Source organism: Thalassophryne amazonica, chromosome 2, assembly GCF_902500255.1.
Source record: "Thalassophryne amazonica chromosome 2, fThaAma1.1, whole genome shotgun sequence".
Classification (NCBI taxonomy): Eukaryota; Metazoa; Chordata; class Actinopteri; order Batrachoidiformes; family Batrachoididae; genus Thalassophryne; species Thalassophryne amazonica.
The window spans coordinates 103865695-103988008 of record NC_047104.1 but is presented as its reverse complement, the minus strand read 5'-3'; the positions used below and the strand labels follow the sequence as shown (position 1 = coordinate 103988008).

Sequence of the window (122314 nt, the reverse complement as noted above, 5' to 3'; positions counted from 1 at the left end):
AAACCAGTTCGTTCGCTCTCTCTCTCTCTCTCTCTCTCTCTCTCTCTCTCTCTCTCTCTCTCTCTCTCTCTCTCTCTCTCTCTCTCTCTCTCTATATATATATATATATATATATATATATATACTCAACAAAAATATAAATGCAACACTTTTGGTTTTGCTCCCATTTTGCATGAGATGAACTCAAAGATCTAAAACTTTTTCCACATACACAATATCACCATTTCCCTCAAATATTGTTCACAAACCAGTCGAAATCTGTGATAGTGAGCACTTCTCCTTTGCTGAGATAATCCATCCCACCTCACAGGTGTGCCATACCAAGATGCTGATTAGACACCATGATTAGTGCACAGGTGTGCCTTAGACTGCCCACAATAAAAGGCCACTCTGAAAGGTGCAGTTTTGTTTTATTGGGGGGGGGATACCAGTCAGTATCTGGTGTGACCACCATTTGCCTCATGCAGTGCAACACATCTCCTTCGCATCATCTGTGAAGAGAACACCTCTCCAACGTGCCAAACGCCAGCGAATATGAGCATTTGCCCACTCAAGTCGGTTACGACGACGAACTGGAGTCAGGTCGAGACCCCGATGAGGACGACGAGCATGCAGATGAGTTTCCCTGAGACGGTTTCAGACAGTTTGTGCAGAAATTCTTTGGTTATGCAAACCGATTGTTTCAGCAGCTGTCCGAGTGGCTGGTCTCAGACAATCTTGGAGGTGAACATGCTGGATGTGGAGGTCCTGGGCTGGTGTGGTTACACGTGGTCTGCGGTTGTGAGGCTGGTTGGATGTACTGCCAAATTCTCTGAAACGACTTTGGAGACGGCTTATGGTAGAGACATGAACATTCAATACACGAGCAACAGCTCTGGTTGACATTCCTGCTGTCAGAATGCCAACTGCACGCTCCCTCAAATCTTGCGACATCTGTGGCATTGTGCTGTGTGATAAAACTGCACCTTTCAGAGTGGCCTTTTATTGTGGGCAGTCTAAGGCACACCTGTGCACTAATCATGGTGTCTAATCAGCATCTTGGTATGGCACACCTGTGAGGTGGGATGGATTATCTCAGCAAAGGAGAAGTGCTCACTATCACAGATTTAGACTGGTTTGTGAACAATATTTGAGAGAAATGGTGATATTGTGTATGTGGAAAGAGTTTTAGATCTTTGAGTTCATCTCATACAAAATGGGAGCAAAACCAAAAGTGTTGTGTTTATATTTTTGTTGAGTGTATATATATATATATTTATTTATTTATTTATTTATTTTTAAGAAGGTATATTGTTGGTGGCCATTAAGGCTACTGTTGCTTGTATCACTGATGTTACCTACCCGAACTAAAGACATTCATGAAGTCAGGAAGCAAGTCATTGCTGCTTCACCCCTGGTCGAACTTGTCACTTTATCACAGGTTTATGATCAAACTGCTGTCTCTGTCTGAGTCCATATTACCCTGAAACACAACGCACCCAGCTAGAAAAACACTCCCAAAAGCCAAATTAAATGTAAAGCAATTACCAAGTGATGATTGGAAGTGATGAAGTGGATCAACCACATGAACGGCAATTAATTATTAAGAGGGAAGCTTTGTCTTTAACCTCTTCACTGTGATGCATTATTTTAGCCCTGACAGCTCTCTTATAACATGACTGTCTCTCCCATTATCACCTATTTTCCAATCAAACTGCTTGTGACAGTCTGGAAATTTCATTCACCTCAATCAAAGCTCATTTATGGAATGCGAGCAGAGTATCACTGGGGGTTTGAAGGGCTTTAGGAGGAGGGTTTGCATGTCAAATGTAGCTGAAACTGAATATAGAATGGGATGCAAGAATCACAACAAGGAGACAACAATGGACTATACAACTAACTATTAGTTCGGTGATTTAAAAGAAAGCTAAATCTTCAAGCATCTTCAAGCATACAGTAAACGCTTGAGTTTGTAAAGAAAAACGCAGACACTGCAATTTTTTTGAACAGCCTAATATTCCTTTTTCTTCACTTTCTGTATTCTACTAACAAATTTGATAAATTTTTTTGCCTTCAGAACTGCCTTAATTCTTAGTGGCACAGAATCAACAAGGTGATGGAAACATTCCTCAGAGATGTTGGTCCAACTTTCTCAGAGATGTATGCAGGACTCCATGTGTGCCTGATCAGCAGTTTCTGAAATATTCAGACCAGCCTGTCTGGTACCAACAACCATGCCACTTTAAAAGTCACTTAAGTCCCCATTCTTGCCCATTTTCATGCTCGGTTTGAACTTGAGCAAGTCTTTTTCACTACGTCTAGATGCCTAAATGCAATGAGGTGCTGCCATGTGATTGGCTGATTAGCTATTTGTGTTAAAAAGCAATCGAACAGATGTTAGCTATTTGTGTTAAAAAGCAATCGAACAGATGTACCTAATAAAGTGGTCAGTGAGTGTGCGTATGCGCACACACACACACACAATATACAACCCCTGGCAAAAATTATGGAATCACCGGCCTCGGAGGATGTTCATTTAGTTGTTTAATTTTGTAGAAAAAAAAGCAGATCAAAGACATGACACAAAACTAAAGTCATTTCAAATGGCACCTTTCTGGCTTTAAGAAACACTACAAGAAATCAGGAAAAAAAATTGTGGCAGTCAGTAACGATTACTTTTTTAGACCAAACAGAGGGAAAAAAATATGGACTCACTCAATTCTGAGGAAAAAATTATGGAATCATGAAAAACAAAAGAACGCTCCAACACATCACTAGTATTTTGTTGCACCACCTCTGGCTTTTATAACAGCTTGCAGTCTCTGAGGCATGGACTTAATGAGTGACAACAGTACTCTTCATCAATCTGGCTCTAACTTTCTCTGATTGCTGTTGCCAGATCAGCTTTGCAGGTTGGAGCCTTGTCATGGACCATTTTCTTCAACTTCCACCAAGATTTTCAATTGGATTAAGATCCGGACTATTTGCAGGCCATGACATTGACCCTATGTGTCTTTTTGCAAGGAATGTTTTCACAGTTTTTGCTCTATGGCAAGATGCATTATCATCTTGAAAAATGATTTCATCATCCCCAAACATCCTTTCAATTGATGGGATAAGAAAAGTGTCCAAAATATCAACGTAAACTTGTGCATTTATTGATGATGTAATGACAGCCATCTCCCCAGTGCCTTTACCTGACATGCAGCCCCATATCATCAATGACTGTGGAAATTTACATGTTCTCTCCAGGCAGTCATCTTTATAAATCTCACTGGAACGGCACCAAACAAAAGCTCCAGCATCATCGCCTTGCCCAATGAAGATTCGAGATTCATCACTGAATATGACTTTCATCCAGTCATCCACAGTCCACAATTGCTTTTCCTTAGCCCATTGTAACCTTGTTTTTTTCTGTTTACGTGTTAATGATGGCTTTCGTTTAGCTTTTCTGTACGTAAATCCCATTTCCTTTAGGTGGTTTCTTACAGTTCGGTCACAAACGTTGACTCCAGTTTCCTCCAATTTGTTTTGTTGTGCATTTTCGATTTTTGAGACATATTGCTTTAAGTTTTCTGTCTTGATGCTTTGATGTCTTCCTTGGTCTACCAGTATGTTTGCCTTTAACAACCTTCCCATGTTGTTTGTATTTGGTCCAGAGTTTAGACACAGCTGACTGTGAACAACCAACATCTTTTGCAACACTGCGTGATGATTTACCCTCTTTTAAGAGTTTGATAATTCTCTCCTTTGTTTCAACTGACATCTCTCGTATTGGAGCCATGATTCATGTCAGTCCACTTGGTGCAACAGCTCTCCAAGGTGTGATCACTCCTTTTTAGATGCAGACTAACGAGCAGATCTGATTTGATGCAGATGTTAGTTTTGGGGATGAAAATTTACAGGGTGATTCCATAATTTATTCCTCAGAATTGAGTGATTCCATATTTTTTTTCCCTCTGCTTGGTCTAAAAAAGTAACCGTTACTGACTGCCACAATTGTTTTTTCCTGATTTCTTATAGTGTTTCTTAAAGCCAGAAAGTTGCCATTTGAAATGACTTTAGTTTTGTGTCATGTCTGTGATCTGCTTTTTTTCTACAAAATTAAACAACTGAATGAACATCCTCCGAGGCCGGTGATTCCATACTTTTTGCCAGGGGTTGTATATATGTGCGTCCAAACTTTTTACTGGTACTGTATATAACTGTCCCTGTCACTTAGTGTGTCATAAAAAGCAATGCAGCTGAAGCAAAATGCTACAGAAACAAAAGGTGTGTTACAGCACATATTGTCGCCACGACAATATATGCCATGTTCAAAGGCACCAGCACATATCGTCCCAAGCGACAATATATACCGACAATCAAGGCACATATTGTCACTGGTCATCAGAGCAACAAGTAAAACTTAATGTTTAACTATGATTTAGTTTTTTTCTGTCTCTCTCACACACACACATACTCACTTGCTCTCATTACATCTGCCAAGAATGTAATAAAATCATTGAAATATTTATTTATTTAATATGCTGCTTAAATTCAGCCGGTGGTGTCATCTTATCTCAGGTCATAGCCCAAAGGTTTATTTATTTATTTATTTATTAAGTGTGCACGATATTATATTGACGTGTACTTGCAGACAAGGATGATTCGGGCTGCAGAACAATCACACGGGGATTTACGCTGCGCCCACAGTTCTTGCACTGATACCCAGATTTACGCGCGAATACAACCTGCTTTTACGCATGAGGTACATACATATTCTGGCGGGGATGGCACAAAAAAGCACAGACTTATTTCCATCGCAGTTCCCATGACAACATAGAAAAACAAAAAACAGAAATACTTAAAAATGGCTACAAAGCCATCTATATACACAAATATATAAAATACAAAATTATTATGACCTCTCTCTCTCTCTCTCTCTCTCTCTGTCTGCAACAATATGTGCTGTAACAAGGTGCCAGATTCATGTGCCTTGCCACCCCCCACAATGCCCTCAATTTGAGAACCACTGCACTGGTTGAACATGGGTCCATTCCAGTAATGGGCACAGCTAACAAAAAAGTAAGCTTCAACAACCACTACTCAGCTAACTGAAAAGTTTTATAACGTTTAACCGATAAACCACCAAAAAAAAATTTATCGGAAGCTACAGCTAACTGCTAACTTTCAGTATTGCCACTCTTAGCTACTGACAAGCTGATTTTGAGTTTAAACACAGCCAACGCTACTGACAGAATGAAAGGCGATCACAAACCCAAACACAGCCAATGAGCGATCACAAACCCAAACACAGCCAATGAATCAGCGCTTCTGTCTTTGTGCGCCCTGTCCCACTACTGTAGGGAAATTGCATTATGGGTAAACTGAGCCTCAATTTCAATTCAATTTATTCACTTTATATAGTACCAAATCTCAATAGAGTTGCCTCAAGGCACTTCACACAAAACAATTCAGAAAACAAAATAAAATGAATTAAAAGATGGCAAAGCATAGCAAAAGAGTAAAAAGTAAAAAGCATAGGAACATACTATGCCAGTATGTAATATGTCATCCAGTAGATGGGTTAAAATGCATAGAACACTGCCATCTACTGGATGGCAATGTGAATGGCGCCTGGTTATATCACATGGTTGTTGCTGCCTGGCTGAATCACAACTTAACAGAATTTTCAGTTTTGCAATACCTTTTATATAACAAATGAAAAAATGACATTTTACAAATACACATGTATTTGTAAAAACCAACACACACATTAAGTTTTGTGTTGGTTACATGAATCAACCAATCGGTGATCGCATGCTGTTTACCCATAACGCAGTTTGGCATCTATGTGTGTGTTAATAAGTTCAAAACATCAGATTTAGTGCATTAGTTTAAAATTAAAAGATATGTGTAATATTTTCACTTTGTACAAATGACAGAGTTGACATTAAAGTTGTTAAACTATTCGGATTAATTTGGTTAATAAATCAAAACCAAACCTGCTTTCCTTTTGAAGACTTCGGCCTCACGGCTGCACCGCTGTATGCTGTAAAGGGTAATGACTTTTTTTTTTTCTTTGGCCTGGTGGCCAGGCCCCTTCTGCTGGGGTACAGTTGAGCTCAGCTCCTCCTAGCTACCTCACTGCTGCAAATGCATAGCAGACAGGATTAGAGGATTAGCAGAACTGTACCACCACTGGTCCATTCTAGTGTACCATCTGTATGACTGCTCCAACTGGTCCTTTTGTAAATAAATGGTCTTGAAATTTATTTTGGAGCCTGTCTATAGGTACACATATGTAAAAATGTAGATAAAACGTAATCAGTGAAAATTCCAGTCCGAAATTCCAGTCCACATAAAATCTTTACAGGACTGTCTCGCAGCAGTGAGAAGTTGGATGTCTAGCAACTTTCTACTTTTGAACTCTGATAAGACTGAAATGATGGTTCTTGGTCCAGTAAGACATCGGCATCAATTTGATCAGCTAGTGCTTAGCCTAGGTTCATGTGTCATACATCATACTGACAAAGTGAGGAAACTTGGGGTAATTTTTGATCCTACGTTGTCCTTTGACCTCCACATTAGGGATACTACGAGGACTGCTTTCTTTCATCTAAGTAATATAGCAAAGATTCGTCCCATCCTGTCTATGGCTGAAGCTGAGACTCTGATTCATGCATTTGTCTCTTCTAGATTGGACTATTGTAATGCTTTGTTTTCTGGTTTACCCCAGTCCAGCATCAGGGGTCTTCAACTGGTTCAAAATGCTGCTGCCAGACTTCTGACATGAAGAAGAAGGTTTGATCATATTACGCCTGTTCTGGAATCCCTTCACTGGCTTCCGGTCTCTTTGAGATCGGATTTTAAGGTGTTACTATTGGTCTATAAAATTGTTCACAGACTGGCGCCCCCCTATCTGGCCGGCCTGGTTGAGTCCTATGTGCCGGCAAGGGCTCTGCGTTCACAGGGTGCGGGACTATTGTGTGTCCTGAGGGTGAAGAAAAGGTCAGCGGGTTACAGAGCTTTTTATCACCGCGCCCCAGCTCTGTGGAATGATCTGCCTGCGCTAATACGACAGTCGGACTCTGTGGAGACTTTTCAAGCCAGGTTGAAGACACATCTGTTCTCCCTGTTTTATCATTAGTATTTTATATGATTGTGTGTCTTTTTTATTCGTTTTATTTATTTTACTTCTTTTACCTTTTATGGTTACATTATTTTTATTGTGTTTTAATCTTATCACATTTTATTCTGCTTTTAAATGTTTGTGAAGCACCTTGAGGCAATTACTCGTGATTTGGCACTATAGAAATGATAAATTATTATTATTAAATGGTTACAGGACAAAAAAAATAGCCTAGGAATTATCTAATCCAAGAACCGATGCGTTTCACCTTGACTTGTTCACAACTACTCATGAGACCTTTAAAATTATATATTAAGAGGTATAACTGCAACACTTAGCAGGAATAAATAGGAACAGAGTAATTTGATTGAAAAATTTCTCAACATATCAACGTTTGACACAGAGTAGGCAGGTGGAGATTATACTCATATCTCTTGCACAAGCACACAAAACTCTTCTGGTATAACAGTTCCATTTCCATCTATATGTTTCTACCACTTATCCTGGCGTGTGTCGCAGTGCCAGTGGTCCCTTTTTAAATACGGAACCCACCACGCCGTCTGACAGCTTCTGTCTGCCGCATATTCACAAGTGTCAATCCAGAGCTGATACTGCACACTGAAGTGAGGTCAGCTATACCCAGCAGGTACATCTCCATTTCCCCAATCCAGAGATGGCATTTCAGGTCATCCAGATGACATTTCAGGTCATCCAGAACTCATGTCTGCAGCCAGGAAACAGCATATTAGAGCTGCCACAACCTGCCAGCAAAATTGCTTCACTACCAACCCCAAGACCCATCCAGGTGGGCCTGACCAGAACCCATGGATAAAGGTCAAACAACTAGGCAGTTGGCAGAGAAAGCTTCTGTGATTTCAAGACTCTTGGTTATATAGCATATAAGACACGGCATCTCAGATGATTTTCAGAAGATGTCACAATCAACTATTTGCAATACCTATTTGCTAACCTATTATTGCAAACCTATTTGTTTGCAATAATACTTGTTGCTTGCAAGAAGAGAATCACAAACAGTTGGTATAAAAAGAACTCCAAAGACACTGTTGGGGATATTTTGGCTTTCAAGAATCTCACATTTGTCCTGAAAATAAAATGTAATAATTTCAAACAAAAATATAAGTATGTCCCCTTCAGCACCTCCAAGGAGGACACAGTCACAATTTGGCCATTTAATGAACATGCAATCCATTTGTAATTTTCAATTATTTGCCTATTTTTCTAAAGTAGTTTTTAAAACAATTCATCAGTTGAAACTGTGAAATTTGTGGCATTCCATAAAAATCTAAAAACTTGTTTTCCGGTTGACTTGACAAAATTAAATTAGGATAAAACATTCTTTGTATTGTTATATTCATCATTCTGCATTAATAATAAGAGACGGCTGAGGACAGACCTTGCAGTAGGCTTACAATCATTAACTCTGTCTAACCTGAAGACCTGCAGACATCACAAATGAACAATACAAAAACATACAAGGGGCTGTGCTCACACACACTGAATGTTTAACAAACATCAATCCGCAGAGCACTTCTGTAAAAAGCAGTCACAGACTGGTGGCCAGCAAATATTTAATTTCAGGAGAATATAATTCCAAGTGATGCATCATGACCAGCCAGCTTCCTCCTTGCCTGTCACGCCATCATCATATCACACTGCAATGTGAGTTTGGGTGCATTTCTGACTAAAAGATATGGCACATCATTAATGTGAGTGTGAGGGACCCTGTGCTTGGATTCAGCAAAAGTATCATTTTGAACAGAAGGCTGAGTGTAAGCCTCAAATACTTTCCTCCTCCATTGTTTTTCAATATTTCATGATAAAGTATATTTTCTCTTGATCCCATCACAGACGTCTAAAGACTAAAACCCTAAAGCATCCCAAAATACTGGCACATTTTGACAGATGTGCCTGCAGTAATGGATCTATTTTCCTGTGTGAACTTCTGTTTCATTCATTAGGAGAAAGGTTCAGTTGTCTGATGTTTACGGTATAGATTAGATCATCAAGACATTAAACATTTAAATCATTGTTCAGGGCTCATAATGGTTTGCTGACTTAGTGGCACAAATTGTTGAAAAAAATGAACCATATGCTTCTCTAACCATGACAAAAGGATGCACACACACACACACACACACACATATATATATATATATATATATATATATATATATATATATATATATATATATATATATATATAATTTTTTTTAAGAAAGCCCATTACAATCATAATTAAAACATACACCGCTTTCTGTTGCGCTTGAGTCAAGTATTAGGTTTTCCTCATGTGAAACTTAATAATTTATTGACAGCTTGGCTTGATGACAAATGATGAACTTCACAGTGCTAATGAACTGTGGAATTACATTACCTGATGAGGCAAGAAATTACATATTTGGTATGCAAATATTGAGCCCATCCATTTGACTGTGGGGTGAATCCTAATATGATGCAGGCAGATTATTATTGTGGCCCAAATGTAACACATTAAAACATTACATACAACACTGGAGAGGTCTAAAAATAAAATAAAATTCTCTCTCTTTCTCTCTCTCACACACACACACAGAGAGAGAGACAGAGAGACAGAGAGAGAGAGAGAGAGAGAGTAGCAACAATCTACTAGCCACAATAAGAACGATAACAAACAATTAATGCCTTTAAAGAAAATATTTGAAGGCTGTTCAAAAACTTACCGTTTTCTATACCTAAGACTGAAAACTAGATTGACTTTTTCTTTCAAAACTGCACAATTTGACACGCGTCGCCATGGCAACAGAACGTGAAGTCACAAACTTACTCTTGGCAGGATAAAGTTGAAATAAACGCCTTAACGACGCCCATATAACAGCGCTTATGACAAATCTGACAACCACTCTGTCAAATGTCTTACCTCTTTGAAAAGACCATTGATGTGCAGCAGCTCTTCCCCAACGAGTGGCTAAAGCAAGCGACAAGGGTCAAAAATGTCATGAATGGTTCGGTCTCAGCGAATCAAAGCAAAGCTTCGCAGCGTCTCATGTGGCTGTTAAAACCAGTCAAGCACAACAAAGTAAACTGCATGCTTTAGCTGGCCGCTGTGGCCTTTTTAGAACTTCTCGTAACTATAACAACATTACTTCGACTGTGAGTGATCATTTGTTCCTGAAGAGGCACCTTGTGTTTTATGTTGTGATTAGTCTCCACCTAGTGGAGAACATCGTCACTGCAGGGTGGGGATTAGATTTTGTCTGCCAATAACGTCATGATTTTTTTTATTATTATTACTAATTATTTATTTGTTTTACAAAAAATATTTAGGCCACTTGGTGATGTTTTTGCTGTAGTTTCACAACATGCACTGACTTTTGTCCAGTTTTGGCATTGTAGTACTTTTTTAATCAGTCCTAAAGTTTTTTTTTGTTTGTTTTTTGTAAGTTGAATCTATCATGGACACATATTGCCTCATTTTGCGTCACAAATTTGAATAGCATGTTCAGTGTGTATCAAAAGATGAATGTGTTTAAATTTGTTGAAAGGAAAATTATAAGCCTGCAAATTGATTGCATTCTCCATATTAATACTCAGTTACTTTTTGCTATCAGTTCATCTTGGCATAATACAAAATTTTCTGAGTTAAATCATCACAATTTACGGACACTATTTCCCTGTTTTACGTCGCCCTTTTGAGATATCCCATAATCCCTTGCATGCCAGAGAAGCGATGCCATCAAAACAACATGGAGAAACCACATGACGACAACTGCAAATGAACATTTACAACCAAAATGTATTTTTATGCCTTTTGTAACATTTATGAGACAACACTTGCTAAAACAAACACTCGAAATATTCCGTGTCTGCTATCTTTAACCCGCTGGAACTTCATAAACACAAACTGAATTTCAGACATTTTATATTCGCCCTATTGAGCTATCCCATAATCCCTTGCATGCCAGAGTCACTGCAGTCAAAACAACATAGAGAAACCATATAACGACAATTGCAAATGAACATTATACTCCCAAAATGTAATTTTTTATGCTATTCATCACGTTAAAAAGAGACTGCACGCATGAGGCCCTGAAAGCTTGCTAAAACATATATTTCAAATAATCCATGTCTGCTAAATTTAACCTGCGTGGAATTTAATGAACACAAACCAAATTTCAGACATTTTATATTACTCTGGAACAAACTGGACAGTGTTGCAAAGGACAATAATCAGGGTGTTACAGAGCAAGCTTCCCCCCACAATGACATGAACAGGAAGCGATCGCGGCTCGCAGCAAAAATAACTGAGAAACAAGCTGAGCTTCTTGCATGTTTACATAAAACAAACAGAACAACATCTAAAAGCCACATAACATATTCACAAGAGTTTTAGGCACAATATACAGTAGTGTTCAGAATAATAGTAGTGCTATGTGACTAAAAAGATTAATCCAGGTTTCGAGTATATTTCTTATTGTTACCTCACAAATCCAACAAGACCAAGCATTCATGATATGCACACTCTTGAGGCTATGAAATTGGGCTATTAGTAAAAAAAACGTAGAAAAGGGGGTGTTCACAATAATGTGGCATTCAGCCAGTGAGTTCGTCAATTTTGTGGAACAAACAGGTGTGAATCAGGTGTCCCCTATGTAAGGATGAAGCCAGCACCTGTTGAACATGCTTTTCTCTTTGAAAGCCTGAGGAAAATGGGACGTTCAAGACATTGTTCAGAAGAACACCGTAGTTTGATTAAAAAGTTGATTGGAGAGGGGAAAACTTATACGCAGGTGCAAAAAATTATAGGCTGTTCATCTATAATGGACAAAAAAACAGAGAAGCGTGGAAGAAAATGGAAAACAACCATCAAAATGGACAGAAGAATAACCAGAATGGCAAAGGCTCACCCATTGATCAGCTCCAGGATGATCAAAGACAGCCTGGAGTTACCTGTATGTGCTGTGACAATTAGAAGACGCCTGTGTGAAGCTAATTTATTTGCAAGAATCCCCTGCAAAGTCCCTCTGTTAAATAAAAGACATGTGCAGAAGAGGTTACAATTTGCCAAAGAACACATCAACTGGCCTAAAGAGAAATGGAGGAATATTTTGTAGACTGATGAGAGTAAAACTGTTCTTTTTGGGTCCAAGGGCCGCAGACAGTTTGTGAGACGACCCCCAAACTCTGAATTCAAGCCACAGTTCACAGTGAAGACAGTGAAGCATGGTGGTGCAAGCATCATGATATGAGCATGTTTCTCCTACTATGGTGTTGGGCCTATATATCACATACCAGGTATCATGGATCAGTTTGGATATGTCAAAATACTTGAAGAGGTCATGTTGCCTTATGCTGAAGAGGACATGCCCTTGAAATGGGTGTTTCAACAAGACAATGACCCCCAAGCACACTAGTAAATGAGCAAAATCTTGGTTCCAAACCAACAAAATTAATGCCTCGCAGATGTGAAGAAATCATGAAAAACTGTGGTTATACAACTAAATACTAGTTTAGTGATTCACAGGATTGCTAAAAAAGCAGTTTGAACATAATAGTTTTGAGTTTGTAGCGTCAACAGCAGATGCTACTATTATTGTGAACACCCCCTTTTCTTTTCTTTTTTTTTTACTAATAGCCCAATTTCATAGCCTTAAGAGTGTGCATATCATGAATGCTTGGTCTTGTTGGATTTGTGAGAATCTACTGAATCTACTGGTACCTTGTTTCCCATGTAACAATAAGAAATATGTACTCAAAACCTGGATTAATCTTTTTAGTCACATAGCACTACTATTATTCTGAACACTACTGTACAGAGTTTTATGTTGTGATGTTAATGCTGTTGTCCGTGTGCAGCTGTTAAAGTGCAGTGTTAGCCAGAGGTGTCAAATACGGCTTCAGAAAGTAAAAACCCTCCCATGTGTTGCTCCTACCTGTGCATCTAAAATAGGTGATCTCAATAATTAGCTCATCCACCTGCCTGAAGAGCTGAAATAATTACAATCAGCTGGTTTATTGGGAAGATGGAACAAATATGTGACTGGACCTTTACTTTCTGAAGCTGGATTTGACACCTGTGGCATTATCAGTGCATCTCAACGCAGTTCTCAGTTTTACTGACATCTAGCAGATCAGCGACCTCTTCGAGATTTTGCGAGATTTTGCGGGATTTGAAACCTCAATAGGGCAAATATATTACTCTGGATTAAACAGCATAAACAGTGTAGTAAAAAGGACAATAAGCAGGGCGTTAAGAAAGCATACTTCATTTTCCCCAACAATGACAAGAACAGGATGCGATCACAACAATTTTCATTGTAAATAACGGTGAAATAACTTGAGATTCTCATGTGTTTACATAAAATAATCACAGTAACAACATCTAAAAACCTAGATAATATATTCACGAGAGTTTTAGGCTCAATATACAGTAGTATCTTGCAATGTTGATGCCATATTGTCCATGTGCAGCGGTTAAATTCAATTTATTCAATTTATATAGTGCCAAATCACAACAAAGTTGCACTTCACACAAGTAAGGTCTAACCTTACCAACCCCCAGAGCAAGCACACAAGCGACAGTGGTAAGGAAAAACTCCCTCTGATGATTTGAGGAAGAAACCTCAAGCAGATCAGACTCAAAGGGGTGACCCTCTGTTTGGGCCATGCTACCGACACAATTGACAATACAAATATACAGGAAATTTTGGAAGTCCATGCAGTGTTATCTGAGTGTCCTGTAGCAGTTCTCAATGTTGTTGACATCTCGGCAGTACTTTAGTAATTAACAATAACAGGTCAGTGGTCAGTCGAACCTCTAATTGAAGAGGAACAATGCAGGATCCGTCCTGGTCATGGAACAACCGGCCAGCTCTTCACTCTCACAAGGACCCTGGAGGGTGCCTGGGTGTATGCCCATCCAATCTATATGTGTTGTGTGCGCTTGGAGAAGGCGCATGATCGGATACCCCGGGAGATACTGTGGAAGGTGCTGTGGGAGTATGGAGTGAGGGGGTCCCTTCTCAGGTTTATCCAATCTCTGTAATCACAAAGTGAGAGCTGTGTTCGGGTACTCAACATAAGTTGGACTCGTTTCCAGTGGGGGTTGGCCTCCTCCAGGGCTGCACTTTGTCACTAATCCTGTTTGTGATATTCATGGACAGAAAATCAAGGCATTGTCGGGGGGAGGAGGGTTGCCAGTTTGGTGGGCTCAGGGTCTCATCACTGCTTTTTTACAGATGATGTGGTCTTGTTGGCTTCATCGGCCTGTGACCTCCAACACTCACTGGGTCAGTTCACAGCCGAGTGTGAAGAGGCTGATATGAGGATCAGCACCTCTAAATCTGAGGCCATGGGTCTCAGCAGGAAACCAATGGATTGCCTACTCTGGGTAGAGAATGAGGTCTTGCCCCAAGAGAAGGAGTTCAAGTACCCTGGGGTCTTGTTCACAAGTGAGGGAACAATGGAGTGTGAGATTGGCCAGAGAATCGGCACAGCAGGGGCGGTATTGCATTCACTCTGCCCTACTGTTGTGACGAAAAGGGAGCAGAGCTAAAAGGTGAAGGTCTCGATCTACTGGTCAATCTTCGTTCCTGCTCTCACCTATGGTTATGAGGGTTGGGTCATGACTGAAAGAACTAGATATAAGCAGCTGAAATGGCCTTCCTGGAGGGTGGCTGGTGTCTCCCTTAAAGATAAGTTGGGAAGCTCGATCATCCGTGGGAAGCTCAGAGTAGAGCCGCTGCTCTTTTGCATTGAAAGGAGCCAGCTGAGGTGGTTCAGGCATCTGGTAAGGATGCCTCTGGCTGCCTCTCTAGCGAGGTGTTTCAGGCATGAAAGGAGGAGACCCCAGGGAAGACCCAGGACTAGGTGGCGAGATTATATCTTCACACTGGCCTGGGAACGCCTCATGATCCCCCAGTCAGAGGTGGTTAATGTGGCCTGGGAAAGGGAAGTTTGGGGTCTCCTGCTGGAGCTGTTGCCCCTGCAACTTGATCCCAAATAAGTGGTTGAAGGTGAGTGATGAGATGAGGTCAGTGGTACCATCTGGTACATGTGCGAACACATTCAACCAAGGACATTAGCAGTTGAAAACACTGGGATAAAGCTCTTTTTTTCCCTTTCTTTTTAAAGAAAGTGTTAAAGTCTAAAATAAAGAAGATACGAAAGAAGACATTTTATTCCAAGAAAAATAAAATTACAATTGCGCTTGGAGTGGAATATGAACGTTGGCTCAGACTGAACATGGCGCTAAAGCTATGAAGCATGAGTAAACAATCGAATCTGAGCACATATTTATTAGCTGTGGTTAATTAATGATGATTACACTGTGTTTTTATCATTTCTACAATTTTAGGTTATTATACCCATACCCAGACTGTATGGTAATTTAACTACCCCCAAAAAAGTAACATCACCTCTGAAACAGCACTGCCAGTGTACCTACAGCCATATTTTTATTTTTAAATTTTATTTTTGTATTGTAGTTATAAATATTGTAGCAAGAACAAATATTACAAAATGCAGATTTGGCATTTAGTTAACACTAAATACCAAGTTTAAATTTAATTTAAATATAATTTCCCCTATTTCCCCACTCGGCGACACACCCGCCGAGGAACACTAACTGCCAGAACACTCGTAGCACGGGCCAAGGCGGAGGATTAGCAGCAATCTTCCACTCCAGCTTATTAATTAATCAAAAACCCAGACAGAGCTTTAATTCATTTGAAAGCTTGACTCTTAGTCTTGTCCATCCAAATTGGAAGTCCCAAAAACCAGTTTTATTTGTTGTTATCTATCGTCCACCTGGTCGTTACTGTGAGTTTCTCTGTGAATTTTCGGACCTTTTGTCTGACTTAGTGCTTAGCTCAGATAATTATAGTGGACGATTTTAACATCCACACAGATGCTGAGAATGACAGTCTCAACACTGCATTTAATCTATTGTTAGACTCGATTGGCTTTGCTCAAAATGTAAATGAGTCCACCCACCACTTTAATCATACCTTAGATCTTGTTCTGACTTATGGTATGGAAATTGAAGACTTAACAGTATTCCCTGAAAACCCCTTCTGTCTGATCATTTCTTAATAACATTTACATTTACTCTGATGGACTACCCAGCAGTGGGGAATAAGTTTCATTACAGTAGAAGTCTTTCAGAAAGCGCTGTAACTAGGTTTAAGGATATGATTCCTTCTTTATGTTCTCCAATGCCATATACCAACACAGGGCAGAGTAGCTACCTAAACTCTGTGAGTGAGATAGATTATCTCGTCAATAGTTTTATATCCTCATTGAGGACAACTTTGGATGCTGTAGCTCCTCTGAAAAAGAGAGCCTTAAATCAGAAGTGCCTGACTCCGTGGTATAACTCACAAACTCGCAGCTTAAAGCAGATAACCCGTAAGTTGGAGAGGAAATGGCGTCTCACTCATTTAGATCTTCACTTAGCCTGGAAAAAGAGTCTGTTGCTCTATAAAAAAAAGCCCTCCGTAAAGCTAGGACATCTTACTACTCATCACTAATTGAAGAAAATAAGAACCCCAGGTTTCTTTTCAGCACTGTAGCCAGGCTGACAAAGAGTCAGAGCTCTATTGAGCCGAGTATTCCTTTAACTTTAACTAGTAATGACTTCATGACTTTCTTTGCTAATAAAATTTTAACTACTAGAGAAAATATTATTCATAACCATCCCAAAGACATATCGTTCTCTTTGGCTGCTTTCAGTGATGCCGGTATTTGGTTAGACTCTTTCTCTCCGATTGTTCTGTCTGAGTTATTTTCATTAGTTACTTCATCCAAACCATCAACATGTCTATTAGACCCCATTCCTACCAGGCTGCTCAAGGAAGCCCTACCATTAATTAATGCTTCGATCTTTCTTGAAAGGGTAGTTGTAAAACAGCTAACTGATCATCTGCAGAGGAATGGTCTATTTGAAGAGTTTCAGTCAGGGTTTAGAATTCATCATAGTACAGAAACAGCATTAGTGAAGGTTACAAATGATCTTATGGCCTCAGACAGTGGACTCATCTCTGTGCTTGTTCTGTTAGACTTCAGTGTTGCTTTTGATACTGTTGACCATAAAATTTTATTACAGAGATTAGAGCATGCCATAGGTATTAAAGGCACTGCGCTGCGGTGGTTTGAATCATATTTGTCTAATAGATTACAATTTGTTCATGTAAATGGCGAATCTTCTTCACAGACTAAGGTTAATTATGGAGTTCCACAAGGTTCTGTGCTAGGACCAATTTTATTCACTTTATACATGCTTCCCTTAGGCAGTATTATTAGACAGCATTGCTTAAATTTTCATTGTTACTCAGATGATACCCAGCTTTATCTATCCATGAAGCCAGAGGACACACACCAATTAGCTAAACTGCAGGATTGTCTTACAGACATAAAGACATGGATGACCTCTAATTTCCTGCTTTTAAACTCAGATAAAACTGAAGTTATTGTACTTGGCCCCACAAATCTTAGAAACATGGTGTCTAACCAGATCCTTACTCTGGATGGCATTACCCTGACCTCTAGTAATACTGTGAGAAATCTTGGAGTCATTTTTGATCAGGATATGTCATTCAATGTGCATATTAAACAAATACGTAGGACTGCTTTTTTGCATTTGCGCAATATCTCTAAAATTAGAAAGGTCTTGTCTCAGAGTGATGCTGAAAAACTAATTCATGCATTTATTTCCTCTAGGCTGGACTATTGTAATTCATTATTATCAGGTTGTCCTAAAAGTTCCTTGAAAAGCCTTCAGTTAATTCAAAATGCTGCAGCTAGAGTACTGACGGGGACTAGAAGGAGAGAGCATATTTCACCCATATTAGCCTCTCTTCATTGGCTTCCTGTTAATTCTAGAATAGAATTTAAAATTCTTCTTCTTACTTATAAGGTTTTGAATAATCAGGTCCCATCTTATCTTAGGGACCTCATAGTACCATATCACCCCAATAGAGCGCTTCGCTCTCAGACTGCAGGCTTACTTGTAGTTCCTAGGGTTTTTAAGAGTAGAATGGCTTTCAGGCTCCTCTCCTCTGGAACCAGCTCCCAATTCGGATCAGGGAGACAGACACCCTCTCTACTTTTAAGATTAGGCTTACAACTTTCCTTTTTGCTAAAGCTTATAGTTAGGGCTGGATCAGGTGACCCTGAACCATCCCTTAGTTATGCTGCTATAGACTTAGACTGCTGGGGGTTCCCATGATGCACTGAGTGTTTCTTTCTCTTTTTGCTCTGTATGCACCACTCTGCATTTAATCATTAGTGATTGATCTCTGCTCCCCTCCACAGCATGTCTTTTTCCTGGTTCTCTCCCTCAGCCCCAACCAGTCCCAGCAGAAGACTGCCCCTCCCTGAGCCTGGTTCTGCTGGAGGTTTCTTCCTGTTAAAAGGGAGTTTTTCCTTCCCACTGTGGCCAAGTGCTTGCTCACAGGGGGTCGTTTTGACCGTTGGGGTTTTTCTGTAATTATTGTATGGCTTTGCCTTACAATATAAAGCGCCTTGGGGCAACTGTTTGTTGTGATTTGGCACTATATAAATAAAATTGATTTGATTTTGATTTATAATTAAAGCACATTTTGTATGCTTCATTTTAGTGCCTTCTACTGTGAAATGTGAAATAAATAGCATAAAATAAAGTGTATGAAAAAAATCCAGACTTTGTATGTGATGTTACTCCTATACATGTTACTCTTAAATAATCGTTACTCTTAATACTTTTAAATAATAATCAAACGTTGTTGCTGTCATTTCTCCAAAAGTAGGAAATTGAAAAATAATAGATTCACTTCATTTTTATTGACAATAAAATGATTGCCTCTTACAGTTTAAAAACTGGATCAGGCTGGGATTTTTATAGTAAATACAGACAGTCATAAAACATTTTCCTCATAGAACAACAAACATGATTACATCTATTGATTGCCAAAGGAGTAATATTACATGCCGTTGCTACTCTTGACACAGATAAAGAACTCTACAGGCAATAATGTGTGCAAGTTACTCTAAAAGTCTAGTTATAGCTATCTCAACTGTAGAAAACAACATAAATGTATATTTAACTTAACAGCTGTTGGTAGTATAAAATAACATTTTTACCATTTCTAAAGCAAGAGCAAGGACATTTTTGGAAATATACATAATGTAAATATAGCTCACAGATAAATGTGTGTTAATCTGTTCGATCAAAAACAAAACTCAGGTGTGGTATCAAGTTCTAAAGTGGTTCCAGTTACACTCTGTCTCTGTCAGTTCAGTTATATTAAACTTACCTGCAACGATTTATTTACTAAAATGGAAAAAAAACAAATATAGTAAAATAAAATTCTATATAGCCACATATATAGAAATATATTAAACATTTACCAAGTCTTTACTGATATCAAATTTAAAAGTGCTGTATATAACAAGGTTTTATTTTACCTTAAAAAGTCACTTGATAAAGATGCAGAGCAAAATAATTCAACACAGGCAAGGATATAAAAACCAGGAATACAACATTTATAAGAAGTACATAAAGCACTTTCAGTGGATGGTGGCATGTCATCCAAACATGATGTATGGCGTGATAAGAACATCACGTCCCTGCTACAGCAGACTGTAACAAGCACATCTTCAGCTACAGAAGCAACTCAACAATCTAGATTTTGTTTGTGACCTGATTTGTTGTTTTTTTGCAAATGTACTGCATGTGCCATGTCACTTGTGATTTGTGGAAATCAGCAGGAATCTAATTTGGTCTCATCAGTTTGCAGTTTCTTTGCAATACTTCATTTAGAAGCATTATTTTACTAACTGCCTTCAAATAGCAGCACTGTGTATTATGATTATTAACATATTATTTACTGTTAATAATTACAAATCACAACATGGTGCTAATTGTCAGAATTCAGACACTCGGGGCCCTGCAGACCACTATGCAGTGCACGTAGACACAAACAGAGCTTATTTGCGGTCTGCATACAGATCACCTCTGATTAAAAGTGATGTCGCCTTGACTTGAGTGAGTTTCTCCTCTTTCTCTTCCTGTGGCACTGCTCTCTCCTCTCAGGCCAAGGAAAACCCCCATCAGCAGTCCTGTAGGCCTCGTCATATTCGTCACTGTCAGAGTCTGGTTCTGTTGTGGGAAAAACCCTGTCTGGGAACACGCATTTCAGCTTGGAAGTAAAAAAATCACCTAGGCTGCGACCTGCTTGTGCCACCTCAGAGTCAGGCTGTGGACAGAAAAACAAATTACACACACACACAAGCTACTGAGTGCACTTATAATTTAACCTGGATTGTATAATTATATCTGTGATTATGCAATCGTATTAGAGAATGATCAATTTATAACTTACATAATTGAACTTTGCACAGTTATGAAACATCAGATAGACATCAGCGACAAACTGCTCAGGAGAGTGATAGTGCTGGCTGCACCTCTTGTTGAGTTTGGCCCTGATCACTGACAGGTCCATGGGCTTCTTGATGATCTGGTAGTAATGGCGAGCCTGTGGGATAATTTTTTTTTTTAAATCACAGATTTATATTTCCAGAATCAGAATATCTGGGTTTACAAAACTAAGATCTAGGCTTTCATTGACTTCTTGGACTCTGCCATCAAAAGTTATCTGTATGTGGTGAAAGTGTTGAATTTGTAGAGACATTCAGTTATGTTGGCAGTGACAGTCATGTCTCTGGGTTGTCAGCCTTTGAGATTAGGAGATGCCTGGGAAGAGCTTATGGAATCATGAGGTCACTAGACAGAGGTGTTTAGTGACGCAGATAACTCTGCAAGACGATGAATTTTTAGGGTCATGGTGCTTCCTGTCTGAGACTTGGTTGCTAACCAGTGACCTAAGGCAAAGACTGGATATCTTTGGTAGGAGGTCTCTTCGGTGGATCTTTGGGTACCGTTGAAACTTCAGATGAGGAGTATGACTTGCATTGTGAGGGAATATCAGCTACAATATTTTGGCCATGTGGCGCATTTCTCTGGGCATGACCCAAGTGTACATTTATGTTTCACCCAGCTGTGGCAGATAGATGGTTAGTTTCAAGAGGTGGGACTGGACTTGCTGTCAGCCTAGGTAGTTGCCATGCAGGACCCAATTTGAGCAGATGAGATGAGTTCATCTCATCTGCTCAAAGTGATGTTAATCAGTGAAATCACCTGCTGAAGTCAGTGGCTGAAAAAAACCCTGCACCCTGTTGGCCCTTACTGGAATGTCTTTGGACACCAATGATCTAAGATCTGACGTTTACATTTTCAGTGACACTCATTTTGAATTCTTATCAGACATCATACTCCAACTACACTGTAAACCTAAATAAATTGGCAGAACTCCAAAAATTGATGTAACTGATTACCTCAATTTTATGTTTCTTGCATAAAATATTTAGTGTTAGTGATACCTATATGTCTGGTGTACAATTAAATTAAAAGCACTAATCAAATTAATAAATATTTCAACTCACAGTATGCCAGATAACAGAACTTAATATTTCTAAGTACAACAACCACAATGCTCAAACAAGACAAGGCAGATTCAACAAAGAGCATGCTGATCTTTGCTCTGGTTGAGAGTTGAGCATATTTGGGTTTAGTGTTGTTTTTGACACAGAAATTCGGGGATTTATACACCAACTTTCCAATTTCAGTAAAACATGGGCGTGGGTGGTCTTGAACTATGAACCTTCTGTTTTGTAAGTAAGTGTATGAACCACTTGGACACCATGCCACCCAATTCCAGCTTCTCAGTTTGTTTTAATAAACCAAGAAACACGAAAAATAGCATCTAATGAACTCCTAGATTAAGGGTCAATCTGTGGCCGAGAATTTTAATGTAATGGAAAACAAAAGTTGAAGTATATCTAAAAACAACATCAGTGCCTGAGGGTCAGCTGAAAGCAGATCACCTGACCAATACCCGACTGATTCTTTGTGCCTTAGTTCTTCATGCTGAAAAGTTTTTGGATGTTTTGCTCATTAGGTTTATACTCATTAAGTGTTTTCAGATGATCTCACTGAAACGGACAGGTAAGACTATATTATTTACTCCTTGTGTGAATAGTTGTAATATTTAATAATAACATCTTACGCTACTAACATACAGTACATTAACTGTATTCAAGAAGGCAACAATATTTTTTTTATTATTTTAAAAATAACTGATATTTTCAGCCCCTCGTATCATTTTTAAAAATTGAAATGTATGTACCTGTTTGTAAGAAGAAAAAAAAAAAAATCACTCTCATCACCTTTTTCTGTCACAGATAGCTAAACTATTTTCTTTTAAGTTGATTACGACCAAAGAGCTGGCAAAAAAAAGCAGTGTATCATTGCCACCACATGCCATAATCGCCTGCATTATTTATTTATTTTTTATAATCACCATTCTGTGTTCTGAATTCTGCCAATTCTGCCAATATCGTGTTTTCAGACTGAAGGCTCTCCTCCAAGGTTTAGTCTCCCTCATCGTGGTCTAAATAAGACTCAAAACCATAAGGCTGTGTCCTCCACAGTTTCCACAGAAAAACCTTCATTCTGGACTTTTTTTTAAAAAAGCGCTCCACAGTAGAAAAAAAATCGTCCGAAAACAGCTCCACCTCCACTGTGTTTACAATTGATTTGGGCTTGAATCAGCAGTTGCCGTTCTCATGATTAGGTATCCACAATATGGCCATGGCTGAGGGCTGAAATAGAGTGCAGGCTTCAGACAGCTGTTGTTTATCCTTCACATGCGCATTTATCATAGACTTTTATTGTTCAGGATTTTTCAAATATCAACATTTCATCATTTGTAGTTACTACTTGTGCACATTTTTGGTGTCACCTACATTTTAATGTTATCAGGGCACTTATTCCAAATATTAACACCTTTAACAGAAACACAATGACTTTTTACAGTAGTTCAAATCTTTCATTTCTCAAGTAATAATGTTTTAAACAGGTCCTGGGCATGTTGTGGTAAAAGTTTGTTTTTTACTTGAAACATAGTTTGTATTATGACAGAATCAATCAAGTCCCAAAATGTTAAAATGATTGATGGATTTGTTGGCTCATGATATGGTTTATTACTAATAATTCTTATAGCTTTCTTTTGTAGTAAAAATATTGGATTTGTATTAGTTTTGTAGGCATGGAAGTTAAAATAGAATACAAAATGAAATCTATCAACAGAATCTATATCAGCCACTCAGATCACGCTGATGGCTCAGATTTGTCTCAGCAGCATTTTATAGGAAGTACAAATGGAATTTTTTTCCCACAACAACCTCAATAAGGGATACATTTGCCCTGCTGTCAAGCCTCCTAATTCCAATAAAAAAGTAATTAAATTGTGTTTACATAAGCAGAAGCATAAGTGAAAATTTTCTCGATGCTGCTGTGTTGGTCTGCATATAATGAAAAATTAATGACTTCGAAGAGGAGTTGGCTGTTGAGAGTCATTGTTATCTGCTGCAGTGACGGATGCCCTAATTAAAAAAAAAAACAGTAATAACATTTAGGACTCAGATATATAAAGGACCCTCTATTTCACCGGTAAGTGTGTGGGACACATTTTCAGTTTATTATGTACTTCATTATAACCACCAGAGATGGTGATACCATCTGAGAACAGAAAAAAGTGGATCCAGCTTTTGGGAAACTCTGTTTATGAATTAGATATTACAGAATGTGTAATTCAATCAGGATAACCTTCAGTATGCAGAGGAGTGAGTCAGTACCAATCCTGACTGTAGTTTACAGTACTGTCAATGAAAACCTGATTATTATTTTTGAATACATACAAGTAAGTTAAAATGGGAGCACTTCTCATCTTTATTTATGCACAAATCCTTTCAGGTATTAAAACTACACACATCATTTTATGTGATCTCCTGCAATTTATAAGAATATCTGGTTTTATTTAATTAAGATTTTCACAATAATTTTATTATCAACTGATCATCAGCAACTGTGTTTGTGTTGTCATGCACTGTTACATGGTGGTGTCACGTTTCTGACTTGTGAACTGTAAGATTCAGGAAGAACTGTGCACATGCACAAGGTGTGCTGATATAACTGGTGCACTCTGACAACAGTTTCAGTTATGGCAACCACATCTACCAGGAAAGACAAAACTGATTGCCTCTGAGGTAACAACAATAAGTAAAAATTCTAGCTGGACTTCACAAAGTGAGACTCAGCCAATGCCCTGTCCTTTAACAACAGTATATCACAATGAATTTTTAAACCCTTCAAAGTCAATAAATAAAATACATGTACTAGAAGACGACATCTTTCAGTACTCTTTTTTTTTTTATACACCCACATACTGTTATATTACGTGGTAATAGTTATTAGGTAATAGGTATTAGTGTGCAAACAACATAAATCATTAAAGAGTGTTGATCCAATTTGGGCCTAGCTTACACAATGTTTGAGGGTCAGCCAAGGACAAAGGGATTTGATTTTGAGTTAAAAAAAGAAAAATTAATAAATAAAATAAATCAGTCAAAAGTCACTGTTCCACAGGCAAAGGTCAAATTTTTGGCACAATGCTTAGGGCCCCTTCACACATAGTGTGAATTTGGTCGAATTGCACATTCAGTGTGCATGAAGCAGGAATCGTATGCAAACTGTGTAATTTCATAGCTGCTTCCAACACCTCGTACACCTGTTGCTACAACTATGTGTGCACACCAGTGGCTGAAAGACAGAGTGTGCACTGTGCGAGCCCATCGAACCCTCTTGCGGCAGGTGTTGGCCAAATTCCAATTGACACACACAAACATCTAACACTGCTCTTTTGGCACTTAGAAAATGTGTGGCCATTCGCACTCTTGGCACGACAACAGACTGCAGACAATCACTGCCGTACTCGCAGTGAAATTTTTCTAAGTTCCTCACGTGTGGCTTTGGAAACACACACACTGACACATGGGAGTGTACACTCCACTGACAGGAGGTGTGGCTTCCAACAGAAGCAGCTGTGGGGACCTGTGGATCTGGATATCCCAGCTGGACAACACCTACTGTGTTTTGGACAGACATGGACTAACAACTGTCAACTGTGACGCGTGTGTGTCTGATTGCTGTACTTATGTGGACATAAATAAAAACATATGTCACCGTGGTGACAAGCTGCAGCAAGTCTCTGAGTGCCCCTTCTTGGTTTTTCTTGTTTGTTTGAAAATGAGGCTTGCAACTTTATAATGAATTAGTTTCTTTGAGGGCAGCATGGTGGCTTAGTGGCTAGCACTGTTGCCTCACAGCAGGAAGGTCATGAGATCGATTCCCACCTGTGGCCTTTCTGTGTGGAGCTTGCATGTTCTCCCCGTGTTTGCGTGGGTTCCCTCCGGGAGTTCCAGCTTCCTCCCACATCCAAAGACATGTAGGTTAGGTGGATTGGAAACTTTAAAAATTGTCTGTAGGTGTGCGTGTGTTTGTTTGTCTATATGTGGCCCTGCTACGGACTGGCGTCCTGTCTGGGGTGTACCCTGCCTCATCCCCTATGACTGCTGTTATAGGCTCCAGCCCTCACGTGAACCTTAACTGGAGTAAGTGGTTGAAGATGAGTGAAGATGTTTGGATTTTGTGCTGACCCACTAATGGAAAAAAAAAGCCAACACAACCATGCTACATTTCTATCAAAAATTTTATTGTGCCTAAAACCTAAAAAGTATTTTAGTAATCGCCAAGTTGTGTTCCATGAGAAGGTGCTCCTCATGTGATCAAAGTGCCTCACTGTGAGAGCCTGGCCGTCTTTCAGAGGTTGCTCACACAGCCTGAACTGACTGGATGACAGAGATATGTTGTTGACATGAATCAGAGAGTCATGATTAGAGTTGTGACAGACAGACCTACTATGAGGATTAATCACTTGATTTTTGTATGCGGAATTTGTGACAACACAAATTGCAGATCTTGAAACAAAAACATAAGGGTTTTTTGTTTTGTAAATTTTGAGGGAGTGGTATTTCTGAACCATGTGTTTCATCAAACTGTGGGAAATGGTGTGTCAGCTAATAACGGAACATCAACATAAAATTAAAGATATAGGGCCAAAAAGAGACAAAATTTACTTTCTACTGAATTTAGTTTCTCCTGAAATCCAAGCATGATCATGGTGGATTAATTTTGAAAACTCTTGTAATATTACAGCTCATTTTAATGAAGAGAACATATTTATCTGGGGGGAATTCTGTAACAAATGTTCTCTTTTTTTATTATTTTAAAAATAACTGATATTTTCAGCCCCTCGTATCATTTTTAAAAATTGAAATGTATGTACCTGTTTGTAAGAAAAAAAACAAATAAAAAAAAATCACTCTCATCACCTTTTTCTGTCACAGATAGCTAAACTATTTTCTTTTAAGTTGATTACGACCAAAGAGCTGGCAAAAAAAAAAGCAGTGTATCATTGCCACCATGTTATATGGCTGGGGGGGGCCTGGCTGCCGGTTTGTTTGCCTTTTGGTTTCCTCCCAGGTGGCGTGCATTTGGGACTGAGTGGCTGTGTTGCTGAGGCTGTCAGGACCTCACCCTGATCACCTGCGACTCGTCAGGACTCACAGCTGAGGTGCATCTGGATGGATTGGAGCATGTTGGCATTTAAGACTGGAGTGCACAGTGTGTATTTGCCAGAGACTCGACCTTGTGACCAGACGGGTGAGATCGTCGTCTTGGGAGCCATCTCATCAGCAGCGGACGCTGAGAATGTCCAGGTTTGATGCACGGTCTGTGAAAGAGGAGGGGGTGAGGTCTCACGCTCGTCAGCACACTTCCTGAGGTACGTTGGATTTGTGACTACAGTTATACAGTCAGTAAATGTGGTGTCCCTCACACCTTATTGTATTGAGCTGTATGTTAGTCATGTATCAGCTTCCACTGCGGTGGAGTTTTGTGAACGGGATGTTCCATGCCTGCAGGTTGGGAAGCTGATCAGTAATCAAGCCAGGAAGTGTTTGCTGTTTGTACACCTTTAAGTGTTCTGTGTGTAGAGTGTGGACTCACATAATGGTTCCTTCTTTCACAGACTCGGTTGTTGCGGCCACCTGGGGGGTGTCGGCTGGGTCCTTGGGTCCGAAACAGCTTCTGGCTCCGGACCGTTAGCGCTGCTGGGAGCGCACCACGCCAGACCGCACCTTTTTGTTATATTATCTTTTGTTATTATCACTGTTATGTATTAAATTCAGTTAGCCTTTGTACCGTGCTCTGCTTATTTCATACTGGGTCCTTCAAACGCTGGTCGGTTCTCCGCGCTGCGTCCGACACATAACACACCACATGCCATAATCGCCTGCATTATTGCTCTTTTTGTGTTAATGCCATCTGGAGGAGGACATGCCTGTGTGCATGCATAAGCTTTTGAAAAGCCCAGAAGTTACCTTTGACCTCTGGCGATGCTCACACACGTAGTGTGCGCAGTGATGTCCATGAGACGTCAGGTTACAAAAACAATGTATTTAGATTTAGAAGGGTTTATTTCTTGCTAACTTTTACATAATATATGAAAAACGTCTTAGATTTACACAGAAATGCAGCTGTTTTGGAGCATTTTATGCCATGTTGGATTAGGAGCCAAAGAGAGTCCAGCCAGCAGACATCACCGGAGCCTCTCTACTCTGATTAGTTGCCACCGTGTGCTACCCAACATCCCTCCACAAGTCTGGGGAAGCCCCCACATGATCTATGACGTCACTGTCGTAGACTGTATGGTTCTCTACCGTCACTGCCCTACGTAGTTCAAGATTGTCCGTTCTTTTGTAAATTTACCCTTCAGGAGAACTTTTGATAAATTTTTTTATGAATCCCCTATTTAAAGGCTAATAAATAAAATTATAGTGGTGCCAAAGAAAATTCTTTTTATGCCTTAAATCTTAAAAAGCTTAGTGGCCCTATAGCTTTCATTTTCACACTTTCTCAGTAGGTTAACTATAGAAACAGGTGCTCACTCACAAGTGGACTGACAGGTTCGTGGAAGGGAGCGCTCAGCATGTTACTGAGGATCAGAAGAGTCAATTTCTCACATTTCTATGAAGCATTGGAGGGAAAAGGCCACAGTTACAGATACAGCAAACATGACAAAAATAAATACATTTACACAATCAGGAGCACTCATTGATAATGTGGCTTTACATTCTTCCAGTTCAGACAGTATGTGAAATAACTCACTCTCTGGTCACACGCAGACAGTCCACATGCTGAAGCCTGACCCACAGATGTCTTATTCTCACAGTCATACTCAACCTCTGGCTGCATAACATCCCTGCACAAACTGCAGATCCAGTCACCCCTGAAGAGGACAAAAAAAACCCAAAACAAAACAAAACAGGTTAAGAAGAAGATGATGATGATGCATACATTTCAGATTGGTGTTAAAATATAAGAAGCTTACGAAGGGAAGCTTAACAGAGAAGGAACATGGCAAGACAGATGAAAGACTTTGGGACAGCGGTCACAACAGAGCAGGTCCCCTCCAATCAGACACACAGCACAGAAGTCCTCACTGTCCATATCTGCCTCATCCTGGTCCAGCTGGACTTCTTCCATCTCTTCACACCCCTTCTGAGGAAGGACAAGATTTGCAATCAGGATCGGCCTGTGACCATGTCCAGTGTGAGTCTCCTCTTCCTGGTCAGAGCAAAGTGGTTGTGGGTCATCAGTTATCACTTCAGATTCTGATTCTCTATCTGGCTCCAACTCTACTGAGCCCGGAGAGTCTGGGGGCGGATCGGACACAATGTCAGAATCGAGCTCTGTTTGAAAAATTTCATCGTACTCAGGCTGGAGGTCAGACTCCGTCTCAACATCTGCCGATTCTGCTTCTCCACCCAGCTGCTGGGTGAACAGCAGGTCTGCTCCTGCATCTAATTTTGAGTCTGCTTCATAATCACAACTAGACTCTGAATCCACAACAGCGGGTTCGCCACACAGGCCCGTCTTTGTAATATCTGCTGATTTATCCTGTGTCAGACACTCAGGTTCTGCCTCAGATGAAGAGTCTGCATGTGGATCAGATTCTATTGAAGGATATGAGTCTAGACGCTGTCCAAAATCTGGATCACCCTGAGAAATAGCTGCTACGTTTGAGATCGTCCTGTGATCTGAGTCCGAGTCCAGATCAAGTGGAGAGGTACTTGGTGGCACATATGTAGAGTTGGTGGATGGCACTGTGACCTCTGCAGCAGAACAGAGTCTTCTGCAGTCAAAGTCAGTATTGGCTGAGTGTGCAGTGAAAGACGGATCGCAGCTTTGTCGTTCCACATACTGAGGTGCCGTGAGGGAGTGGGCGATCCTTATAGTCTCAGAGGATCCAGCTGTATCCTACATACACAAAACACAAAACACCATGTGATTTTTAAAAATGCTTCATAGTTCTCCAGCCTGTAAGGGTTTCTAAGATATATTAAAGTAAAAACTAATCATCATCATCATAAAAATCAAACAAGTGACACAGTGGAGATTCTGAACAGCCCACTGCAATAAAAACGGATACTCATAAAATAAATGGCACAATTACCTACATCCATCCATTTTCTATACCTATTTACTTCAATTAAGGGTCACCGGGGGGAGCCTATCCCAGCAGTCATGGAATGTGAGGCGGAGTACACCCTGATATTATTTTCTCATGTCACTGGTGTTTTTGATATGATAAAATTTTTAAGCATACTTGATTTGTCGTATCATGCCACATTTTCTGCTGTGTGGCCGTTTCACTGTTCTCAGTCCCACTGGTAGGTAAAGGGTCGCTCTGTCGTTGTCCATGCGGGGGGAGCTGAGACACAAGGATCTTGAGGCGCTCTAAACACACCACAGGAACCCTGGATTTTGCTAAACTCATCTGAGCCTCTTGACTGCTTTACAGAAAAAGGAGAGAACCAGAAAAGAACATGATACTTTCTTATCATTTCTCGTGCATAGAGAGATGATGACAGATAGATAATACACACCTGTTGTGGGTGTTTTCTGACATCTTGCATTTTTCCTTGGCTTCACACTCAGTGTCCTCATTTGCATAAGTAGGACAATGATCTAATAAGAGAGGAAGATGAGCAGCACATATTCACAAACCATCAAATTAGATTATAAAACTGAATGTAGTGAAATAATTTATCAGCACCTGGCTCCATCTTATATGACAAAGCAGAAGACTGTTTGATTTTGTGAGCTGTAATAGGGTCAGTGTCAGACAAAGGTTTCTTGGTAATACAAAGGACACCATCTGAAGACCCCCTCCACCGAGGACCCACAGCGACGTCACACTGCAAAAAAGAATATGCATAATATAAAACTTTCAAAGTGCAAAATTATATTGTGACTTGAACACAATGCTTCTTTCAAATATTGTTATTCAAATGTTGTGTTTTGCATATAAGGTTATTACTTGACATGTCTGTTGCAATAACTAAGCATTGTTTTTCTTTTAAAGTCTGTGTGCCTCCCCTGACTGTGTAAAAACAGAACCTGCAGCAAGTAAAAAAAAAGAAAAAATACAAAACAAAACAAATGCTTTGCTTGGATGGCACAAAATACACACACAGATCAAACCTGCTTAAACCCTGGTCCCACCAAATAATGAAGGATGAATAATGAGTCAAGTAGCATGTTTTTTTTTTTTTTTGGTACGAGTCCAGTTATTCAACAATCGTGGGAGAATAGTGGCTCTTAGAGGCAGAATATTCAGCTAACGAGGCTCATTTCTGAGCATTGCGCTAATTTCAAGAAGTTCAAAATTTAGCAACAACAGCATGGGGCAGTTTCTGTACAAGGTACTACGACAGGGGTGGCCAAGTTCAGTCCTCGAGAGCCACCTTCCTGACACTCTTAGTTGTCTCTCTGCTCCAACACACCTGAATCCAATGAAAGACTTGTTAGCAGACTTTTAATAAGCCTTTCATTGGATTCAGGTGTGTTGGAGCAGGGAGACAACTAAGAGTGTCGGGAAGGTGGTTCTCGAGGACAGAACTTGGCCACCCCTGTACTACGAGGATTTTAGAGGCATGGTTGTGGTGAGGACAAGGCTGTTAAAAGCCCATTATTCAAGCACCTGGCAGGTACGAGGCCAGGACAGACTATTTTGGCTCCGCCCTCTCACGCACTTCATTGTGACAATCCCACCTGCTTTATTCACTGGACACTGTATATAAAATAATTATTTTGTGGCAGATTAATAATTTTCTGTCAGAGTTTAGATGAAAACACCTAAATCATTTCTGGAATCCCAGAGAACTCTTTCATCTGGACCCTTTTTTTCCCTCTCTGTCATGCTCTCCATGAGGTGGAAAACATATTTGAAACAGCCTAAAAGGTAATTATTTGTCATGTTTATATTGTAATAGCTTGGTAAAACAGTTGCATGTTCATTCTGTCTTTATAAGCAGCTGTAAAAGTATGTTTATGATAGATTTAACATCTTGTTATAGTCGATCAGATGAGCTGCGCTGTGATGCACACTGGCGCAATCACTCGCACTCAAGACAAGCATTTATGCAGAACGCGAGCGCACAAAAGAGAGATTTTGCAGACAATAACGGACGAACACAAACTTAAAAGTTGGAACACCGGTGTCAAAATGACTGTAAGCCGTGGAAGAAATAAATCGAGCAAGAAGAAACGCAGAGGCAACTGTCCAGGAACCCGTGGTTCTGTTCTAGCTGGTCTGGTAATGGATGTGTTTTGTGCTGTGTTCTTTTGGGGGGGAGTGATCCACACAGTTGCGGGTGTATATAATTAAAGCGGCCACCTCATTGTAGTGTCCATTTTTGGTTTTTGTTGTTTTTTTATTTGTCAGAGACCTGGGTGAACACGCAGAACCGTTGCATTTAATGACTCTGGAACACAGGTGAACTACAGCCTGACGCAGGGATGTGTACACCGGTGGGACTGTGCAGGAGTGTCTTTTTTGGACTGTGTTTAAAAACATGTGACAACATCTTGAATGGATGTTGTGAATTGAAAACCCACACTTTAAAAGGGACTAAGTGTGGGAGGGCTGGAGGTTTGGACCAAACTCATGCCTAAACGTGCACCAACGTCGCGAGACACAAGCCATTCGCAGCTGGATGGGGCTCAAATGACAGGTCGGTCGTGACTCACTAGAGGCTGATATCTGGCACATGCAAGGTACTTAGAAGCACATTATTATTATGGATCATTATTCGAATAGTGGGTAGGGATATATGGTATGGGAGAGGTACAGTAGAGGGAAATGCAGGGTTGGCTGCACAGTAGGGTCAAATACAAATGAAAATGTTTCAATTACATTTATTTCTTTTGTCTTTAAGACAATGTAAAAAAAATACATTAGTTTCAATTATTTTTACAGCAAGTCTGTATGTTTTCATGATTTTTTTCAGTATATTATCTTCATTAAATGTTCTATAAACCCTGAAGTCCATTGGTGCAGGTGCTTATCCCTGAATTCCATAGCATGACGCAGATGGAGCCTATGATTCCCCCTTGACTGGACGCCAGTCCATCACAGATTATTTCCCCCAGCCAAACTGGGCAGCAAGGACAAAGACAGGTAGCATGACCGAGAATTGATACACACATGCATATATATATATATATATATATATATATATATATATATATATATATATATATATATATATATGTGTGTGTGTATGTGTATGCAATGTATGGATAGCCGATTCTCATAGCGTCTGTAATGCAGCCGCTATCGGTTGTAGAGGGGTAGAGGGCTGTGTCTGTTGTTTTTGAGCATTTTATGAAAAATACCTGGAATAATATGGCTTTTGTGTAGTGAAATGTCCTACCGGACCACCTAAGATGTCCATGCTGCTCCAATCTTCTACATGACCTGAGGTATACAATCATGACTCCAGATTTAAGGATTAAGTTCTTTCTTGTTAAAGGACATGTCGCACCAAAATCATAACAATATAGATTTAGGCTGTTAGTGACCATCCATTGACCTACCGGGATTACTTTGTGCACTTCCGTGACCGGATTGAAAGTATACGGCATTCGCAACAAAAAGCTACGGAGATGGCCGAAAACAAACTACTCGTGAGTACTCGGCTGTTTCCGACAAGTGACATCATAACTAGAAGCGTCACAGCGTGTGCTTCAATGGAATGTAGCTGATAACGTTAAGAATGGAGGCACATAATTTGAAATTTTACATAAGTGTGATGTTGTGTTATGATGACTCATTTTTAAGTGATAACTGTTCATTTTGCTGCAGTCATGGTAAAAGCTGCAGCTCCAAGAAGGTTGTTGTGCACCTGCAGCCACGAGTCAGCCTGTCAATAACCATCTCTGCTGTAGGATCAATTTTGTGCATGATTAATTATGAGTGTTGTTATCAATAAAATCTAAAAAAAAAATACATCTGCCGCTGGGGGAAAACAAGCATCTCGTCAGCTGCACAGCGCGCGTGTGTGCACACAAACACACACACACACACACACACACACACACACACACACACACAAACACACACACACACACACACACACACACACACACACACACACACACACACACACACACACACAGCGAGCTTCGCAGCAAACACACATTCCAGCTCCAAATTTACACTCTCTCAAAGTTAAAAAAAAGAATTCTAACCACAAAACAGGTAAAATCCTGAACATGCCAGACTCACTGTCATGTTATGGATTAATTTCCAAATGTAAAGTCCACACGATCAAAGAAGCATGCACGCATGAGATCGCCGCAGCTGCTGCTCTGCCTCTCTCTCGATCGTGGCACGTAAAATAACGCCCATGAACTCCTGGAAATAACGTATTCTGACTTTTTCCTATGTAACAAATCCATCTCCATGTCCAGGCAGTTTGTTAAAAACAGTCTCAGATGTCCTCACGTCCATGTACACAGCTTCAGTAACTAGCATCCACACAAACAGAGCGTCACCACACTTTAGGTTCCAAAATCCAACACTCTGAAAAAGTTAAGAGTTTCGGGGTGAAGCGGGTCATCTCTTCTCTGTAAATCCGAGCCATCACTTTCAAACAGCAGCTCAGAAGCTTCGTGTTTGGACAGAGCAGGTTTGTTTCCCTCTGTACATCAGTCTTTGGGATGTTTCTGTTTTGCTAATAAGGAAGTCACACACTGAAAAACGCAGAGAGTTGCTAAGCGAAACGTTTTCTGGAAATACACCTGCTAACGCTCAGAGTGAAAGGAATAAAATGGATCAGAGATCACTAATTATTAGCACACATGCTATCTCTGATGTATCAATCTATGATGAATCAATCTATGGTCACTGCATCCCACAGCCACTGATACTACTTGCAAGCACAGCTCCTGTATATTCCTAAAAAATGATCAATACAAGTTGACTCTTTAATAACCCACAGAATGCAGGAAATTCTTGTGGGTTGAGTCAGAACTTGTCTGCAATTGCAAGCATCTGCCATAGAACTGAGGTTTTTATGTCATGAACACTTCTTAGAAACCAATCAATGTTCAGGTCACCTGGAACAGTGTTTCTTAACCTCAGTCCTCAAGTACCACTGAATGTGTACGGGTGATTCTTTAACTACGGGCACTATTGGCCTTGTAAATGTAATTTCCACCACACCATTGCCTTACAATATAAAGTGCCTTGGGGCAACTGTTTGTTGTGATTTGGCGCTATATACATGTGCTCTGATGTCACTGTTTATCTCCATAGAAACTACCCAAACAATCTTTCATACAAACTGTTTAAAGGGACATTACAGTGTGGTGGAAATTACGGCAATAGTGTGGGACAACTACATTTTGTTTAAAAAAATCACAACAGTTGTATGACATTGAATACCCCAATTATGTTTTGATTATTTTACTGATATTTTATTCAGAGATATTTTAAAACATTAGAAAAAACGTTTCTTTACCATTCATTTTTATCATTGAAGATCAAAAGTCTGGGTGTGGGACAAGCACAAAACGGCAATATTTGCATATAATGATGCTGAAAAAAGGTGAAAAAGTCATCATAGACTACTAGAACAAATTTCTTAACACACTTTCATTGTAAAGATAACTATAAAAGTGTGAAATTTCCCCTTTTTTCTGTTTTTCATACAATATGATCAAAGGACATAAGTGCCTGTAGTCTAAGAATCACCCGTACATTATCCATCTCTTCCGCTCTGCCACAAGCTGATTAGCTCATTCAGGTATGCAGCCAATCAAGCACAAACAGACAAATGAATGAGGTCATCAACTTGTGACACAGCAGGGAGAGATGGAAAATGTGGTTAGGTGACGGGCAGCCCCGCCCGATACTGCAAATTTCCGCCCAGCTCCCGGGTTAAAATTGCTGGTGCCGCCCAGCACAGAATTTGTGAAAAATAAACTGAAATGTTGCTGAAAATGTATCAGTTCAATTGCATTTCAAGCTTATAGCATCATAGTTTTGCAATTTTAAACCAATAATTAAAGTAATAAGAAATATATTTCTCATTTTCTTTGTATCAAATCACAAACAGCAGAGAGTCAGCGTGTTCTGTGACCACAGAGCTGTGAACGGCAGCAACTGGAAACAGCGTCTCTGCTCCAATCTGAGCGGAAGAAAAAAAAATTAACCCTGCAATGAAAGTCCTCCAGAGGTCTTTCTGTATCTGAAGATACATTCAGAAATTTAGTTTATTTTACAGTTGAAAGGGTTCGTGTTTCCAAAAAGCTCAGAGTTTGAAAACAGCAGACAGAGAGAGAGAGCGAGAGGGAGAGAGAGTGTCAGTGAAAGGAAAGTGAAACTGATTCAGAAAGTTTTTCATTTAAAACAGTAGGTTTGACAATTAGGTTTTATACTGTTTAAAAAGAAGAAATAATGTAATCCCACTCAAATTGTTGGAAAAAAACCCCCCACAAAAAACAAAACTTGTCAGGATGACAGAAAAACTGCCTGCTTCACTGGATTAAAAACTACTGTGTGTCATTTTTGAAGAAGAGAGTAAATGCTATGTTCATTAAATATTAATGTGTTTTTAACATTTTCGATGTTATTTAATTTAGTAACTTTGACTGTGACAGAAACATGCAAAAAAAAAGAACTTTGATCTTACAAATATTACAAAATAAATATGATTTTTTTATTATTCTTGCGTTCATTGAGTCTAAAACCACCCAAAATTAGTTAACATAAGGCCTGCCAAGAATGTTTTAGTGGTATACAACCCTATAGCTTTGGGGGGCCACGAAATCTATGAGCCGCGATCACATAATTTAACTGGCACTAAAATGGTCCAAGCTAGAACCCTGGTTAGGTGGTACTTAAGGAGCAGTCTGAGAACCACTGACAGAGAAGAAAGCTATCCTTGCTCTCATCTGTTACTGAGTCCATGTTTTCACATGGTCTATCCAAATATGTCACATTGGAACTGGGTGGTCTATACCAACACTCAACTAAGAACAGCTTGCAATGTAGAAAGTGAATCTCAATCTTTATTATTTCAATAATAATGCTCATCAAATCATTCCAAAGCATAACTAGAAAGCATTCCAGAACATACAGAGTAACTCAACCCCATATTTATTTTAGCCTATATTCAATTAGAAATTAATAATGCACCAATTAAATTCATTTTGTTTCAAAAGTAAATTGTACTTATAGAACGGTGTGACTTATACTGTATATTGCGACTGCAAATTATAGTCCAGAAAATAGAGTAATTGCTGTGCTTTGTTCATGACAGGCCTCAACAGTCCAATGGGCTGATAATGACACAGTAATTATTTTATAAAGTCAGCACTCACATATGAAGGAACACAGCAGAGTGACACTGTCTTCATTAATATCACACATTTGCCATATAGCCTTGGGCTTACCTTATCTGCAGGTCCTGCCTCCAGGCTGTGAGTGCATTCTGTGGGCCTTTCAGTACAACGGCTGGTGGACGGGTCTGCCAGTTCTGGTGGGATGCTCTGAGAGCGTTTCTTCCTCCTTGCACAGGCTGATTTGGGGCTAAGCCTGCTGCTCTGTACATCAGAGCCACACTGGCTGACTGTCACAGACAACTCCAGGGAGGAGGATCTCTGTCAAAAACACAAACATCCAACAATGAGAACAGTTTCAACAGTGCCAAGCCACATTACAAATCAACCTGTTCACATCATACGCACACAGAGTGTCGTGTGCAGTGAAAACACCCAGGGGCATCAGTGAAGGAACACAACATATGCCTTCAACGATGTGCACTTGCCTTGATCAAAAATATTACTGGAAGCAAAACAACTCATTTATTCTAAGCCTAGAACTTTCTACGCCTTTTCACAGGTCAATTCACCAATAAGAAGTCCATTTGACCTTTGAAAAAAGCCAGTACTGCAACTCATATACTCATAAGTACCACAGTTCACGTTCTGATCACTTTCTGATTGTCTCCAATTTGCTCTCTTGGTCATTGTGTTTCTTGTGTATTCTCCTCTATGTTGCTTTTATTCTTTATTGTTTTATACTCCTTTTTTTCCCAGTGAATTCTCTTCTGCATTGTCTTATTCTGAAGTGTCAGCTCCTTGTGCTTTTCATGCAATTTACTTCCTGTTTCTCTGACACTCGGGCTTCCACTTTCACATGCACGTTTACTACCTTGTTTGATTGAGTCATGTACTATACAGTATAGCAGTTCACAGCCCTTCACTCCCAAGCTAGACTCTCTTGCTCCCATGCCATCTCTCTTGTGTTTTGCTTCCTTTACTTGAACCACACATCTAGTTTCTAGTTTTCTGACCATAACCTGCCGACTACTGGTTTGTTCACCTTGTATATTCGATAAGTATACAACTGTGCTTTATTCCTCAGCGTGTTATTCTGGTTAACTTGTTTGCTGAAACCTGCACCGACACTGTTACTGTACGGACTGCCATCCTGTTGCTGAAATCTCTGGTTGTGTTCTTGATGGAGCCCAGTGTATGCTTCCACTTCAAATGGGTTTGTGAAAGGATTGTTATTCCTATACCTACTGCATTCTACATCTCTTGTCTTTTAAATCAGTGTTTCTCTACTTAGTGGGCCCATGTTGTATTCCATTTATTACAATAAGTACTTTAAAATGAGGAATAAGCTTTGGTATACCTGGTGAAATGATTGAACCTGGCCTGGAACAGATACCATTTAATTTTGAAGATCTGCACATATAAAGTAATGAAGAATACTAATGCTTTTAGAAAATGTTTATTAAAACTGTAACATCTGCATTTTAGCAAAGGTGTGTGCTTTAATTAGTGCTCTTCTAGACTTAATAATGTTATTGTTTGTCCATATTGTAATGTTTCTATTGTTATTTCTGTCTACTCAGTATAAGAATCATATATTGGTATGCAGTTTTTCAATCCAGTATGTGATCTGCGGAATATCTCAGAAATACATCAATTAATTTCAATCAAATGCAGATCCAAATTCTTTGCTAATACTTATTTTTATAATGTCTCCGTTAAATTCTTCAAATCTATTACAGTGGAGCACATAGTGGGACTTTGTTCAAGAAAACAATAAAATCTAAGCTTGATCATCTCATGTCTCCAAGAAAACTGTAGATGAGCTTTCACACCTTTTGAACAAAGTTGTTCTTTATTCTACTCCTCTGTGAAGTTGCACTATGTAGGGTTTCTCTAATCACAGCCACAGTGTTGTGTGGGCCGCCTGAAGAGGAGGTACTGCTGGCCCACCACCACCAGATGGCGCCCTGCCTGGAGTGCAGGCTTCAGGCACGAGAGGGCGCTGCCGCCACGGACACAGCCGGGGGTGACAGCTGTCACTCATCATCTCATGACAGCTGTCACCCATCATCTCATGACAGCTGTCACCCATCAACACTTCATCATGCTACTCCATAAAACCCGGACGTCATCTCCACCTCGTTGCCGAGATATCGACCTGTGAAGGTAACAATCTCAGCCGTATAAATAACTGTGTCTAGTAAACTCATTTTTTGCAGCTGTTTTTTCCTGTGGAGTGCACTATCTGGAGATTGGCGTGACCGGCGACAGCTTCGCTTTACACCCCACCAGATAAGTGCTGTGTGACAGGAGCTGCACGAGTGTGGATGAGAGGTGGAGGTGGAATCTCCACCATTGCTGTTACTGGGTGTGCACACACCCACATCTTGTTGTTTCTGCTTCTTGCCAGCAGTACCAGATCCGACATTCGGAGACGGTGGCCACCTGGGGACTCGGGAATTGGCGGCTCCAGTATTCTCCGGGTTCGGTGGCGGAGGAAATCGTGTGGTTCCGGTTCTTCTCAGGACAGACGTCTTCTATCCTCGAGCCTGCCCACACGTCACCCTTGTGATTGACTGTTTGCAAAATTTTACATTCCTCTATATTGTGGTTGTGCTCATTCACAACAGTAAAGTGTTCATATTCGACTCTTTCATTGTCCGTTCATTTACGGCCCCTGTTGTGGGTCCGTGTCACTACACTTTCCCAACACACAGAAGGTTAGAACTTCTTCGGGGTTGTCATGGGTCTCTTTGTAGCTTCCTCACTGGATCTTTCACACATTTTCACACTGTTTCTATTCCTTACTGACCACTTCTAAGAACTCTAAACACTATTAAATGACTGCTAACAAACTGTCTCAACAAAACTGGCTGATAAATGTTATATGAAAGGCATCATATACTTGTGCAGTTCTTTGTTTTTATTTGTATTTACACTGATGAAAATTTTTCATGAGCTGAACTTATACATTGAACAAAAATATAAATGCAACACTTTTGTTTTTGCGCTCATTTTTCTAAAGCTGAACTCAAAGATCTAAAACATTTCCTATATACACAAAAACGTATTTCTCTCAAATATTGTTCACAAATCTGTCTAAATCTGTGTTAGTGAGCACTTCTCCTTTGCCAAGGTAATCCATCCCACCTTACATGTGTGGCATATCAAGATGCTGATTAGACAGCATGATTATTGCGCAGGTGTGCCTTAGGTTGGCCACAATAAAAGGCCACTCTAAAATGTCAGTTTAATCACACAGCACAATGCCACACACGTCGCACGTTTTGCAGGCACGTGCAATTGGCATGCGGACTGCAGGAATGTCCAAGAGCGCTGTTACCCGTGAGCTGAATGGTCATTTCTCTACCATAAGCTGTCTTCAAATGTGTTTCAGAGAATTTGGCAGTACATCCATCTGTCCTCACAACCACAGACCACATGTAACCACACCAGCCCAGGACCTCCACATCCAGCATGTTCACATCCAAGGTCATCTGAGACCAGCCCCCCGGACAGCTGCTGCAACAATCTGTTTGCAGAACCAAAGAATGTCTGCACAAAACTGTCAGAAACCATTTCAGGAAAGCTCATCTGCATGCTTGTCGTCCTCATCGGGGTCTCGACCTCACTGCAGTTCGTCAACATAACCGACTTGAATGGGCAAATGCTCACATTCGATGGTGTCTGTTTGTTAATCAACTCTATGCAAAGGAGTTGTGCTGCACTTTGTGAGGCAAATAGTGGTTATACCAGATACTGACTGGTTTTCTGCCCCCCACCCCAAGACCTCCCCAATAAAGCAAAACTGTACATTTTAGAGTGGCCTTTTATTGTGACCAGCCTAAGGCACATCTGTGCAATAATCATGCTGTCTAATCAGCATCTTGATATGCCACACATGAGGTGGGATGGATTATCGCGGCAAAGGATATGTACAACCCCTGGCAAAAATTATGGAATCACCGGCCTCGGAGGATGTTCATTCAGTTGTTTAATTTTGTAGAAAAAAAGCAGATCACAGACATGACTAAAAGTCAAACTAAAGTCATTTCAAATGGCAACTTTCTGGCTTTAAGAAACACTATAAGAAATCAAGAAAAAAAGATTGTGGCAGTCAGTAACGGTTACTTTTTTAGACCAAGCAGAGGAAAAAAATATGGAATCACTCAATTCTGAGGAAAAAATTATGGAATCACCCTGTAAATTTTCATCCCCCAAATTAACACCTGCATCAAATCAGATCTGCTCATTGACATTGACCCTATGCCATGACATTGACATTGCTGTTGCCAGATCAGCTTTGCAGGTTGGAGCCTTGTCATGGACCATTTTCTTCAACTTCCACCAAGATTTTCAATTGGATTAAGATCCGGACTATTTGCAGGCCATGACATTGACCCTATGTGTCTTTTTGCAAGGAATGTTTTCACAGTTTTTGCTCTATGGCAAGATGCATTATCATCTTGAAAAATGATTTCATCATCCCCAAACATCCTTTCAATTGATGGGATAAGAAAAGTGTCCAAAATATCAACGTAAACTTGTGCATTTATTGATGATGTAATGACAGCCATCTCCCCAGTGCCTTTACCTGACATGCAGCCCCATATCATCAATGACTGTGGAAATTTACATGTTCTCTTCAGGCAGTCATCTTTATAAATCTCATTGGAAAGGCACCAAACAAACGTTCCAGCATCATCACCTTGCCCAATGCAGATTCGAGATTCATCACTGAATATGACTTTCATCCAGTCATCCACAGTCCACAATTGCTTTTCCTTAGCCCATTGTAACCTTGTTTTTTTCTGTTTAGGTGTTAATGATGCCTTTCGTTTAGCTTTTCTGTATGCAAATCCCATTTCCTTTAGGCGGTTTCTTACAGTTCGGTCACAGACGTTGACTCCAGTTTCCTCCCATTCGTTCCTCATTTGTTTTGTTGTACATTTTTCGATTTTTGAGACATATTGCTTTAAGTTTTCTGTCTCAACGCTTTGATGTCTTCCTTGGTCTACCAGTATGTTTGCCTTTAACAACCTTCCCATGTTGTTTGTATTTGGTCCAGAGTTTAGACACAGCTGACTGTGAACAACCAACATCTTTTGCAACATTGCGTGATGATTTACTCTCTTTTAAGAGTTTGATAATCCTCTCCTTTGTTTCAATTGACATCTCTCATGCTGGAGCCATGATTCATGTCAGTCCACTTGGTGCAACAGCTCTCCAAGGTGTGATCACTCCTTTTTAGATGCAGACTAACGAGCAGATCTGATATGATGCAGGTGTTAGTTTTGGGAATGAAAATTTACAGGGTGATTCCATAATTTTTTCCTCAGAATTGAGTAATTCCATATTTCTTTCCTCTGCTTGGTCTAAAAAAGTAACCGTTACTGACTGCCACCAATCTTTTTTTCTTGATTTCTTATAGTGTTTCTTAAAGCCAGAAAGTTGCCATTTGAAATGACTTTAGTTTTGTGTCATGTCTGTGATCTGCTTTTTTTCTACAAAATTAAACAACTGAATGAACATCCTCCGAGGCCGGTGATTCCATAATTTTTGCCAGGGGTTGTACTCAATAACACAGATTTAGACAGATTTGTGAACAATTTGAGAGAAATAGGTCTTTTGTGTAAATAGAAAACATTTTTGATCTTTGAGTTCAACACAAAAGTGTTTGTCTTTATATTTTTGTTCAGTGAAGTATTACAGGAACATTGTAGATATTGTGACGTTTGAATAACGTGAGCATTTATGTCCATAATGGTCCATTTCTGAAATTCAGAAACTGTTTGTCATTGCCAGGCAGCATTTTGGAGTGTAAATGCATGATTTGGGGGGTTTCAACTTCAGGGGGTATGTATAGGGGTCGTTAGACTAAATCATTTGTTCAATGATTTAGATTTTCTTGTTCATAATAACCGTCCCCATGTTTTCATTGAGGTAATACCCCGCAATGTTTAATTATGCAAAACAGCACCACCCTATGTCTTCATGAGGCACAAAAGGTCACTCGACTTCAGCAGGGAAAGCGAGCTATCTTGGGCATAGCGAACCTCCAGGTAGACACGTCCTACCAATGCCAGTCAGCATTTTACAGTGAAAAATGCATGATTTGGGGGGTTCGACTTCAAGGGGTATGTATAGGGGTTAGACTAGATCATTTTGTCAATGATCTGCATTTTCTTGCTCATAATAACTGTCTCCATATTTTTAAGGAGGTATTTCAAAATATTTGTGTTAACACCAACCTCTAACAGAGGCCACGTCACTATTATATAATAACATGATCAACAGTAGCATTTACTGTCATGTAGTGAACAAGCTAGTAAAAAATACATCCATAATCCCATGAATTTAACTCTTCAGCAGAAGACAGTTTCAGATGTTAACAGATAAATTTTAGCTTTGCAGAAAGGTTTTGTTATAGCCACAAATATTAGCACATAGAATGTACACAGTACTGTTGTGAGCATGCCCAGTAGCTCCTGTCACGACACTTTCAGTGTCACTTGTAACTGGCACTAATCCGGTGTATAACCGTGTATACGATGACACAAATCTTTAGACTGCAGTTGTGGACAATTGGGCCAGATAACCTGATTTTGCAATCAGAGTGTCAGTCTGGGTCCAATTTCAGGACCATTTCTGGCAATAGGAGACCTGCTTGTCTCATATTAACATTGACATTTAACTAATGCACATATCCAAAAGAGCTCCCTGAAATGCCTCAGTTATGACTTCAACTAATGTACGCAGGAGGGCCAACAAATCAGTTGACTCCAATTTTTTCTTCTTCTTCTCCTGTAACATCATACATACAGTATTCAGGCCAGGCTGACACCAAGCATGTGCTCCAAAGTCTTATGCAATTAAAACACTTACCTGATCCATGACCCCTGGGAGAGGAGATTGTGACTGTGGAGGAAAATAAGACAATAATCCTTCTCCGCACACATGAGGGTGTAGAAACTCATCTTAGAGTGCTAACCAGAACTGAAACAAAGCTGCCAGCTGCCAGTATTCCCTCAGTGACTCATTAAAGAAAGGTTAAGTACATAAATGACTGCACTCAAGTGGGTTTTGTCAGTTTAAGATGCTGTGACTTGAAATGGTAAAAGTACTACTTTGTAACCATCCATCTTGAGAATTTTCAAACCTAACGATGCACTCTCGTATTTTTGGATCCATGGCAATGGACAGCTCAGCTTTAATTAACAGAGAATCTCTTTGTTTGCCAATCATCCTTGCTTCATGAAAGCAGGAGAACAGTTCAGCTGTCATCTCTGAGAAGAGATTGTTTTGGCATTAAAAAAGGAATGCTCTAGTTTACGCTATATATAAATATTAATTTTAGAAATGACAGCTAATTTCTGAGTTACTTCAACACCCCCTTCATTTTCAACATTTTTTACGTTTGATGGCTGCTGTGGACAAATGAATACCTTTCCTGCTTTGATTTTATTTTAAGGACATGTGGATTAGTTGAAGTATCACCAGTGTAAATGCAAAATGAAACCAGAAGTCCATAAACACAACATGCGTCACTCAAAAGTCCTATAAATGATTGAGTGACACTAGATGTTGCGCTAAAGTGCCAGTGTGCACCAGCATCTTAGACCAAAACACCATATTCCCTTCAGACACTTCTCCCACCTCATTCCCTCCTCCACACTGAGGAGAAGAAATGGGCTGTTTCACAGTCAGGGTACACAAGTATGTGTCACTAGCACCAAACAAATCAAAGTGGTTACTTTAGTCAAGTTATTTATCCATATCTAACTGCTGACTGTGGTACTTAAATGCCCAAAGTGTCAGACCTGTCAGATGTTTGCATATGAGCTCACAGATATAATCTGCTATACTTTCCAGAGAGGACTTATTTTGACTAAGATAACTGTTGTGTAAATTATACAGACTAATCTAACCATATATACTATCTACTAAAAACAGTTGATGGTACAGTAGTGTTCAGAATAATAGTAGTGCTATGTGACTAAAAACATTAATCCAGGTTTTGAGTATATTTCTTATTGTTACATGGGAAACAAGGTACCAGTAGATTCAGTAGATTCTCACAAATCCAACAAGACCAAGCATTCATGATATGCACACTCTTAAGGCTATGAAATTGGGCTATTAGTAAAAAAAAAGTACAAAAGGGGGTGTTCACAATAATAGTAGTGTGGCATTCGGTCAGTGAGTTCATCAATTTTGTGGAACAAATAGGTGTGAATCAGGTGTCCCCTATTTAAGGATGAAGCCAGCACCTGTTGAACATGCTTTTCTCTTTGAAAGCCTGAGGAAAATGGGACGTTCAAGACATTCTTCAGAAGAACACCGTAGTTTGATTAAAAAGTTGATTGGAGAGGGGAAAACTTATACGCAGGTGCAAAAAATTATAGGCTGTTCATCTATAATGGACAAAAAAAACAGAGAAGCGTGGAAGAAAATGGAAAACAACCATCAAAATGGACAGAAGAATAACCTGAATGGCAAAGGCTCACCCATTGATCAGCTCCAGGATGATCAAAGACAGCCTGGAGTTACCTGTAAGTGCTGTGACAATTAGAAGACGCCTGTGTGAAGCTAATTCATTTGCAAGAATCCCCTGCAAAGTCCCTCTGTTAAATAAAAGACATGTGCAGAAGAGGTTACAATTTGCCAAAGAACACATCAACTGGCCTAAAGAGAAATGGAGGAATATTTTGTAGACTGATGAGAGTAAAACTGTTCTTTTTGGGTCCAAGGGCCGCAGACAGTTTGTGAGACGACCCCCAAACTCTGAATTCAAGCCACAGTTCACAGTGAAGACAGTGAAGCATGGTGGTGCAAGCATCATGATATGAGCATGTTTCTCCTACTATGGTGTTGGGCCTATATATCACATACCAGGTATCATGGATCAGTTTGGATATGTCAAAATACTTGAAGAGGTCATGTTGCCTTATGCTGAAGAGGACATGCCCTTGAAATGGGTGTTTCAACAAGACAATGACCCCAAGCACACTAGTAAATGAGCAAAATCTTGGTTCCAAACCAACAAAATGCCTCGCAGATGTGAAGAAATCATGAAAAACTGTGGTTATACAACTAAATACTAGTTTAGTGATTCACAGGATTCCTAAAAAAGCAGTTTGAACATAATAGTTTTGAGTTTGTAGCATCAACAGCAGATGCTACTATTATTGTGAACACCCCCTTTTCTACTTTTTTTTTTTTACTAATAGCCCAATTTCATAGCCTTAAGAGTGTGCATATCATGAATACTTGGCCTTGTTGGATTTGTGAGAATCTACTGAATCTACTGGTACCTTGTTTCCCATGTAACAATAAGAAATATATTCAAAACCTGGATTAATCTTTTTAGTCACATAGCACTACTATTATTCTGAACACTACTGTAAGTATGTACTCAGAGTATAAAACTGCTATTGTGTTTCTGCATTTTCAAATAGTGATGGACTACAAGCTTTTCCAGTGTCACCGACCGAACGGTCCCCCCTAAAAATCGGTCCGCCCTGCCTTCACTGCTCATGTGTCATTTCTGTACGTCAGCTGCGGTTCATCGATTATCACCTTGTTTCTGCTTCACATTGCACTCCAGTCATCATCTGTCGCAGCGACAGATATCTGAAGCTTTTGTACAACAATCATTTTCACATAAATTCAGCATTATTTATCATAAAAGACAGAGGAAGCAATCAGAGCGCCACAGCCACACGAGCTGCTAGCTGCTGTGTTCACTGTGCCGCCGTCATTTCAAAGCGTCAGTAGCGACTCACCGATTATCGCCTTGTTTCTGCTTAGACCTGACTTTAGAATGCTTTATGAGGTTTTACCTTGTCATCTGATGGTTAATAATCACGTTATTCGCTTTGATCACTTTGGGTGTAGAGCTTCTGTAGTCCCAAAAGACGCATGCACAATGAAGACAGAGCAGACCAATTTTTTTTTTTGTGGGGAGGGGACCATTCGGTCAGCACCACTGGAGATGACAGTTTTTGACAGACGAAGAGTTACACCCCAATATTAAAGACATTAGAGCGAATTAGGTACACATCCTTTTGTGGCATCACAGATAGTGATTACCTCTTTCAAACAAAAAAATTATTATTCACAAAACACTGATGCTTGAGTTTGAAATGCACTCTATTTCTGAAGAGGACATTTTTTGACAGACAAGACATTTTATTTTTGAATATCTGTTTCAAGTCGTTTCCCCACTGGGTAATGATGCTGGGAGTTAGATTGTTATACAGAAGGCTTTGACAGGGAAATTAGTCCATTTAGTGGCAAAATGGACTAAAATGGTCAATGGACTGCATTTATATAGCGCTTTTCCATTTGCTTTAAATGCTCAAAGCACTTAGAAATGTGGCTACTAAATAAATAATAGTTCTGGCAGCCCATCAAAATTAGACATCATGGAAATAACACAGATAATTTGGTAAAAAGTGGTAGAATTGGAGTTCTGCTGGTAAACAAATGAGGATATCAAACCAAATGACCATTTCTGCTGACAGACCAGTAGCAGTTATCCATGTATGGCAAACTAAACTTTGTTGGTCATTTCCACCTTGTCATTAAATCAAACTTTATATTTAAAATCCACTTATGTTCCTTGATTGTAAAACAGCCCAAATGTCAAAATCTGAGTCAAGTTTGTACTGTCTGCCAGCTTGACGGACTCTCCATCTGGGAAGAGCCAAACTTTGGTGATTCTAGTCCAACCACATTCTTGTGAGGCCATTTTCACCCCTGCATGTGGTTAACTGGGGAAATCATTTCTGAAAAGACATTCTTCTATATCTTGAATGGACAGTGCTGTGTGAGTGGTCACTCACTACTGTGTCTTTATAAATGTGGGGAGGGGCAACGGTTTCATAGGGCCCAGAAAAGCTTGAATTACAACACACATAGAGAGTGTTTCTCTATTCCATGTACAGGGCACCATTACATCTTTACATAGAAAATAGTTGTCGGATGCTATATTGTTTAAAAAGCCATTAAAAGGACTTTTAAACCTATTAATTTAGAGAATGTAAATGCTATAAGTCCAAAACCACAACTTTTTAGTTGAAGCCAACATGCACTTGGATGTTAGATCACTTTCAGTGTACAAAATATTAAAGTATCTGAACAAACCATTTTCATTTCACTTAGTGAGTTCAATTCAATTCATTTATATTTCACCAAATCATAACATATGTCACCCCAAAGGGTGGGCAGGGGGTAAGATCTTAACAACACCCCAGAGCAGGTACGTAGACAAAAGTGGGAAGGAAAAATGCCATCTGTCACTTTTTGATTGTATGAAGAAACTTCACACAGACCAGATCAGACTTAGAGGGGTGACAATCTGCTCTGGTGATATTACAATATAAAAAAAATTAAATAGACAAAGATCCTCACCAGAATGAGGTTAAGGAGACCTTGTGAATCTGCTCCTCCATTTTTGCTCATCATGGTTGTCAATGACACCTCTGGAGCAGCTTCTTCAAGCACATTTATGTAAATCTGTGTATTTTCTAATGTGTTTTGGTGTGAACTCACATTTTCAATTGCAATTTTCTCCAGAATTGGACTTGTATTGTTTTGCATAAAAGCCCTTCATTTATAAAGTAAATTTCAAACTGATTCATAGCTCTATAGCTATAGAACCATATCTGACTAATTTCCACATATTCTGCAATTATCAATGTTAGCATCTATGAAATGCAATTGTAGCACAAAATTTCATTATATTATAAAATTGAGCAATACTGTTTTTTTCTCTCACCCTTCCATCTCTGTGGTCTTTGAGCATCAGTGTCTCTCCGGTCCTCTGCTGCTCTGCTTCTGTAGAAACCTGGGACTGGTCCTGCAGTTGTTGCACGGCAGGCTGCTCTCTCCTGTCCTGCTGCAGCTCTCCATCCACTATCTTTCTGCTTTCAACCACTGCTGTCTGACTGTTAGTTTCCCCTCCTCTCCGTCTTTCTTCCCATTCCTCCTCAAGCATCCCATTTCTGTCCACAGGTGGGCTGGTCAGTATTTTCTCCTGACACTGAACATGCACTTGGCCTTGGCCCAGTATGCCGTGTTCTGCACTTGGCTGAGCTTGACTGCCAAGAAGGAATTCTCTCTGGTGTTGATGGTAGAAATAAGATTTGGGCTGAGGCTGTGATGCAGCTGCTTGTAACGGGGATGAGGGTGCTCGACTGCAGTTGAGCTGGAGAGATCCCATGGTTTGTGAGGAAGAAACTGAAGGACACTGTGAGGATGATTGGAAGGATGAAGAGCTCTCTGGGCCACAGCACCTCTGGAGGTGCTGGTTCTCAGGAAGGGAAGCAGAGATAAGTGTAGGCTGAACACAGCTGGAGTTATAAAAGTTGGGTTCTACATGTTGTTTGTCTAGAACAGGCAGATCAGGCTGATTAGGGATGCCATGTAGGCAACACATCTGGGGCTCACAGCATGCCTGGTAACCACAACTTGGGTCACGTCCTCTGTAACATACAGACGGCAGGGCCAAGCAGCTGATGGGCTGCGGCCTTAGTATACTAGGGAAGGACAAACCCTGAGGATAGGTACGGTTTCCTCCCTCAACAGTCAGTTGGCCTGCACATCAAGAGTCAGAGTAAAAGCTCTCATCAAAAATGATACACAAATAGTAAATGATGGTAAGTAGTACGGTGCAGTTGGAAAGTATTCACAGCACTTCACCTTTTCCACATTCTGTTGTTACAGCCTTATTTCAAAATGGAGTAAAATCATTTTCTTCCCTCAACGTACTACTCACAAACACCCCATAATGACGACATGAAAAAAGTCATCTTGAAATTTTTGCAAATTTATAAAAATAAAGAGAGAAATCACATGTAAATAAGTATTCACACACTTTACTCAATACTTTGTTGACGCACGTTTGACAGCAATAACAGCCTCAAGTCATCTTGAATATGATGCCACAAGCTTCCTTTGGGCAGTTTTGCCCATTCCTCTTAGCAGCACCTCTCAAGCTACATCAGGCTGGATGGGGAGTGTCGGTGCACTCCCCATTTCAGAGCTATCCAGAGATGTTCAATTGGATTCAGGTCTGGGCTCTGGCTGGGCCACTCAAGGACATTCACAGAGTTTCATTGAAGTCACTCCTTTGATATCTTGGCTCTGTGTTTCTGGTCGTTGTCCTGCTGAAAGATGAACCGTCACCTCAGCCTGAGGTCAAGAGCACTCTGGAGCAGGTTTTCATCCAGGATGTCTCTGTACATTGCTGCATTCATCTTTCCCTCATCCTGACTAGTCTCCCAGTTCATGTCACTGAAAAACATCCCCACAGCATGATGCTGCCACCACCATGCTTCACTGTAGGAATGATGCCTGGTTTCCTCCAAACATGAAGCCTGGCATTCACGCCAAAGAGTTCAATCTTTGTCTCATCACACCCGAGACTTTTGTTTCTGATGTTCTGAAAATCCTTTTGGTAAACTCCAGGGGCCATATCCACGAAGCATTCTAAGGCTAAAAATAGCTCCTAGTGGCGTTATTCTAAGGAAAATCTTAGAATTCTTAGCCATTTCTTAGAATTTTCCCTTGGTAAGATGAAAGTTTGAAGGACTTTTAAGAAGCCTAAAGCCTGAAAGTGTCTTAGGCAGAGGAGGTGGCAGAAAAGACAGAGAGGAAGCAGAGATATTCTCCATATGTAGAATGACAGTGAATCAGTAACACGCTACAGGCTTGATCTACGCAATTATTTTATGTTAATTTACTGTCTTAATGTATTTATAAACTGTTTAGGTTCTTGTTGTCATATACACACTGTTAATATTATCATTATTTTTATTATCAGTATTATTGTTATCTGTATTATTAATAGTTATTTTCTTTTATTATTAGTTCTATTTTGTCATTTGACTTTAAATGGACCACAATGGAAATAAGTGTTTTCATTTTCTTGTGTCATATATGTATTTTTAAGGTATTTACAATTATATTATATACTCACAATTAATGTACTAAATTAACTCACGCACGCATGCATGCTTTTAATTTATAGACATTCAGCATGTTAATGAGGTACATTCAAACATTTTCAAGCTGTGTAACAATTAATTTAATTTTGCTGTGTTTCATCATTGTAACAAAGTTATTCATGATTACACATCTTAATGCAGTTCAGGTTATATGATCGGTTGATTTCACTGTCCATTCATGATTAGGAGGGCGGAGCGCATTTGTTTTTTATGTCTCCTCCCTTTCCGTGACAACCAATCACAGCTCTTAAAGGACTGCGTCATACCTAGCAATGGGGTCAACCCCGCCTCCTCACAAAGATAGGAGTTTTTTGTCCCCTCCTTGCTCAGACTTGCACTTAAGAGCTTTTTGAGAGGGCTTTGAGTTGCTTCGCTGATACGGGTCCAGGTGGGCTGCCATGTGCCTTTTACTAAAGAGTGGCTCCCGTCTGGCCACTCTGCCATACAGACCTGATTGGTGGATTGCTGCACAGATGGTTGTCCTTCTGGAAGGTTCTCCTCTCTCCAAAGAGGAATGCTGGAGTTCTGACAGAGTGACCATCGGGTTCTTTGTCACCTTCCTGACTAAGGCCCTTCTCCTCCAACTGCTCAGTTTGTTAGCTCTCGGAAGAGTCCTGGTGGATCTGAACTTCTTCCATTTACAGATGATGGAGGCCACTGTGCTTATCGGGACCTTCAAAGCAGCAGAAATGTTTCTGTACCCTTCCCCAGATTTGTGCCTAGAGACAATCCTGTCTTGGAGGTCTACAGATAATTCCTTTAACTTCATGCTTGGTTTGTGGTCCGACATACATTGTCAACTGTGGGCCCTTATACGTATGTAAACAGGTGTGTGTCTTTCCAATTCATGTCCAATCAAGTGAATTTGCCCCAGTTAGACTCCAATTAAGTTGTAGAACCATCTCAAGGATGATCAGTGTACAACCCCTGGCAAAAATTATGGAATCACCGGCCTCGGAGGATGTTCATTCAGTTGTTTAATTTTGTAGAAAAAAAGCAGATCACAGACATGACACAAAACTAAAGTCATTTCAAATGGCAACTTTCTGGCTTTAAGAAACACTATAAGAAATCAAGAAAAAAAGATTGTGGCAGTCAGTAACGGTTACTTTTTTAGACCAAGCAGTGGAAAAAATATCACTCAATTCTGAGGAAAAAATTATGGAATCACCCTGTAAATTTTCATCCCCAAAACTAACACCTGCATCATATCAGATCTGCTCGTTAGTCTGCATCTAAAAAGGAGTGATCACACCTTGGAGAGCTGTTGCACCAAGTGGACTGACATGAATCATGGCTCCAACACGAGCGATGTCAATTGAAACAAAGGAGAGGATTATCAAACTCTTAAAAGAGGGTAAATCATCACGCAATGTTGCAAAAGATGTTGGTTGTTCACAGTCAGCTGTGTCTAAACTCTGGACCAAATACAAACAACATGGGAAGGTTGTTAAAGGCAAACATACTGGTAGACCAAGGAAGACATCAAAGCGTCAAGACAGAAAACTTAAAGCAATATGTCTCAAAAATTGAAAAATGCACAACAAAACAAATGAGGAACGAATGGGAGGAAACTGGAGTCAACGTCTGTGACCGAACTGTAAGAAACCGCCTAAAGGAAATGGGATTTACATACAGAAAAGCTAAACAAAAGCCATCATTAACACCTAAACAGAAAAAAAAACAAGGTTACAATGGGCAAAGGAAACGCAATCGTGGACTGTGGATGACTGGATGAAAGTTATATTCAGTGATGAATCTCAAATCTGCATTGGGCAAGGTGATGACGCTGGAACTTTTGTTTGGTGCCGTTCCAATGAGATTTATAAAGATGACTGCCTGAAGAGAACATGTAAATTTCCACAGTCATTGATGATATGGGGCTGCATGTCAGGTAAAGGCACTGGGGAGATGGCTGTCATTACATCATCAATAAATGCACAAGTTTACGTTGATATTTTGGACAATTGAAAGGATGTTTGGGGATGATTAAATCATTTTTCAAGATGATAATGCATCTTGCCATAGAGCAAAAACTGTGAAAACATTCCTTGCAAAAAGACACATAGGGTCAATGTCATGGCATAGGGTCAATGTCAACGAGCAGATCTGATTTGATGCAGGCGTTAGTTTGGGGGATGAAAATTTACAGGGTGATTCCATAATTTATTCCTCAGAAGTGAGTGATTCCATATTTTTTTCCTCTGCTTGGTCTAAAAAAGTAACCGTTACTGACTGTCACAATCTTTTTTTCTTGATTTCTTATAGTGTTTCTGAAAGCCAGAAAGTTGCCATTTGAAATGACTTTAGTTTTGTGTCATGTCTGTGATCTGCTTTTTTTCTACAAAATTAAACAACTGAATGAACATCATCCGAGGCCAGTGATTCCAGAATTTTTGCCAGGGGTTGTAAACAGGATGCACCTGAGCTCAATTTTGAGCTTCATGGCAAAGGTTGTGAATACTTATGTACATGTGATTTCATAGGGGTTTTTTTGTTTGTTTGTTTTGTTTTTATTTTAACATTTGTTTACGTTGTCATTATGGGGTACTGTGTGTAGAATTTTGAGTGAAAAATGAATTTCATCCATTTTGGAATAAGGCTGTAACATAAAATGTGGAAAAACTGAAATACTGTGAATACTTTCCAGATCCACTGTAAATAAAACAGCGACAATAATATTGAAGCCACAATCTGTATGATTTTAAAATTTCTGAATTCGTGCCTCTCGGTCTACTTGCTCAAGGATTTTTTTCCCCAAGTTCATGTGAGGTCAATGTTTGGATGATGATGATGATGATGAGTAGATGTCGGGTTATTCAAGGACACTTTGACACACAGCAACAAACAGACATTGAACCCACCAATCATATCAACAAGCATATCAAAAGCATTTCCAAACTTTTGCCAAACATATTTTTAGTGAATTTCCTTTTCCCATCTTGATTTTGCAAAACAAAAATAGTTATTTTGCTTCAATGATATTCTAATTACCGAAAGAGGATATCTGCTTTGTCCAGTAACTGGCGTCCCAGTTAAATTTGATTTTGACAGGACTCCAAGAGCCCAAGTGTGGTGACGGCTCAAACAGTTGCTGCATCTGATGCGAAATCTGCAAATAGAACAAAGGCTTTTGTTCATCATTGCTCTTATTGAGTTCCACAGCACTAAAATTACAGTGCATAAAGCTGCATGAAAAAGATATGACAAGGCAAATGCATTAGAACAATAAACTCTTCTTTTTTTTTTTTTTTTTTTAAACAGCCAAGCAGTGACACTCTGATGTCACTGAAATATACACAGTAGAGATGTGTGGATCACTTTCTATGTGCAGAAAATGTGAATAATCCATCAGTTGGTTGGGTCAAGTGACAAAAAACAACATTCTACTTAATTACAGGTGGGTCACAGGTGTTTGAAATAAATCATTAACAAGTAAAATATCAACTAGCCAAATTTGCTCAACTGTCACTGAAACACTGGGTGACCAGGTGAGAAAATCAGTCACAGAACATATTTTTCTTCCAAATATGTGCTGATACTCCCACCACTCTCAAATTCAGCATCTGAATTTAAAGATGGATGCCAAAATGAGACTGGTATGGTGGCTGGAGCAGTTGTGCAGTGATGGCACTGTTGCTCCGGTAGTCTGCACAACTTTCCCCCCTCCCTACTCCTCCGCTGGCCTGCCCTCAAACTTCATGTTCCGACTGAGCTGTAGAGATTCATTTTAAATAAGGAGGTGATGTAATAAGTGCAATATAAATGAATGAATGATTGGTGTGGCTGTTCAATAAACAGGCTGTCACTCAGCTTTGAAAGGATGTATTCATTCTCCAGTCATTTATTTTATTGTCTGGCTTCAAGTTATTTGCAAGCTGAACTTTTTTAATTGGTTGTATGAGCTCTGCAGAGGTCAGCAGTGAGGCACGCATCTGCAGGGCAGGTGATCAAACACCTCTCATAAAGGCACATAATGGAGAATTACACAGGTAAAGTCATAAAGGAAAAATGTTAAATGCAATAAAGGTTTAATCACTGCAGTTTGATTTATGTGGGAATAATAAACAAGAGTCAGGTGAGCCACATGACTAAGATGACAAATACACTGAACAAAAATATAAATGCAACCCTTTTGTTTTTGCTCCCATTTTTTATGAACTGAACTCAAAGATCTAAAACATTTTCTATATACACAAAAAACCTATTTCTCCCAAATATTGGTCACAAATCTGTCGAAACCTGTGTTCGTGAGCACTTCTCCTTTGCCGAGATAATCCATCCCACCTCACAGGTGTGGCATATCAAGACACTGATTAGACAGCATGATTATTGCACAGGTGTGCCTTAGGCTGGCCACAATAAAAGGCCACTCTGAAATGTTCAGTTTTATCACACGTCACAATGCCACAGATGTTGCAAGTTTTGAGAGAGTGTGCAATTGGCACACTGACTGCAGGAATGTCAGGACCTTCTCTGGTTAACTTCAGAAATCAGCTAGGATTTGATGTCCACAAAGTGGCATAATTGCACATGATCAGCTGGTGACTTCAAATAAATTCAACTTCATTTTGTGTCCTGAATACCATTTTAATGGATTAAAACTGGTTCCAGCTTTTTGGAGGAAAAAAAACAGGGTTTGAGATTTTGGGGGGGGAGTGTCCACATGGGGGTACAAAAAAAAAATTGCATCACACTACACTAAGCACAGAATATGCTACATTTTTTGGCCAGATCAGCAGCTGTACACCAAGGATGAATTTGAAGCCAAAAGATCTCAAATACCATTTACACAACATGCTTTAGTTACATCTTTGCCTGAACACAGGTAACAGTGTTTGATTTTAAAGTTTGATAGTTTTTTCTTGAACAACTAATATTTCCTCTCTATCCTCTGTGTGTGTGAGTGTGTGTGTTTTACATGATGTTGGACACGTGTTGACTGTTCTAACAGTGTACCATTGCCTTGCTGAAGAGCACTGGGTTTCTACAGTGGTGGCTCATCGCCCAGGTGATGAACTTCTGCACGTGGTCGAGCTGTCTGCATATTTCTATGGCTCCCTGCAGCTGGTCCTCCAGACGCTGCTCGAAGTCCTCTGAGATTTTCTGTATCAAATCATGAAACAGTGCATGTTCAAACTTCATGACTGCAGTGATTAATCAACACCCAAATGTTCTCTTGCCACGTGCAGTTCCTGAGATGTAGGTTGAAGTAGTTTTGACCGAAGACAAGCAGTCAGTTGCTGACTTTCAGAAATGAACGCATCGCACTGGTTACTGATTTTAACTGTGTAGATTCATGGATGACTGAATGATAAGAAGGAAAAATAGAGGGTAATTACCTCCAGTTGCTCTATTAATAGGTTGGCTCGTTTGTTAAGCTCATTCATCATAATCATCTTTGCCATTTTAATCTGGTTCTCAGCCTTCCGCTGAGCAATCTTGACCCCATGAAGCCTACGAGGAGAGAAGAGGAGAGGAGAGAAAATGACTGCTGGTGGAAAAATCCTGCATTTGATCATTTATGCGCTGGTTTTCTGTACTCTGTTAAATAAGTGCCTTTTAGTTTGCACTTTGATAAATCTGACTGTGAGTAAACTGACCGGTCCTCTGTCTGTTTGGCATTATTTTCCACTGCAGACCTTCTGTCTTCCACCTGCACCATCAGGTTCTCTAACAGCCACTGCTGGTCCTGCAGGGCCTTCCCGATCTGCACCACCCTTAACACACAAGTGGCAACACACAAGATTACAGCGTCAGTCACTGAGAAAATTCACTCATTTATTAAATTCACCCCCAAGACACAACATTATGCAGGTGACCTTAGAGGCAACTGCTCCACTCACTGTAACATCACAGAGAACAAACGCTCATGAATACATAAAAGGTATAAGACCAGCCAAGGGTAGTGTATGCAGATGCTGATGATAAAAGTGACATTTATTTACAGAGTGTTGTTGCTCAGAGGCAGTGTTTAACCTGTGGTAAGCCCGTCTCTGCAGTGTCCTTGTCCTGTGCGTCTGAGGACTGACCTGTGGTTTTTGTGGGAAGACAGGTGACAGCTGCTACAGCACAGAAGGTCACATGACTCACAAAACAGCTCCAAGGGTTCCTGTCTGTGAGAGTGGCACATGAGGTGAGAACAAGGATACGGACCTGGACCTGAAAGACAAACAGAGGGAGGAGAAAAAGAGACTGTAGTTAGTAAATTTACACCTACAGTGAAAGGAAAGCATAAGCAGCCCTCAGGATGGGAGCTGAAAATAGTTTTTTGTTTTGTGGACATCAAATTGTCTTTGAGTTCACTGGTAGGTGCACAACAGTCATGTTGCACCTTCAAGCACAAAGAAACTGGGGAGAGCTGACATTTGCTGTTTAGTAAGCTTACAGTTGTGCTCAAACATTTACATATCCTGGCAGAATTTTTCCTTTTTTGGCCATTTTTAAGCGAATATGAATGACAACACAAAAACTTTTTTTTCCACTCATGGTTAGTGGTTAGTTGAAGCCATTTATTGTCAAGCAACTCTGTTTCCTCTGTTTAAATCAAAATGACAAGAGAACTACACAAATGTACCAGATCCAAAGTTTACATACCCCTGTTCTTAATACTGTGTATTGCCCCCTTTAACATCAATGACAGCTTGGAGTCTTTTGTGTTAGTTGTGGATGAGGCTCTCTGATGGTAAAGCTGCCACTGAATATGTTTCAGACTTTATTTACATCAATTACAAAGAAATAAAAAACAATATGGCACTCTATGGTAAATCTGATTGGAGTAGACAGTTCTCAAAAACTGAGTGACTGTGCAAGAAGGAGAAGAGTGAGGAAAGCCACCAAGACCCCAGACAAACCAGAAGTTATAGGCTTATGTGGCTGTGATTGGAGAAATTGTGCACAGTGCAAGCTTTGCATTTTGTATCACCAGTTATCCATCTTCATGATGAAGTGATATAGAGGGGAATTTTCTTAAAAAGAAGACCTGAAGGTTTAGCTACAAATTGCCAGAAGGTACATCTGAGATGCAAGCCTGGATTTGATCTGTTTTGGTGAAAGAAAATCCCTCTCTGCTTTACTCCACTTTGAAGCTAAGAGTAGTGATGAACAATGCAAAGCTTGCACTGTGCACAATTTCTCCAATCACAGCCACATAATCCCATAACTTCTTCTGGGTTGTCTGGGTGTCTTGGTGGCTTTCCTCACTCTTCTCCTTCTTGCACAGTCACTCAGTTTTTGAGAACTGTCTACTCCATGCAGATTTATCATAGAGTGCCATACTGTTTGTATTTCTTTGTAATTAATGTAAATAAAGTCCAAGACATATTCAGTGGCAGCTTTACCATCAGAGAGCCTCGTCCACAACTACCACAAAAGACTCCAAGCTGTCGATGTTAAAGGGGCAATACACAGTATTAAGAACAGGGGTATGTAAACTTTGGATCAGTGTCATTTGGCTAGTTCTCTTGTCATTTTGATTTAAAAAGAGGAAACAGTTGTTTGACAATAAACGGCTTCACCCAACTACGAACCATGAGTGAAAAAATGTTTTTGTATTGTCATTCATATTCTCTTAAAAATGGCCAAAAAAGCTAAAATTCTGCCAGGGTATGTAAACTTTTGAGCACAACTGTATGTATTTTGGGTCAAGGATGAATCCCACCAAAACGGAACGTTGATAGGACAAATATTTTTTGGTGAAATTACAAATATTACTAACAACATTGAACAATGCCATTCCAAATCACGATACAAACTTTGCATAATCCATTACCACCCTTGAAAAATGTCAGCTACCTATTTTATAAACACTACCCAATGTAGAGCCCGTGGATCCCCACAGGCAACTCGCTAGTATCATTTAATTTCACACCCATCCATACATGAAAACCATGAGTTTCTTCCACGCTTATTCAAATAATTTTTTCAATACCAACACTGATTAAAAAGCCCAAATTACATTCAGAGACCTGTTCAATCAGTCCACAGCAGCAAAACCTCACAGGTACCAATAAATATGAATATGTCTCATACTGTGCAATAATGTGCATTGTGTGGTAGATGTGGTAGATAGTTAATACAAATACAACTAGAGTCATACACGCACACACACGTGCACACTTGAGCAAAATGTCAACAGCCGAAACAAATAAACATAATGACACATTCACCTCCGAGCCTCCATAAATACTTTGTGTGAGGTGGAGATGCATGATTCACTTGATGAAACCCCAAATAAAAGTAGCTGAAAGATTAAAAAAAAGAAAACATTGCACACTGTTAAAGGATCTAACTTCCTGAGTGTGCACATTTTGCTTGAAATTTTATTGTGTCTGCATGAGACATAATTCACTGCCATGATTTCTTTCATTTCTCCCTGCGCAAACAAAATCTAACGTATCAAAGTTTCCTGCTGTGAGACTGCACGGACAAGTCCTGAGAACATGACCCACTTTCCACAGTTGGGCAGCCATGTGTCATCAAATGCCGACATCAATGATAGATCTCACACCAACTCACCCATGTTTTCAACAACAGAGACCTTTGTAGATGAAGACAAAAATCTTCATTTACATAGCTGTCATCCTGCCAACTCTGCTGTACAGATCTGAGACCTGAACCACTTACCACCACCACCTGAAGACCCTCGAGCAAACCCACCAATGTTGTTTAAGGAGTATCCTCCGTATCAGGTGGTAAGACTACCATACCAACATCAACATCCTGGCTGAAGCCAGGCTCCAAAGCAGTGTGTTGTCATCAAGAACCAGCTTTGGTAGGTGGGTCATGTTGTTCGGATTGATCTTCTTTTCCCAGCTAAGTCAAGGAAGATGGTCCAGAGAAAGGCAGAAGAAAGACAACAAGGACCTCCTGAAGCACAATCTCATGAGCTGCTCCATCAACTGGAAGACCTGGGAAGAAAACACGAGGGACTGAGCCAGCTGGTGAGCAATGATCCACAGGGAACTAGAAGTCTTCAAAAAAATGCAGGGAGACAAGACAGAGGACAAGAAGAGAAAGAGGACAAGACCCTGATCAGCAGAAACTTCTCACAGAAACCACGTGCAGCGTCTGTCAGAAACATCAAGACTGGGCCTGTTCAGTCATCTGCACATCATTCATAAAGTGCCAATGCATCGATGCCTTTGCATGAAAAGCTCCCAAACTAATATTGTACAGTTGGCAAATATTCCAGCCTGCTGCACCTTCACAGTAATAGAATTTTCCTTTTGATCTCAGAACAGTTGTTTGTTCTGCAGCAGAATTTAAATGACTCACACACGGGTAAACATGACAACATTCAATTTTAATCAAACAGGTGTAAAAGCAAGAAAAACCAGTCTGCACCTGCTCCCAAGTAAACTCCTTCAGTTTCATGTCTAATGTGTAACAGTGCATGCATACAGTATGTGGGACTATTCAATCTATACAATCTCAATGGCTAATCTTGCTAAAGAAACAAAAATCTGAGGTTTAAATAACATACCAACATTAAAACAAAATGGTAGTCGTCATGTTAGAGTGTTAAGGTCACATATTTTGGCTCTCTCCTGGGGGTTGAGTTGGAGTCCGTAGTGGAGATGTCAGAGAGGAGGATGCTGAGGAAGCTGCTCACCATCCGGGACAACACCCCTCACTCCCTGCATGCCACACTGACGTTCTGTCAGAGCACCTTCAGCCACAGACTGATACTACCGAGGTGCACCACAGAACTCCACAGGAGGTCTTTCCTACCTGTGGCAATCAGACTGTATAATTCCTCCCTCTTCTGCAGGATGAATACATAACAAACAGAGCTATTCAGAGTTATTCAGAGTAAATTTGTTGTACTTATTGTTAAAAAATAGTTGACTGTTTCTGTACTCTGGCAAAATAAATTCCTTTGGGATAAATAGTCGATAAAAGTTGATCTTATCTTATTTTGGACAAAATCTTAATCTGTTATGTAGAACATGTCTGAAAGTGGTATGCAGTGATTCATTCGAAAGAACAAAAAAAAGAAAGAAAGAAAGAAAGAAAGAAAGAAAGAAAGAAAGAAAGAAAGAAAGAAAGAAGAAGAATACAGTGAGACGTCCAAAATAGACCTAAAGATAATTAGACCCAATCCAAAATGGGGTCAAACTGCAGACCCACAAGAGAACGCCACCAATGGCAGCAGAATGTTCACAGTAAAACACTTAGCACTAAATTAAAATGAGCGCGGCTGCATCAGTATTTTATGGATTTGCGCAACAGACTGAACAAACAATGACTGAGGGATATATGGTCAGAGTGTAGAGTCTTGATCAGCTCTATCAGGAGAAACACTGGATTTTTTTCTTTCTGAATTGCTTCACGAACTGCTTCCCTACAATTCATAGTTCACTTTTCCTGCAATTCATTGCAGAAAAAAAAATATTTTACACCAAGGACTGTGATAAACAATGCAGTTTCAGCTGAAATTTTTGTTAATTAATCAATTGATCGATCAAACTCTCAAAGCAATGTACAAAGCGATGGAAAAAAAGGGCAATTTTTAAAACGGGTGAGTTACACAGTGACACCAGACCTATCCTATGAAGACTTTTGGTTTTGTTATATAGTGTTGTGGTTTGCTCCCTGTCTGTGTCCCTCTGTTGATAATCATTGTGTTCTGTCCGTGTCCTTTTGTTAGTATTCTTTGTGATCTGTCCCGTCTGAGTCCCTGTGTCTTCTTGTTTTTCAGTCGTGTTGTTCTTTCCTGTCTGCACTCTGTATGCTTTTGACTTCCATGTTAGTTCTCTACCTTTGTTTTAGAACGTTCCAGAACGTTGTACTTGTTCTTCTGCATGAATGCGTTAGTAGATTTTGAGCAGTGTTTAGATTTTTAGCAGTGTTTTTGTTGAAAGATCCAGCCCCGGTGCAACTTCAACTTTGTCACTGATTCATGAACTTTGTACTCAAGAATCTGCCGTCTTCCATTTCCTCACTATGTTCCTCACAGTGGAAACTGACAGCTGAAATCTCTGAGATAGCTTTTTGTATGTTTTGTATGTTACAAAGTATTGAGTTGAGCTTTGTTACTGACCAAATACTTATATTCCACCATAATTTACAAATAAATTCTTTAAAAATCCTACAATGTGATTTCCTGGATTTTTTTTTCTCTCATTTTGTCTCTCATAGTTGAAGTGTACCTATGATGAAAATTACAGACCTCTCTCATCTTTCTAAGTAGGAGAACGTGCGCAATCAGGGGCAGACTAAATACTTTATGGCCCCACTGTACCTCCCCTAAGCCATGATGTTGAACAATTTTTGTTTTCAGGTCATTTGAGAGTTGTTTAGAGGCTCCCATGTTGCCACTCATTAGAACAGATGCAAAGGAAACATTTGCAAATGACCACCTTAAACACCCTTTCTCATGATTGGATTCACCTGTGTAAGGAGGTCAAGGGTTAATGAGCTTACCAAACCAATTTTGTGTTACAATAATTAGTGCTAAATGTATTCAACTCATTAAAATGACAATGGTGCCCAAATTTATGCACCTGCCTAATTTTGTTTAAATAATTATTGCACACTTTCTGTAAATACTAGAAACTTCATTTCACTTTTCAAATAGTGTGTTTGTCTGCTATAGGATATATTTAAATGAACTCTCTGATCCAGACAACCAATGATTCTATAAAGGAAAATCATGAAAATTATCAGGGGTGCCCAAACTTTTGCATACAACTGTATATACAGAGAAACAGAAAAATGGACAAACCCTCACTGATGTCACCCATAAATTTCTTGAAGAATGGATCTGATGCTCAAGTGGGTTGGCTTTGGGTGGTGCCCTCTTTCTCATGTCTGACTATGCCTAACTCTCACCCCAACCACAAATGGGTAGAAGAGCAGAAGCAAAACCAGAGTGAGCAGAGTGGACTGACTGAAGCTAGAACATGTCCATCTTCTTGAAGTTACCAAGCCAGCTAAGGCTAACAGGCTAGGTCACCTGAGTTCAGGTGACTGATTAATGAACAGAGAGGTGGTCCTAACAACTGGTGGCTTCGCTGTGGGCATTAAAACCTGTGACTAGCATTTTATTTCAATAACAATGGCACTATCAGATCAGTGTTAACTAATCTATTGCATAGCTATCACTAACTGCTAATTAATGCTAATGTGTAAATGAAATAATCATCTTTCAGCTTTGCCTCATTGAATGGAACATTCCATCTATCAACTCGTGCGAATATTCTTCCCAATACACAAATGGAAATCATTCATTATTTGTTTTATATGACACCTAAAAATAACCTTGTCTTTAGACATTTTACTTAAATTTAGACAGGTAAAAAAGCACTTACATTTTGTGCTATAGTAGTAGATAACTTCCTTGTGTCATGGATGCATTTTTATGAAAATGTAAAGGAGTTCTTAAAAAAAAAAAACCCAATGAAGTTTTGGAAGACAATTAAATCTATTAATCAAACTAATGAATGCGGTGAGCTCCCATCTTGTATTGTAACAGACACTCAAAAAATTTACGATAAAGCAAAGATGTTGGACTGTTTTAACAAACACTTTGTAGCATCGGGTTCCTTGTTCGATTCACTTCATAGTACTCACAGAAACTTAGTAGACTTAAGTGTAGATTCTCGTGTTGGTATAACTCAACCTTTTAGTTTCACCCCTTTCACAGTCAGTGAGGTACACAAAGCCCTCAAACACTTAAACATCTCGACATCTCCAGGACCTGACAACCTTGAGCCCTATTTCCTAAAAATAGCAGCTGACTTTATAGCCTCACCTTTGACTCACCTCTTCAACCTCATTCTGGCCACAAATGAAATTCCATCAATTTGGAAATCGGTTTTTGTTCTCCCTCTGTTAAAAGGTGGTGATCCAACACTTCTGAATAATTACAGACCAATATCTAAATTATCCGCCTTGGTCAAACTACTGGAGTCACTCATCAGTATTCAAGTTAAAGAATTTCTGTCTGACAATAATATCTTATCTGATTTTCAGTCTGGTTTTAGGAAGCAACATAGCACAACCACTGCTGCTTTAAAAGTAGTTAATGACATCATTACCACCCTGGACAGTAAACATCATTGTGCAGCTCTGTTCATAGATCTCACAAAAGCTTTTGATACAGTTGATCATACGATACTGGAACATAGGCTCACTGCATGCAGATTTTCAAATCAGACAGTAAAATGGTTTCACAACTACCTTTCAGGCCGGACTCAATGTGTGAAGATAGATGGATTCACATCAGAAACACTCACCATCACCAAGGGTGTACCACAGGGATCAGTATTAGGACCTCTACTATTCATTCTCTACATTAATAACATAAATCAGAATATTTTAAATGCACATTCACATTTTTACGCTGATGACACAATCATCTACAGCAATGCACATTCACACGCTCAAGCCATCAATCATTTACAATCAGCTTTCGACATTATTCAAAATAATCTTCTTAATTTAAAACGTATCTTAAAGTCAGACAAAACAAAAGTCATGTTGTTTCCAAACACCAAATCCAACCCTCAAATCCTGCCACAAATCACCACCTTGCAGGGAATTCAAACAGAATTTGTTAAACAATACAAATATCTTGGAATTTGTATTGACAATGCACTTTCATTTGCACATCATATTAATCTGCTTGTAAATCGACTCAGAATCAGGTTGGGTTTCTTTTGTCGAATTCTGACTTGTCTGTCCTTTGAGGCCCGGAGGAGGCTTGTTGCCACCACTTTTATGCCAATATTGGACTACGGCGATGCATTGTACATGCACTCATCAGCTCAGAGTCTGAGAGCTCTTGATGCTGTCTATCATGGAGCTCTGAGGTTCATCACTGGCCTCAGAGCTCTTACACATCATTGTATTCTTTATGCTCGTGTTGGTTGGTCCTCCCTGGCGTTTCGCAGGCTTAGGCATTTGTATTTACTCATCTATAAATGTTTACTTGGTCAGCTTCCTGGTTACTTAAGGATGTATTTCTCGGAAATGCACTGGTTCCTATCAACTTCGTTCTGCCGACCGTTTTTTATTGTCAGTCCCAAAGGTCCGGTCAGAACTGGGAAAGAAGGGCTTTCAGTTTGCTGCACCCTCTGCATGGAACCTTATACAGAATGACTTAAAACTGAAGGAGCTGGTCTCCTTAGAATCTTTTAAAGGACTTTTAAATGACAGAGATGCTGGCACATTGACTTGTAGTTGTTTTAACTGATTTTTTTGTAAAAATGTGTTGTTTTTTGAACTTTTATACTGAAACTTTTCTATTGGCTGATAATTTGTTTATTCTGTATGTGTGGTGGAATGCTGAAATTGATACGTAACCTTGCTGCCTGTCTTGGCCAGGACGCTCTTGTAAAAGAGATTTTTAATCTCAATGAGACTTTTTTTGTGGTTAAATAAAGGTAATAATAATAATAATAAAATTACACTGAGATGCATGGAACCAAAATGCATGGTATATTGAAGTGCATGACAAATGATGTACATATGATGTACAAATGATGTACATGATCAAACATATCAATGTCTTGTTATAATCTGGTTCTTTGTGTTCTTGAGCCTTGTGGTTTTGACTCTTGCTTGCCTCTACTGGTGGTTGGCTCTCACTGCGGTATTGTATCACTTCCTGTTCTGGAGCACAGCGGTGTTTTGCTGTATCTGTTAGCTGTTTAATCTGCGCAGTTAGACTGATCTAGTTACCTAGATAACGATTTGTTTCACAGTGTAATCTTCACGTGCCTTAACTAAAGCACTCCCTCTGCTGAATCACCTCTAAATTATTTACACATTACTCACTTTGTGTGTTTGTAGGAATCTGCTAGCTTAGCGCAGCTACTAGCTCTTAGCCGGTTTAGCATGGCGGCTTCTCCTGTCTCTCCCGCACTTTTCTGCTCTGGGTGTGAAATGTTTAGTTATTCCTCGGCCTCCTTTAGCAGTAATGGTACTTGTAATAAGTGTAGCTTATTCGTAGCTTTGGAGGCCAGGCTGGGCAAATTGGAGACTCGGCTCCGCACCGTGGAAAATTCTACAGCTAGCCAGGCCCCTGTAGTCGGTGCGGACCAACGTAGCTTAGCCGCCGTTAGTTTCCCTCTGGCAGATCCCGAGCAGCCGGGAAAGCAGGCTGACTGGGTGACTGTGAGGAGGAAGCGTAGCCCTAAACAGAAGCCCCGTGTACACCGCCAACCCGTTCACATTTCTAACCGTTTTTCCCCACTCGACGACACACCCGCCGAGGATCAAACTCTGGTTATTGGCGACTCTGTTTTGAGAAATGTGAAGTTAGCGACACCAGCAACCATAGTCAATTGTCTTCCGGGGGCCAGAGCAGGCGACATTGAAGGAAATTTGAAACTGCTGGCTAAGGCTAAGCGTAAATTTGGTAAGATTGTAATTCACGTCGGCAGTAATGACACCCGGTTACGCCAATCGGAGGTCACTAAAATTAACACTGAATCGGTGTGTAACTTTGCAAAAACAATGTCGGACTCTGTAGTTTTCTCTGGGCCCCTCCCCAATCGGACCGGGAGTGACATGTTTAGCCGCATGTTCTCCTTGAATTGCTGGCTGTCTGAGTGGTGTCCAAAAAATGAGGTGGGCTTCATAGATAATTGGCAAAGCTTCTGGGGAAAACCTGGTCTTGTTAGGAGAGACGGCATCCATCCCACTTTGGATGGAGCAGCTCTCATTTCTAGAAATCTGGCCAATTTTCTTAAATCCTCCAAACCGTGACTATCCAGGGTTGGGACCAGGAAGCAGAGTTGTAGTCTTACACACCTCTCTGCAGCTTCTCTCCCCCTGCCATCCCCTCATTACCCCATCCCCGTAGAGACGGTGCCTGCTCCCAGACCACCAATAACCAGCAAAAATCTATTTAAGCATAAAAATTCAAAAAGAAAAAATAATAGCACCTTCAACTGCACCACAGACTAAAACAGTTAAATGTGGTCTATTAAACATTAGGTCTCTCTCTTCTAAGACCCTGTTAGTAAATGATATAATAATTGATCAACATATTGATTTATTCTGCCTTACAGAAACCTGGTTACAGCAGGATGAATATGTTAGTTTAAATGAGTCAACACCTCCAAGTCACACTAACTGCCAGAATGCTCGTAGCACGGGCCGAGGCGGAGGATTAGCAGCAATCTTCCATTCCAGCTTATTAATTAATCAAAAACCCAGACAGAGCTTTAATTCATTTGAAAGCTTGACTCTTAGTCTTGTCCATCCAAATTGGAAGTCCCAAAAACCAGTTTTATTTGTTATTATCTATCGTCCACCTGGTCGTTACTGTGAGTTTCTCTGTGAATTTTCAGACCTTTTGTCTGACTTAGTGCTTAGCTCAGATAAGATAATTATAGTGGGCGATTTTAACATCCACACAGATGCTGAGAATGACAGCCTCAACACTGCATTTAATCTATTATTAGACTCAATTGGCTTTGCTCAACATGTAAATGAGTCCACCCACCACTTTAATCATATCTTAGATCTTGTTCTGACTTATGGTATGGAAATTGAAGACTTAACAGTATTCCCTGAAAACTCCCTTCTGTCTGATCATTTCTTCTGATGGACTACCCAGCAGTGGGGAATAAGTTTCATTACACTAGAAGTTTTTCAGAAAGCGCTGTAACTAGGTTTAAGGATATGATTCCTTCTTTATGTTCTCTAATGCCATATACCAACACAGTGCAGAGTAGCTACCTAAACTCTGTAAGTGAGATAGAGTATCTCGTCAATAGTTTTACATCCTCATTGAAGACAACTTTGGATGCTGTAGCTCCTCTGAAAAAGAGAGCTTTAAATCAGAAGTGCCTGACTCTGTTGTGAAAGTGTAGGAACACGGACCCACAACAGGGGGCGCAAATGAACGGACAATGGAGGAAGTCAAATAACAACACTTTACTGTTGTGAATAAGCACAACAAACACAACGGATCACAACAATAGACAAAGAAGTCAATTTACAAGAATGTGTCACGTGGGCAGGCTCGAAGATAAGAGACGTCTGTCCAAAGCAGAACCGGAACCACACGATTTCCTCCGCCACCGAACCCCGGGAATACTGGAGCCGCCAAGTCCCGAACTCCCAGGTGGCCACTGCCTCCGCGTGTCGGATCTGGTACTGCTGGCGAGGAACAAAAACAGTTAAAGGTGGGTGCGTTGGCACCCAGCAATCCGTATGGCGGGGAAAACCACCTCCACCTCTCGTTGGAAGAATGTCTGCTATTCAACGCACAAAAGTAATAAAGGGTTACTGTCAAAAACACAGTCAGCTGAGAACGTTACCTTCGAGGTAGAGCGATATCTCGGCAAAGAGGTGGAGATGTCGTCCTGCTGATATACCCCTGCTGATCAGATGATTGGTGACAGCTGTTGTAGGTGATAAGTGACAGCTGTCACCCCGGCTGCTCCTGTGAGGCGGCAGCGCCCTCTGGTGCCTGGAGCCCGCACTCCAGACAGGGAGCCCTCTGGTGGTGGTGGGCCAGCAGTACCTCCTCTTCAGCGGCCCACACAACAGGACCCCCCCCTCAACGGGTGCCTCCTGGCGCCCGACCAGGCTTGTCCGGGTGGCGGCGGTAGAAATCGGCCAGGAGGGCCGGGTCCAGGATGAAGCTCCTCTTCACCCAGGAGCGTTCTTCGGGTCCGTACCCCTCCCAGTCCACCAAATACCGGAAGCCCCGGCCCATCCTACGGACATCCAAGAGCCGGCGCACAGTCCAAGCCGGCTCGCCATCGATGATCCGGGCAGGAGGCGGCGCCGGACCCGGAGCACAGAGGGGTGAGGTGTGATGCGGTTTTATCCGGGACACATGGAAAACAGGATGGATCCGCAGTGAGGCTTCAGCTTCCGGCCTCACTGCGGCTGGATTGATGACCTTAAGGATTTTGAAGGGGCCGATGTAACGGTCCTGTAGTTTGGGGGAGTCCACTTTGAGGGGAATGTCCTTTGTGGACAACCACACCTCCTGCCCTGGCCGATACGCAGGGGCCGGGGTCCGCCGACGGTCTGCATGGGCTTTTGCCCTCGTCCGGGCCTTCAGCAAAGCAGAACGGGCGGCGCGCCACACCCGACGGCACTTCCGTAGGTGGGCCTGGACCGACCTCTCTCCCTCAACCACCGGAAACAACGGGGGCTGATACCCCAGACACACCTCAAAAGGGGAGAGGCCGGTGACTGAAGACACCTGGCTGTTATGGGCATACTCGATCCAGGCCAAATGGGTACTCCAGGCCGCCGGGTGCGCGGCCGTTACGCAGCGCAAGGCCTGTTCCACCTCCTGATTTACCCGTTCTGCTTGCCCGTTGGTCTGGGGATGATACCCGGACGAGAGACTCACCGTGGCCCCCAGTTCCCGGCAGAAGCTCCTCCAGACTTGCGAGGAGAACTGGGGACCGCGATCGGAGACGATGTCTGCTGGAATCCCATGCAGCCGGACGACGTGGTGGACGAGGAGGTCCGCTGTCTGCTGGGCAGTCGGGAGCTTCGGGAGGGCCACGAAGTGGGCCGCCTTGGAGAATCGGTCCACTATCGTGAGGATGGTGGTGTTGCCCTGGGACGGCGGGAGGCCCGTGACAAAATCCAGGCCGATGTGGGACCAGGGGCGATGAGGCACAGGCAGCGGCTGGAGCAGCCCCTGGCGCAGGTGGTGCAGGCCTGGATATAATCCCGGACGTCGGCCTCCAGGGACACCCACCAGAAGCGCTGCCGGACAACTGCCACGGTCCTACGCACCCCTGGATGACAGGAGAACTTGGAGCCATGACAGAAGTCCAGGACTGCAGCCCTGGCCTCTGGTGGGACATAAAGTCTGTTCTTCGGCCCAGTTCCGGGATCCGGGCTCCGTGCCAGGGCCTCCCGGACGGTTTTCTCTACGTCCCAGGTGAGGATGGCCACGATAGCGGACTCCAGGATGATAGGTTCCGGTGGATCCGACAACAACGTTTTGACTTCGTCTTCATGTACCCGGGACAAGGCATCCGATCTCTGGTTTTTGGTCCCGGGACGGTAGGTGATCCGGAAGTCAAAACGGCCGAAGAACAGTGACCAGCGGACTTGCCTGGGGTTCAGCCGCTTGGCGGTCCTGATATACTCCAGGTTCCGGTGGTCAGTGAAAACCGTGAATGGCACGGACGTTCCCTCCAACAGATGTCTCCACTCTTCAAGAGCCTCTTTCACCGTAAGGAGTTCTCGATTGCCGACGTCATAGTTCCGTTCGGCCGGGGTCAACCTGCGGGAAAAATAGGCACACGGGTGAAGGACCTTATCGGCCTTTCCGCTCTGGGATAGCACGGCTCCTATCCCTGAGTCCGAGGCGTCCACTTCAACCACAAACTGGCGACTAGGATCGGGCTGCACCAGAACAGGTGCAGACAAGAAGCGCCGTTTCAACTCCTTGAACGCGGCATCGCACCGATCCGACCAGGTGAAGGGAACTTTTGGAGAGGTCAGGGCTGTCAGGGGGCTAACTACCTGACTGTAGCCCTTAATGAACCTCCTGTAGAAATTCGCAAAGCCGAGGAACTGTTGCAGCTTCCTACGGCTGGTGGGTTGGGGCCAGTCTCTCACCGCCGCAACCTTGGCCAGATCAGGAGCGACGGAGTTGGGGGAGATGATAAACCCCAGGAAGGACAAAGAGGTGCGGTGAAACTCACACTTCTCGCCCTTCACAAACAGCCGGTTCTCCAACAACCGCTGCAGGACCTGACGGACATGCCGGACATGAGTCTCAGGATCCGGAGAAAAGATGAGTATATCGTCTAGATATACGAAGACGAATCGGTGCAGGCAATCCCGGAAGACATCGTTAACTAATGCTTGGAACGTCGCGGGGGCGTTTGTGAGGCCGAACGGCATGACCAGGTACTCAAAGTGACCTAAGGGGGTGTTGAATGCCGTCTTCCACTCGTCTCCCTTCCGGATCCGAACCAGGTGATACGCATTTCTAAGATCTAGCTTAGTGAATATCTGGGCTCCATGCAGGGGCGTGAACACTGAATCTAACAAGGGCAACGGGTATCGATTACGAACCGTGATTTCGTTCAGCCCCCTATAATCAATGCATGGACGAAGTCCGCCGTCTTTTTTACCCACAAAAAAGAAACCTGCACCCATCGGGGAGGTGGAATTCCGGATCAACCCGGCGGCTAAAGAGTCCCGGATGTAGGTCTCCATTGATTCGCGCTCAGGTCGTGAGAGGTTGTACAGCCTGCTGGACGGGAACTCAACGCCTGGAACCAAATCAATGGCACAATCGTACGGACGGTGGGGGGGAAGGGTGAGCGCCAGAACCTTAATGAACACATCCACAAGATCATGGTACTCCACCGGCACCGTCCCAAGATTGGGCGGGACTCTGACCTCCTCCTTAGCCTGGGAACCGGGAGGAACCGAGGAACCTAAACATGCCCGATGGCAGGTCTCGCTCCACTGAACCACTACCCCGGACGGCCAATCGATCCGGGGATTGTGTTTTAACATCCAAGGGAACCCGAGAATCACACGGGAGGTGGCAGGAGTCACGAAAAACTCGATCTCCTCCCGGTGGTTTCCTGACACCACCAGAGTTACTGGTGGTGTCTTATGTGTGATTAGAGGGAGTAGGGAGCCATCTAGTGCCCGCACCTGCACAGGCGAGGTAAGCGCCACCAGAGGGAGCCCTGCCTCCCTGGCCCATCTGCTGTCTAGCAGATTCCCTTCAGAGCCCATGTCCACCAGTGCTGGGGCCTTCAGGGTTAAATCCTCATAAAGGATTGTCACTGGGAGTCGTGTGGCAATATGGGTATGTCCCACGTGAATGTTTTGGCCCACCCCTAACCCAGTTTCTAGGGGCGGGCGTTGGTGTTTTAACCACTCGGGGCAGTCCCTCACTTGATGCTCTATCGAGCCACAAACAAAGCACGCTCCGCGGACCAGCCTCCTTTGTCTATCTGGTGGCCTAAATGTGGCCCTGCTCGTGTCCATAGCTTCATCAGCAGGGGGAGCTGTAACCACACGGAGCGTAGAGGCCGTGGAGCGTGGGGAGGGCGGAACTCGGTCGGAACCGGAAGGGAGAGGGACGGCGCGTGCCCGGCCACGCCCTTCATCTCGTTCCCGACGGCGTTCTTCTAACCGATTGTCTAATCGTATAACGAGATCGATAAGTCCCGTCTAAATCCCGCGGTTCGTCCTTGGCCACCAGGTGCTCCTTCAGGACCAACGACAGTCCGTTTACGAAGGCGGCACGGAGGGCAGTGCTATTCCAGACGGACCTCGCAGCCGCGATGCGGAAGTCGACTGCATAAGCAGCTGCGCTCCGGCGCCCCTGTCTCATTGACAGCAGCACGGCTGAAGGGGTCTCTCCTCTATTTGGGTGATCGAACACTGTTCTGAACTCCCTCACAAACCCATCATATGTCAGAAGGAGCCGTGAATTTTGCTCCCAGAGCGCTGTAGCCCAAGAGCGTGCCTCGCCGCGAAGCAGATTAATTACATAAGCTATCTTACTAGCATCAGTCGCGTACATGACGGGACGTTGTGCGAAGACGAGCGAACACTGCATAAGAAAGTCCGCGCATGTCTCCACACAACCCCCGTACGGCTCTGGAGGGCTTATGTATGCTTCAGAGGAAGGTGGGAGGGGTCATTGAACGACCTGTGGAACGTCATTGTTGCGCACAGGGTCGACAGGAGGGGGAGCCGCAGCAGCGCCCTGAGGGCGCGCTTCCACCTGCGCGGCGAGAGCCTCCACCCTGCGGTTAAGGAGGACGTTCTGCTTGGTCATTAGATCCAGCCGAGCCGTAAAGGCGGTGAGGATTCGCTGCAACTCACCGATCATTCCTCCTGCAGACGTGCGCCCTGCTCTTCCATTGGCCGTTCAACAGCCGGTTGACGCCCCTCGGGGTCCATGACGTTGGCCGAGATATCCTGTTGTGAAAGTGTAGGAACACGGACCCACAACAGGGGGCGCAAATGAACGGACAATGGAGGAACTCAAATAACAACACTTTACTGTTGTGAATAAGCACAACAAAACACAACGGATCACAACAATAGACAAAGAAGTCAATTTACAAGAATGTGTCACGTGGGCAGGCTCGAAGATAAGAGACGTCTGTCCAAAGCAGAACCGGAACCACACGATTTCCTCCGCCACCGAACCCCGGGAATACTGGAGCCGCCAAGTCCCGAACTCCCAGGTGGCCACTGCCTCCGCGTGTCGGATCTGGTACTGCTGGCGAGGAACAAAAACAGTTAAAGGTGGGTGCGTTGGCACCCAGCAATCCGTATGGCGGGGAAAACCACCTCCACCTCTCGTTGGAAGAATGTCTGCTATTCAACGCACAAAAGTAATAAAGGGTTACTGTCAAGAACACAGTCAGCTGAGAACGTTACCTTCTAGGTAGAGCGATATCTCGGCAAAGAGGTGGAGATGTCGTCCTGCTGATATACCCCTGCTGATCAGATGATTGGTGACAGCTGTTGTAGGTGATAAGTGACAGCTGTCACCCCGGCTGCTCCTGTGAGGCGGCAGTGCCCTCTGGTGCCTGGAGCCCGCACTCCAGACAGGGCGCCCTCTGGTGGTCGTGGGCTAGCAGTACCTCCTCTTCAGCGGCCCACACAACAGACTCCGTGGTATAACTCACAAACTTGCAGCTTAAAGCAGATAACCCGTAAGTTGGAGAGGAAATGGCGTCTCACTAATTTAGAAGATCTTCACTTAGCCTGGAAAAAGAGTCTGTTGCTCTATAAAAAAAAGCCCTCCGTAAAGCTAGGACATCTTACTACTCATCACTAATTGAAGAAAATAAGAACAACCCCAGGTTTCTTTTCAGCACTGTAGCCAGGCTGACAAAGAGTCAGAGCTCTATTGAGCCGAGTATTGCTTTAACTTTAACTAGTAATGACTTCATGACTTTCTTTGCTAATAAAATTTTAACTATTAGAGAAAAAATTACTCATAACCATCCCAAAGACGTATCGTTATCTTTGGCTGCTTTCAGTGATGCCGGTATTTGGTTAGACTCTTTCTCTCAGATTGTTCTGAGTTATTTTCATTAGTTACTTCATCCAAACCATCAACATGTCTATTAGACCCCATTCCTACCAGGCTGCTCAAGGAAGCCCTACCATTATTTAATGCTTCGATCTTAAATATGATCAATCTATCTTTATTAGTTGGCTATGTACCACAGGCTTTTAAGGTGGCAGTAATTAAACCATTACTTAAAAAGCCATCACTTGACCCAGCTATCTTAGCTAATTATAGACCAATCTCCAACATTCCTTTTCTCTCAAAAATTCTTGAAAGGGTAGTTGTAAAACAGCTAACTGATCATCTGCAGAGGAATGGTCTATTTGAAGAGTTTCAGTCAGGTTTTAGAATTCATCATAGTACAGAAACAGCATTAGTGAAGGTTACAAATGATCTTCTTATGGCCTCAGACAGTGGACTCATCTCTGTGCTTGTTCTGTTAGACCTCAGTGCTGCTTTTGATACTGTTGACCATAAAATTTTATTACAGAGATTAGAGCATGCCATAGGTATTAAAGGCACTGCGCTGCGGTGGTTTGAATCATATTTATCTAATAGATTACAATTTGTTCATATAAATGGGGAATCTTCTTCACAGACTAAGGTTAATTATGGAGTTCCACAAGGTTCTGTGCTAGGACCAATTTTATTCACTTTATACATGCTTCCCTTAGGCAGTATTATTAGACAGCATTGCTTAAATTTTCATTGTTACGCAGATGATACCCAGCTTTATCTATCCATGAAGCTAGAGGACACACACCAATTAGCTAAACTGCAGGATTGTCTTACAGACATAAAGACATGGATGACCTCTAATTTCCTGCTTTTAAACTCAGATAAAACTGAAGTTATTGTACTTGGCCCCACAAATCTTAGAAACATGGTGTCTAATCAGATCCTTACTCTGGATGGCATTACCCTGACCTCTAGTAATACTGTGAGAAATCTTGGAGTCATTTTTGATCAGGATATGTCATTCAATGCGCATATTAAACAAATATGTAGGACTGCTTTTTTGCATTAGCGCAATATCTCTAAAATTAGAAAGGTCTTGTCTCAGAGTGATGCTGAAAAACTAATTCATGCATTTATTTCCTCTAGGCTGGACTATTGTAATTCATTATTATCAGGTTGTCCTAAAAGTTCCCTGAAAAGCCTTCAGTTAATTCAAAATGCTGCAGCTAGAGTACTAACGGGGACTAGAAGGAGAGAGCATATCTCACCCATATTGGCCTCTCTTCATTGGCTTCCTGTTAATTCTAGAATAGAATTTAAAATTCTTCTTCTTACTTATAAGGTTTTGAATAATCAGGTCCCATCTTATCTTAGGGACCTCATAGTACCATATCACCCCAATAGAGCACTTCGCTCTCAGACTGCAGGCTTACTTGTAGTTCCTAGGGTTTGTAAGAGTAGAATGGGAGGCAGAGCCTTCAACTTTCAGGCTCCTCTCCTGTGGAACCAGCTCCCAATTCAGATCAGGGAGACAGACACCCTCTCTACTTTTAAGATTAGGCTTAAAACTTTCCTTTTTGCTAAAGCTTATAGTTAGGGCTGGATCAGGTGACCCTGAACCATCCCTTAGTTATGCTGCTATAGACTTAGACTGCTGGGGGGTTCCCATGATGCACTGAGTGTTTCTTTCTCTTTCTGCTCTGTATGCACCACTCTGCATTTAATCATTAGTGATTGATCTCTGCTCCCCTCCACAGCATGTCTTTTTCCTGGTTCTCTCCCTCAGCCCCAACCAGTCCCAGCAGATGACTGCCCCTCCCTGAGCCTGGTTCTGCTGGAGGTTTCTTCCTGTTAAAAGGGAGTTTTTCCCTTCCCACTGTCGCCAAGTGCTTGCTCACAGGGGGTCGTTTTGACCGTTGGGGTTTTTACGTAATTATTGTATGGCCTTGCCTTACAATATAAGGTGCCTTGGGGCAACTGTTTGTTGTGATTTGGTGCTATATAAATAAAATTGATTGATTGAATTGATTGAATGTCATGTGACATACAATCCACCAATCAAATGACAAGGATCTATTTAGTCGTGATATAAAAACTACTAAGGAGTGACAGATATCCAGTGGCACAATTTTTTTTCTTCCACACAGTAACACCTACATACAAAGACTGAAATATAATTTCTAAAGAGGTCAGTATAGAAACTGCAGCCCTGCAGAATATTCATTAAACAGTAAGATGAATGAACACAGCGTCACTGTTGCATGCTGACCGATTCACCTCAGGCAGGCCCCTTCTAACTGCTCATCAAAGATGTGTTGAAGAGCTGAACATCAGCCACTATGCATTAACCCGACATGAAAGACCACATCCTGTCAGTCAGCGCAGTCTCACACTTCTCACATGTACACTATTCAAGCACTGAGAGACAATAAAGCCACTTAAGATCTAATCATTACATTCTGATAACACAGGTTAAAAAACGAAAACAAGTGGCACACTCAAAGCATCTTTAAATAGTAAAGCCAACCAGGAATCAGGGAAGCACTTGAGAAACTGGGTTACTTATTAGAAAGAGATGCAATAACATCTGCAGATCTCTAGGAATCATTAACAACCAGCTGTAATGTTATGTATAATCCACTGTAATGACACATAATTAACAAAGCACAGGAAAAGTAACCCCAAACAGCTGTAAAGAAAACTGTAAAGGAAACACACCGTGTCATCGGGATGGGCGGTACACTTGTGTCAAAGTCATCAGTGGTGTGATACTGCACCAAGATACAGACTGAGCAACACAGTCAACCATTGTGATAAATCAGTTTGATCACAATAATAGCACAATAGAACAGCATTAATGGAACACAGCAACAGACATTTTACAAATCAAAGTTTGTGAAAATCTATGATTCATGATGTTGTTCATTCAGATTTTAACTTTGAAGGAACAGATTTTAAAATGAAATTGGCCCAGGATAAATACTTTCTCATAAAAAACATCATTCTAATTAAAGGGGCTGTATAGTGTAAACCATCACTACTAGTGTGATGAAATACAATCACAAAAAGGTGAAAAATGCAGTGGTATAATTTTATGTCAAATCACCCACCCTTACTGTGTACCCCCACTAACTATTTGTGACAGTGCCACGGACAGTAGAAATACGGTAGATGACTCATGTAACATTGAGCAGCTTGCCTTCTTCAGTGGGAGGCAGTGAGGAGGATCCTTTCTGGTGCACGTCAGGACACTGGGAAGCACTGGGCCTTGGCTGTTGGTGCACGTTGTTATACTGGGAGGTGGTAGGGGGCCTTTTGATGCTGATGCACATCAGTACACTGGTAGCACAACCACTTGTTGCAGAGTGTGCACAGGCTCTGTGCGAGCTCTGAGCACTCTGAGCAGCTCTGAACAGATGCAAAGAAAAGGCTGCTAGTCTGAAACAAACAGGCAGAACTCTTGTGCATTCACTCACACATAGGCACGTGTGATTAAAAAAGACGAAGGGGCATATGTCGGAAACATTTGTGTTGTGCAGAATCACCACTGCTGCAAAGTGTTAAGTTGTTATCACACTCACCCGTGCCTTGTAGCTCTCACAGATTGTCACAAGTACACAGAACTTGAAATGGGAATAAAACAAACTGTGCAAGATCACTGCACATCACTTTTTGATTTATCTACAGCTCAAAATTTATAAATGTGAAGAATGGGACATAAATGGTCACAGAACAGCAAAAATGTTATAAAGCTTTTTTTCCACTAAAAGCATCTTTGCATTTTGAGAACTCTTGATGAGCAAAGAGCAGCACCAACGGCCAATCTTCAGTCCGAAAGCAATTACCGTGCAACGCAGGCATGAGTGTTGCTCATGCACAAATAGTCTTTGCAAAACTCACGAAGAATAACCACAGCCACCCTCGTGGTTTTCAAGCACAGCACTACTGAGCCTTTTAAACAGCTGCACAACACAGCAAGCAATCTCTGGTACATGAAGTGATGATTGGAAGGTAAAGCTGAAATAAACTGCTTACCTTCTCCATTTCAATGCCTTTGAGAGTGGTGCCGCCTTCACAGCAGGAGGACAGCATGCAGCAGCAGCAGCAGCACAAACACTGAGGTTTCTACCTGAGGCAGGAAGCAACGTGCACCGAAAGGTGGCCCCAGAGGAGAGGTTTACATGACAGCCTCGCTGAGTTCTTCCTTCCCCAGATCATCCATGTGCGAGACTCCTGACTGCAGGAGAGAGGAGCATCACTTTTAATTTCACCCCTGTGCTCACTGCTACACGCACCAAAAAGGAGAAAATCTCATTCCTTTTCTTAAGTAAGCCTGTGCATAGTAATTGGGAATTAGGGAGATAAGATAATTATTTTTTTGTAGGGCAAAATATCCCGGAAGCCATTTGGAGGAAGAAACACAGAATGACCTACAATGAGCAAGGAGGAGGATGTACTGCTATGTTCTTTGGAGCAGGACTAGTTATTGTTGGGCTCAGGCTAGCTGTGGCCTTCTTCTTCATCCCTTTGTCAGCACAAAGGGAGGACAGATCCCAGTAGAGCTGCACACCAACGTAGAACACCAAAACCGGGTCAGTGCTCTGATAAAAGCTCCAGATGAGACAAGGATACACTCCTGCAACTTCCTCTAATACTGTGAAATCAATTAAGATTTTCATAGGGAGTGTCAGAGAATGAGCAGCAGTAGTACCTAACAAGAAACCTCAACTAGAGAGCATCGCACATGTAGGGAGGATCACATCTATATAAATAACAAACAACACGTTTGCAAAAAAAAAACAGCTGCATGGTGATATGAAAGCTGAAAAAGGAAGTGGGTATTTTGGCACAATTGAAACTTCACACCACACACACACACACAACACACCATCAATACGCCCACAATCAAAGCGTGGTGACATCTGGAGCTGTGAGCAAGTCTGCCTGACAACAACCCCTGCAGCCTGACCTACAATCTGTGACAACTTTTTCATCCATGGGTGCTTCACTGAATCCACTACACATTGTGCACTGAAAAGCCAATTAAAACAAAATCAGCTAATTGTACCGTACCCTCCGTCTTTTTCCATTCAGCTCTGTTCCGTTTTCAAACGTGCATTTGCATTTACAGCATGCTCAACATTTATCTTTCAAGCAGAAATGTCCCCCTCGCCAGATTTTGTGCCTGCTAAGTAGTAACGCTGGTTCTACATACGCAGCCTGAGAGCATGCCATCTCAAGAGATGTCACGATAATAGAAACCTGCACAGCAATCTCTCCTTGAAAAGCAACCTACCATGTAACATCCATTAACACTGTGGTGATGGGATCACAGAGGAAGAAGGATTATCTTTAACCATAGCATCAATCCACTCTTCAGTAATTAAGCATTTAACAGTCCTCTTCCAGAAAGCCAGTTCTGCCCAAAAACACATCCTCACTAAAGAACCATCTCACGCCTCATGCAAGAACCACTCATTTGTAATGGTATGCACGAGTGATTTAAAAGACATTTTCTCATAGGTAGAAACAATATTTACAGGTAACACACCTGGCAGTAAAGTCATGTGGAATACATCTTCTATCGTTCAAATGTAATTTGTTTAGTAATAATTGTATATTTTCATTACTTTGAAGTCATTGCAGTTTGAAAATCCCACAAAAATTACACATTATACACTGAACACTGAACTTTTTGTTTTTGTGCTCATTTTTCATAAGCTGAACTCAAAGATCTAAAACATTTTCAATATATAAAAATACCTATTTCTCTCAAATATTGTTCACAAATGTGTCTAAATCCGTGTTAGTGAGCACATCTCCTTTGCCGAGATAATCCATCCCACCTCACAGGTGTGTCATATCAAGCTGCTCATTCGACAGCATGATTATTGCACAGGTGTGCCTTAGGCTGGCCACAATAAAAGGCCACTCTGAAATGTGCAGTTTTATCACACAGCACAATGCCACAGATGTCACAAGTTTTGAGGGAGTGTGCAATTGAATGTCCGATCACCTTAGTATTTCTTCTGTTTTTCTTGTTGTTTAATACTGGCAAATTGTACAGTATTTTTTGTTTTCTGATGCCTGACTCTGTTTTTTCTCTCTGTTTAATGTGCAGCTCCATCCAGAGATGGGAGTTGTATTTTGTGTTGGCAACGCTCCTGTCCTGTGCGCCAGTAGCATTTCTTGTATATTCGTCCATGAATTGTTCTGTGAATTGTTTTCTGTAATTTATGTCTGTAGCATGGCCCAAGCAGAGGGTCCCCCTTGAGTCTGGTCTGCTTGAGGTTTCTTCCTCAGAGGGAGTTTTTCCTTACCACTGTTGCTCTGGGGGTTGGTAAGGTTAGACCTTACCTGTGTGAAGCGCTTTGAGGCAACTCTGTTGTGATTTGGTGCTATATAAATGAATATAATGAAAAAAAATGAAAAATTAGTTGAATGGTCAATTCTCTACCATAAGCTGTCTCCAAAGGCGTTTCAGAGAATGTGGTAGTACATCCAACTGGCCTCACAACCCACAGACCACATGTAACCACAACCAAGCACCAGGACCTTCACATCCACCATGTTCACCTCCAAGATCGTGTGAGAGCAGCCACCCCGGACAGCTGCTGCAACAATCAGTTTGCAGAACCAAAGGATTTCTGCACAAACTGTCAGAAACCTTCTCAGGGAAGCTCATCTGCATGCTTCTCACCCTCATCGGGGTCTCGACCTGACTGCAGTTCGTCGTTGTAACAGATTTAAGTGGGCAATATGCTCACATTCAATGGCGTCTGGCTGCTGATCAACTCTATGCAAAGGAGATGTGTTGCACTGCGTGAGGCAAATGGTAGTCACACCAGATACTGACTGGTTTTCTGCCCCCTCACTCCCCCCAAGACCCAGAGTAAAGTAAAGCTGCAAACCAATGAATTGCTGATGGATTGCCAACTCCGGGTAGGGAATGAGGGTCTTGCCCCACGTGAAGGGAGTTCAAGTACCTCTGGGTCTTGTTCACGGGTGAGGGGACAATGGAGTGTGAAAAACGGTGCAGCAGAGGCGGTATTACATTTGCTCTGCCGTCCGGTTTGTGAGCACTAATGGGAACTCTTGTGACTGTGGTCCCAGCTCATGAAAGCAGTGAAATCAACTGTACCAGGTGATTTTACTGATTAACAGCATGCAGGATGAGTTCATCAATGACATCACCTGGTGGAGTTGGTGATTACAAAGAAACATGCACCCTCTTTTGCCTTTCTGGAGTCAGGTTGACACTATGAGGTCACTGCAATCACCTGTGGTCAGGGAATCACAAACGTACAGCCTTATGCTAAACATGAATGAAACTGGGTTAACTGGTCTTGAGATATTGCGCTAACAAGGGAGGCAAATGAAATATCTTGAATAGCTTTGCTGTGACCTTGAAATTCACCCCAAAGTAACATAACTGAGTGGTGTGGGAGGATAATCATGTATACTCTTATGCTAAATATGAATGAAATTGGTCAAGTGGTTCTGTGAGATATCGCGCTAACAACTGAAAAAGGGACAGACAGATGGAAATGCTGATTGCTATATGCCCCCCATATTTTCTACCAAGGGGATAAAAAGTGAGTAAAGCTCAAAATCCTTACAATAGCTTTTGTTTACATACATGCAGAATGCATTTGGAACACTGCATATTCTATTCCAAATCAAGGCATGAAGAAAAATTTAATTAATCAAATTTCTTATTACAACCCTAACAAAAATTATGGATCACCGGCCCGGAGGATGTTCATTCAGTTGTTTAATTTTGTAGAAAAAAAAAGCAGATCACAGCCATGACACAAATCTAAAGTCATTTCAATGGCAACTTTTCTGGCTTTAAGAAACACTATAAGAAATCAAGAAAAAAATTATGGCAGTCAGTAACGGTTACTTTTTTAGACCAAGCAGAGGGAAAAAAAATATGGACTCGGTCAATTCTGAGGAATAAATTATGGAATCACCCTGTAAATTTTCATCCCCCAAACTAACACCATGCATCAAATCAGATTCTACTCGTTGACACGGACCCTATGCCATGACATTGACCCTATGTGTCTTTTACAAGGAATGTTTTCGCAGTTTTTGCTCTATGGCAAGATGCATTATCATCTTGAAACATCCCCAAACATCCTTTCAATTGTCCAAAATATCAATGTAAACTTGTACATTTATTGATGATGTAATGACAGCCATCTCCCCAGTGCCTTTACCTTACATGCAGCCCCATATCATCAATGACTGTGGAAATTTACATGTTCTCTTCAGGCAGTCATCATTATAAATCTCATTGGAACGGCACCAAACAAAAGTTCCAGCATCATCACCTTGCCCAATGCAGATTCGAGATTCATCACTGAATATGACTTTCATCCAGTCATCCACAGTCCACGAATGCTTTTCCTTAGCCCATTATTGTAACCTTGTTTTTTTTTTCTGTTTAGGTGTTAATGATGCCTTTCGTTTAGCTTTTCTGTATGTAAATCCCATTTCCTTTAGGCGGTTTCTTACAGTTCGGTCACAGACGTTGACTCCAGTTTCCTCCCATTCGTTCCTCATTTGTTTTGTTGTGCATTTTTCGATTTTTGAGACATATTGTTTTAAGTTTTCTGTCTTGACGCTTTGATGTCTTCCTTGGTCTACCAGTATGTTTGCCTTTAACAACCTTCCCATGTTGTTTGTATTTGGTCCAGAGTTTAGACACAGCTGACTGTGAATAACCAACATCTTTTACAACATTGCATGATGATTTACTCTCTTTTAAGAGTTTCATAATCCTCTCCTTTGTTTCAATTGACATCTCTCGTGTTGGAGCCATGATTCATGTCAGTCCACTTGGTGCAACAGCTCTCCAAGATGTGTTCACTTCTTTTTAGATTCAGACTAACGAGCAGATCTGATATGATGCAGGTGTTAGTTTTGGGGATGAAAATTTACAGGGTGATTCCATAATTTTTTCCTCAGAATTGAGTGATTCCATATTTTTTTCCTCTGCTTGGTCTAAAAAAGTAACCGTTACTGACTGCCACAATCTTTTTTTCTTGATTTCTTATAGTGTTTCTTAAAGCCAGAAAGTTACCATTTGAAATGACTTTAGTTTGTGTCATGTCTGTAATCTGCTTTTTTTTCTACAAAATTAAACAACTGAATGAACATCCTCAGAGGCTGGTGATTCCATAATTTTTAACAGGGGTTGTACTTTACTGAAAGTGAAGAAAAACGAGTGACAAGAGGTAGTTGACTCTGTGTTTCTGACTGACCTATACCATTACATTAACAAGAGCAAACAGAGATTTCTGACGTCTGCCAATCTGGATCCAGATTACCTCCAAAATGCAGTGGAGTCTTCCATGCCCTAATATCTATCTGTGGTCCAAATTTGGTGAGAATTCATAAAGTAGTTTGAAAGTAATCCTTCAAAGCTTTAAAGGGAAATCTTGATCCAGAATCGAGATCACCTCCAAAATTCAGTGGAGTCTTGCATGCCTTATCTGTGGTGCAAATCTGGTGAGAATCCATGAAGTAGTTTTGACATAATCCTTCAAAGCCTATATAAATTTAAATAATGATCCAGAATCCAGATTCAGATCTGGATCACCTCCAAAATTTAATGGAGTTTTCCATGGCCTAATATGTATCTGTGGTGAAAATTTTGTCAAAATCCGTGCAGCAGTTTTGACATAATCCTGCCAACAGTAATCTTTCAAAGCCTATATAAAGTAAAACTTGATCCAGAATCTGGATCTGGATCACCTCCAAAATTTAAAGGGTTCTTCCATGGCCTAATATGTATTTGTGGTGAAAATGTCATCAAACTCTGTGCATCAGTTTTGACATAATCCTGCCGAGACAGACAGAGAAGTAAATAAATAAACGCTGATGATTTTATTACGTCCTTGGCGGTCGGAATTAGCTAGTTAACCCATGAAGGTGCTTTCCTTCTTGAGCAACAATGTGCTGATGAATTTCTTTTTGGTGCAGTGAAAAGATGATTCCCAAAACTTCTAAAAATAGAGCTTAAATTATAAAATCCCAGAGTTTCCCTTTAAAGGGGAACAGAAGTACTTTTTGAGAATTTGTTTGTGCATTCCTTGGTAAAAATTGTTAATCATGCACTTGCAGAATGTTTGAGTGCAGTGTAGATAATATTATTTGAATCAAATGTGCCGCTAAATTGACATGTAAATCGCCATTGGATGAAGTCAGTTCCGGTTGACCTCACTGGTTGAGGTCTCCTCTGCTGGGTACGAGTGCAGTTTACTGAGCTCGTTCATTGAAGTTCTATTAGTCTCATCAAGAAACAGGTTTAAAATGCCGGAAAGCTGCGCATGTTGGCAAAGCCACAAACAAAGGAACAAGGGAGACAATATTTCCTTCCATAAGTAAGTGGTTTTGGTTATTCTTGTCACTTTGTCCGTGACATTTGGTTGATAAACAGGTGTATGTTTCCTGCCCGTGCCTGTGTCGTCCAAGGACACGGACTGCACTTACACACACACACACCACTCACACACAGAGATGTGCACACACACCACTGACTTCATGAATGAAACTCGGTCAATAAAGGATAACTGTGTAAAAATATATATATATATATGAGGTCTATTAGAAAAGTATCCGACCTTATTATTTTTTTAAAAAACCATATGGATTTGAATCACGTGTGATTGCATCAGCCAAGCTTGAACCTTCGTGCGCATGCGTGAGTTTGTTCACGCCTGTTGGTTGCGTTATTTGCCTGTGAGCAGGCTTTGTGTGAGCACTGGTCCACCCCTCTCGTCGTTTTTTTTATTGCGAATAAATGTCTGAACGATTTGGAGCTTTGCTGCATCAATGTTTTTCCAGAAACTGTGAGAGACCTCCAGGTGGACACCATTCGGAAAATTAATATGGCTTTCAGGGACGATTTTATGGGGATTATACAGATTAAGGAGTGTTACTGCCACTTTAAGGACTGCCCAGAACTCCTGAGAGCGCGGCGCGCTCCCAGCCCCCATCGACAGGCTGACACCCTGCTGAAACAACCAGATCATTTCCAACGTGAAGGCTTTGTTGATCCAGGACGTCGTCTGACTTTCACAAAAAGGCAGAAGTCGTGGACATCAGCACTTTTTTGGCACATTCCACTGTTACAGGAGTTTTTTCATGGAAAGAAAAGCGGAGGGACGCGCCACGGAGCCGTTCATTACGCGGGACAAAACCACCTCGGTGTTGGTCTCTCAGGAGGGCTTTGAGATGGATTTCAGATGGATTCCGGTTGCTTTTCAGTCATGTGATTATCCGAGAAATTGAGTATGAGCTGGACATGCCCCAACATGTCCTGGAAGGCTTCATCACGGCGTTGCTTTGCGCCATGCGGCTCCACCGCGACGCGCGGAACTCCTCCACATGTCTGTCATAATGTGCTGAAAAAGTGCTGATGTCCACGTCTTTTCACAATTTCTGTGCTAGTCAGATGACATACCGGATCAAGACAGCGTCCAGTTTAGAAATGAAAGGCACATTCCACTGTTACAGGAGTTTTTGTCATGGAAAGAGGAGCCGCATGGCGCAAAGCAATACCGTGATGAAGCCTTCCAGGACATGTTGGGGCATGTCCACTCATGCACAATCACAATCGGATAATCACATGACTGAAAAGCAACCGGAATCCATCTGAAAGCCATCTCAAAGCTGTCCTGTGAGACCAACACCGAGGTGGTTTTGTCCCGCATAATGAACAGCTCCGTGGTGCGTCCCTCCGCTTTTCTTTCTATGAAAAAAACTCCTGTAACAGTGGAATGTGCCGAAAAAGTGCTGATGTCCACGACTTCTGCCTTTTTGAAAGTCAGACGAGGTCCCGGCTCAACAAAGCCTTCACGTTGGAAATTATCTGGTTGTTTCAGCGGGGTCTGAGCATGTCGATCGGCGCTGGGAGCGCACCGCGCTCTCAGCAGTTGTGGGCCGTCCTTAAAGCGGCAGTAACACTCCTTAATCTGTATAATCCCCATAAAATCGTCCTTGAAAGCCATATTAATTTTCCGAACGGTGTCCACCTGGAGGTCTCTCACAGTTTCTGGAAAAAAATTGATGCAGCAAAGCTCCAAATCGTTCAGACATTTATTCGCAATAAAAAAACGACGAGAGGGTGGACCAGCGCTCACACAAAGCCTGCTCACAGGCGAATGACGCAACCGACAAGCGTGAAAAAACTCACGCATGCGCACGAAGGTTCAAGCTTGTCTGATGCAATCACACGTGATTCAAATCCATATGGTTTTTGAAAAAAAAAAAGGTCGGATACTTTTCTAACAGACCTTGTGTATATATATATATATATATATATATATATATATATATATCAATGTTTCGTAATGGTTTTGGAGCTGCATTATGGCTGGCCAATGAGTTAAATGATTTTTATTTGAGATTTGAGACACATGATTTCTCTGAAAAGTGTAACAAGGAGCTGGACTCCCTACCCCCCTCTGATAATGCGTCACATAGACTGTGGATTGATCCACAACAGGTCGAACGTCTCTTTCAGCGTGCTCCGTTAAAAAAGGCTGCAGGGCCAGATGGGATTTCATCATTTTTGTTAAAAACATTTGCACAGGAGCTTACTGTAGCTTGGTGTCCTGTTTTTCAACAGTCTATAGACACCCATACAGTCCCTGCCCTGTGGAAACGTTCTATGATCATCCCGGTGCCCAAGAAGGCAAACCCCAGCGAAGACAATGATTTTAGGCCTATAGCATTGACATCAGTTGTGATGAAATGTTTCGAGAAATACATTGTGAGCAGGCTGAAAATAGATGTAGATGGCAAATTAGATCCATTTCAGTTTGCTTACAGGGAGGGCGATGCACAGATGATGCGATTTCCACCATCATGCATCTTGTTTTAAAACATCTTGATGACAAGTCATCATATGCCCGATTACTTTTTATTGACTTCAGCTCCGCCTTTAATACGCTTCAGCCATACTTACTAATTCAGAAACTTAAAGCGTTGGATGTCAACCCATCATTTATACGGTGGTTTCACTCTTTTTTGACAAACAGAACACAGCAGGTTAAGGTAAATTCTAGCCTGTCCCAAATCAAAGACATCAGTACTGGAGCACCACAGGGATGTGTGAGCTCACCTGTCCTTTTTACTTTATATACTAATGAGTGTTCAGCCAAGCACCCTGGGAACTATATTTTTAAATATTCAGACGACTCAGCACTTCTGTGCTTACTTCAACAGAATGATGATTTGAATATCTATCATTCAGAGGTGAGGCAGTTTGTTGAGTGGTGTGATTCCAGTTACCTTTAAATGTTAAAAAGACAGAGGAAGTCATTTTTGATAAAGTTAGTTGGCAATCACAACCCTGTAATTATACACCAGCAACCAATCACACAGGTGCAATCGTACAAATATCTTGGTGTCTGTATAGACAGTTCCCTTACATGGAACACTCATGTTGACTGGTTATGTTCCCGCTTGAATCAACGACTCTATTTTCTACGGCGTTTGCGTTTTCATGGAGTCGACCAAAAATTATGTTACTGTTTTATCAGGCAGTTCTTGAAAGCATTCTAAGATGTGGCATAACCACTTGGTTTGGGAACCTTCCTGTGTCCCTAAGATCAAAATTAAACTACCTTGTTCTCACAGCAATGAAAATCATTGGTTTGAAACAGTATAACAATCCTCAGTCAATTTTTGATCAGTGCGTGATGAAGCAAGCGGACAGAATTCTTTCTGACTCCTCCCATGTTCTGCACACGCAATACGAGTTGCTACCATCGGGCCGGCGTTTCAGAGTCCCCCATTGCAGACTGAATAGATATAGGAACTCTTTTGTTCCTATATCAATCATAGCCCTTAACAAATATCATAATAAACACGCTAACAATCAGGCACATTAGGAGGTTTTAGTATTGTATGTTTTTTTATTTTTTTTATTCTTTATTTATGTATTTATTATATTGTTATGAACTGTTTATGTCTTGTTCTGTATCTTTGTATGGGTCATGATTTTTGAGAAAAGCAATGTACAAAGCGATGGAAAAAAAGGGCAATTTTTAAAACGAGTGAGTTACACAGTGACACCAGACCTATCCTATGAAGACTTTTGGTTTTGTTATATAGTGTTGTGGTTTGCTCCCTGTCTGTGTCCCTCTGTTGATAATCATTGTGTTCTGTCCGTGTCCTTTTGTTAGTATTCTTTGTGATCTGTCCCGTCTGAGTCCCTGTGTCTTCTTGTTTTTCAGTCGTGTTGTTCTTTCCTGTCTGCACTCTGTACTTTTGACTTCCATGTTAGTTCTCTACCTTTGTTTTAGAACGTTCCAGAACGTTGTACTTGTTCTTCTGCATGAATGCGTTAGTAGATTTTGAGCAGTGTTTAGATTTTTAGCAGTGTTTTTGTTGAAAGATCCAGCCCCGGTGCAACTTCAACTTTGTCACTGATTCATGAACTTTGTACTCAAGAATCTGCCGTCTTCCATTTCCTCACTATGTTCCTCACAGTGGAAACTGACAGCTGAAATCTCTGAGATAGCTTTTTGTATGTTTTGTATGTTACAAAGTATTGAGTTGAGCTTTGTTACTGACCAAATACTTATATTCCACCATAATTTACAAATAAATTCTTTAAAAATCCTACAATGTGATTTCCTGGATTTTTTTTTCTCTCATTTTGTCTCTCATAGTTGAAGTGTACCTATGATGAAAATTACAGACCTCTCTCATCTTTCTAAGTAGGAGAACGTGCGCAATCAGGGCAGACTAAATACTTTATGGCCCCACTGTACCTCCCCTAAGCCATGATGTTGAACAATTTTTGTTTTCAGGTCATTTGAGAGTTGTTTAGAGGCTCCCATGTTGCCACTCATTAGAACAGATGCAAAGGAAACATTTGCAAATGACCACCTTAAACACCCTTTCTCATGATTGGATTCACCTGTGTAAGGAGGTCAAGGGTTAATGAGCTTACCAAACCAATTTTGTTTACAATAATTAGTGCTAAATGTATTCAACTCATTAAAATGACAATGGTGCCCAAATTTATGCACCTGCCTAATTTTGTTTAAATAATTATTGCACACTTTCTGTAAATACTAGAAACTTCATTTCACTTTTCAAATAGTGTGTTTGTCTGCTATAGGATATTTAAATGAACTCTCTGATCCAGACAACCAATGATTCTATAAAGGAAAATCATGAAAATTATCAGGGTGCCCAAACTTTTGCATACAACTGTATATACAGAGAAACAGAAAAATGGACAAACCCTCACTGATGTCACCCATAAATTTCTTGAAGAATGGATCTGATGCTCAAGTGGGTTGGCTTTGGGTGGTGCCCTCTTTCTCATGTCTGACTATGCCTAACTCTCACCCCAACCACAAATGGGTAGAAGAGCAGAAGCAAAACCAGAGTGAGCAGAGTGGACTGACTGAAGCTAGAACATGTCCATCTTCTTGAAGTTACCAAGCCAGCTAAGGCTAACAGGCTAGGTCACCTGAGTTCAGGTGACTGATTAATGAACAGAGAGGTGGTCCTAACAACTGGTGGCTTCGCTGTGGCATTAAAACCTGTGACTAGCATTTTATTTCAATAACAATGGCACTATCAGATCAGTGTTAACTAATCTATTGCATAGCTATCACTAACTGCTAATTAATGCTAATGTGTAAATGAAATAATCATCTTTCAGCTTTGCCTCATTGAATGGAACATTCCATCTATCAACTCGTGCGAATATTCTTCCCAATACACAAATGGAAATCATTCATTATTTGTTTTATATGACACCTAAAAATAACCTTGTCTTTAGACATTTTACTTAAATTTAGACAGGTAAAAAGCACTTACATTTTGTGCTATAGTAGTAGATAACTTCCTTGTGTCATGGATGCATTTTTATGAAAATGTAAAGGAGTTCTTAAAAAAAAAAACCCAATGAAGTTTTGGAAGACAATTAAATCTATTAATCAAACTAATGAATGCGGTGAGCTCCCATCTTGTATTGTAACAGACACTCAAAAAATTTACGATAAAGCAAAGATGTTGGACTGTTTTAACAAACACTTTGTAGCATCGGGTTCCTTGTTCGATTCACTTCATAGTACTCACAGAAACTTAGTAGACTTAAGTGTAGATTCTCGTGTTGGTATAACTCAACCTTTTAGTTTCACCCTTTCACAGTCAGTGAGGTACACAAAGCCCTCAAACACTTAAACATCTCGACATCTCCAGGACCTGACAACCTTGAGCCCTATTTCCTAAAAATAGCAGCTGACTTTATAGCCTCACCTTTGACTCACCTCTTCAACCTCATTCTGGCCACAAATGAAATTCCATCAATTTGGAAATCGGTTTTTGTTCTCCCTCTGTTAAAAGGTGGTGATCCAACACTTTGAATAATTACAGACCAATATCTAAATTATCCGCCTTGGTCAAACTACTGGAGTCACTCATCAGTATTCAAGTTAAAGAATTTCTTCTGACAATAATATCTTATCTGATTTTCAGTCTGGTTTAGGAAGCAACATAGCACAACCACTGCTGCTTAAAAGTAGTAATGACATCATTACCACCCTGGACAGTAAACATCATTGTGCAGCTCTGTTCATAGATCTCACAAAAGCTTTTGATACAGTTGATCATACGATACTGGAACATAGGCTCACTGCATGCAGATTTTCAAATCAGACAGTAAAATGGTTTCACAACTACCTTTCATGCCGGACTCAATGTGTGAAGATAGATGGATTCACATCAAACACTCACCATCACCAAGGGTGTACCACAGGGATCAGTATTAGGACCTCTACTATTCATTCTCTACATTAATAACATAAATCAGAATATTAAATGCACATTCACATTTTTACGCTGATGACACAATCATCTACAGCTGCACATTCACCGCTCAAGCCATCATCATTTACAATCAGCTTTCGACATTATTCAAAATAATCTTCTTAATTAAAACTTATCTTAAACTCAGACAAAACAAAAGTCATGTTGTTTCAAACACCAAATCCAACCTCAAATCCTGCCACAAATCACCACCTTGCAGGGAATTCAAACAGAATTTGTTAAACAATACAAATATCTTGGAATTTGGATTGACAATACACTTTCATTTGCACATCATATTAATCTGCTTGTAAATCGACTCAGAATCAGGTTGGGTTTCTTTTTCGAATTGACTTGTCTGTCCTTTGAGGCCCGGAGGAGGCTTGTTGCCACCACTTTTATGCCAATATTGGACTACGGCGATGCATTGTACATGCACTCATCAGCTCAGAGTCTGAGAGCTCTTGATGCTGTCTATCATGGAGCTCTGAGGTTCATCACTGGCCTCAGAGCTCTTACACATCATTGTATTCTTTATGCTCGTGTTGGTTGGTCCTCCTGGCGTTTCGCAGGCTTAGGCATTGTATTTACTCATCTATAAATGTTTACTTGGTCAGCTTCCTGGTTACTTAAGGATGTATTTCTCGGAAATGCACTGGTTCCTATCAACTTCGTTCTGCCGACCGTTTTTTATTGTCAGTCCCAAAGGTCCGGTCAGAACTGGGAAAGAAGGGCTTTCAGTTTGCTGCACCCTCTGCATGGAACCTTTACAGAATGACTTAAAACTGAGGAGCTGGTCTCCTTAGAATCTTTTAAAGGACTTTTAAATGACAGAGATGCTGGCACATTGACTTGTAGTTGTTTTAACTGATTTTTTTGTAAAAATGTGTTGTTTTTGAACTTTTATACTGAAACTTTTCATTGGCTGATAATTTGTTTATTCTGTATGTGTGGTGGAATGCTGAAATTGATACGTAACCTTGCTGCCTGTCTTGGCCAGGACGCTCTTGTAAAAGAGATTTTTAATCTCAATGAGACTTTTTTGTGGTTAAATAAAGGTAATAATAATAATAATAAATTACACTGAGATGCATGGAACCAAAATGCATGGTATATTGAAGTGCATGACAAATGATGTACATATGATGTACAAATGATGTACATGATCAAACATATCAATGTCTTGTTATAATCTGGTTCTTTGTGTTCTTGAGCCTTGTGGTTTTGACTCTTGCTTGCCTCTACTGGTGGTTGGCTCTCACTGCGGTATTGTATCACTTCCTGTTCTGGAGCACAGCGGTGTTTTGCTGTATCTGTTAGCTGTTTAATCTGCGCAGTTAGACTGATCTAGTTACCTAGATAACGATTTGTTTCACAGTGTAATCTTCACATGCCTTAACTAAAGCACTCCCTCTGCTGAATCACCTCTAAATTATTTACACATTACTCACTTTGTGTGTTTGTAGGAATCTGCTAGCTTAGCGCAGCTACTAGCTCTTAGCCGGTTTAGCATGGCGGCTTCTCCTGTCTCTCCCGCACTTTTCTGCTCTGGGTGTGAAATGTTTAGTTATTCCTCGGCCTCCTTTAGCAGTAATGGTACTTGTAATAAGTGTAGCTTATTCGTAGCTTTGGAGGCCAGGCTGGGCAAATTGGAGACTCGGCTCCGCACCGTGGAAAATTCTACAGCTAGCCAGGCCCCTGTAGTCGGTGCGGACCAACGTAGCTTAGCCGCCGTTAGTTTCCCTCTGGCAGATCCCGAGCAGCCGGGAAAGCAGGCTGACTGGGTGACTGTGAGGAGGAAGCGTAGCCCTAAACAGAAGCCCCGTGTACACCGCCAACCCGTTCACATTTCTAACCGTTTTTCCCCACTCGACGACACACCCGCCGAGGATCAAACTCTGGTTATTGGCGACTCTGTTTTGAGAAATGTGAAGTTAGCGACACCAGCAACCATAGTCAATTGTCTTCCGGGGGCCAGAGCAGGCGACATTGAAGGAAATTTGAAACTGCTGGCTAAGGCTAAGCGTAAATTTGGTAAGATTGTAATTCACGTCGGCAGTAATGACACCCGGTTACGCCAATCGGAGGTCACTAAAATTAACACTGAATCGGTGTGTAACTTTGCAAAAACAATGTCGGACTCTGTAGTTTCTCTGGGCCCCTCCCCAATCGGACCGGGAGTGACATGTTTAGCCGCATGTTCTCCTTGAATTGCTGGCTGTCTGAGTGGTGTCCAAAAAATGAGGTGGGCTTCATAGATAATTGGCAAAGCTTCTGGGGAAAACCTGGTCTTGTTAGGAGAGACGGCATCCATCCCACTTTGGATGGAGCAGCTCTCATTTCTAGAAATCTGGCCAATTTTCTTAAATCCTCCAAACCGTGACTATCCAGGGTTGGGACCAGGAAGCAGAGTTGTAGTCTTACACACTCTCTGCAGCTTCTCTCCCCCTGCCATCCCCTCATTACCCCATCCCCGTAGAGACGGTGCCTGCTCCCAGACCACCAATAACCAGCAAAAATCTATTTAAGCATAAAAATTCAAAAAGAAAAAATAATAGCACCTTCAACTGCACCACAGACTAAAACAGTTAAATGTGGTCTATTAAACATTAGGTCTCTCTCTTCTAAGACCCTGTTAGTAAATGATATAATAATTGATCAACATATTGATTTATTCTGCCTTACAGAAACCTGGTTACAGCAGGATGAATATGTTAGTTTAAATGAGTCAACACCTCCAAGTCACACTAACTGCCAGAATGCTCGTAGCACGGGCCGAGGCGGAGGATTAGCAGCAATCTTCCATTCCAGCTTATTAATTAATCAAAAACCCAGACAGAGCTTTAATTCATTGAAAGCTTGACTCTTAGTCTTGTCCATCCAAATTGGAAGTCCCAAAAACCAGTTTTATTTGTTATTATCTATCGTCCACCTGGTCGTTACTGTGAGTTTCTCTGTGAATTTTCAGACCTTTTGTCTGACTTAGTGCTTAGCTCAGATAAGATAATTATAGTGGGCGATTTTAACATCCACACAGATGCTGAGAATGACAGCCTCAACACTGCATTTAATCTATTATTAGACTCAATTGGCTTTGCTCAACATGTAAATGAGTCCACCCACCACTTTAATCATATCTTAGATCTTGTTCTGACTTATGGTATGGAAATTGAAGACTTAACAGTATTCCCTGAAAACTCCCTTCTGTCTGATCATTTCTTCTGATGGACTACCCAGCAGTGGGGAATAAGTTTCATTACACTAGAAGTTTTTCAGAAAGCGCTGTAACTAGGTTTAAGGATATGATTCCTTCTTTATGTTCTCTAATGCCATATACCAACACAGTGCAGAGTAGCTACCTAAACTCTGTAAGTGAGATAGAGTATCTCGTCAATAGTTTTACATCCTCATTGAAGACAACTTTGGATGCTGTAGCTCCTCTGAAAAAGAGAGCTTTAAATCAGAAGTGCCTGACTCTGTTGTGAAAGTGTAGGAACACGGACCCACAACAGGGGGCGCAAATGAACGGACAATGGAGGAAGTCAAATAACAACACTTTACTGTTGTGAATAAGCACAACAAACACAACGGATCACAACAATAGACAAAGAAGTCAATTTACAAGAATGTGTCACGTGGGCAGGCTCGAAGATAAGAGACGTCTGTCCAAAGCAGAACCGGAACCACACGATTTCCTCCGCCACCGAACCCCGGGAATACTGGAGCCGCCAAGTCCCGAACTCCCAGGTGGCCACTGCCTCCGCGTGTCGGATCTGGTACTGCTGGCGAGGAACAAAAACAGTTAAAGGTGGGTGCGTTGGCACCCAGCAATCCGTATGGCGGGGAAAACCACCTCCACCTCTCGTTGGAAGAATGTCTGCTATTCAACGCACAAAAGTAATAAAGGGTTACTGTCAAAAACACAGTCAGCTGAGAACGTTACCTTCGAGGTAGAGCGATATCTCGGCAAAGAGGTGGAGATGTCGTCCTGCTGATATACCCCTGCTGATCAGATGATTGGTGACAGCTGTTGTAGGTGATAAGTGACAGCTGTCACCCCGGCTGCTCCTGTGAGGCGGCAGCGCCCTCTGGTGCCTGGAGCCCGCACTCCAGACAGGGAGCCCCCTGGTGGTGGTGGGCCAGCAGTACCTCCTCTTCAGCGGCCACACAACAGGACCCCCCCCTCAACGGGTGCCTCCTGGCGCCCGACCAGGCTTGTCCGGGTGGCGGCGGTAGAAATCGGCCAGGAGGGCCGGGTCCAGGATGAAGCTCCTCTTCACCCAGGAGCGTTCTTCGGGTCCGTACCCCTCCCAGTCCACCAAATACCGGAAGCCCGGCCCATCCTACGGACATCCAAGAGCCGGCGCACAGTCCAAGCCGGCTCGCCATCGATGATCGGGCAGGAGGCGGCGCCGGACCCGGAGCACAGAGGGGTGAGGTGTGATGCGGTTTTATCCGGGACACATGGAAAACAGGATGGATCCGCAGTGAGGCTTCAGGTTCCGGCCTCACTGCGGCTGGATTGATGACCTTAAGGATTTTGAAGGGGCCGATGTAACGGTCCTGTAGTTTGGGGGAGTCCACTTTGAGGGGAATGTCCTTTGTGGACAACCACACCTCCTGCCCTGGCCGATACGCAGGGGCCGGGGTCCGCGACGGTCTGCATGGGCTTTTGCCCTCGTCCGGGCCTTCAGCAAAGCAGAACGGGCGGCGCGCCACACCGACGGCACTTCCGTAGGTGGCCTGGCCGACCTCTCTCCCTCAACACCGGAAACAACGGGGGCTGATACCCCAGACACCTCAAAAGGGGAGAGGCCGGTGACTGAAGACACCTGGCTGTTATGGGCATACTCGATCCAGGCCAAATGGGTACTCCAGGCCGCCGGGTGCGCGGCGTTACGCAGCGCAAGGCCTGTTCCACCTCTGATTTACCCGTTTGCTTGCCCGTTGGTCTGGGGATGATACCCGGACGAGAGACTCACCGTGGCCCCAGTTCCCGGCAGAAGCTCCTCCAGACTTGCGAGGAGGAGAACTGGGGACCGCGATCGGAGACGATGTCTGCTGGAATCCCATGCAGCCGGACGACGTGGTGGACGAGGAGGTCCGCTGTCTGCTGGGCAGTCGGGAGCTTCGGGAGGGCCACGAAGTGGGCCGCCTTGGAGAATCGGTCCACTATCGTGAGGATGGTGGTGTTGCCCTGGGACGGCGGGAGGCCCGTGACAAAATCCAGGCCGATGTGGGACCAGGGGCGATGAGAGGCACTGGAGCAGCAGGGGCGGTGGAGCAGCCCCTGGCGAGGTGGTGCAGGCCTGGATATAATCCCGGACGTCGGCCTCCAGGGACACCCACCAGAAGCGCTGCCGGACAACTGCCACGGTCCTACGCACCCCTGGATGACAGGAGAACTTGGAGCCATGACAGAAGTCCAGGACTGCAGCCCTGGCCTCTGGTGGGACATAAAGTCTGTTCTTCGGCCCAGTTCCGGGATCCGGGCTCCGTGCCAGGGCCTCCGGACGGTTTTCTCTACGTCCCAGGTGAGGATGGCCACGATAGCGGACTCCAGGATGATAGGTTCCGGTGGATCCGACAACAACGTTTTGACTTCGTCTTCATGTACCCGGACAAGGCATCCGATCTCGGTTTTTGGTCCCGGGACGGTAGGTGATCCGGAAGTCAAAACGGCCGAAGAACAGTGACCACGGACTTGCCTGGGGTTCAGCCGCTTGGCGGTCCTGATAACTCCAGGTTCCGGTGGTCAGTGAAAACCGTGAATGGCACGGACGTTCCCTCCAACAGATGTCTCCACTCTTCAAGAGCCTCTTTCACCGTAAGGAGTTCTCGATTGCCGACGTCATAGTTCCGTTCGGCCGGGTCAACCTGCGGGAAAAATAGGCACACGGGTGAAGGACCTTATCGGCCTTTCCGCTCTGGGATAGCACGGCTCCTATCCCTGAGTCCGAGGCGTCCACTTCAACCACAAACTGGCGACTAGGATCGGGCTGCACCAGAACAGGTGCAGACAAGAAGCGCCGTTTCAACTCCTTGAACGCGGCATCGCACCGATCCGACCAGGTGAAGGGAACTTTTGGAGAGGTCAGGGCTGTCAGGGGGCTAACTACCTGACTGTAGCCCTTAATGAACCTCCTGTAGAAATTCGCAAAGCCGAGGAACTGTTGCAGCTTCCTACGGCTGGTGGGTTGGGGCCAGTCTCTCACCGCCGCAACCTTGGCCAGATCAGGAGCGACGGAGTTGGGGGAGATGAAACCCCAGGAAGGACAAAGAGGTGCGGTGAAACTCACACTTCTCGCCCTTCACAAACAGCCGGTTCTCCACAACCGCTGCAGGACCTGACGGACATGCCGGACATGAGTCTCAGGATCCGAGAAAAGATGAGTATATCGTCTAGATATACGAAGACGAATCGGTGCAGGCAATCCCGGAAGACATCGTTAACTAATGCTTGGAACGTCGCGGGGGCGTTTGTGAGGCCGAACGGCATGACCAGGTACTCAAAGTGACTAAGGGGTGTTGAATGCCGTCTTCCACTCGTCTCCCTTCCGGATCCGAACCAGGTGATACGCATTTCTAAGATCTAGCTTAGTGAATATCTGGGCTCCATGCAGGGGCGTGAACACTGAATCTAACAAGGGCAACGGGTATCGATTACGAACCGTGATTTCGTTCAGCCCCCTATAATCAATGCATGGACAAAGTCCGCCGTCTTTTTTACCCACAAAAAAGAAACCTGCACCCATCGGGGAGGTGGAATTCCGGATCACCCGGCGCTAAAGAGTCCCGGATGTAGGTCTCCATTGATTCGCGCTCAGGTCGTGAGAGGTTGTACAGCCTGCTGGACGGGAACTCAACGCCTGGAACCAAATCAATGGCACAATCGTACGGACGGTGGGGGGAAGGGTGAGCGCCAGAATCCTTAATGAACACATCCACAAGATCATGGTACTCCACCGGCACGTCCCAAGATTGGGCGGGACTCTGACCTCCTCCTTAGCCTGGGAACCGGAGGAACCGAGGAACCTAAACAGCCCGATGGCAGGTCTCGCTCCACTGAACCACTACCCCGGACGGCCAATCGATCCGGGGATTGTGTTTAACATCCAAGGGAACCCGAGAATCACACGGGAGGGGCAGGAGTCACGAAAAACTCGATCTCCTCCCGGTGGTTTCCTGACACCACCAGAGTTACTGGTGGTGTCTTATGTGTGATTAGAGGGAGTAGGGAGCCATCTAGTGCCCGCACCTGCACAGGCGAGGTAAGCGCCACCAGAGGGAGCCCTGCCTCCCTGGCCCATCTGCTGTCTAGCAGATTCCCTCAGAGCCCATGTCCACCAGTGCTGGGGCCTTCAGGGTTAAATCCTCATAAAGGATTGTCACTGGGAGTCGTGTGGCAATAGGGGTATGTCCCACGTGAATGTTTTGGCCCACCCCTAACCCAGTTTCTAGGGGCGGGCGTTGGTGTTTTAACCACTCGGGGCAGTCCCTCACTTGATGCTCTATCGAGCCACAAACAAAGCACGCTCCGCGACCAGCCTCCTTTGTCTATCTGGTGGCCTAAATGTGGCCCTGCTCGTGTCCATAGCTTCATCAGCAGGGGGGAGCTGTAACCACACGGAGCGTAGAGGCCGTGGAGCGTGGGGAGGCGGAACTCGGTCGGAACCGGAAGGGAGAGGACGGCGCGTGCCCGGCCACGCCCTTCATCTCGTTCCCGACGGCGTTCTTCTAACCGATGTCTAATCGTATAACGAGATCGATAAGTCCGTCTAAATCCCGCGGTTCGTCCTTGGCCACCAGGTGCTCCTTCAGGACCAACGACAGTCCGTTTACGAAGGCGGCACGGGGGGCAGTGCTATCCAGACGGACCTCGCAGCCGCGATGCGGAAGTCGACTGCATAAGCAGCTGCGCTCCGGCGCCCCTGTCTCATTGACAGCAGCACGGCTGAAGGGGTCTCTCCTCTATTTGGGTGATCGAACACTGTTCTGAACTCCCTCACAAACCCATCATATGTCAGAAGGAGCCGTGAATTTTGCTCCCAGAGCGCTGTAGCCCAAGAGCGTGCTCGCCGCGAAGCAGATTAATTACATAAGCTATCTTACTAGCATCAGTCGCGTACATGACGGTTGTGCGAAGACGAGCGAACACTGCATAAGAAAGTCCGCGCATGTCTCCACACACCCCCGTACGGCTCTGGAGGGCTTATGTATGCTTCAGAGGAAGGTGGAGGGGTCATTGAACGACCTGTGGAACGTCATTGTTGCGCACAGGGTCGACAGGAGGGGAGCCGCAGCAGCGCCCTGAGGGGCGCTTCACTGCGCGGCGGCGAGAGCCCCACCCTGCGGTTAAGGAGGACGTTCTGCTTGGTTTAGATCCAGCCGAGCCGTAAGGCGTGGTGAGGATTCGCTGCAACTCACCGATCATTCCTCTGCAGACGTGCGCCTGCTCTTCCATTGGCCGTTCAACAGCCGGTTGACGCCCCTCGGGGTCCATGACGTTGGCCGAGATATCCTGTTGTGAAAGTGTAGGAACACGGACCCACAACGGGGGCGCAAATGAAGGACAATGGAGGGAACTCAAATAACAACACTTACTGTGTGAATAAGCACAACAAAACCACAGGATCACAACAATAGACAAAGAAGTCAATTTACAAGAATGGTCACGTGGGCAGGCTCGAAGATAAGAGACGTCCAAAGCAGAACCGGAACCACACGATTTCCTCCGCCACCGAACCCCGGGAATACTGGAGCCGCCAAGTCCGAACTCCCAGGTGGCCACTGCCTCCGCGTGCGGATCTGGTACTGCTGGCGAGGAACAAACACAGTTAAAGGGGGTGCGTTGGCACCCAGCAATCCGTATGGCGGGAAAACCACCTCCACCTCGTTGGAAGAATGTCTGCTATTCACGCACAAAAGTAATAAAGGGTTACTGTCAAGAACACAGTCAGCTGAGAACGTTACCTCTAGTAGAGCGATATCTCGCAAAGAGGTGGAGATGTCGTCCTGCGATATACCCCTGCTGATCAGATGATTGGTGACAGCTGTTGTAGGTGATAAGTGACAGCTGTCACCCCGGCTGCTCCTGTGAGGCGGCAGTGCCCTCTGTGCCTGGAGCCCGCACTCCAGACAGGGCGCCCTCTGGTGGTCGTGGGCTAGCAGTACCTCCTCTTCAGCGGCCCACACAACAGACTCCGTGGTATAACTCACAAACTTGCAGCTTAAAGCAGATAACCCGTAAGTTGGAGGAAATGGCGTCTCACTAATTTAGAAGATCTTCACTTAGCCTGGAAAAAGAGTCTGTTGCTCTATAAAAAAAAGCCCTCCGTAAAGCTGGACATCTTACTACTCATCACTAATTGAAGAAAATAAGAACAACCCCAGGTTTCTTTTCAGCACTGTAGCCAGGCTGACAAAGAGTCAGAGCTCTATTGAGCCGAGTATTGCTTTAACTTTAACTAGTAATGACTTCATGACTTTCTTTGCTAATAAAATTTAACTATTAGAGAAAAATTACTCATAACCATCCCAAAGACGTATCGTTATCTTTGGCTGCTTCAGTGATGCCGGTATTTGGTTAGACTCTTTCTCTCAGATTGTCTGAGTTATTTCATTAGTACTTCATCCAAACCATCAACATGTCTATTAGACCCCATTCCTACCAGGCTGCTCAAGGAAGCCCTACCATTATTTATGCTTCGATCTTAAATATGATAATCTATCTTTATTAGTTGGCTATGTACCACAGGCTTTTAAGGTGGCAGTAATTAAACCATTACTTAAAAAAGCCATCACTTGACCCAGCTATCTTAGCTAATTATAGACCAATCTCAACATTCCTTTTCTCTCAAAATTCTTGAAAGGGTAGTTGTAAAACAGCTAACTGATCATCTGCAGAGGAATGGTCTATTTGAAGAGTTTCAGTCAGGTTTTAGAATTCATCATAGTACAGAAACAGCATTAGTGAAGGTTACAAATGATCTTCTTATGGCCTCAGACAGTGGACTCATCTCTGTGCTTGTTCTGTTAGACCTCAGTGCTGCTTTTGATACTGTTGACCATAAAATTTTATTACAGAGATTAGAGCATGCCATAGGTATTAAAGGCACTGCGCTGCGGTGGTTTGAATCATATTTATCTAATAGATTACAATTTGTTCATATAAATGGGGAATCTTCTTCACAGACTAAGGTTAATTATGGAGTTCCACAAGGTCTGTGCTAGGAATTTTATTCACTTTATACATGCTTCCCTTAGGCAGTATTATAGACAGCATTGCTTAAATTTTCATTGTTACGCAGATGATACCCAGCTTTATCTATCCATGAAGCTAGAGGACACACACCAATTAGCTAAACTGCAGGATTTGTCTTACAGACATAAAGACATGGATGACCTCTAATTTCCTGCTTTAAACTCAGATAAAACTGAAGTTATGTACTTGGCCCCACAAACTTAGAAACATGGTGTCTAATCAGATCCTTACTCTGGATGGCAGTACCCTGACCTCTAGTAATACTGTGAGAAATCTTGGAGTCATTTTTGATCAGGATATGTCTCACATGGCATATTAAACAAATATGTAGGACTGCTTTTTGCATTAGCGCAATATCTCTAAAATTAGAAAGGTCTTGGTCTCAGAGTGATGCTGAAAAAACTAATTCATGCATTTATTTCCTCTAGGCTGGACTATTGTAATTCATTATTATCAGGTTGTCCTAAAAGTTCCCTGAAAAGCCTTCAGTTAATTCAAAATGCTGCAGCTAGAGTACTAACGGGGACTAGAAGGAGAGAGCATATCCACCCATATTGGCCTCTCTTCATTGGCTTCCTGTTAATTCTAGAATAGAATTTAAAATTCTTCTTCTTACTTATAAGGTTTGAATAATCAGGTCCCATCTTATCTTAGGGACCTCATAGTACCATATCACCCCAATAGCGCACTTCGCTCTCAGATGCAGGCTTACTTGTAGTTCCTAGGGTTTGTAAGAGTAGAATGGGGGCAGAGCCTTCAACTTTCAGGCTCCTCTCCTGTGGAACCAGCTCCCAATTCAGATCAGGGAGACAGACACCCTCTACTTTTAAGATTAGGCTTAAAACTTTCTTTTTTGCTAAAGCTTATAGTTAGGGCTGGATCAGGTGACCCTGAACCATCCCTTAGTTATGCTGCTATAGACTTAGATGCTGGGGGTTCCCATGATGCACTGAGTGTTTCTTTCTCTTTCTGCTCTGTATGCACCACTCTGCATTTAATCATTAGTGATTGATCTCTGCTCCCCTCCACAGCATGTCTTTTTCCTGGTTCTCTCCCTCAGCCCCAACCAGTCCCAGCAGATGACTGCCCCTCCCTGAGCCTGGTTCTGCTGGAGGTTCTTCCTGTTAAAAGGGAGTTTTTTCCCTTCCCACTGTCGCCAAGTTGCTTGCTCACAGGGGTCGTTTTGACCGTTGGGGTTTTTACGTAATTATTGTATGGCCTTGCCTTACAATATAAGGTGCCTTGGGGCAACTGTTTGTTGTGATTTGGTGCTATATAAATAAAATTGATTGATTGAATTGATTGAATGTCATGTGACATACAATCCACCAATCAAATGACAAGGATCTATTTAGTCGTGATATAAAAACTACTAAGGAGTGACAGATATCCAGTGGCACAATTTTTTTTCTTCCACACAGTAACACCTACATACAAAGACTGAAATATAATTTCTAAAGAGGTCAGTATAGAAACTGCAGCCCTGCAGAATATTCATTAAACAGTAAGATGAATGAACACAGCGTCACTGTTGCATGCTGACCGATTCACCTCAGGCAGGCCCCTTCTAACTGCTCATCAAAGATGTGTTGAAGAGCTGAACATCAGCCACTATGCATTAACCCGACATGAAAGACCACATCCTGTCAGTCAGCGCAGTCTCACACTTCTCACATGTACACTATTCAAGCCACTGAGAGACAATAAAGCCACTAAGATCTAATCATTACATTCTGATAACACAGGTTAAAAACGAAACAAGTGGCACACTCAAAGCATCTTTAAATAGTAAAGCCAACCAGGAATCAGGGAAGCACTTGAGAAACTGGGTTACTTATTAGAAAGAGATGCAATAACATCTGCAGATCTCTAGGAATCATTAACAACCAGCTGTAATGTTATGTATAATCCACTGTAATGACACATAATTAACAAAGCACAGGAAAAGTAACCCCAAACAGCTGTAAAGAAAACTGTAAAGGAAACACACCGTGTCATCGGGATGGGCGGTACACTTGTGTCAAAGTCATCAGTGGTGTGATACTGCACCAAGATACAGACTGAGCAACACAGTCAACATTGTGATAAATCAGTTTGATCACAATAATAGCACAATAGAACAGCCTTAATGAACACAGCAACAGACATTTTACAAATCAAAGTTTGTGAAAATCTATGATTCATGATGTTGTTCATTCAGATTTTAACTTTGAAGGAACAGATTTTAAAATGAAATTGGCCCAGGATAAATACTTTCTCATAAAAAACATCATTCTAATTAAAGGGGCTGTATAGTGTAAACCATCACTACTAGTGTGATGAAATACAATCACAAAAAGTGAAAAATGCAGTGGTATTAATTTTATGTCAAATCACCCACCCTTACTGTGTACCCCCACTAACTATTTGTGACAGTGCCACGGACAGTAGAAATACGGTAGATGACTCATGTAACATTTGAGCAGCTTGCCTTCTTCAGTGGGAGGCAGTGAGGAGGATCCTTTCTGGTGCACGTCAGGACACTGGGAAGCACTGGGCCTTGGCTGTTGGTGCACGTTGTTATACTGGGAGGTGGTAGGGGGCCTTTGATGCTGATGCACATCAGTACACTGGTAGCACAACCACTTGTTGCAGAGTGTGCACAGGCTCTGTGCGAGCTCTGAGCACTCTGAGCAGCTCTGAAACAGATGCAAAGAAAAGGCTGCTAGTCTGAAACAAACAGCAGAACTCTTGTGCATTCACTCACACATAGGCACGTGTGATTAAAAAAAGACGAAGGGGCATATGTCGGAAACATTTGTGTTGTGCAGAATCACACTGCTGCAAAGTGTTAAGTTGTTATCACACTCACACGTGCCTTGTAGCTCTCACAGATTGTCACAAGTACACAGAACTTGAAATGGGAATAAAAACAAACCTGTGCAAGATCACTGCACATCACTTTTTGATTTATCTACAGCTCAAAATTTATAAATGTGAAGAATGGGACATAAATGGTCACAGAACAGCAAAAATGTTATAAAGCTTTTTTCCACTAAAAAGCATCTTTGCATTTGAGAACTCTTGATGAGCAAAGAGCAGCACCAACGGCCAATCTTCAGTCCGAAAGCAATTACCGTGCAAACGCAGGCATGAGTGTTGCTCATGCACAAATAGTCTTTGCAAAACTTCACGAAGAATAACCACAGCCACCCTCGTGGTTTTCAAGCACAGCACTACTGAGCCTTTTAAACAGCTGCACAACACAGCAAGCAATCTCCTGGTACATGAAGTGATGATTGGAAGTAAAGCTGAAATAAACTGCTTACCTTCTCCATTTCAATGCCTTTGAGAGTGGTGCCGCCTTCACAGCAGGAGGACAGCATGCAGCAGCAGCAGCAGCACAAACACTGAGGTTTCTACCTGAGGCAGGAAGCAACGTGCACCGAAAGGTGGCCCCAGAGGAGATGGTTTACATGACAGCCTCGCTGAGTTCTTCCTTCCCCCAGATCATCCATGTGCGAGACTCCTGACTGCAGGAGAGAGGAGCATCACTTTTAATTTCACCCCTGTGCTCACTGCTACACGCACCAAAAAGGAGAAAATCTCATTCCTTTTCTTAAGTAAGCCTGTGCATAGTAATTGGGAATTAGGGAGATAAGATAATTATTTTTTTGTAGGGCAAAATATCCCCGGAAGCCATTTGGAGGAAGAAACACAGAATGACCTACAATGAGCAAGGAGAGGATGTACTGCTATGTTCTTTGGAGCAGGACTAGTTATTGTTGGGCTCAGGCTAGCTGTGGCCTTCTTCTTCATCCCTTTGTCAGCACAAAGGGAGGACAGATCCCAGTAGAGCTGCACACCAACGTAGAACACCAAAACCGGGTCAGTGCTCTGATAAAAGCTCCAGATGAGACAAGGATACACTCCTGCAACTTCCTCTAATACTGTGAAATCAATTAAGATTTTCATAGGGAGTGTCAGAGAATGAGCAGCAGTATGTACTAAACAAGAAACCTCAACTAGAGAGCATCGCACATGTAGGGAGGATCACATCTATATAAATAACAAACAACACGTTTGCAAAAAAAAACAGCTGCATGGTGATATGAAAGCTGAAAAAGGAAGTGGGTATTTTTGGCCACAATTGAAACTTCACACACACACACACACACACACACCATCAAATACAGCCCACAATCAAAGCGTGGTGACATCTGGAGCTGTGAGCAAGTCTGCCTGACAACAACCCCTGCAGCCTGACCTACAAATCTGTGACAACTTTTTCATCCATGGGTGCTTCACTGAATCCACTACACATTGTGCACTGAAAAAGCCAATTAAAAACAAAATCAGCTAATTGTACCGTACCCTCCGTCTTTTTCCATTCAGCTCGTTCCGTTTTCAAACGTGCATTTGCATTTACAGCATGCTCAACATTTATCTTTCAAGCAGAAATGTCCCCCTCGCCAGCTTTTGTGCCCTGCTAAGTAAACGCTGGTTCTACATACGCAGCCTGAGAGCATGCCATCTCAAGAGATGTCACGATAATAGAAACCTGCACAGCAATCTCTCCCTTGAAAGCACCTCCATGTAACATCCATTAACACTGTGGTGATGGGATCACAGAGGAAGAAGGATTATCTTTAACCATAGCATCAAATCCACTCTTCAGTAATTAAGCATTTAACAGTCCTCTTCCAGAAAGCCAGTTCTGCCCAAAAACACATCCTCACTAAAGAACCATCATCACGCCTCATGCAAGAACCACTCATTTGTAAATGGTATGCACGAGTGATTTAAAAGACATTTTCTCATAGGTAGAAACAATATTTACAGGTAACACACCTGGAGTAAAGTCATGTGGATTACATCTTCTATCGTTCAAATGTAATTTGTTTAGTAAATAATTGTATATTCATTACTTTGAAGTCATTGCAGTTTGAAAATCCCACAAAAATTACACATTATACACTGAACACTGAACTTTTGTTTTTGTGCTCATTTTTCATAAGCTGAACTCAAAGATCTAAAACATTTTCAATATATATAAAATACCTATTTCTCTCAAATATTGTTCACAAATGTGTCTAAATCCGTGTTAGTGAGCACATCTCCTTTGCCGAGATAATCCATCCCACCTCACAGGTGTGTCATATCAAGCTGCTCATTCGACAGCATGATTATTGCACAGGTGTGCCTTAGGCTGGCCACAATAAAAGGCCACTCTGAAATGTGCAGTTTTATCACACAGCACAATGCCACAGATGTCACAAGTTTTGAGGGAGTGTGCAATTGAATGTCCGATCACCTTAGTATTTCTTCTGTTTTTCTTGTTGTTTAATACTGGCAAATTGTACAGTATTTTTTGTTTTTCTGATGCCTGACTCTGTTTTTTTCTCTCTGTTTAATGTGCAGCTCCATCCAGAGATGGGAGTTGTATTTGTGTTGGCAACGCTCCTGTCCTGTGCGCCAGTAGCATTTCTTGTATATTCGTCCATGAATTGTTCTGTGAATTGTTTCTGTAATTTATGTCTGTAGCATGGCCCAAGCAGAGGGTCACCCCTTTGAGTCTGGTCTGCTTGAGGTTTCTTCCTCAGAGGGAGTTTTTCCTTACCACTGTTGCTCTGGGGGTTGGTAAGGTTAGACCTTACCTGTGTGAAGCGCTTTGAGGCAACTCTGTTGTGATTTGGTGCTATATAAATGAATATAAATGAAAAAAAATGAAAAATTAGTTGAATGGTCAATTCTCTACCATAAGCTGTCTCCAAAGGCGTTTCAGAGAATGTGGTAGTACATCCAACTGGCCTCACAACCACAGACCACATGTAACCACAACCAGCCCAGGACCTTCACATCCACCATGTTCACCTCCAAGATCGTGTGAGAGCAGCCACCCGGACAGCTGCTGCAACAATCAGTTTGCAGAACCAAAGGATTTCTGCACAAACTGTCAGAAACCTTCTCAGGGAAGCTCATCTGCATGCTTCTCACCCTCATCGGGGTCTCGACCTGACTGCAGTTCGTCGTTGTAACAGATTTAAGTGGGCAAATGCTCACATTCAATGGCGTCTGGCTGCTGATCAACTCTATGCAAAGGAGATGTGTTGCACTGCGTGAGGCAAATGGTAGTCACACCAGATACTGACTGGTTTTCTGACCCTCCCTCCCCCCAAGACCCAGAGTAAAGTAAAGCTGCAAACCAATGAATTGCTGATGGATTGCCAACTCCGGGTAGGGAATGAGGTCTTGCCCCACGTGAAGGGAGTTCAAGTACCTCTGGGTCTTGTTCACGGGTGAGGGGACAATGGAGTGTGAAAAACGGTGCAGCAGAGGCGGTATTACATTTGCTCTGCCGTACTGTTGTGAGCACTAATGGAATCTTTGTGACTGTGGTCCCAGCTCAGTGAAATCAGTGAAATCAACTGTACCAGGTGATTTTACTGATTAACAGCAGGCAGGATGAGTTCATCAATGACATCACCTGGTGGAGTTGGTGATTACAAAGAAACATGCACCCTCTTTGCCCTTTCTGGAGTCAGGTTGACACCTATGAGGTCACTGCAATCACCTGGTGTCAGGGATCACAAACGTACAGCCTTATGCTAAACATGAATGAAACTGGTTAACTGGTTCTTGAGATATTGCGCTAACAAGGGAGGCAATGAAAATATCTTGAATAGCTTGCTGTGACCTTGAAATTCACCCCAAAGTAACATAACTGAGTGGTGTGGGAGGATAATCCATGTATACTCTTATGCTAAATATGAATGAAATTGGTCAAGTGGTTCTTGAGATATCGCGCTAACAACTGAAAAGGGACAGACAGATGGAAATGCTGATTGCTATATGCCCCCATATTTTCTACCAAGGGGATAAAAAGTGAGTAAAGCTCAAAATCCTTACAATAGCTTTTGTTTACATACATGCAAATGCATTTGGAACACTGCATATTCTATTCCAAATCAAGGCATGAAGAAAAATTTAATTAATCAAATTTCTTATTACAACCCCTAACAAAAATTATGGAATCACCGGCCTCGGAGGATGTTCATTCAGTTGTTTAATTTTGTAGAAAAAAAAGCAGATCACAGACATGACACAAATCTAAAGTCATTTCAAATGGCAACTTTCTGGCTTTAAGAAACACTATAAGAAATCAAGAAAAAAAATTGTGGCAGTCAGTAACGGTTACTTTTTTAGACCAAGCAGAGGGAAAAAAATATGGACTCGGTCAATTCTGAGGAATAAATTATGGAATCACCCTGTAAATTTTCATCCCCCAAACTAACACCTGCATCAAATCAGATCTACTCGTTGACACTGACCCTATGCCATGACATTGACCCTATGTGTCTTTTTACAAGGAATGTTTTCGCAGTTTTTGCTCTATGGCAAGATGCATTATCATCTTGAAACATCCCCAAACATCCTTTCAATTGTCCAAAATATCAATGTAAACTTGTACATTTATTGATGATGTAATGACAGCCATCTCCCCAGTGCCTTTACCTTACATGCAGCCCCATATCATCAATGACTGTGGAAATTTACATGTTCTCTTCAGGCAGTCATCATTATAAATCTCATTGGAACGGCACCAAACAAAAGTTCCAGCATCATCACCTTGCCCAATGCAGATTCGAGATTCATCACTGAATATGACTTTCATCCAGTCATCCACAGTCCACGAATGCTTTTCCTTAGCCCATTATTGTAACCTTGTTTTTTTTTTTCTGTTTAGGTGTTAATGATGCCTTTCGTTTAGCTTTTCTGTATGTAAATCCCATTTCCTTTAGGCGGTTTCTTACAGTTCGGTCACAGACGTTGACTCCAGTTTCCTCCCATTCGTTCCTCATTTGTTTTGTTGTGCATTTTTCGATTTTTGAGACATATTGTTTTAAGTTTTCTGTCTTGACGCTTTGATGTCTTCCTTGGTCTACCAGTATGTTTGCCTTTAACAACCTTCCCATGTTGTTTGTATTTGGTCCAGAGTTTAGACACAGCTGACTGTGAATAACCAACATCTTTTACAACATTGCATGATGATTTACTCTCTTTTAAGAGTTTCATAATCCTCTCCTTTGTTTCAATTGACATCTCTCGTGTTGGAGCCATGATTCATGTCAGTCCACTTGGTGCAACAGCTCTCCAAGATGTGTTCACTTCTTTTTAGATTCAGACTAACGAGCAGATCTGATATGATGCAGGTGTTAGTTTTGGGGATGAAAATTTACAGGGTGATTCCATAATTTTTTCCTCAGAATTGAGTGATTCCATATTTTTTTCCTCTGCTTGGTCTAAAAAAGTAACCGTTACTGACTGCCACAATCTTTTTTTCTTGATTTCTTATAGTGTTTCTTAAAGCCAGAAAGTTACCATTTGAAATGACTTTAGTTTTGTGTCATGTCTGTAATCTGCTTTTTTTTCTACAAAATTAAACAACTGAATGAACATCCTCAGAGGCTGGTGATTCCATAATTTTTAACAGGGGTTGTACTTTACTGAAAGTGAAGAAAAACGAGTGACAAGAGGTAGTTGACTCTGTGTTTCTGACTGACCTATACCATTACATTAACAAGAGCAAACAGAGATTTCTGACGTCTGCCAATCTGGATCCAGATTACCTCCAAAATGCAGTGGAGTCTTCCATGCCCTAATATCTATCTGTGGTCCAAATTTGGTGAGAATTCATAAAGTAGTTTGAAAGTAATCCTTCAAAGCTTTAAAGGGAAATCTTGATCCAGAATCGAGATCACCTCCAAAATTCAGTGGAGTCTTGCATGCCTTATCTGTGGTGCAAATCTGGTGAGAATCCATGAAGTAGTTTTGACATAATCCTTCAAAGCCTATATAAATTTAAATAATGATCCAGAATCCAGATTCAGATCTGGATCACCTCCAAAATTTAATGGAGTTTTCCATGGCCTAATATGTATCTGTGGTGAAAATTTTGTCAAAATCCGTGCAGCAGTTTTGACATAATCCTGCCAACAGTAATCTTTCAAAGCCTATATAAAGTAAAACTTGATCCAGAATCTGGATCTGGATCACCTCCAAAATTTAAAGGGTTCTTCCATGGCCTAATATGTATTTGTGGTGAAAATGTCATCAAACTCTGTGCATCAGTTTTGACATAATCCTGCCGAGAGACAGACAGAGAAGTAAATAAATAAACGCTGATGATTTTATTACGTCCTTGGCGGTCGGAATTAGCTAGTTAACCCATGAAGGTGCTTTCCTTCTTGAGCAACAATGTGCTGATGAATTTCTTTTTGGTGCAGTGAAAAGATGATTCCCAAAACTTCTAAAAATAGAGCTTAAATTATAAAATCCCAGAGTTTCCCTTTAAAGGGGAACAGAAGTACTTTTTGAGAATTTGTTTGTGCATTCCTTGGTAAAAATTGTTAATCATGCACTTGCAGAATGTTTGAGTGCAGTGTAGATAATATTATTTGAATCAAATGTGCCGCTAAATTGACATGTAAATCGCCATTGGATGAAGTCAGTTCCGGTTGACCTCACTGGTTGAGGTCTCCTCTGCTGGGTACGAGTGCAGTTTACTGAGCTCGTTCATTGAAGTTCTATTAGTCTCATCAAGAAACAGGTTTAAAATGCCGGAAAGCTGCGCATGTTGGCAAAGCCACAAACAAAGGAACAAGGGAGACAATATTTCCTTCCATAAGTAAGTGGTTTTGGTTATTCTTGTCACTTTGTCCGTGACATTTGGTTGATAAACAGGTGTATGTTTCCTGCCCGTGCCTGTGTCGTCCAAGGACACGGACTGCACTTACACACACACACACACCACTCACACACAGAGATGTGCACACACACCACTGACTTCATGAATGAAACTCGGTCAATAAAGGATAACTGTGTAAAAATATATATATATATATATGAGGTCTATTAGAAAAGTATCCGACCTTATTATTTTTTTAAAAAACCATATGGATTTGAATCACGTGTGATTGCATCAGCCAAGCTTGAACCTTCGTGCGCATGCGTGAGTTTTTTCACGCCTGTTGGTTGCGTTATTTGCCTGTGAGCAGGCTTTGTGTGAGCACTGGTCCACCCCTCTCGTCGTTTTTTTTATTGCGAATAAATGTCTGAACGATTTGGAGCTTTGCTGCATCAATGTTTTTCCAGAAACTGTGAGAGACCTCCAGGTGGACACCATTCGGAAAATTAATATGGCTTTCAGGGACGATTTTATGGGGATTATACAGATTAAGGAGTGTTACTGCCACTTTAAGGACTGCCCAGAACTCCTGAGAGCGCGGCGCGCTCCCAGCCCCCATCGACAGGCTGACACCCTGCTGAAACAACCAGATCATTTCCAACGTGAAGGCTTTGTTGATCCAGGACGTCGTCTGACTTTCACAAAAGGCAGAAGTCGTGGACATCAGCACTTTTTTGGCACATTCCACTGTTACAGGAGTTTTTTCATGGAAGAAAAGCGGAGGGACGCGCCACGGAGCCGTTCATTACGCGGGACAAAACCACCTCGGTGTTGGTCTCTCAGGAGGGCTTTGAGATGGATTTCAGATGGATTCCGGTTGCTTTTCAGTCATGTGATTATCCGAGAAATTGAGTATGAGCTGGACATGCCCCAACATGTCCTGGAAGGCTTCATCACGGCGTTGCTTTGCGCCATGCGGCTCCACCGCGACGCGCGGAACTCCTCCACATGTCTGTCATAATGTGCTGAAAAAGTGCTGATGTCCACGTCTTTTCACAATTTCTGTGCTAGTCAGATGACATACCGGATCAAGACAGCGTCCAGTTTAGAAATGAAAGGCACATTCCACTGTTACAGGAGTTTTTGTCATGGAAAGAGGAGCCGCATGGCGCAAAGCAATACCGTGATGAAGCCTTCCAGGACATGTTGGGGCATGTCCAGCTCATGCACAATCACAATCGGATAATCACATGACTGAAAAGCAACCGGAATCCATCTGAAAGCCATCTCAAAGCTGTCCTGTGAGACCAACACCGAGGTGGTTTTGTCCCGCATAATGAACAGCTCCGTGGTGCGTCCCTCCGCTTTTCTTTCTATGAAAAAAACTCCTGTAACAGTGGAATGTGCCGAAAAAGTGCTGATGTCCACGACTTCTGCCTTTTTGTGAAAGTCAGACGAGGTCCCGGCTCAACAAAGCCTTCACGTTGGAAATTATCTGGTTGTTTCAGCGGGGTCTGAGCATGTCGATCGGCGCTGGGAGCGCACCGCGCTCTCAGCAGTTGTGGGCCGTCCTTAAAGCGGCAGTAACACTCCTTAATCTGTATAATCCCCATAAAATCGTCCTTGAAAGCCATATTAATTTTCCGAACGGTGTCCACCTGGAGGTCTCTCACAGTTTCTGGAAAAAAATTGATGCAGCAAAGCTCCAAATCGTTCAGACATTTATTCGCAATAAAAAAACGACGAGAGGGTGGACCAGCGCTCACACAAAGCCTGCTCACAGGCGAATGACGCAACCGACAAGCGTGAAAAAACTCACGCATGCGCACGAAGGTTCAAGCTTGTCTGATGCAATCACACGTGATTCAAATCCATATGGTTTTTGAAAAAATAAAAAGGTCGGATACTTTTCTAACAGACCTTGTGTATATATATATATATATATATATATATATATATATATATATATATATATCAATGTTTCGTAATGGTTTTGGAGCTGCATTATGGCTGGCCAATGAGTTAAATGATTTTTATTTGAGATTTGAGACACATGATTTCTCTGAAAAGTGTAACAAGGAGCTGGACTCCCTACCCCCCTCTGATAATGCGTCACATAGACTGTGGATTGATCCACAACAGGTCGAACGTCTCTTTCAGCGTGCTCCGTTAAAAAAGGCTGCAGGGCCAGATGGGATTTCATCATTTTTGTTAAAACATTTGCACAGGAGCTTACTGTAGCTTGGTGTCCTGTTTTTCAACAGTCTATAGACACCCATACAGTCCCTGCCCTGTGGAAACGTTCTATGATCATCCCGGTGCCCAAGAAGGCAAACCCCAGCGAAGACAATGATTTTAGGCCTATAGCATTGACATCAGTTGTGATGAAATGTTTGAGAAATACATTGTGAGCAGGCTGAAAATAGATGTAGATGGCAAATTAGATCCATTTCAGTTTGCTTACAGGTGAGGGCGATGCACAGATGATGCGATTTCCACCATCATGCATCTTGTTTTAAAACATCTTGATGACAAGTCCCGATATGCCCGATTACTTTTTATTGACTTCAGCTCTGCCTTTAATACGCTTCAGCCATACTTACTAATTCAGAAACTTAAAGTGTTGGATGTCAACCCATCATTTATACGGTGGTTTCACTCTTTTTTGACAAACAGAACACAGCAGGTTAAGGTAAATTCTAGCCTGTCCCAAATCAAAGACATCAGTACTGGAGCACCACAGGGATGTGTGAGCTCACCTGTCCTTTTTACTTTATATACTAATGAGTGTTCAGCCAAGCACCCTGGGAACTATATTTTTAAATATTCAGACGACTCAGCACTTCTGTGCTTACTTCAACAGAATGATGATTTGAATATCTATCATTCAGAGGTGAGGCAGTTTGTTGAGTGGTGTGATTCCAGTTACCTTATTTTAAATGTTAAAAAGACAGAGGAAGTCATTTTTGATTAGTTAGTTGGCAATCACAACCCTGTAATTATACACCAGCAACCAATCACACAGGTGCAATCGTACAAATATCTTGGTGTCTGTATAGACAGTTCCCTTACATGGAACACTCATGTTGACTGGTTATGTTCCCGCTTGAATCAACGACTCTATTTTCTACGGCGTTTGCGTTTTCATGGAGTCAACCAAAAAATTATGTTACTGTTTTATCAGGCAGTTCTTGAAAGCATTCTAAGATATGGCATAACCACTTGGTTTGGGAACCTTCCTGTGTCCCTAAGATCAAAATTAAACTACCTTGTTCTCACAGCAATGAAAATCATTGGTTTGAAACAGTATAACAATCCTCAGTCAATTTTTGATCACTGCGTGATGAAGCAAGCGGACAGAATTCTTTCTGACTCCTCCCATGTTCTGCACACGCAATACGAGTTGCTACCATTGGGCCGGCGTTTCAGAGTCCCCCATTGCAGACTGAATAGATATAGGAACTCTTTTGTTCCTATATCAATCATAGCCCTTAACAAATATCATAATAAACGCTGCTAACAATCAGGCACATTAGGAGGTTTTAGTATTTGTATGTTTTTTTATTTATTTTTATTCTTTATTTATGTATTTATTTATTTATTGTTATGAACTGTTTATGTCTTGTTCTGTATCTTTGTATGGGTCATGATTTTTGAGAAGTCCAAGACAAATTTCCCCATGGGGACATTAAAAGTATCTATCTATCTATCTATCTATTATGCTGAAAACAGCAGCAGCAACTCGGTTCAGCTCAGTGGCACAGCTTAACAGCGTAGATCTGTGTAACTTTCAACACTAATATTTCAGAATGTGTGGGTGTCAGAGTAAGTTTAATACTTTCCTGACATGATTTAACCCTCTGGGGCCGACGCCGTCGTATACGACGGCTGAGACCAAGCTTTACTAAATTCTAAATAACTTTTTAATGATATGAGATAGAAACTTACTGCTGGAAAGTTAACTCTGCGGACTTTCGAGCCAGTCATCGGCCATCTTTGTACTCCTCATAGAAGCTGTGTGAGGATGTGCGCAATGTGAGTGTCCAATCGGAATTGGTTCACCGTCACATGGTTTTCCAAAATCCAATCGTAGGGCAGATTTACCTCACGTGATAAACCAAAGATAATTTTTTAGCAGTGATGCTAAAAAATGCCTGTGATGCCCGTTTGAATAGCCCCCTGGCTGCTTGCACCCTGCGCCATTACGCATAGCGGCAGTGAAAGTGAGCAGACAGAGGACCTCTGATGACAATCTCAAGTGCTCAAACACAGATTGTGTGAGTTTTAGAGATGCTCCACTCTTCATTACCTGTGAATGTTATTGAATAAGCCTGTGGCAAGCTCTCTTGCTCCGGCGTAAAGCACTGTTTACCATATCAATGTAGTGAGGGGGAAGGGGCCGCTCCTCAGAGTGTAAATGGGCCAAAGTGTTAAAGCTGCTTTCAGAGCAGGACAGAACACTCCAAAACACAGTAGAAGTTTGTGATGTGATCTTTGCGTAATAGCAGACAGAAATTGCTTTCAGATGAAGACAAACAAAACGCATACACCATTTTGTATATATTGTTCAAAATGTGCATTTGTGTTTATTGTTTGAACCTTTTGTTGTACAGTCTTCCACACAAGAGCACAAATTACCTTTATAAAGTGTTAAAACAGTTGTTTATTATAGTTTGCTGTGTTTTGAATACATGTGTGTGGAAAATTATTTTCTGCTTTACTTTTTCCTTTCTTATTTCTGATTGTAAACCATTATTACACTTATAAAACACAACTATGGCAAATATATTCTGAAAGTACAGGTTGTCCTGAAAAAAGAGACATAAAACTTAATTGTGGGATGCAGGGAGAGCTGTTAACAGCAATAATAAAACATTTATGCCAGTCGAGTGAACTGTCCAAAAAAATGCCCTCGGACCCCAGAGGGCTAATGTTAATTAATTTTACCGGCTCAATATCCAGGTCAGAATGGCATTTTAACACGGATTTTGCAAGTGTTTTTCTGAGTGTGTTCAGTCGCGAATCCCCATTGAAAATGCATTAACATCTGGGAACTTTGTGAATATTTTGCCCAGTTAGGAGGTGTCACGTCGCTGTCCATGAAGGGACGCTGGCATTTAGTGGGCAGCACTGGGAGTGAGGACTCTAGTAGTCATGTATAACCTCGTTGTTGGTGCCTCTGGCAGGGAATCTCAAAACGAGGCTCATCTTCCCACCAACCAGTGACGTCACCCGCCTGACTTGCATAAATGGTGGCATCCAGTCGATGTCAAAGCCTCTCAGACCACAACTAAAACAAGGTCTTCTGAGGATGTTTTATGGCCTTCAGTGTTTCATGAACTATCAAAAGAACGCATTTTTTGTGTTTAGTCATGCTATAAATAATCCGTGGGCGTTTCTTTTCCCCTTTAAGACACAAAATCTTTCCATACAGAAAACAGTTGCGCGCTGCAGTATTAATGTTTAAAATCTGATTTAGCTGAGCTTTAATAGCTACAGTCTCAGGGCCTGTAGTAGCACATATATTGCTTGCAAACAGTGGTGCTTTAAAAGTTTAGAAAAGTGGCCTCGTTACTGGAGTGCATAGGTTTGGTCCTCATACTCACTGGATAAAATCTGGTAGAAGGGGAAGGAGAAAGTGCAGGAACTCTCTAACCTTCCTGAACAGGGCATTAATTGGCTCCCAGTGTGTCCATGGAGCTCATTTACACACGCATACTACATACATACACACACACACACACACACACACACACAAACATTATATATATATATATATATATATATATATATATAAACACACACACAGGATAATTGGTTATATCAACAATTACCATATAAAATCAGGTATCGTCCAAATGTAAGTTAAACCAAATTTTACGGCTTCTTTTACACAAAACATACTCGTTTGAAAAAAAAAAAAAAAAACAACAGCCTAATGAAATGTTGCAGTTTTCCAGTTGTCCATTTTATTCAGTATTCCTGTTCATCTCTGCAGGAGTATCAGTGAAAACCGAAGAACTTCTTGGGATTTAATGTGGCAGATGTCAGCCGCGTGTCAGAGTTTATTAAAGAATAAAGTATGCTGTGAGTGGGTGCGCGGATCAGCTGCCCCCGCATCCTCCTCATCCTCATCCTCACCTACCACAGCCAGCCTATCCGCGCGCGACCTCTTCTTGTAACAAAGTGCGCAAGAGAAGACGCCCCAAACATGGCATCACGCTGCAGCCCACAGGAGAAGACGTCGCACAGACAGACTCAGCACCCTGACACTGTCATTCTGCCCTTAACCAGAAACGAAGAAAATTGTTTCAAAAATAAACTGAGGCGCAGAAAACCCGCGGCGCGCGCACAGCAGGTAAACACGTCGGAGTGGCGATTTGACATCAGACTGTCTGAAGGAAGCACGACAACACACATCTGTATCAGACAGCGTTCGCTCTCACACCGTGTGCGCAAAACGATTCGTTTCATCTTACCAGAACCTCAGCATCTCCTGAAGAAGAGCAGCCCCCCCGGTCGGATGTCGCTCTTTGGCCCGGACAAATTTTGGAGATTCCAAGTCTCGCGGTTCCTCGTGAGATCTTCAACTCGCTCTCGTGCGGCACTCCTGACGTTTCTCAAAGCTGCAGTGTTTATGTGACTGCCGCCTCACTTTATCTGCTAAATTGTATTATTACTATTAATTATTATTATATTTTAAACAAGGGAACACTGATTAAAATGAAAGTAAACAACAGTGACTTGTATTGCTTTTTCAGATTAATTAAACACTGTATTATATTTTTATGATATATATTATATTTATATGATATGCTATTTTTAAACTGATACCTGTTTGGACAAATCAGACATACTCAAATCTTTGTCAATGAAAACCAGCATCATTACAAAAATCATTATCTTGAGGACTTTGACCAAATTTGTTTTGCTTTAAACTCTGTCCCACTTTCACATTTTCACAACTGAAGCAACAGTATGGGTCTGAAAACGAATGTTTTTCGGGGGTAAGAAGTGTGAATGAGTTTTCCATTTAATTTGCGTCTGTCTTCAATTAATTAATGTATTTTTTAATGTGATCATTAGAAGTACCACAAATATATTCCCAAAAAACTATGACTGTAGTGCAAAGCCCTGTTAGTGATGTCATTACCAAATATTTTTTTATCCAAACAGGGAAAAAAATATCCAAATAATATAAATCATGTAAAACATACCACCTCTAATGAATGCTGTGCTGAGATCAAAACTATACTATACTAAATAAGTGGACATCAAATATTTCAATGGATAATTTTGTGGAAGTGATCACTCTTGTTTTTGAATAGCCTTTAACCACCGTCGGCTTAGGTTTTTGTTGTTGTCGCACTGTTGCCTCACAGAGAGAAGGTTATGGGATCGATTCCCACCTGTAGCCTTTCTGTGTTGAGTTTGCATGTTCTCCCTGTGTGTGGGTTCTCTCCGGGTGCTCCAGCTTCCTCCCACATCCAAAGACATGCAGGTTAGGTGGAGAATCTTTAAATTGTCCAGAGGTGTGTGAGTGGCAATATGATGGCGTGCGGCAGACTGGCGTCCTGTCCCACCATTATTCCCTATGACTGCTGGGTTATGGCCCAGTCACAAGACACTTAACGAAGGGCAACGAAGCCCAGACGAAACAAGAAATCTGGACTTTCTTGACTTTCGTTGGCATCGTTTAACCTTTGTGCAGCCTCGTTCCTGCAGCTGCAGCTTTGTCAGGATTTTTAAACTTGAAAAATTTGAACGAAGGGCAACGGAAACCTCAATTCGTCCGTGTTTCGTTTTGCTGTCGTTCTTGACGTTTTTTAATCGTTTGTTTAATTTTTATAACATTACTGTTTAATTTGACTTCGTTGGAGCAGCTGAATGGAGCAGGGGTGGTGGCCAAGTGGTTAATGCGCTTGGTTTCAGTTCGGAAGGTTTATGGGTTCAAATCCCACCCCTGCCACATTTCTCCATGCAATGTGGAGTTGGCGTAAAACCTGTGCCAAATCAACATGCAGATCCACCTTGGATTTGCTGTGGCGACCCCGAGTGCGAACAAGGGAGCAGCCGAAGGGACTTACTTTTTGGAGCAGCTGAATGTTTTCACACCGTGCAGGAGCCGGTTTGTGAGCGCTGAGGATGCTGCTGCGTTCATGTACCGTCGGAAATTACAGAGCCAACTCAGCCTGATTGCTTGGATTTTTTTTTTTATCTGGGTGGGGAGTCAGGTTCAATGGGCTCAGGCACCTTATATAGGGAAGAATTCATCTTTTGTGTGGATACAATTAATTACTTTGCCACAAGCAACTGCTGAATTTGAAACAATAAAAAAGTTGTGTATTTTCCAATGGTACCTGAACACAGCGGTAGCGAGAGAAGCAGCTCCTGCTTGCGCTTATTATTTTTTATTAAATATAACATTATGAGTGTAGGAATGACAATCCAGCCCTTATGTACACGTGGCAACAGGTAGACAAAACAATTATATAAAGAGCTGTTCTGGAAGGCAGAATTCACGTTGTGGATTAGCTGCAGCTGGTGGAAATAACCGCACATGTGAGTCAATGCGCGTTACCAAGCATGCTCCCCCCCCCCCCCCCACACACACACACACACACACACAGTGGCATTTGATCCACAGTCGATTTTGCAAGTTTTCCCACCTGGTCTGTAATTTTTTATCATAGGTACACTTCAACTGTGAGAGCAGCCCAGCCTCACGTTTTTTTTTTCGTGCTCCCATCACGAAATGAGTCAAATTTTCGTGTCGTTTTTTTTTTTTTAAACTCACTAAACCCTATACTCCAGCCCCCAACCCTAATCTTAACCATAACCTAATCATACGCCTTCCCCCAACCCTAACCATTACCACCCCCGCTTCACTTTTAATTTCGTGCAGCCATCACAAAATGAAATAGAATGAATTCATGCTGCCCTGACGAAAATGAGGCTCTTTTTGTCACAATATCACAAACTAATAGATGAATGTATATTTCATGCTGCTGAATCACGACTTGCCGTGAGACCAGGTTGGTGAGAGACAGAATCTAAAAAAAGAGAGAAAATCACATTGTATGATTTTTAAATAATTAATTTGCATTTTATTGCATGAAATAAGCATTTGATCAGCGACCAGCCAGCAAGAATTCTGGGATCACACAGACCTGTTAGTTTTTTTAAGAAGCTCTCTGATTCTGCACCTGTATTAATTGCACCTGTTTGAAATTGTTACCTGTATAAAAGACACCTGTTCACACACTCAATCAATCACACTCCAACTTATCCACCATGGCCAAGACCAAAGAGCTGTCAAAGGACACCAGGGACAAAATTGTGGACCTGCACAACTGGGTTACATGACAACAGGCAAGCAGTTTGGTGAGAAGACAACAACTGTTGGCGTAATTATTAGAAAATGGAAGAAACCAGGACCAGGATCACTAAGGAGGGGCTCCGTAAGAAGCATTTCAAGGTCCTTGAGTGGCCTAGCCAGTCTCCAGATCTGTATCGAGGAGCGGACTAAAACATCTGCTGTAGTGTTTGCAAACGTGGTCAAGAACTACAGGAAATGTCCGACCTTTGTAATTGCAAACAAAGGTTTCTGGGCCAGAAATTTAGTTCTGTTTTTCTAATGTATCAAATACTTTTTTCATGCAATCAAATGCTAATTAATTATTTAAAAATCATACGGTGTGATTTTCTGGATTTAGTTTTTTTTATTATTATTATTCTGTCTCTCACAGATGAAGTGTACCTACAATAAAAAGTACAAACCTCTCCATTCTTTAGGTGGGAAAACTTGCAAAATCAGCAATCAAATACTTATTTTCCCCACTGTATGCATGTACAGTGGTATGTAAAAATTTGGGCACCCCTGATGATTTCCATGATTTTCTTTTATAAATCATTGTTTGTTTGGATCAGCAATTTCAGTTGAATATATCATACAGCAGACAAACGCAGTGATATTTGAGAAGTGAAATGAAGTTTATAGGATTTACAGAATGTGAGCAATAATCCTTTAAACAAAATTAGGCAGGTACATAAATTTGGGCACCCCAACAGAAAAAAATACATCAATATTTAGTAGATCCACCTTTTGCAGAAATAGCCTCTAAACGCTTCCTATAGCTTCCAATGAGAGTCTGGATTCTGGTTGAAGGTATTTTGGACCATTCTTCTTTACAAAACATCTCAGGTTTGTTGGTTTCCGAGCATGGACAGCCTGCTTAAAATAACGCCACAGATTTTCAATAATATTCAGGTGTGGGGACTGAAATTGCTATTCCAGAATGTTGTACTTGTTCTGTATGAATGCCTTTGTAGATTTTGAGCAGTGTTTATGGTCTTTGTCTTGTTGAAAGATCCAGCTCCCGCGCAGCTTCAACTTTGTCACTGATTCATGAACACTGTTCTCACAAATCTGCTGATATTGACTGGAATCCATGTGACCCTCAACTTTAACAAGATTCCCAGTACCTGCACTGGCCCCACAGCCACACAGCATATGGAACCACCTGCAAATTAGATAGGTAACAAGTGTTTTTCTTGGAATGTTGTGTTCATTTTCAGCCATGCATACCGCCCCTTGTTATGTCCAAATAACTCAATTTTAGTTTCATCAGTCCACAGCACCTTATTCCAAAATGAAGCTGGCTTGTCCAAATGTGCTTTAGCATACCTCAAGCGACTCTGTTTGTGATGTGTACACAGAAAAGGCTTCCTCTGCATTACAGCATCATACAGCATCTCTTTGTGCAAAGTGTGCTGTATAGTTGAACGATGCACAGAGACACTATCTGCAGCAAGATCATGTTGTAGGTCTTTGGAGCAGGTCTGTGGGTTGACTATGACTGTTCTCACCATCCTTCGCTTCAGCTTATCTGAGATTTTTTTCTTGGTCTGCCACTTCAGGCCTGAACTAGTACTATGCCTGCAATCTTACATTTCCTTACTAGGTTCCTCACAGTGGATGACAGCTGAAATCTCTGAGATAGCTTTTTGTATCCTTCCCCTAAACCATGATGTTGAACAATCTTTGTTTTCAGGTGATTTGAGAGTTGTTTAGTGGCTCCCATGTTGTCACTCATTAGAAGAGATGCAAAGAGGGGAAACATTTGCAAATGGACAGCTTAAATAACCCTTGCTCATGATTGGATTCACCTGTGTAAGGAGGTCAAGGGTCAATGAACTTACCAAACCAATTTTGTATTTCAATAATTAGTGCTAAATGTATTCAAATCAATGAAATGACAAGGCAGCCCAAATTTATGCACCTGCTTAATCACACTTTCTATAAATACTAGAAACTTCATTTTGCTTCTCAAATACCATCTGCTATATGATATATTTAACTGAAATTTCTGATCCAGACAACCAATGATCTATAAAGGAAAATCTTGAAAACTATCAGGGGTGCCCAAACATTTGCATATAACTGTATAATAGGCAAGTGGCCTGTGTGTGTGTGTGTGTGTGTGTGTGTGTGTGTGTGTGTGTGTGTGTGTGTGTGTGTGTGTGTGTGTGTGTGTGTGTGTGTGTGTGTGTGTGTGTGTGTGTGTGTGTGTGTGTGTGTGTGTGTATGGTTTGGATCACGCAAAAAGAGGGTAGAGCTGACATTTGCCATTTGGTAAGCTTCTGTATTTTAGGTCAAGGATGAACGCTGCAAAAACAAAAAGTTGATAGGACAAATATTTTTGGAGACATTAGCAATTTTAGCTAACAATGGACATTGTGCTGCAATGCATCATGGGAGTTTGGATTTTTGAG

At 41.8% G+C, this 122314-nt stretch overlaps 1 protein-coding gene and 1 long non-coding RNA gene across 2 annotated transcripts; both read right to left on the bottom strand.

The window, feature by feature from the left end:
- Positions 1-18892: 18892 nt before the first annotated feature.
- Positions 18893-77951, bottom strand: trim66 (tripartite motif containing 66). The gene is given in 19 exon segments (XM_034191060.1): positions 18893-20325; positions 20452-20604; positions 28041-28115; positions 28257-28377; positions 28480-29408; positions 29758-29941; positions 30038-30119; positions 30208-30349; positions 36897-37103; positions 43671-43703; positions 48568-49385; positions 53792-53909; positions 55757-55903; positions 56140-56254; positions 56401-56517; positions 56830-56959; positions 76960-77068; positions 77070-77168; positions 77796-77951. Coding segments are annotated over 19 exon segments (3873 nt in total). The 5' UTR covers positions 77853-77951; the 3' UTR covers positions 18893-20088.
- A 25498-nt stretch (positions 77952-103449) lies between these two features.
- On the bottom strand, positions 103450-117141 carry LOC117502701. The gene is made up of 3 exons (XR_004558389.1): positions 117019-117141; positions 104181-104384; positions 103450-103550 (listed from the first exon to the last, which is right to left on the bottom strand). It is a non-coding gene; the product is annotated as an uncharacterized LOC117502701 (long non-coding RNA).
- Between the last annotated feature and the right edge of the window lie 5173 nt (positions 117142-122314).